This window comes from Lepidochelys kempii, chromosome 1 (genome assembly GCF_965140265.1).
Source record: "Lepidochelys kempii isolate rLepKem1 chromosome 1, rLepKem1.hap2, whole genome shotgun sequence".
NCBI lineage: Eukaryota > Metazoa > Chordata > Testudines > Cheloniidae > Lepidochelys > Lepidochelys kempii.
In genome coordinates, this window is record NC_133256.1 from 10,807,811 (window position 1) to 10,941,417 (window position 133,607).

Below are 133,607 nucleotides of genomic sequence, written 5' to 3' on the forward strand. Positions count from 1 at the left end.
AATTAATAGGCAGCAGGAAACAAAAGGAAGTATTTTTTCACACAACGCACAGTCAACTTGTGGAACTCCTTGCCAGAGGATGTTGTGAAGGCCAAGAGTATAACAGGGTTAAAAAAAAAAACTGGATAAATTCGAAGGTTAGTTCCATCAGTGGCTATTAGCCAGGATGGGCAGGGATGGTGTCCCTAGCCTCTGTTTGCCAGAAGCTGGGAATGGGCAACAGGGGATGGATCACTTGATGATTACCTGTTCTGTTCATTCCCTCTGGGGCACCTGGCATTGGCCACTCTCAGAAGATTGGATACTAGGCTAGATGGACCCTTGGTCTGATCCAATCTGGCTGTTCTTATGTGATGCAGCACCAGGATTAAGTTGCTGTGACATGAAGTTAGACGGACTGCTTCATTTCTTCCAACCCAGTGTTGGTCCAAGGCAGGTCAAAGGCAGCCCTGACACAGAGATGCAGCCTGCGGAGACGACAAATCCCTTCATTCAAAGCTCCCTCTGGATTCAGTGGAGGCTGCTGGTCTGGAGCTGGACTAACTGGGCAGCACCGACCTGTTGTCCCTCTGCACCATCAGGACCAAGCCAGACCACTGCCGTTTGCAAGGGGTTGTCTCGGGGTGCGGGGAGGGGTCCTGTTCACATGGAAACGGAGCACCCACATGCTAGGACAAAAATAATAACAATAATACAGCTGGCGGCAGCAGCTGTCTCCACAGGCGGCTTGGCTCCAGACCTCTGTGACCCAGGAGGTCAGGCTAGAAGCTCACAGGGGTGCCTTCGCGCCTAACAAGCCACGAATCTAAGACAGAGGGAGGGCCTGGCCCCTGCTCCCTTTTAGGCCAGGGCAGCCCTGGGCACAGGGGCTGGAACTAGGGGTGGCTGCAGGGGTTTCCATCACATACAGGGTTCACAGCGCCCTTCAGTGGCTCTCAGCACCCCTGGCCCAAGCAGCCCCTGGGCGCCCTGGGGTGGCCCTGGCATCAGTGACTCCGCGGCCGCGGGGCTGGCTGCTGCCTGCGGGGGGGGACGCTCTGCAGCCGGAGGCCTCGCCCCCCTCCCCCAGGGGAGTTCAACCCCCGCGTGCTGACGGTGGCGCCGCCGGGAGCAAAGATCAGGCCGGGCCAGAACTAGACGGGAAACGTGGCAGCCGCTGCACAGCGCAACCACACTCCCCAGGCAGCAGAGGCACCCTAACCTGGCAGCTTTCCACGGCCCCCCTCGCCCCGCTCTCGCCCTGATTGGCCCAAGCACCGTCCTCTGTCATTGGACGGTTGCAGCGTCAGTCAAGCCCAGCCGGGCCGGAGGAGGCCGCCCCAGCCGCCGGCTCCGGGCTGGGCTGGCCCGCCCGGGCGGCCATGTTGAGTGTGGCCAAGGCCCCCGCGGGGGCGGGGGAGGCTGGGATGACACGGTGCGCGTGGCCGATCCCAGCCGCCTGCTGACTCAGGGCTGGGCTGGAGCGGCCCATGGGAGCGGCAGCCGGGCAGCTCCTGGTGCCCCTAAGGGAGGAATTGGGGTCACCACCCAGCCCCCGTTCTCCATTGTGGGGATGCCCCTCAGTAACCAGAGGCCAGGGACCCCCACCACCACTCTGCCCCTCCTCTGGGACTAGGGTGACCAGATGTCCCGATTTTATAGGGATGGCCCCGATATTTGGGGCTTTTTTTTTTAATATGGGCTCCTATTACCCCCCCACCCCCTATCCCGATTTTTCACACTTGCTGTCTGGTCACCCTAACTGGGACCCTATTATTTGTAGTACCATAATGCCAAGGGGCCTCCGCATCCTGGGCCGGGACCCCGCACCCTGGGCCAGGACCCCGCACCCTGGGCCGGGACCCCGCACCCTGGGCCGGGACCCCGCACCCTGGGCCGGGACCCCGCACCCTGGGCCGGGACCCCGCAGGGCTAGGTGCTGTACAAACCAGACCCACAGAGGCAGTCCCTTCCCCAGAGAGCTGCCACGTCCAGCGATCTGTCGACCCCACCTCCCCAACCGCTGGGTGTGACCCGGCGGCACACAGTCCTGGCATGGCAGGATGGGCGTGTCCAAGGCGAGGTGATTTACGTCAGCACGTTGCCTCAGGATGTGATAAGTGACGCATGAGGGGTATACACTGGCCAGGAGTAAATCCAAGCTGGAAGTTAGAAGAGAAGTGAGGCTCTGGAGCTGCCTTCCTGTAGGAGCAATTGCGGGTAAACAATCAAACTGCAGTAATTACAAGATGGCGCTTGGTAGGTTAATGAACAGGATTTTAGGAAGGGGGTTGCTGGCAGTAGCAAGGACTAGTAGGGTTACCAGGTGTCCGGGTTTCGAATGGAACGCCTGGCAGAAAAGGAACCCTGGCGGCTCCAGTCAGCACTGCCGACCAGGCCATTAAAAGTCTGGTCAGCGGCGCAGCGGGGGGCTCCCTGTCTGCCCTAGCTCTGCCCGGCTCCTAGAAGCGCTGCTGGGACCCCGCACCCCAAACCCCCTCCTGAAACCCCAACGCCCGCCACAGCCCAGAGTTCCCTTCCACAGCCAAACTCTCCTGGAACCTGCACTCTGCCCCCCCAACCCCCTGCCCCAGCCCTGAGCCCCCTCCTGCACCCCAAACCCCTCATTTCCGGCTCCACCCCAGAGCCCGCACCCCCAGCCAGAGCCTTACTCCCCCCTGCACCCCAACGTCCTGTCCCAGCCCTGAGCCCCCTCCTGCACCCCAAACCCCTCATCCCCAGTCCCACCCCAGAGTCTGCACCCCCGCAGCCAGAGTCCTCACTCACCCCTCCAAACCCCAATCCTCTACCCCCGGCCCAGAGCCCTCTCCTGCATCCTGAATCCCTCATTTCTGGCCCCACCTGGAGCTTACACCCCCAGCCCAGAGCCCATACCCGCCCCCTACCCCCCACTCCAGCCTGTAGCCCTCTCCCACACCCCAAACCCCTCAGCCCCAGCCCAGAGCTCGTACTGCCAGTCAGAGCCCTCATCTCCCCTCTCACACCCCAACCCCCTGCCCCAGTCCAATGAAAGTGAGCGAGGGTGGGAGAGAGTGAACAACCAAGGGATGGGGGACAGAGCAAGAAGGGCTGGGCCTCAGAAAAGGGGCAGGGAAGGGATGTTTCGTTTTGTGCAATTAGAAAGTTGGCAACCCTAGGGACTGGACTTGGTGACCCAAGAGGTCCCTGCCAATCCTATGATGTGCTGAGAGGCAGTGACTGACCCACATGTGTGTCCCATCAGATACAGTCAGATGGCTGGCAGCCATCAGAAGCTACATATTGTGATGCCAGCTGGTTACACTGTGACTGGTGTTGCCATCTTTTAACATATGGCTCTATCACAGTGTCATAACAGTGTAGAGTTATCACCTGTTGATCATGAGCGAAATCAAGGGGATTTTTGAGTGCTCTGCAGAACCACGTCCATAGGGGCAAATCTTCTGCCCAGTGCATCGCCCAATTTATACCCAGGCCTTATCTACATTAGAGAGATAGATGATGATGCTAAGTACCATTAGTTTCCCTTGACTGATCCCAGTGAACCATGTGTCCCCATTCACAAGTGTGCCAGCCATTGATCAGTTGTGCCAAGTAATGCAAGACTCACCCCAATTCTGACAGGTTCCCCTCCTCCTAGACGGCAGGCTTTTGAGAAGTCAGGACCATTGTCTTCCTCATGCCTTTTAATAGTCTTCCTTAGATGTTGAGAAGCTGTTGCTGTTCCCGGAGTGTCCAAATCAGGGGGTGCTGCAAGAGTGAGTGAGTTCAGGACAAAATGAAACACAACAGTCATGAAAGCTGTTCTCTTTCCAGTGTTGGTGGATGGGGTGGAAGCTCTGCTGGAGGTGACCTCCCTCTGGGCTGCACCTTGTCCTCACATTCCCTGCCCTCTTCTGGATGCTGCTGCACAAGGTGTCCTCCCCCTGCAGCATTCAGCTTCTCACTGTGTAGTGGTGGGCACTCTGCAGCCTTGTCTGCCTTATGGTGCATCAGAGCCACAGCAGTTTGCCTGCGAAGGGAGCCTCCAGTGGTACAGAGGCAGAGGCAGGATTTGCCCCTGAATAAATAACCATGGAACTCCTAGCCATTACCAGATCAGTCATTCTCACCCGGACATGTGGCCTAATGTGTGTGGCCTCTTTATTAAATGGAGGGTGGGGGGAGGGGATAAGCCTCTTAGCATGATGCTACTTGCTACTTCCAGCCCCTGCAAAGGGATACGTTGCCATTATTTCTCGAGATTTTACCCACTAAGTTAGCTGAACTAAACTCTTCTTTCAATTATAATCCATCTGACAGTATTATAATATAGCTCTAACAACTAGATTTGTACTTGTGAGCTCTTTGGATACAATCCTGCTCCTGTGAAGGTCAATTTCTGACAATGGCTTAAGTAAAAAGCAACCAAAGAGGGCACTTTTATGACCCAACAACATGAACATTTAGTGTTTTGGTGGGAGATGCTGCAGCCTCTATTTCAGGTTCCCAGTCAACCCTTAAAGTGAAGTTCTAGTCTGAAAAAGGACAGGGAATATGTCACCTTCTTTCTCAGCGGACTGGATCCCTGGGTGTACTAAGTGCATTTGCTAACTTTAGTTACTAATAAGAGTTCTGCAGATTAAATTAAACTCTGAATGGATCTGCACCCTCCCACTCCCCTTGATGTTGGTGGGTTTGCAACTGTAAACCACATTAGTGCATGGGGAAATCTTTGTCTCTCTCTAATGGATGGACCCTGTAAGAGGTTATAGCTGATTGGAGCACAGGCTAAAATGTTCAAGAGTGGCCATTCATTGTTGAGGTCTCACTTTTTGAATGCCCAGCTTGAAACACATCACCCTCCTGAACACACCATCCTGGGCAGTCACCCACTGTGCCCACCCTGCCTGAACTGATCCATAAGGCTGCTACCCTGCCAGTCCTTTTGAGAGCCACCTCTACTAGGGTGCCATAAAAAAACAGCCAGCATATGATGTTTGGGCTGAGATGCAGTTGGGGAAGTCTATAATTTCCTTATTGATTTGTCTCATTACAAACCAAAATAAAAGCCAGCGAACACACAAATACATGTGCATAAAACAGTATAGCTTTGCCAGCATTGTTCTCTCCCACCCTTCAAATGTCATTGGATTAGGGGTTATTGAAAGTCAATTGAAGTCAATGGAAAGACTCCAATTGACTTAAAGGGGTTTGGGTCAGGCTCCTATGTGTTGAAAGCTCTTTGGGGCAGGCAATGGATCTTCCTATTTATTTGTAGAGTACCCAGCACAATGGGATGCTGATCCTTATCAAGACCCTTGGGCACAACAATCAATCAATCAATCATTATTAATAAAAAAAACACACTGGTCCCAGTTCTCCCAATACAAGACACAAAACTTGCTCTGAAGTGAATGGAAGCTACAGGGATCCAATGAGTGAAGAATCAGGGTCAATATCAGCAAATAAGCAAATTAAAAATAAAGAAAATCTGTTCACTTAAAATGACGTTAAATCCATTGAAAACAGTCTTTTAGCTGCCCAGATTCTCCAGCCCCCATCAGAGCAGTAAAGTACACAAGACAAATGTCATTAAGATATTGCACAAGCAGGGAGAGATGGAGGCACTCCACCAATGCCAAGTACAAAGGAAAATGAGAACACTGGCTCCTGTCCTATTAAAACTTATTTAAGATTAATCTCTTTAATAAAGTTCCATTTCCCCCTCAGTTCACTAGCAGCTCAAGGCCTGAAAGAGCCCCACAGAGAGGTAGTTAGTCACGTCAGGGGCATACGATTCAAATAATCAGAAATAGGATGAGGATCTACAGTCTTCAGAATATCTTCTAATACTGCTCGTAAATGATGGGCTTTGGTAGTGGTGAGATCTGACTGAGAAAACGCTCAGAGCGGAAAGGTTCATTGTACCCTTCTCGCTCATCAAGCATGTGACAGGAAAGAGAGGAAACAGAATGATGAAGCTCAAACAAGATTCACAATTGCTGCTGACCCACTTGAAGGGGGGAAAAACAGTGTCTGCCCAGGAGTCAGACACCTGACCACGCAGACAACCCGAGTGATTTACAAACTCAGTGGGTCTAGTCGTGGGCACAGGAAGAGACAGGATTTTTTTCTATGTTGCTAGTCAAAGAGCAAGTGAAGTGTTTTTGGATGATGTCCCTTTAAGAGGAGAAAGGATGGGATGCTGGGCTCATACGGTTCTGGGGCACCTGAAAGCAGTGGCAGGGAGGAGGCAGCTGAAGAGGGGATGACCTTTGGGGATGGGTAGTTGAGAAGCGGCTGGTGGATAAGAGAATTGGGAGGGGCTGGCTGGGAGTGTGAGTTGGCTCCTGGATTGGGAGTGGTGGCTCAGAATGACCGTTGGGAATGATGGTGGCAGTTGGGAGTTAGGAATGCCAGTCTGTTTGGTGTATGTATTATTTAAGTGCTCCCATCAAACAGTCTTCTCTGGGGGCATGAATAGAGTTCTTTAAAAAGAGTACTAAAAAAAAAGACACACCACACACTGATTGCAATATTTGTTGAGCCATGTCAACTAGATTAAGGCCAGGTCTACACTACAAACGTACATCAGTAAAGTTACATCTCTCAGGGGCGTGAGCGACGTCGTTATACTGACCTACCCCCTGGCGTAGATGTAACCCACTCACCTCCTGGGTGTGGTGTTCTGTCCCCTCTAGTGGCACCGAGACTACTTTGAGATCAATGAGTCTGCTACAGCCTTAGCTAACGGCCACGTGGCTTGAAGCTCATGTATTTAGCTCCAGCGGTCCCAGGTTCGATTCCGCCCTCCAACGACCGGGGTCTGTCAGTGTTACATAGATAGCGCAACGGGAAAGCCTCTCCCATCGATATCGCTGCTGCCTGTCGGGGAGATGTATTAAGATGCTCTCCCATTGGCATAGTAGTGTCTTCACTACAATGCTGCAGGTACAGCTATGCAGTACTGTACGTGTGGACAAGCCCTTAGAGAGATTTGCTCAAAAATGGGTACACCTCAGACATAAAAGCTGTGGTGCCTAAAAGTGCTCTCAGATTTTGGGTGCCACATGTGCCCGATGGCCAGCTCGAGACTCCTCATTAGCAGAGATGCTGAGGGCTCACTTTTCTAGCTGACACCAGTAGGAGGTACAGTTGCTTGGCACCCTTGAAAAATCAAGCTCAAGCTGTCTCATGTTGGGCCCCCAAAGCTGGAGGTGCCTCAAACTGGTGGACAATTTCAACAGTTTTCAGAGTAGCAGCCATGTTAGTCTGTATTTGCAAAAAGAAAAGGAGTACTTGTGGCACCTTAGAGACTAACCAATTTATTTGAGCATAAGCTTTCCTGAGCTACAGCTCACTTCCTCCCAGCCTAAACCCCAACCAACCAAAACAGGACATTCATAACAGCTACAAAAATAAACCAAACACCCCACCCCACGCAGAATTTTGTCCCCCACAAGGGAGAAGTGCCAGGGATTCCATGAAGTCTACCAGGGACTCTGCTATTACTATTGATTTTCCAGGGGAGGGGCTAAGAGACGATGCTGGTGGGCAGCAGTCCAAGAACAAACAAACTCTGCTCAGAAAGGTAAATGATGTCCTGGGCCCATCTCGCCGCACTGAAAGGCATGAAGGGCTTGCATACCTTCTTCGGTCTTTGTTTCTATGGAAAAAGAGTTTCTTTCCACTGCTGTCGAATCACATTGTATTTTGTCAATGGCAATTGAGGTAAGTAGGTTCAGGGGAAGCACTGAGCCATTGCAGCCAGATGCTGTGGGCCTCTGTAGAGAAGCAGGGATTTGGCATCATCCATCTTGAGTGATACTGAGATCAGGCACCCTGCGAGCTCTCCAGGAAGTGTTGTGCCGTCCCCACCGCTGCAGGAAGAGGTTGGAGGCTGCAGTGGTGCAAAGAGGCTCTAGCCTCTCCTCCACTGGGAGGCCTGCAGCTGGTGATGCTGGCTTGCAAGGAGGCATGACCAAACAGAGGCAGGGGACGTGCTGATTCAGGGCAGTCCCGCAGCAGCTTCTGCTACCGAGAATCCTATGGAGCCCCCAGTGGAACTTAAAGTTGCCCCCACAGTTGCAGTGAAAAGCTAACTTTTGGCACAATCTGTATCCTCCAGCACTCGGAAAAGCAAATCCAGCCCTCAGGTTCTAATACAGCCATTATATAAACAGGCATGTCAGTTGGTCAGGAAATGTGACTTCAAGGTCATGTAACTTGTGCCGTAGTGGGGCCGGCTGCCTCCAGAGTACCCCCGTGTGGCAGAAGTCACATCAATCTGTGGTGCCCTGCTACCAATGTCCCCCCTCATCAGGGCCTCTTAATAACTCACAGTTCACAGTCCATTACAACATTCCTTCGGTGCCATTTAATGAGTCCTTACACACTGGCCCTCCAAACGCCAGTTCGGTCACTCTCTCCTCTTCTTCTCAGAGAAGTGAGTCCCCATAAGTGTCTCTCCAGCTTTACCTGGCTGAAGCTCAGCTATCTGGTTCCAGCTGCCAGGCCCAAACCCTTATCTCAATCAATCTCAAACTATACATGTAAAATGATGGGGTCTAAATTAGCTGTTACCACTCAAGAGAGATCTTGGAGTCATTGTGGATAGTTCTCTGAAAACATCCACTCACACTGCAGCGGCAGTCAAAAAAGCAAACAGAATGTTGGGAATTATTAAGGAAGGGATAGATAATAAGACAGAAAATATCATGTTGCCTCTATATAAATCCATGGCACATCCACATCTTGAATATTGAGTGTAGATGTGGTTGCCCCATCTCAAAAAAGATATATTGGACTTGGAAAAGGTTCAGAAAAGGACAACAAAAATGATCCGGGGCATGGAACAGCTTCCATATGAGGAGGGATTAATAAAATTGGGACTTATGAGCTTGGAAAAGAGACGACTAAGTGGGGATATGATAGAGGTCCATAAAATCATGACTGGTGTGGAGAAAGTAAATCAGAAAGTGTCATTTACTCCTTCTCATAACACTCGAACTAGGGGGTCACCAAATGAAATGAATAGACAGGAGGTTTAAAACAAACAAAAGGAAGTATTTCTTCACACAACACACAGTAAACCTGTGGAACTCTTTGCCAGAGGATGTTGTGAAGATCAAGACTATGACAGGGTTCAAAAAAGAACTCGATAAATTAATGGTGGATAGGTCCATCAATGGCTATTAGCCAGGATGGGCAGGGATGGTGTCCCTAGCCTCTGTTTGCCAGAAGCTGCGAATGGGCGACGGGATGGATCACTTGATGATTACTTGTTTTATTCATTCCCTCTGGGGCACCTGGCACTGGCCACTGTCAGAAGCCCTTAGAGTCTGACACACTGGCTTTCCCGTTGCACTATCTATGTAACACTGACAGACCCCGGTCGTTGGAGGGCGGGATCGAACCTGGGACCTCTGGAGATAAATACAGGATACGGCTCTAGATGCACCTTTGGTCTGACCCAGTATGGTCGTTCTTTTGTTCTTATGTCTCTAGCAGGAGCCTGCAGCTCACTGCAGCTCTTCTTCCTCACCGATCTCTTCATCTCAGGGCCTTCCCAGCAGGAGCCTTCCACGCTCTCCACTGACTACCATTTCTTGAGCTTCCTTACAGCATCCTGCTGCTCTGTCTTGGGCACTCCCCCGCTCTCTCCCAGGCAAGCCTCATTCTCTAATCAGGGCTGACTAGCCACCTCTTATGTGCACCAGTCTGGCATTCACTAGGTGTGCAACACAAGCATAAATCATACCCCTCTTACTGGCATTCTGTGAAAACCAAATGCAGCCCTAACATAAGGGGATGCAGTTAATGGAAATTGCGTCTGCCTATGCCAGGCCTTTGTTTGCTGCCTGGGGATTTGCAGGAGGTGCAGAAGTAAGTTAAAATAGGGGGACTGCTTTATATTACACCCTCCTGCCAATTGTTTCCTGCCAACATCCCATTATCCTCCCTCTCAGCATGTAAATCACACTCATTTTGCACACTCCCTGAATTTCCAGGAAGTCACACTTACGCCCACCTACACCTGTTGGCAATTTACTCCTGACGTGTAACTTACATCAGTTTGTTACTGCTCAATTTCTGGAGGAGATTTGGGGGATTTGCATTTACTGACTACAGGCTGAGTGTGACTGAATTTGCTCCTGTATCTAATCTAGATGACAAGGGCCCAATTCTGCCCTTACATTTGTGGATATAATAATAATAATTAACAAGCAATCGGAATAATACCTAGCTTTTATTGAGTGTTTTTCATTAGTAGTGTCATTATCCCATTTTTCAGATGAGGCACAAAGAGGGGCAATGGTTTGCCCAAGGTCACCCAGCTGGCCAGTGACAGAGCCAGGAATAGAAGGAAGGTATTTTGAGTCCCAGTCTAGTGCTCTATCCAGGCCATACTGTGAATGCCATTGATTTTGCTGGGACTTTTGCCTGGGTTTCTGAGGGCAAGTTTGTTATTTCCAGCCTTCGCTGACCATTTTCTGCCACGTTTGTGCACTGCTGGTGCTCAGTAAATAAGGGATAGTAATGAAAGTGGTACATTTTCTCAGGCTAAATAAATCCACCATGGTAGATCACAGCTTCAAAGAAAGCCACTTGTTTGATAGACTCTGGCTGACCAAGGGTTGCAAGCATTAATGGATAAGAAAGATATAAACCTTTGCAGGGGGTGCAAAAAAATGGATCCTGATTTTTGGCCCTGCTTTGCATCACCCACCAGCATGAAACAGCCATACAGCTGTTTTACATGGCCCCTGGAGAATTCCCCATGGATGGGGACATCCTTGGATGGCTTGTTGGCCTTCACCGCATCTAGCATAGGGATGTGGCCAGGGAAAAGAGAGCATGGCCCAGTGGTCTCTATTCTCTGGCTGTTGGAATGGCCCCTTGCTCTAATTTAGGCAGGGACCAACTCTGTGGCTGGATCAAGGGAACACAAAGGTTGCTGAAAGCCACATTTGTGCATACCCTTGCTGATCTGCACCAAGTACAGCTTGTCCTTCTGGACTATACACCCTGCATCCTTCAAAGGATCGGTTTGGCTGGCAGTCTGGAAAATTCTAATTCCCTCCAGGGTTAAAAGAAAGACGGAAGGACAAGATTTTAAATGTCTTGTTAAAACAGATTGCACTGAAGCCAAAATGGGTGAGATTTTGCAGGTCTGGAGCTGGAGCTTGGGGAGGGGAGGATGGCAGAGGAAAAAGCTGTATGAGAAGACAGCGCTGCAAATGCCTTATCTTTACCAGGAGCAGCAGCAGCTATCTAAAAGCCTGTAGAAGCCAAAGCAGCAGTGACAGATTGTTTTGTAAGAATCTGGGGCTAGTCAAAGTAATTATAGTTCCAAAGTCCAGATCCACCTCGATGGCTGTTTCTGAGAGTACAATACAAATGAACACCTTTCAGGAGAAAAAAGTATACCCACTGCTCGGTTTGAGTGCCATCGGGAATTTGTTTTTAACAGCAGGAGTTTTGATAGGCTGTACCTTTTTCTTTAGGTTTCCTGTGGGGGGGGGGAGGCGGAAGGGGGGCTGCCAAGCTGTGACAATGTGAGAGATTTAAATCATTCATGACTCAGTTTGTTAAATGGCTCATGGAGACACGTTGCCAGTGCTTTCATCATCAGCGGGATGAGAGACAACGAATGCCAGCGAGCCTCCAATAGGCAGATAGGAGTGTGAAATTGCTGCTGCAGCTTTTTGGGTGCAAGAGAAAGAGGAGGCTTGAAGAGCTGGGGTTCCCTTGTAGCATAAAGGGGGAGGGGGATCATTTGGCTTAGTCATTGTCAGAGAAAAAAAGTGTGTTCGAAGCACAGGAGTGGGAGCCAGGAACTCCTGGATCCTAATCCACCAAGCTCTCACACTGAGTCACTGAGGCCACGACGGCACTACAAACTTTGATTGATGCAAATTACATTGCCATACAGCTGCCAAAGCTTGTGTATCGACCAGGCACACACATACTTGACTGCTTGCATCGGGGCTGCACGTGGTCACCAGGAGTGCTTGTGCTGATGCAAATTGCGGTGCGCCATAGGTAGGTATCCCAGTGTGCCATATGCTACCATCTGGTGCAAGGCCTTTTGGGAAATTTTTGCAATGTGTTGTGGAATAGAAATGGCTCTCCCAGGGATCTGTGAGATCTAAGGGTCAAGTTCCCAGCATGCACCTTTCTCCATCCCATAATGCCATCCGTATCCCATCATTTTTAAAAATCCCACAAACCTGTGTGGCACTTTTCAGTGTCCGCCATTCCTGACAGAAGCACGGAGCCTGCAGAGCTCCGTGCTATTGTGACTAATGTTGCAAATACAGGACTCACAATTCTTCTGTATTTGCAGATCCACAGGAAGTATTGCAGTAATGGGGGTCATGATGATTTCTTGGAGGACAGTTTGCTGAGGGATACAGCGAAAAGCTATTCCAGGTTGTTGGTGACATTCCCTGAGCAGCTGCAGATGGTGGAGGAGTGCCACATCTGGGCCTGACAAACAAGCACTGACAGGTGGGATCGCATCGTAATGCAGGTGTGGGACAACAAGCAGTGGCTACAGAACTTTTGGATGCAAAAGGCCACATTCCTGGGTATGTGTGCCACGCTTGCTCACCCCAATACTTCACGACAGGGACACCAGAATGAGAGCTGCATTGACAGAAACAAATGGCAATCGCACTCTGGAACCTTGCAACACCAGATTGCTACTGGTTAGTGAGAAATCATTTTGGAGTTGGGAAATCCACAGTGTTGGCTGTTGTCATCCACTTGTGCCAGGACATTAATTGTCACCTGCTGATTCTCTGCAATGTGTAGGACATAGTGGATGGATTTGCAGCAATGGGGCCCTGTTGCATATCCCTATTTTGGCAGCATGTATATACCTGTTCTGATACTAGGGCACCTTGCCACAAAGTACATCAACAGAAAAAGCTACTTTTCTATGGTGGATCAACAGGGATACTTCATTGACATCAGTGTGGGCTGGTCCGGGAAGGCGCATGATACTCACATCTTTAAGAACCCAGGACTGCTCAGAAAGATGCAAGTAGGAACATTCTTTCCCGACCAGTGGATTACCATTGGCAATGTAGAAATGCCAAGTGATTCTGGGGGACCCAGAGTATCCTTTGCTCCCCAGTTCATGAAGCCGTACATTGGCTACCTTGACAGTACCAATGAAAGCTTCAGCAGGTGCAGAATGACTGTTGAATGTGCTTTTGGTAGGTTGAAGGGACACTGGTGGTATTTACTCACTAGATTGGATCTCAGTGAGTAAAATATCCCAATGGTTAGAGCCGCCAGTTGTGTCAGGGAAGAAAGGTTGAGCTGGGAAATAAAGGAGATAAAAGTGACCCAAAGAAAGCTTCTGACGCCAGTTTAAGGCTTTTTGCATTCATGAAAAAGAAATCCCAACCAGTGCTGGCTGGTGATGCTGGGAGATTGCTTTAGGTGAGAAACTGCTTGTTTAGACTATAAGAAGGGTGTTCTACTTTTGTTTTATTTGTAACCATTTCTGTTCCCACTTCTTATCCTTGCTCACTATTTCTTAGATCTTAGCCTTTTGTACTAAACTTGATTTTCACTATAGATGTATCTCAGTGCTGCGATGTTATAAAGGACCTGATCCTGGGCTGTACCAGCCAACCTGGGTTTAAACTGTTCCTTTAGATACCACAAACCTGGAGAATTCTGTGAGTGTCCAGTGGCTAGACACAGCGGACCACTTCAAGCGGGCTGGTGTATATCTATCACTAGCCTGCACAGAGAGAGTGAGGTCTGAAGAGACCTGGAAGGCAGCGCTTGTGTGGCCAGAGGCTGATGGTTTCAGGGAGCTGAACTACAGCAGGCAGAAACAAGGCTGTTTCACACTAAGGGGAGGTAGCAGTAAGGTGCCTCACAAACCTGGGTATTGTCACAGCTGGAGGAGGGATTTGAACTTGGCTTTTCCACATTGCAGGAGTGTGCCCTAATGCCTAGACTAGTGGTCTCACATTCTCTCCTGTTAAAGCTGTTCCATGCCATTTTTATATAAACTACTTGACTCGTCATTGGGCCAGAGAGAGAGAGTGAGAATTACCCTATAGATTGGTGGCAAGGGCATTCATCTGGGAGGTGGGAGACTCAAATTCATATCCTGCTCTAATGACTATCAAATTATTTATACAGAGCGAAACAGCTTCAACAGGAGAGACTAAGGACTGGTCTACACTGAAAACTTACATTGGGATAGTGACGTCTCTCAGGGTGTGAAAAATCCACATGCCTGAGAGATGCTGCACAGAGAGAGTGAGGTCTGACCTAATCCATGCTGACCTAACCCTGGTGTAGACAGTGCTAGGTTGACAGAAGAATTTTTCCATTGACCTAGCTATTGCCTCTTAGGGAGGTGGATTAACTGCAGGAATGGGAGAACCCTCATGATGAAGTGAGCTGTAGCTCACGAAAGCTCATGCTCAAATAAACGGGTTCGTCTCTGAGGTGCCACAAGTCCTCCTGTTCTTTTTGCGGAGACAGACTCACACGGCTGCTGCTCTGAAACCTGCCATGTTGTTGTATGTCCATGAATGTCTATGTTGGCATGGGCCAGCACTGCAATGTTTTCCGTGTACACACACCCTAAGGAAAACCCACCCCAGAATAGTCTATATCCCAGTGCCTAGGACACTTTCCTGCAAATATGAGCGACTCAAATTCAAATCTCTTCTTCATATCAGGCAGCGAGGGGAATGAAGCTTGTGTCTCCCATGTCCCATGGGCTAAAAGTTACAAGGTTGGTAACAGCTGCATGTCTTTGGCTGGCTGTGTTGTAAATGGTGTAGAAAAATTACAAGTTGATATGACCAGGCAAATTCATGTCAAATTTACTGTGGGAGCTTCAGGCTCGGGTGCATCTCCATCCTTCCTAGTCTCTCCCTGTAGCACATGACACTCTAGTCTCCTGTGGGCTGTAATACTTTGGTTTCATTTCAGTTGATGGGTTTAGTGTGCAGGTGCTGGCTGGTAGCCTGTGATGTATAGGAGGTCAGACCTGACGCTCTGCTGTGCCTTTCTGGCCTTAAACTCTATGGCTCTAAATTCACTATTAACAAATAACCTATTTGTCAGAAAAATGTGCCTCTCTCTACTGCTCTCTCTACCCCTTATTAGTGATGGGGAAGATACAGCTCCTCCTTCTCAAGGCGTAGCACCAGAGGACTCAAAAGATTTTTGGGAGCAGAGCTCCCCAACCCAGGAAGCTTTGACAGCAGCCAGCTGCCCAGCTCCCACATCCCTGCCCAGGAACAACCGCTGCAGCCGGCAGCAGCAGCTGAGTTGGTCAGCAGTGAATTCCTTAACAGCCTTAACTGGGGTCTGCCCTCGTTAGGTTTCAGGGTTAACGCCCCGCCGAAGGGCAGGAGGGAGCTGGCTGCCCCCAGACCGTCCAGCGCTCCGCCCCGCCTGCGGCCCCAGGCCTCTCCGCCCCGCCCCTCTTCCCTCCGGCCCCGCCCTCTGCCCGCGCGGCCACACTCCGCATGGCCCCCGACGCGCGCCGCGCCCGGCCCCCTGATTGGGCGGCGCGTTCGGGCGGGCGCGCGCCCGCCCCTGTGTGGGCGGGGCGGGCGCGGCGCGCGCCGAGTCCCGACGCGAGAGCCGCGGGGTCGGTTGCGCTGCGCGTTGCGAGCGGTTGCGCCGCGCTCTCTGCCTTGGTAACCGGAGTTGCGGGAGGCGGGGACTGTCCGCCGCTGCCAGCAGCCCCGGGGCCCCTGCCCGGCTCCAGCCTCCCTCCCTCCCTCCCTCCCTCGCTGCCGGCCGCCGAGAGCGCGAGTCCCGCCGCGGGGAGCGGAGCCAGCGCGGGGCGGCGGCGGCGGCTCCATCATGTCGGCGGGCGGCGACTTCGGCAACCCGCTGCGGAAATTCAAGCTGGTTTTCCTGGGCGAGCAGAGCGGTGAGTGACCCGGCCCCGGCCGCGACCGAGACCCCTGTGACGACCCCCCCCCCCCCCCCCCCTTCACGCCCAACGGCTGAGCGGGGCTCGGCCCCCTCCCCCACCCCGGAGCAGGAAACCCGGCCCCATCGGGACCCCGCTGAGCCTCCCACGGGCCCCGGCCTCTCGCTCCGCCCGGCCTTGGAGCCCCCGCCCGGCCCCCCGGGCTCTGTCCTCGCCCCCGGCGGGGCGGGGCGGAGCTGAGCTGCCCCTGCCCGGGAGCCGCAGCCCCTCGCCCCACCGGCTGATGCAGCCCGCCCGCTGTGGGGTTTGGTGGGGGCCGCAGCCGGGCCCCGCCCGATGGGGAAGGGTCCCCGCCCCCGGGGCGAGTGTCGTCTTGTGCGGAGAGCGACGGGCTGGGAACCTGCTTCGGGAAGCCGCCCTCTGCCGCCACCTTCCGGGCATCGGTTCCCCCCTCCCCGCGGAAATGGTGTTGCTCTCTCCGGTTGCGGCTGGGGGATGCTTGACTGTGATCTTTACCTGTATAATGTCGTAAATTCAGCCCCCCCCCCCCCAGAAGAACCAACTGGTGTTTGCTCCAGTGGGGGCAAGAGGGGGAAATGAAAGTGGCCAGTATTTCTCTGAATGAATTTTAATCACTGTCTATTTGGTAATGGGGGGGAAGAGATTTCAAATAGTGCAGTTGTGGTAGAAGCAGCTGCTGATTTCATATGATCTGGGTTTGGTTGGTTTCCTGGGGAGGGTGGAAACCGAGACTGGTAATTCTACTAAATAGTGGATTTTTTTTTTTAGGAAACTGTGAATTACATTCTATCAAAGTGTTTTGAACACCTTACATATTTAATGTAGCAAATGAGAATACCCTCTCCCTCTTTGATGGAAGAAATCTGAATGCCCGCTTCCTCCTCAGCAAAAGGCCCTTGCTATCTCACCAGTGCAGTACAAAACCCTGATTTCATTCCTCGGGAGTGGATTGCTTTATTGAAATAATGTTGTCTGCATTTATAAGATGTACTATAATGAGACACTTTGATGAGGGTTGAGCAAAAATATTTAGTCTCTTCTGTCCCTGGGTGGGGTGGAATTGGTATCTGCTGCCACAGCCAGCACTAATGTGTTTTGAAATCTGCCTGGAAAGGGATGCTAATCCATAAAGGATCCCTTCTACCTTCTCTGGAATGACTTACATTTTGGTGTTGCTTCAGTCTACTTTAAACTGTCTTGGAGGTGGGAGACTGCTGTTGGCAAATCAAGTCATATACACGGGCAGTTCTGTGCCTCTTTCCTTTGTTGGGAGAGAGCTCCTTTCCATGTTACTGTATGCCCAACTTGTATATCTTTTTGGGTAAGTAGCGTCATACAGAAAGTGAGGTGCTGCCTGGACAGCCATTTTATGAGAATTTCAGGAGAGGGTCGTGTGTAAAGACACTGTTCATACCAAGTAAATATTGATAAAATGAGTTTAAAGTGCTTGCTACACACCCCTGGGATGCTGCTGCCGCCTGTTTTATTGTGTTGCTGATATTTAGTTAGGAGGAAGCCTTTTAATATGGGTCTCAAAGGAAGAATTTTAGCTTCTAGTACTGCTTAATACATCTTGGTAGGTAGTTTCCTTAGTTGACAAATAAATTTCTCACATATTTCAGTTCTATCCAACATATTGCAGACCATCTAGTGTCTAAATCTTCCAATCCTGTTCATTTTTGTGCTTGAGCTAATCATATTTGTACCAGAAAGGTTTACATGATTCCCATTGATAATACCAGATGTATATTTTGGGGGTAGGGAGGAGAGGAGATGATCATGGGTACAATGTAGCGGAATGCTACCAACGAACCCACACTTCTGACGTACATGATTAAACAAGGTCCTCATGTACATTGGAAAAATCACTACTTTTTCCATGCTGTCAAAGTGAGGTTTAGACAGCTCCACGCCATCTTGAGGTAATTTGTGTATGAATTATTTTTTTTAGTAGCCTTAGTGCTGTGAATTTTAATATTGGATTTTGCCACCTTTTAGCTCATTCCCCTTGTCCTTTCAGGGTTGGTGAACGAGGAGGATGCAGAGAAATCTAGAAACAAACGAACCCTTGTAGAATAGCAGCATTTGCAAATCCAGCATCTGTTTAAAAAACACTGCAGCTGGAATATCTTTTTCACTTCCTGTTTCGCTAAATCGTTGTCTGCCTTGTTGGAAGGCCATAATTAAAGGTATCCTACTGCTGCTGAGAGGAGAACAGAATGCTGCTTTTGCATTGTTTTCTTTCAGTCACTTCAGAATGGCAAGTGAAATGTTATAGTGGGCTCTGCTGCTGATTAGCTGGAGGGAGATGCATGCCAGGGCTAAGATCAGGCCTCTTGTGTTGGCTGCATTCAGTCTTTTCAATAAATGTATGTGTTGCTGTTCCATTATTCTTAATTGGAGTTGGTTAAAGTTTTTAATACCTTGCACAGGCGATGTAGTAATGTGATCAAGGATAATATCTTGCCATGTGAAACTGGATATGTTTGTGGAGATGTCAGTTTTAAATAAGACACAGAAAACCAAGTTAACAGTAAAAGATGCAGATCACATCTATTGTATTAAGCCATATTACAGCAGCCTTCTTGCTAGGCATATTTACTTGGACTGCAGTGATTCTTCCTGATTATGCTGTTCCTTATTATCTGCTGCAGGTTCTCTTGCTGTACTAACATGCTGATTGGTTTATTATTATTTATTTATTTATTTATTATTTTTAGATTATAAACTTCCACCTTCTCCCCACTTCGGCTGTCTCCTCAGCTGGTGTCTCCTCAGTTACTTATATTGCCTGCCATTCATGCTTTAGTTGAATCAATACCTTGAGAGCTCTCCATGCTGGAGAAGGAAAACTGACAGACTGCTGCAGTCTTCTGCCAGTGCTGATCAGTCCGTGGGGGTGTGTTGGCTGGATGACCTAAAATCACTTGCAGCTTCTTTCAGGATTTACTGCGAGTTGGTGGTTCTCAGCTGAAGTACATTTTTATTTCCAAACTAGATTAGCGATACTTGCTGTGGATTCCTTACCAGCCTGCGGCTTGTTCCTTCTCTGGCCCGAAAGAGCTCTGTTTGAACCTTGCATTTTTTGACTGTGGTATAAAGACACTTCTTAGGCTAGCAATGGGTAAAATTTAACTGGTGCTAGCCTTGATTGAATTACTATTTCTATGATTGCAGATTACATAGAGTTTAGTAGTGTTAAATATGTTAATCTTCCCTGAAAAGACAGAGCTTTGTGCTGAGGATTTAGATGCAGCTAGAGTAAAATCTGTGTAATTATATATATATATATAAATCGTCCCCTTAGTACCTTTTGATCTTGTTTTTCTTTCAGGTGATTTCTGGTAGCCTAAATGTCCCAAGTTAATATTTAATTGCTATTTCAGGGTCCGATTATCAGCTAGAGTGGCACAAACCACCCTTATTAAAGTAGTTTTCAAATACAATTGCTGTGTGCTTGAAAACTGTAGAAAATGTTCAGCAGTCTTGTCCTCTTCATTGTTGTCTGGCATGTGTGCTCCCCCTTTCATTCTGGGTACACGCGGCCAGTTCCCTGCCTGAGCAGGCAGGAAGAAGTGTATGCCAGTGGCAGGTAATAGAAGTATTACTCTTCCTGATTTCATTGGATATGTTTATACCATGAGTTTTATTAGAAAGGAAACCTGGACGGCATCTATACAGGGACAAATGCAAATACAAATGCGAAGCAAGAAATCACTTGCTTTGGTATGTCAGGTTGGGGTGGGGAGAGAATGTCAGTCTGTCTGCCTTTTCCCCAGGTTGTGGATGCTTCCCTGCAATGAATGACCAGAAAAATCAACTATGTTAATCTGTATCTATCTTCTAAAACACTTTATCACCATGGTAGCTAAGTGTTGTGCAACAGCTAAGGCTCTGTCTTCCCTAGGGAATATATTTATCTGTGTTTTGAAATGACTTAACAATTGGGTTAGTTCATACAATGCTGACCTGCGTAGGGCAGACCGAGTCATGGTTTCCATATCAGCTAGCCATGGGACCACATGGGTCATAGGTCAACAAATGAGCTACAGTGGTGATCACAGCTTGGTCACCAGCAGCTGGGGACAGCATCACCATGTAACTTGATTCTTTAAGTATGATTAAACTTCCAGTGAAGACCAGTCTGAAGAAGCATTGAGCTTGACCGCCAAAGATTAATATCTTGTATCCTTCTCTCTCTCATGTTTATTCCTTGTTCCATTGTATTTGGGCTATTGTTATGGAGGAAGGGTGGTCCAATAGTGAGGGCTGCAGCCTGGGATTCAGGAGACCTGGGTTCAATTCCTTGTTCTTTCACAGACTTCCTGTGTGACTTTAGGCAAGTCACTTAAACCTCTTGGGTCTCAGTTCCCCATCTGTCAAATGGGATAATAGTACTTCTCTACCCTATAGATGTGTGGTGACGATTATACATCAAGGCCTGGTCTACACTTAACACTTAGGTCAACCTAGCTACATCACTCAAGAGAGTGAAAAAGATTTAGTTAAGCTGCCCTAAACCCTAGTGTAGACACAGGCTGAAGGAATAATTCTCCCATCGACCTAGCTACCGCCTCCTGAGGGGGTGGATTGACTATACAGTGATGGGGAAACTTTTCTGTTGCTGTAGCAAGTATCTACGCTACAGTGGTGTAGCTGCAGGTGTGCCACTATAGCGCTTGTAGTGTAGACATATCCTAAGGATTGTAATGCAGTCTGAAACTATAGTAATGGGGGCCAGATAAGTGTTGACTATATATCATCTGTTGGAGGATGGCTTCATTGCGGGGGAGATCTTCTTTGGATCCAAAGACAGTAGCAGTTCTGTCTGCATTTATGCAAATGCTATCTAACAAAATGGATAGAGATTAAATGATCTTTCCTACCCCTAAAGGTGAACTGAATTGTCCTAAAAATTACAACTGTTTGAGTCTACCAGTTAGCCTTCTGTTCAAAGCACGGTGTAGATCATGGTCTCCTTTGAGAACAGGACCCCGGCCTTTCACGGAGCTGGAAAAGAACGCTCCCCTGGCCGACACCCTGAGAGCAAAGGGCTATGAGGTGCAGATGGGTGCCCTGATTGTCAGAGCCCTGGGCACCTGGGATCCCCGCAATGAGCGTGTGCTGTGGACCTGTGGGATTGGTCGATGCTATGCCCCGCTCATGCGGTGCCTCATGGTCTCAGACACCATCCAATGGTCCAGGAACATCTACACTGAGCACATCACCGACAGTACCAGGAGGCGTGAGCCGGAGCGACATTGTGCATCGACTACGAGAAAGGGACTGGAGAGACTTTGTCCGTTGGACCATATGAATTGGAACCATAAACTCACTGAACGTAAAATCTCACCAGATGAGGGTCAATCCATCCTCCTCATTGTATCCACTCATTATATTCCACACCTGAACATACCCTCATATCTCAATGTCTGTACTTTGACCCGTTAACCTTTTACCCCCAATCGAGGATATTGCACGTTATGTATTCCTTATGCCATCCAATCTTAAACTGAACTTCGCACCCCTTGATAATCTGTACGTTATTCCCTGATCACCAGAAACTTCTACGCTTAAACTGTGTGTGGTTCACTTTTTAAAAAAAAAATCACCTTAATATTAAGTAGCTAAACTTTGCCTCACTGCTGTGAGGCAGTAGGTAGGTGTTTTCCCCATTTTACAGTTAAAGAAGCTAAAACAAAGGTGAAGTATCTTGTCTGGGCCTACTTGGATAATTGCAGAGCCAGGATTATAATTTAGGGCCCTTGGGCTGCTAATTCCATGCTCTTTCTTCCAGATCTCTGTGACTTCTTAAACTCCTTAAAGAAGACAGGTAAGATTACAGCTGGAAACAAGAATAAACAGTTAGTTCCCTTCTCACTTGCCTCCTAAGACCTGGGTTTGCGGTTCTTTGTTAATTCTAAAAACTGATTTTACAGACACCTCAGTTGGCATAAGGAATTTTATCCTCCTATGTGGTGTAGGTGCTGTGATGTATGCTACTGCAGGAAAGAGCAGTGTCTTGAGGACCTGAAATACGGCCCAAATGGGGTAAATGGCTTTTCTGCTTACCTTCTACTTGTGACCATTTTCTATAATCCTGTAACATCTGAAATTCTCTTGTGGTCTCTGGATCCCTAACTTACAGGAAAAGTTAGCTAGTGACAGCTGCTTCTGTGCTGGGAATATCGTCTCCCAAAGGGAAGATTTAAGTCTCTGAAAACATCTTGCCTACTATGAATGAGCCTAGTGAAATTCCAAGTAAATACGTGCACTCATTTTATTATTTGAGTCCCACTGACTTTCTTGAGCCCCATGCAGACCTGTTTATGTGCACAAGCAGACTTGGAGCTCACTCTTCCTAAGTGACTCTTACCGGCTCAGTGAAATGCTTCTAAACTAGGATGAAAAACTATTTTGACTGTAGCTCTAATCCAGCTCTTCACCATGGTAGTGGCCCATGTTTAATTTATGTGAACAAGTGGTGAATTCTTTGAATACTCTGATTGTCTCAGCTGACTCCTTGAGGGGAATGTAAAGGGTATGATCTCTGTTTTGTTCTGCGTACCATTCTGAATTCTTCTTCACTGCTGGCCCACTCTGCACCCTGACAAATCACTGCTGTAGCCAGAAGTCCAGGCTGGGCTGCACTGAGCTGCCAAACAGTTAAATCTTTTCAAAGCTTATTTCTTATCCCTCTAGAACGCCCAGTCTTAGATTACATTCATATAAATTGGCCATGGGAAAGTACACCCCTCCCCATCCCCTCCCAAAGAAAAAAAATAGTGGTTGCACAAAGGAGGTTGAAGATCAAACTGTTGTTCAATGCTTGTTTTGGAATTTTATTTTCTTTCTAGCTTTTCACAAAGACAGAGATACAGTCCTTAACCGACCAACTGCCAGTAGACACCAGCCCCAACTAAAACCAGTACTTTCCCCAAAGTCCGTCCCCTTCCCCCATACCTAACCACTCTACTGCCATGGCAACAAATTACAATTTAACACCCCCCAAGTTACATATGCAGCCCTCCCCAAATCATGTCACTAAACTGCTACTTCCAGAACTACTGCTCACTCACCATCCTGCTTGAATAGGTCAGATTTTAAAAATAGTCAGTCAACAAAACATAAAGTCGGTACCATCCAAACTTCCCAAGTTCAGGGTCTGTTGTACCATGAAGGGGAGGGAATCCAGAGAGTTAACCCAGCAACCCACACAGCAAGAGGATCTCAGTCGTTCTCTACTGCCATATCGGGCATAGGTTGAGGTGTATCTCCCTGACCATTGAGGGCAACAGAGATGAGCAGTAACTTGAAATTCACCTGTAACTGACTAGAAGGCAATTGCAAAGCTCTGAGCACTAATGTTCCATGCTCATGGCAGTTACCTGTTACTGCACAAAGTCTCAGGATAGCCTTCAAGAAATAGCTCTTAGTAGAGTGCTTGACAGCCTCTCCTGGAAGTGTCAGAAATGGATGCCTATTACAAGGTTTGTACCAGAGAGGAGCATTTGGAGCTTCCTGGCCAGGTCTGAATTAAAGAGTGCTAAGGGCTACTGATACCCAAGTATTTAGGAACTTTGATAGATTCAATAAGCTATTCCCAAGGCTGAAACATAACATGAAGGTTGGCATGCTGTAGGGCTTGCATAAACAATGCAAAAAGAAGCAACGCAACCGAGGTTAGCAATGGACAAAGCATAAAGTCGCAAGTGGCCTTGTAAATAACATACAGTTAGATTAAAAAAAAAAAGTAAAGAGTTGAGTGACAAGCTTGCAGCTGCAGCTTTGCTCACTAGCATACTTTGTAGCTCGTGGACAGTTCAATCTGTACAGGGATTGGTTACAAAAATTAGTAGACTAATCATAGAATCATAGAATCATAGAATATCAGGGTTGGAAGGGACCCCAGAAGGTCATCTAGTCCAACCCCCTGCTCAAAGCAGGACCAATTCCCAGTTAAATCATCCCAGCCAGGGCTTTGTCAAGCCTGACCTTAAAAACCTCTAAGGAAGGAGATTCTACCACCTCCCTAGGTAACGCATTCCAGTGTTTCACCACCCTCTTAGTGAAAAAGTTTTTCCCAATATCCAATCTAAACCTCCCCCACTGCAACTTGAGACCATTACTCCTCGTTCTGTCCTCTGCTACCATTGAGAACAGTCTAGAGCCATCCTCTTTGGAACCCCCTTTCTAATCATAAATTAGATCAATCATAAAGTACATGATACACTTAATATTATTGATTCGTGATTATATACATTGGATGTGTGGTATGCCCTGTAAACCCCCTGCCCTCCTCCCCCAACTTGAGTCTGATGAAGTGTAGCTTGATTGTATGCCAATAAAGAAACCTCAGTGATGAGTCTGGGGCTGAACTGATTTGTTGGATTCCAGAGAACTGGATAAAGTGTTTTCCCAAAACTGGCCGAGGTGTTCTGGATAGCCTGCATGGAAAAGAGCTCTGAGAGAATCCCAACGCATGCCAGATTAGCTGAGCAGTCTGATATCTTGTCTTCCTCAGTGGGCAGAATCAGCTGCTTCAGAGACATGTGCAAGAAACTCTGCAGTTGGAAGTGATGGAATAACCCACCTCACAAAGAGAGCTTCTTCTAACCTCCATTCGTTTAGAGGTTGGCTTACACTCTGAAATATGTGGGTTCAGATCCTTTCCAGCCTTTCTTGCTGTTTTAACTTCAGACGTTACTGTTCTTCTTTAGCAATGTATTTTGTGGGACTGAATTCCACAGTTAACTGACTGAACCATTGTATCAAAAGATAGGGCAACTTACTCAGTAGTTAGGATAGAGGCCACCTAGGCTCATTCCTCTAAATGTTTGTTCTTGTCAGCAAGCACAATTTGCATCCGATTAGGTTTGAGTTGCAGCCAATTTACTTTCTTACAGTTCTTGATCTCTCTCAAATGCTAGGAAAGTAGTGGAAACTATAGTCTAGGTTAGATGAAAGGGAGATGAGGCCTCCTCAGGGAAGAGCCTCATTGGCAAAGCTGTGAGCAGTGGGAAAGCTGTCAGTAGCAGAATGAAATTGATGTTGGCAGCCCTGAAACTGATAAGGATCACAAGTTTCTGGATAGCTGCTGTGGAAACTGACAACTCTGGTCAGTTTTCATATCTGTAGGTTGGGAAAGCTCTGAGCCAGGTAGGCAGTGGAGAGCAGTCTGCAGTCATGGAAAGACAGTGCTGCCTCAGTCCACTCTTGGACAACTTTCTTTGCGGAAGTACTTAATTTCTTTTAATGAAGTGTTAAATTCTGGAAAAGTTGGTGGTATTGGTTCCTTACCCACCCCCACTGCCCGCAGCCCAAAAAAAAAAAGTGGCTGGGAGAAAATCCAGTGGATGTCTGGGTTGGAGGGGGAATGAGAGAATATAATTTATTGTAAATGTGAAGAGCAAAAGCGCACCGTGCACGAGGATTGAATCTCAGCGAGAGCAGCTGGAGCTTCGAATTCGGTAGAGGGCATTAGAAACACAGGTACTGGAGAACGCCACCTATTACAGTAACTTAGTCCCTGGTGCACAGTCACTTCTGAGGAAATGAACAGGGTTGTTCAATTTTTGTTTGTTTTTAGCTGCATGATTTGGCTGTCTGTAGCACCTAGTCCACAGCAGACTCTAATTCCTCCTTGTTGTAATAGACATCAGCTGGCAAGTCCCAATGCTGGAGGTTTGGTGCCTTCTTTTGGTCCCTCCCGAGAGCTGCTGTCACCAGCTTGTTCTTCTGGCTTCACCTTTGAGTTTGCAGCAGCAGAAGCTTTTAAATACAGTGTGTCCACAGCTCACTCAAAATGGCTGAAACTCAAACTAAAGTAAATGCTTCATTCTGCAGAATTACTCTGGAGACTTCCAGAATAGCTTTACTTAAACAGTGCCCTGCTACAGCAGACCATCCCTGCACATCTGTGGCCACCTCAGGCAGGCTGTGCAGCAAAAGGAGGCCCCAATTAAAAAGGCGGAACAGACTGATAGACTGAAGTGAGTTTGGCACAGAGCCTCAGGCAGACCCAGAGCTTTCATCTCTGACCTCTTGAATGCCTTGCATAGAGCTTTCTCAGGGCAGGCTCTTTCCAGCTGCTCTCATTTCTGGACCAACCCGTCAACTCATATTCCCACAGCTCTACATCCAACAGTCTCAGCTTTCAGAACCAGCTCCTGCAATCAGTACTTCATGTGCATGCCTTAACTGTCTGTACTCCTCCAGCTCCCTCGGTTTCCATTACTCTTAAAACTGTCTCAGCTTCCTTTAATCCCAATTTTGCCTCTTCTGCCAGACAACCATCTCTAGTGCCTTTCACTTCAGATCATGTCTTCCCTGGCAATTATTGCTCCATCCTGGCTTCTCCCTATTTTAGTTGCCATATAAACCCCACATGATCTAGAGGAGGATGGGCTTTTTTTTTTAGTGAGCACCAGGTGGAATGCAAGGCTTGTTTACTTCCAGTTTCTGCCTACTTTCTCGATTGGTGGACGATCTAATCTATCTCTACACTTGAGAGAGGGCTGCTGAGCCCATAAGAGCACTCAGAAAATGTGAAGTAGCAGACCAGTCCACTCTACTAAATGAAAAGTCCCAAGACATTTCCCTCTTTATCCAGAAAAGACCTCATCCTGTTATGAATATGTTGTAGGGAAATGATGCAATATTTGTGTTGTGGTTGTCTAGATGCCCCAGTCACAGACTGGGACCCTGTTGTACTAATCACAGCACAAACTTATAATGAAAAGACCCCTGCCCCAGGAACTTGCAGTTTAAATAAAAATCCAGAGAAAGATATTCTTGGTCTACTTTGCTGTGAATTCCCTAATTTAATCCCTTTGGGAGAACCTTGAGCTCTGAAAAGGAATTATTTGGGGATCCTTTCCTGTGGTACTTGGTCAGAGTTAGTCCTTCACCCTAGAAAGAAATGGGTTCCTGAATGACTGTGTGGATAAAGTGAGTGGGGTAACTTTAAACAAACAAAAAAAATCCCCTAACCTTTGACTGTAAGTAATGTTGTCAGAAGGTACCTGTGTGGTGCTCTGCTCATGTTCGGTGATAAGTCGGCTGCATATCTTTATGCAATATCAGCCTTTTCCTTGCCAGCTTCTGTGAGCAGGGCCTGCCTCTGGCTCACAGCTTAACTTTGCTTTTATGTTAGCAAAGTCTTGACTATTACTTTAGCTCAGGTCTTAGATCTCATACCGGGGCCTCTGATACCAAGGGTTTATGTTTCAGGGCCTCATCTTACTACATCATCATTGAATCTTTCTGCACACAGCTTGGCCGTGTGAGAACAGGTCAGACATTCCAGATCAGCTACTAGCCATGTCTGTCTCATTCCTGGTTTCAGTGTTAGAGTCTATCTTGTCTTTCCAGCTTCTTTCATGAGACAGCACAGCAGCCCTGTAGGGCGTTAACTGGCTGCCTTGGCCCTACATTTCAGGTGTCCGTCTGATCTTTCAGCAAAACGTAAGCTACTTGCATTACCTTTCCAGAGGAAGGAGTGGGGAGGAGAGGAAAGAATTAGTTGAGTGCCTACCTGAGACATGTTTCAGGGGAGTAGCCGTGTTAGTCTGTATTCGCAAAAAGAACAGGAGTACTTGTGGCACCTTAGAGACTAACACATTTATTTGAGCATAAGCTTTCCTGAGCTGTAGGGAGTGTCAGAATTGCTTTCTTTGGTATGTGTCGAATATTTCAGAAATTAACTCCTGGCAAGTACTTGCTGAAATGCCTGATTCAGATAGGCCAGACTGCTTTTGGTTGGTCTCTCCGGGCTCTTTGCTTTCAAGGAAGAATTTTTTTCATTTGAGAACAGGGAGGGCAAGGAGATATGGCTCTTGAGGGTATGTCAACACTGCCCCCCGCCCCCAAATATAACTTGGGTTAGCTAACCCGGGTTGCTGTCTTGGGTTAAAATAGCAGTGAAGACATGGCACCGCATGTTAACTGCTCAAGTTAAAGCCTATAAAGGAGCCCGGGGTTGAACTCAAGCACCTAACCTGAGTGAAAAGCCAGGTTGCTGTTTCTTCACTGCTTTTTAACTCAGGTTAGCTAACATGAGTTAAGGACACTCTTTGGTTTTTTTCTTTTCAATGTAGACATACCTTCAGCCATCTGCTAAACTGACCACTAGTTCCTCATCAATCTGAATGGAAGTGGGAGAGGAGCTCCTGTTTTTCTTCAGAGCTTTTCAACCATAGATCTTAAAACACTTGTAAAGAGGGACATGTTTCACAGCTGGCAGAGGACTGGGGCTCCACAGCTGTGACTCAGGGGGAGGGATCTCTCAGTGGTTTGAGCATTGGCCTGCTAAACCCAGGGTTCTGAGTTCAATCCTTGAGGGGGCCATTTAGGGATCCAGGGCAAAAATTGGGGATTGGTCCTACTCTGAGCAGGGGGGTTGGACTAGATGACCTCCTGAGGTCCCTTCCAACCCTGATATTCTATGATTCTATGGTTGTGCAGTGAATTGGCAGCTGTTGAGCTGGAATAGAATTTGTCTCTCCACTCCCAGTGTAGTGTCCAATCCACAGGATCACAGTGCCACTTAAAAGCAGTTCCTCCTGCCACGTGGAATGAATGCATTAAAGATGCTCTTAATTGTGTTTTGGGGGGTTTTAGAAAGAAGTGAAGAATCGTTCTAATTAATTGCAAGAACCAACAGATCTATGTCCCTGCAGTGCTAGATCAGAAGGGGAAGGGTTTATTCCTTCTCTGAAGTGTATTGCTTAAGGGGAAGCGCATTTGCTCCAAGATGTGCATATGCATGGTGCCTCATCTGAGTTCCGATAGAGTTGTCCTCCTTTAAACAACCTGCTGATCAAGAAGAACTGCAGAATGATCCAGTGGACTGGGAGTCAAGAGATTGTGTTTCATTCCCAGCCCTGGCACTTACCTGCTGTGTGACTTTGGGTCAGTTACTTAATCTCTCTGTGCCTCTGATTCCACTCCAAGCCTTTGGCTCTTCAGTACGGGGACTGACTCTTGCTGTGTGTGCTGTGCACATTGGCCCCCAATTTTAGGGTGCCTAGGATGTCTATCTTATCAATGAGATTCCATCTCAAGATGCTCACTATTACCATGAGTATCCATTGAACCTGATACCTTCCAGCCCTTAGAAATGTGAGAGCCTCCTGGAATCCTGCAGGCCTTGCTTACACCAAGAATCTCCAGATAGTTCGTAGGACCCAGTGGTGAGAAATTGACAGAGGTACATGCTATGTAAACTGGGACAGCCTTTCCTAGCTTCATGGTTATGAAGTCACAGTCTAATACTCTGAAGGTAGCAACATCTGGGCACAGTGACATTGGATTTATAGGGAGAAACTTTGGGGCATCCATTAAATAGACTAATAAAGTCTATTTAGTGGCTTTGTCTTTAATGTCTTAATGTCTGCAGAACATGGGTATTTGGGTTTTTCTTTAAAACAAAACACACACACCACCCCCATAATTAACCTTTACTTTTCCTTAGCTTCTCTTTCTAAAAGGCTGCATTTTGGGGGAATTTAACAAGTGTTTTGGTCTGTGCTTAGTTATGCTAGTGTATCATTAACTGGTTTAATTGATTTTTCTGTGTTGCTGTGAATTGCATCATCTAGGTTAAACATCTCTGTGCCTTGTAACCCAGACAGGATTGTGTGCAGCTGTGGTTATCTCAGAGCAGTCCCAGGGTGCTCTTCACAGGTATCTGGTGCCAGTTTGGCTCAGCAAATGCTGCCCAAGTTCTTACAGCATTGTATGGTAAAGTGCACTGAATTTAAGTGATCACTGAATGTTCATTCTGCACAATCTCTTCTTGCCTGTCCCCTTCTGAAACTTCAGTCTAAATATATCTTAAAACTGAGATAATGTGAAGATTATTCTGAATACTTCTCACGTCCTCCCCCGGCCCCCCCGCCCATATTCTCAAATATCTGTGATTGTAGCAAGGGTTGGAGAGAGAAAAGCTACTAGATGGCTGAATTGGGAAGTTCTTTCCCTTCTGCAGAGGAAGAGTTAAGACCAAATGCTAGTCTTTCCACAATCGGCTAGCGAGTGTTAGGTTGTAGGAATTGGAGGCTGGGATTCAAAAAGGGATTGGATACTTAAATGGATATCAAAAACATCCAGGGGGATCAAAGTGAATGGTGACAACCATTTTACCCAGTGGGAACTGGAGCTTGTCTGAGCCGCATCTTTCAAGCAGGAGGGAAACTGCTGCTGGGCAAGAGGAAGGCTGCTGGTTTCTTGTGGGCATGGCTGGCAATGACTGGGCATGTTGGGAGTGAATTTTACTTGCAGGAGACAAGAATACATTAGGAGGAATTTAACTTGTGCGGGGAATGGAAAGAAAAAATCGCACACGGATTATACAGCAAGTATGAGCCCTTATGCCAAGTGAATAGTCTACAACACCACCTTCCAGAATACCTTGTAGCACCTTTCTGAGGTATCCTAATATTTCCACAGTTCTCATATGGGGTGGGAGATATTTCAAGAAGTCAAGTGACTTGCACAATGTTGCCCAAGAAGTCAATGGCAAAGCCAGGTCCCCTGATTCTCCTCTTGGCTGCAAGGCCACAGAACGTGCTTTCAAGGTTTGTACAGAAAGTACTAAACAATAGGCTGAACAGATAGACAGCGCTGACTTTCAGATTCCACTTGGAAACTGGCAGGGTGGTGATAAAGGAGAATAATAACCAGATCCCTTGTTTGCATTAAGGTAGAATGGCAAAGCCATAGGTACAGTTGCCTCAGAGAATAATGTTAACAAGCTAAAAGTCTGGAAATAGCTGCTAAATGTTTTGCTTCAGAAATATATACCAGTGCCACCCACTCTTACATCTGCAAACGCATCCTGATTGTTCTCTGCCTCTGGACATTCCTATCTTCTAACATCACTTTCAGGGCCTGTGAAAAGTCCTTGCATGTCAACTACTATGATGCCATGAGGGAGGAATTTTTCCAAGGGGACAGATTTAATTTGCTGTATCTAAATTGTTGTATTTGGACAAATGCTTGATAATGACCAGCCTTGAGGAGCAAGGGGTTCTGCCAAGCTATTTTTCTTTTATAGTTTCTGGGATGCAATTGTGAATATTCTTTTGAGGTCTTATTGCTGCTCCGTCAATCAGATAAAACAAGCTCTAGTTCATTAAATTATGTAAATGAAGTCATTGTCTTCCATCCCCATTCAAAAAGAGAAAATGGAACACAAAGAAGGGTTTGGATACTTGTACCAGCCCATCCACTTGGAGGTGAGAAGGAAGGTGAAAGGGCAGTGAATACAAGACTTCCAAATTGTTCTTTTCATAATCAACTCATCTACAATCCACATGCTTCACGATGGTGACAATGATCTCTGCCTTGAGACTGGTGTTTGCAAATCTTCCTTTTGGGCTGAAATCTCTCTGTCCAGAGATGGCTTTTATGATTCTTCCGAAGCAGTTGCAAGTAATGCTTCAGGGGAAGTCTTAACATCCTGTTAATCTCAGTAGTGCCTGATGACCAACCAAGAATGGGCCCTACTGGACCACGTGCTGTACAGACACACAGTAGTAGACAGTCCCTGCCCCAAGGAGCTCACAGTCGAAATAGACAAGACATGCCATGTGAGGGAAGGGATATCACACACACTGAGAAAGCAGTGCGATGGCAGCGGATGTCATGTTAGTTCTGTGACTTTTTGTGGGGGGTGGGTGGTGAGGTTTAGTTAGGAGGGATAAACTGAAGGGGAGAAGGAGAATGAGGGTGTGGGGCGGGGCAGGGGATGAGTGACGCTGAAGCAAAGAGACTGAGGAGGCAGGGAGAAAGTTGGAGCAAACACCCAATTAGCACAGGGCAGAGGTGGTTCAGTCAGAACTGTAGAAAGTTATCTGATTGTCCAAAGGTCCCTGTTTTGGCTGCCTCTGCAGCTGCTCTGACCAGCTGGAGTCTCTGGCTGGTTCCTCTCTGCAGGTTTTTCACCAAGGCCAGAGGGAGGGGAGACACCCCTGGATCGAGTGGGTGGGATAGAGTCTTAAATACAAACTACCTCAATTTCAGTGGTTGCTCCTTCTGCTATTTTAGAGATGCAGACAAGGGGGAAAAGATGTATTTTCACCTGAGATTTAAAATGAGCCTTTTCCAGGTGGCAGGAAGGACAGAGAAGACCTTGATGCCAACAGTGGCCAGATGATGATGAGGAATGGAGAGGAATGTGCTAAATGAGCAGGAAAGGCAAAGTCCGCGAGTGAAGCTGGAGTAAATCCATGAAAGGCTTGAAAACCAAAGGCTGCCCCTGAATCCTGGCACAGATTAATGAACCAGTGGGGTTGGGAATGGGGTGCTGTGGCCATGATGTTTTCTATATGTGAGCAGCATTCTGCACGTATTGGAGTCTGCTTTCCTCACCAGGAGCCTTGGCTTTAAAAGTGAACTATGGGGCTAAAAATGAACCAGAGATATGCTGACTTTTCCCTCTAGCCAAGAAGAAATAAACGTTAGCATTACCCCTGCCTCAGTGAAAATAAGACTACATGTAGCATGAGTAATTCAGAGTATGGCTCATAAAGATGGCCATTTGCAGCCCTCAGTGTCATTTTTTTGACCCTCTGTGTGCTCCTCAGTCACCCAGCCAAATGTACTGATTTGTATTTCAGTAGTCCCTTGAGGCTTGCAGTCAGGATCAGGGACTCATTGTGCTGTAGAAACAAAGTGTGACAGTCCCTGCCTTAGAGATTTCAGAGCCTAGTTTTGTACCAAGATTTCCATGCTTCAGACTGTTCCCAGAGTGTTCTACTTCAGCTGGTCACAAGCTTAAACGATGAACATTAATCCATATTTGCAGTTTTGTAATAACTTCATTTTTATTTATAAAAAGAAAAGGAGTACTTGTGGCACCTTAGAGATTAACCAATTTATTTGAGCATAAGCTTTCGTGAGCTACAGCTCACTTCATCGGATGCATACTGTGGAAAGTGTAGAAGATCTCTTCTACACACAAAGCATGAAAAAATACCTCCCCCCAGCCCACTCTCCTGCTGGCAATAGCTTATCTAAAGTGATCACTCTCCTTACAATGTGTATGATAATCAAGTTGGGCTGTCTCCAGCACAAATCTAGGTCGTTCCCCCGCCCCCCCCCCCCCCCACACAAACCCACTCTCCTGCTGGTTTCAGAGTAACAGCTGTGTTAGTCTGTATTCGCAAAAAGAAAAGGAGTACTTGTGGCACCTTAGAGACTAACCAATTTATTTGAGCATGAGCTTTCGTGAGCTACAGCTCACTTCATGCATCCAATGAAGTGAGCTGTAGCTCACGAAAGCTCATGCTCAAATAAATTGGTTAGTCTCTAAGGTGCCACAAGTACTCCTTTTCTTTTTACTCTCCTGCTGGTAATAGCTTATCTAAAGTGACCACTCTCCTTACAATGTGTATGATAATCAAGGTGGGCCATTTCCAGCACAAATCCAGGGTTTAACAAGAATGTCTGGGGGGCGGGGGGGTTAGGAAAAAACAAGGGGAAATAGGTTACCTTGCATAATGACTTAGCCACTCCCAGTCTCTATTCAAGCCTAAGTTAATTGTATCCAATTTGCAAATGAATTCCAATTCAAGTTTCTCGCTGGAGTCTGGATTTGAAGTTTTTTTGTTGTAATATCGCAACTTTCATGTCTGTAATCGCGTGACCAGAGAGATTGAAGTGTTCTCCAACTGGTTTATGAATGTTGTAATTCTTGACATCTGATTTGTGTCCATTTATTCTTTTACATAGAGACTGTCCAGTTTGACCAATGTACATGGCAGAGGGGCATTGCTGGCACATGATGGCATATACGCATTGTTGGATGTGCAGGTGAATGAGCCTCTGATAGTGTGGCTGATGTTATTAGGCCCTGTGATGGTGTCCCCTGAATAGATATGTGGGCACAGTTGGCAATGGGCTTTGTTGCAAGGATAGGTTCCTGGGTTAGTGGTTCTATTGCGTGGTATGTGGTTGGTGGTGAGTATTTGCTTCAGGTTGGGGGGCTGTCTGTAGGCAAGGACTGGCCTGTCTCCCAGGATTTGTGAGTGTGTTGGGTCATCCTTCAGGATAGGTTGTAGATCCTTAATAATGCGTTGGAGGGGTTTTAGTTGGGGGCTGAAGGTGACGGCTAGTGGTGTTCTGTTATTTTCTTTTAGGCCTGTCCTGTAGTAGGTGACTTCTGGGAACTCTTCTGGCTCTTTCAATCTGTTTCTTCACTTCCGCAGGTGAGTATTGTAGTTGTAAGAATGCTTGATAGAGATCTTGTAGGTGTTTGTCTCTGTCTGAGGGGTTGGAGCAAATGCGGTTGTATTGTAGAACTTTGCTGTAGACAATGGATCGTGTGGTGTGGTCAGGGTGAAAGCTAGAGGCATGTAGGTAGGAATAGTGGTCAGTAGGTTTCCGGTGTAGGGTGGTGTTTATGTGACCATCGTTTATTAGCACTGTAGTGTCCAGGAAGTAGATCTCTTGTGTGGACTGGACCAGGCTAAGGTTGATGGTGGGATGGAAATTGTCAAAATCGTGGTGGAATTCCGATACAACCGCATTTGCTCCAACCCCTCGGACAGAGACAAACACCTACAAGATCTCTATCAAGCATTCTTACAACTACAATACCCACCTGCGGAAGTGAAGATTTCTGTCCTGTGCTCTGTTACATTATCAGAATTGTTCTGAATGGAAGCTGGTCCTTCTAGATTCCTCTCTTGCCTTCATCATAGCAAAGCAAGGAATTCCTATTAAAATGTTAAGTCTTGTGGCATTGCTAGGTTCACTGCTGTGTTTGGTAGCATTAAAGTATTCTAGAAGTTGGTCCTCTGAGTTGCCTTCTGAGCACCAGTGCTGGAGCTTTTTCTATGCTGAGGTTTATATTTTTTCTAACCCTTGCACTAGTGCAGCTCCAGTGCCTCATATTTCTACCACTTTCTGGACCTCTGCTGAGCATGTTCGTGTGATACAGTGGTTAAAATCACTGTTGGCTGGTCAAGTGAATTAACCAGTGCTGCGATAAATAGCTGATATCAGCTGCATTTGAGAGTGGTCTGGTTTGCATTGATATCTGGTGACTACAATGTGTATTGTGGAATGGCATGAAATACCCAGTGGAAAGCTCTGAACTCTTGTGATTCACTAGATATGATATAGCTAGAGCAGCTTCTGTATCTGGATAATTCCTGAGATCAGAACTCCACTCTGCTGTGGTAAACGGGGGCTAAACAGCTTTGTCTGAAACGTGAGCATTTAGAGCCTTTGATAAAAGTTTAACACAACCTCTTGTGTCAAATGTCCTTTCCAACCCAAAATGACGATGGTCTTGGAATCTCCTTGCAATGTACTGGTTTGGATATACACCAGTGTTGAGTGCTCTTCTGGATTACTAGAGTCTAGCAGGGCAACTGATAGGTCACCATACTTCTGGCATTAACTCAGTCACTATTGAAATGGGCTGGATTAGAGTATTCAACACTTGACACGCTGGTGATTTGAGGGAAATCTCAGTATTCCATCACCAATTCTGTGAGCCACGCCTGGGATGGTACTTAGGTTAATGAGTGTACCATACCAGCAGAGCCACCAGGTCCTGTGATAGAGTGCATTTTCCAGATAGTTGGCATCTCTCTGCACCTGCTCAGTGGGATCCATTAGGTACGTGAGCCATAGCGTGCCTAATTGGAGAAACAAACTCTTTCAAATAATGTTTTAATTTGATTTTCTACAAAGGGCTGGTGGGTGCCATGTACTCCGCTGGGGTAACCATCGAGCATTTGAGATATTGGTTCAGTGATGGGAATCCTGGTTTGCTCATTATCTCTGAGCAAAAGAAAAACATTACCAGAATGTGTCAACTTTAAGAAAAGCTGTTTTTTTTCTGGGCGCTTGGTCCTTTTGGGTGTTTTTGGGAACGCCTTGGTCTAATGTCCCCAAATTTAGATCACTGACCATACCCTGTGCCCTAAATTTAGGTGCACTAAATTTCAAGGCAATCTGGTTGACTCGATATATTTTAGAGCAGTTAGAACAGTCAAGCTTTAGACAGAAATCTGGTCTGAATGGTAAATTTGAGTGTTTGTAAAAAGGTAACTAAAAAGCGGGGATAGCACTGTTTCTTTCCCTTTTTTTGTTGCTTAATAATGTGAACAACCAGAACACTGATTCTAATTTTCGTCTTTGTCTGAAAGATATAACATGGCTACAAGGAATACAGAATTAGAAGCTTTTGTTCCCCCAATGTGGGAATCCAGGCAATTAACATTGAATCAAGCTGGGGGGTGGTGGTGGTGGGGTTTTGACATTTTTCAAGCATTGAGGAAGCAACGGGCCTTTTAAAAAAAGAAAAATTGTCAGCTGATCCAGAATTGCTGTACTGCATTCATGGACTTATGTGAAAAAAACAACAGAGGAGTTTGTTTTTTACTGTCATATCTGAAATGACTTAACATTTTCTGGGGTGTGTGGGGTGTGCGCACATGTAGGTTAGTTATATATAATTACTAGTATCCACCTAATGTGGCCATGCCAGTTTACCTTCCCACCCAAGATCATGTCCTGATTAAGAGAAGTTGCCATTTTACTTTAGCAGGTCTGCAAGGGTAGAGTACATTATACTAAGTAATGATCCTGCATTGCATCTGGATTTCTTTCATTTTTGGCTTATTTGTAAAGGGCTTGAAGAACTTTATGTGAAAAGCATGATATAAACTCAAAGTATTAACTTTGTTAAAAGATTAGCTTAAAACTTCACCCCAGGTTAAGCAACACAATTACTTGGTACCAGCTGAATGCATCCTCATTAGCACAGTATTTGCAGAAATTCTACTTAGTTAAATCATTGACCATCACTGTCATTTAATAAATGTAGATTAAAGCAGTTCCTTTGAAGACACCCTGATAGAGCCTTCATGATAAGAATACTTGAAATCACTAACTTAAATTTAATGTTCTTACTCATTTCTACAAGATCAACAGTATATCACATGTGGATTAGTTCTTTGTGTATCCTTTGGTGCACTCTGTAGGCCTGCACTGCATATTTGTTTGCTTCTTAAACCTCTGTGCATTTTCTTCCATTCTTTCTTTTGTACGTGGAATACCCTCCCTGAGCAAGTCCCTGTCGTCCCACTTGTCAAGAACCATTTGTTGCAGTGCTTACAAGAAATTGAACTAAGAAATGGGTCTCAAGCTCCTGTGTGATAAACCCTTTTTTGTATAAAAATAGCCAACTGTTTAAGCACTCTGAACCTTCATATGTTCTTAGGTTGTGTGCTCTCTGGAGCAGAGAATGATAGTGGGTAACAGAATGGTATTGTAGCATAAATTAGATACTAGTCCTATAACCTCTAGAAAACATTTACTCTGAATTTTAGTGCTTCAGAATGCTGGATTGACTACCCTCATCCACAGAGTAGGCATCGACAGAGAGAAACTTCCTTACACAACCCATCAGTGCACATAAATTGTGAAGTGTCTTCTGGGAGTTCACTTCTTTGCTATTCTGTGAGGCTGATAATTAGGAAGGTAATTTTTGGACACCTGTCAGCTAGAAGCTGGACTGACCCCCCCCCCGCCTCCCTGTAATTTATTTCACTGGAACGGAAGAACCATTCATTGGTAAATATTTTAGTAACTATTTGTACCTGATTTGAGTCTGAACCAATGATCTTGAGGTGAAAACTTCCACTATCCCACTGCAAGTCCTGGGAGCCATATAATCCCCTCCCTATTCCTATTCTGATGTAAATTTTGCAGTGAGCATTGCTCCTCGTTGCTGGTACATTGATGATACATTTGTAGTGTACATGCCAAAATTGATCCTCCCACTATTTATAAAGCTCCACTAATTGTAAACTCACATCTCTCATCAAATGGTGGCATCCTATTGTCTGACACTTAGTAATTGTCCTTGATTTTTCTGTTGTTCTGCAGCATTTAACTAGGATGGGAGGAAAAAGTATTACTATGATACCTTTTCAGTTTAGGGAGCAGTAAATCTCAGACCACATGTTATGGTATATTGATTATTATGTTTGAAAGGGATCGATTACACTGTAAGCCTCCGATTACTGTTCTATTAAACTTCAGTGATGTAACTGATCACACCTAGCTTGGTACAAAGAATACAGGACATATGGAGCTCAAATGCTCTTACATGTTACAGTGAAAATCTCATCACAGTCCTGTAACCCTCTAACAAGAGAAAGGGATGATAATCTGAAATAATCTAGAAGGGATCCCAGTTAGCAGTCAAATTTGGTGACTGCAGGTGATGACTCAACAGGCAGTAGCAGTAAAGCACGTCACTGGTGCTGTCCCTTCTAGTGTGCATGTGTTCTAATTGCCTTTGTTCGTGCTTATAATCCCAGGGGAAACTAAAGTATGCAAAGGAGAAATGTTTAAGGTTTTTGAAAATGTTTTAAGCATTTTTGCTCTGGAATAGAATGAATTTTCTGTGTTACCTTATGCCATGGCTTGGGTGTAGACTTTAGTATGGAAGGGGGCAAAGATAAAGACAATAAATGTCTGTATTTTAAAGCACCAGGGACAGGAAAGAAGAGGAATTTTCCAAGACTGTGTCACTGTGACTGACTCATCTTGCTCGTTTAGCCTTTTCTGTGTTTTATTTGTATAACCCTGAAATAAACAAAAGAAAAGAGCAAACTGAAAGCTTATACTTTGCTCCCTCACTTTTAAATCCATGACTGTCTGTTCAGTAAGTGTTTGGAGAATGAACCTCAGTTTGCTGATGCTGGGGTGCAACTTCTGTAACAACTATGCCATGTGATGTTTTGGGGATCACCCAAACCAATAAGGGGTTCGGTCACCGCCTACCCTGTAACCTTGGGAAGCCTTTGTACTGTGCTGCTATGGTTCAGATCCCTGACCCCAGTAGCCAGCCCACAAACATAAGGTCTCACCCTGGCTCTCACCAGCCCAGCTACTCTTCACAGGGTGAATCAAACAATCCTCCTAGTTGTGAGTCTTCCCAAATACACCCTCCCTAAGTTCTTAACTACCAGACACTTGGACTGTTCACCCCTGGTTTGTCACCCCCACACCGGCTCACATTGGTACGTGCACTCCACACAGTTTACACACCAGAGACCTGCTTGGGATAAAAATAAACATAATTTATTTAATAGGAAATACCACTGAGTTAAAGATGATATAGTAAGGGAACACGAATGTTTACAAGTTACACAGAAAATAAACAAAGACGCAACCTCAGGCTTTATTTCCATATTACAGTAGAAACTCAGAGTTATGAACACCTCGGAAATGGAGGTTGTTCATAACCCTGAAATGTTCACCCATAACGTTTTGTTCAGAGTTATGTTCTTTCAAAAGTTTACAGCTGAACATTGACTTAATACAGCTTTGAAACTGTATTAAGTGGACGAAAAATGCTACTTTTAACCATCTTAATTTAAATGAAACAAGCACAGAAACAGTTTCCTTTCCTTGTCAAATCTTTTTTAAACTTTCCCTTTTTTTTTTAGGAGTTTACATTTTAGACAGTACTATACTGTATTTGCTTTTATTTTTGAGTCTCTGCTGCTGCCTGATTGAGTACTTCCATTTCCAAATGCTGTGTGTGGTTGACCGGTCAGTTCGTAACTTTGGTGTTTGAAACTGAGGTTCTACTGTAGATAAATCTCTTTTCGAATGGTAGTTACCTGTTGCCTTAAAACAGTTTCTCACCATACCCCCTAGCTATAGGTGGGATCCAGCATTCCTGGACAGCCTCCTGCCTTGAGACTGTCCCCCAAGTTCTGGATAAAACAACCTCCGTTACAGTCCTGCTTTCAAAAGGCTTTTTCCTTTTTTCCTCCCCGCTTTCAGTCTGTGGAGACTCATGGTTAATTGGAGTGGGGAAACTTTCTCCTTTCTTCATGTTAGATTTCAATCTATCTCCTCCATTTCTCTTCATTAATGCTAATGGTCTACCATTGTCTTTTCCTGGGCTGGACAATGTATAGTCAGAAAAGCTGGTTTCATGTAAACAACTGGTTTGGGAGGTGTCTTTCCCGGCTTGACTGCTCACTACCCTGTTGTGAGGTGGAGCTGAAGTTGCAACACAGATTATGAGCATAGATTTCTGTTGTCACAAATATGTAATTCATAACCACAGACGGAATACATATCTCATAGTGACCATCAAATCCAGAACATTACAAGCTTTCATAAAAGACCTTACTTGATATATTTTTATAGTGCAATAGCAGTATGCGATCAGTTGGATTAACTGCTTATTTTGGCGATTTAAACCTTCTTTTCTTCCCTTGGGGTGTCTGGACCATGATTGTCATAGTCACCAGAGCAGATTACAGCTCTGGATCTGGAAGAAGGCTCTTGCTTTATGTATTAGATGTTACTGTCCTGAACCCTTAAACTTGAAGAGGCAGAGGAAATGCAGACAGGTTTAAAAGAATCAATCACATCTTAGTGCATCCCAGCTTAACACAGTTTTCCATCTGGCACTTGGGTGAAACAGCTTAATATCGGAGCTTTGGCTAAAAAGAACACGAGCAAGCATTATTGTTGACCTCATTACAGATTGTCCAAATGAGTAGCTAGCCATGGGGTCACCTGGCCGTGACACACAGTACTGTGCAAGATTGCAGACTCCTGTACCTGCACAGCTGTGTGAAACTGATCATGATCAGCTGGAAAACAAATAACTTAAGGGTCCCTAGAGGAAACCAGAAAGTCATAACTATCAATAGAAATGACTTGTCTTCTATAATATTTTGGTATGCTTGATATCCCAATGAGTCGCTCATTTTATATTATAAAACTGTTGGATCTCTTTGTGACATTAGGCAGTGAGCATTTAAAGGAATGATTCATGCAGCCACATTCAAGATCACCATAAAATCTGTGGTTTTGCAGGGCAATGCAGAGTCTAACTTTGCTCACATTCTATTGACGTTAATTCATTGTAGGCATGGGATTCAAGACCTGAATTCTTCTTCTTCTCTCTCCACTTTCTCACACCCAATCAGCTTTTTGTCCTCACAAGAGGAAGAAAACCATCCACAATGAGAAGGCATATTTTCATAGGTGTTCATGACTTGGAAATTCAGCATGCTCTGTAACTCTGCACAAAACTTCTGGGCTGGATGTTTGTTTTGTGATTGAAGGAGTTCTTGGTTCATTCCACTACGGGAAGTGGCATTCGCTGTACAGAGGAGAATATAACTGTTGTGCTAGAGCCACTTCCATAGAAAGCAGATCAGCATTTCCAACAGACTTTCTATCGTAAGATTTAATTACTCTTGATCGTTTATGTATTCAATATAGTTATATACTGCTTTACGACTTCAAAGTACTCTTCAAACAACCAATTAGCTGTTCAGAAATAATACAAGACATTGAGATTGTAAAAATTGGATGCTATGAATGATTAACTACTCTTCAAGGACTCCTTGTGGATTTTTATGTTCTGTGTAGCACATGTTCTAAAGTCATATCTGACGAGTGTAACTCCCTATATAATGTGCACTTCAAAAAAAAAATCTGATTCACCTCCCTTGGTTTTTAACTGCCACCTCTCTATACTGTAACTGCCACCTCCCCATATAAAGGGCCTAACTTAAAGTTTTTACAATATTGTCATTTAAAGGTAAACAGCCATATCTTTTGACTTCAGTTGGGCTCAGACTTCTAGATAATGGTCTTCCTTTCCACTACCAACAGATGTTTTAGCTTTTTATTAGGAAGCTGTCTTGGGGAAACGATGATTTGATTAGAGGAGAACTAGAGTGCAGTAACAAGAACTCATTCAGTTTTTCAGCGATGTAGCAGTCATTTCAGTGAATTTGCTTAGTAATCTTAACTTTATGAGAACACTATCAGAACAGACTTGACCTCAAAATAAAGATTTTTGTGAAAACTCTTACAACGTCTGCGATGTCAGCAAATACTTACATTTATTTTTTCAAATTTAATTTTGAGAGCTTTCAAGCAAACCTTTCCCTACAGTGTTTCCAATTGCTACAACATTTCAGTGTGTTAATGCATGAAAACAGAATAAAATAACTAGAAACTGTAAACCAAAATAAAAATAAGAGCTGGTTCTGTTTTTGTTTGTACAGTACCAAGCACATTAGGACTTCTGAGTGCTAAAGCAATAAGTATAAATAACTTGTCTTCAGTGTCTCAGTAAAAATGTAAAGTGTAAAGAGTGGGATCTTTTAAAAAGTACTCACTGTTTGGCCAAATTCTGCTCTCACAGAAGTGATTGACATTTTTACTACTGACTAAAATAGGAGCAGAGCTAGGCCAATGTTGCATGCGCTGGACAATCCTACCCAAACAGCATACACTGTCAAAATTGCCTTATTTGAAGTCTTAACATAGCTAAGGAAACTTTAAAAAAAGACTTTTGGTAAAACATTCTAAACAAATGGAGACAGTTTCTGACTAGGAGCACAAAATAACTACTAAACATAATCTGTTTTGACCCTTTGGTCTCCTAGTTGCTACCCAGTTGTGCAATTTAAATGTAGTCCTACTTGACATCCCTTAGGACACTTGAATGACAATCCAAAGGTGATGGGTTTGCAATTTCACCAGTCTTGGGAACTTTGGCCAAACATGCATTATCTACATGAACTTGAATTAACTCTCATTCATAGTTCCATTGGGAATGTGAAATCCACTTTTAAACTTCCCCTAACAGAATTGCTTAGAAGCCTCTTCCACTTGAATCTTTCAATGCCAGGGTGTCTGTAGTAATGGAATTAAAGATAGGATTTATTCAGTAAGGGAAGACTTGCTTTTTAAGTTGTTCACTTAAACCAACATATGCTGCTGTTCAGGGAAGGGCAGATTTTCTTCATCCGCACTTTTTTCAGAGCACCTGACTGAAGCAGACAGGAATATTTCTGGGCAAGATTTCATATCCTTTTCCCCCCAGAAAAGTTCCAGAGACAGAGTCTGTGGCTTGTTGTCTAGTATGAGTTCTATTTGCCATATAAATTAGGAATTTAATATTCGAGGTTATAAAAATCAATCTGGAAATGAGACACTTTGCTATGTATGGTGTAAAAAAAAAAAAAAAAGCTTCATCTCAAAAGCAGGGTGAAGGCTGTGTCAGCAAAGTTAATAAGACCTCATGCGAACTGGTTGCTGTAATTTTTCTATATCCGATTACCATGGTGTGGATATCTAGATTTTCCTGGCTGACATGGACCCTGATCATAGAATCAGTTTGTACCTGGAGTTAACGGAACGCCATGAAGAACCTCCAGATGGTATAACATGCAACTGCCAATCTTCTTCCTTGCGTAGAAAGGGAAATGTGATCTTCTAATGCTGAACACACCATTCTGGCTCTTGATCTAGTACTGAATCCATTTTAACATCCTGTTGATTTTAAAGCTCTTTAGTGGGCAGGGCCCCGAATATTTTACACATCCTCTTTCCATGGTGTTGACCTATTATGGCAGGGGTGGCCAACCTGAGCCTGAGAAGGAGCCAGAATTTACCAATGTATATTGCCAAAGAGCCGCAGTAATACGTCATCAGCCCGCCATCAGTTCCCCCTCCCGGCACCTCCCACCCACCAGCAGCCCTGCCAGTCAGTGTCTCCCCACCCTCCCCACATCTTCTGATCAGCTGTTTTGTGGCAAGCAGGAGGCTCGGAGCGGGAGGGGAAGGAGTGAGGGCATGGCAGGCTTGGGAGGGGGCCAGAAGGGGTGGAGTGGGGCAGGGCCTGTGGCAGAGCCAAGGGTTGAGCAGTGAGCACTGCCCAGCACATTGGAAAGTTGGCACCTGTAGTTCCAGCCCCGGAGTCGATGCCTATACAAGGAGCCGCATATTAACTTCTGAAGAGCCACTGGTTGGCCACGCCTGTATTATGGCAACTGCACTTTTCAGGAATTTTGGCCTACAGCTTTGGAACTCTCTTCTATGAATGGTTAGACTACAGATCCTTTCACCTTAGCAACACAAAACACCCATCTCTTTAAATTAGCTTTCACACAAGAATCTTCCTGAAAATACCATGCATAGTTTATTGAAATACCTTGAGGCAAGGGTAGTATAGTGAATCTTTCATGATTTGCTCTCTCTTGTTTTGATCATGCTTACAAACCGCCGTGGTAGGTATGTTACAAATATTTAGAACTTATCAGCAGACTCTATGCATTTAAAATGCCTTTATACTTTCTCCATACGGTTTCACTAAGAGATTAACTGTACTCAGCAACAGATTTTTGAAGTGGCTGGAAGTAATGAGGAAGCGATGAGTATAGTATTTCTTGCCTTATTAAAGAATGCTCTTCCTGCAGCTTGGAACCCATTATGACCAAAACCATGTGTTTATAAAGGACATGAAATGTGTAAAATGAATGAGATTCTGAGAAAGAAATGAGATAAAATTACACCACTAGAAGATGTTACTTTGTTACATATTTTCATACTGCAGTGCTTTGACTCTGGTCCTCTTAACCAGCAACATGTGGCAGATTTTCAACTTCTCTTTTCCTCTACTGGAAAAATACAATGGAGAAATGACTCCATTGTGTTGGCATTTGGAAATGCACAGCTGATTTCTGTGGTTATGCTTCTCAATTTGACTGACTGTGATGAATGGCAATATAATCTACAATCTAGACAATGGAACAATGCCACTGGCCCATGTAGGTTCTTTTTCTTGTCTAGACAGGACTACTTAAATCAATCTGGTGGTGGTTTGTTGATTTAATCCAAAATATTTAAAGATAGGAATTTTTGTTCAGATTCCACTCTGAACTGTGTGTTTAAAAGAACCCAAATAGAAGTTGAATTACCCTTTTTGTGTCTAACTGATTACTTAGCACAATACTAACTAACCTCTTAAACACTCTTTCGGATGTTCCTTATTTTGAATAAAAATGTAGCTCATTTCTGATAGCTTAGTCCAATCTTGTTGTTTGTTTAGCACAAGGGAGACTTAGCCTTGCATTAGTAATTAGAGCTTCAGTGTTTAGTTTACATTAACTATGGCAGCATTTGTTGTGATTTAAATCATGGTGAAGAATGGTGAATCTTGAGCAGGCTACCTTAATTCATGTAGACTCTAAAGCATTTGCATTTGAGCAGAGTGTACTTAAATGCTGAAATTACAGATTAAAAAATTGATGTCCAGCTTTACATGTAGCTTGCTGGTGGCTTCTAACTTGGGCTATGCTAAGCCACTAATAGTATCCAGCCTCAGTGTGTAGCATTTGATTTTTATATCCCACATGAATTTTTCAGCATGGATGTCGGTAACTTTCATTTACACTAGTTTTTTTTACACCCCTTATACATGAGTTTTTAAAGTTTTTGAAACTGTCTTGTATGTTAGTGAAATAACAGAACTGGTGCTGGTGATTGCTCTGCTGATACCTAAAGGATGGAATACAGTGGCTGAAGTCCAGAGACTGAGGCTGAAAAAGGAGGAACAGTTACAAAACTTGTAAACACTGTCTTTTCCTCTGGTTTTCTAGTGATTGGTGTTGTCGTGATCCTGTTTCCCAACACTGACAATCACTAAATAGTCAGTGAATGAATCTCTGAATTGGACAGAATTGAATTTTCAGTTGTGAAAACCTTTGAGGTTCAGGAATATTTCCTTCTGAGGCAGGTGGACTGAAACCCAGGGCAAAAGGATAGACTTCTTGTCGCTCTTCTCTTGTGCCTTGTCTTGATTGTTCTGCTGCCCACTAGATGTTCTGATCACTCTGGCACTGCCCATTGCATTCTTCTGAATATTTGAAGCTTTGTTTTGAATTCAGCACCAGTACACTAGGGAGTCCCCAGACAAGACCAAATGTTACTGGATTGAGTGGGCCATGGCGGGGGGGGGGAGAGGGAGAGGATTGTCTAGTTTGCCTGTGGTGGATGAGTTAATCTATTGCTGTCAAGGCTGGTTCCTAGAGTGCAAACATGCTTCTGGGTGCGTGGTCTCATTTTCAATAGTAGCATTTACAGTAGGATGTGCAAGGCTTTGAGAAATGCTAATAGTAATATTTAAACTTCCTATTCATTTCCCTTTTAACTTCTTTGAGATCAGCGTTTCAGCCCCCTTACATACCTGATGAAAAACAAGACTTCTGAAAAATATTGTGATTTTATATTAGTGTTTCTGGTCCTTCCTGTTTGAAGGGTGACTTGGTCACACTTATTTTTGGATGTCCTGTCTGCTTCTGCTGTTCACCACCTGAGATAGTCAGTCCTAGCCCATGCTGAAGTGTGCGCTACGGCAGTGTCACAGCTCTGGTACCCAAGCTCTCTCCAGGCTTAAGCTGGCGTAGGTATGTCTATTACAGCTACAGTCGTATTCTTTGATTGCAATGTAGACAGCTGCATAAGGATGATACTGCATCAGTTAAACTATATTTTGCTTTGGAAAGCTCTCTTCACAGCTCCAGTACTTCTGCTGTTTGAATCTTGGCTGACTACAACAGAATGGAATATTGCTCTTTTAAAATGTTCAGCTGTTGATATCCATCAAAATTGAGCTCCCTACCTCTCCACTTTAGTGCCTTTGCTACTAGGGAACTCCTTGAAATCCTGCAGTAGAAAAAAATTGCAGCTGATTAAGGAGGGTTCTCCATTACGACCACAAGAGCTAGCATAGATCTATTCCTAGTGTGGACACAGAATATTGAACTGGCATTGTCTCCAGAGAAACTACCATCCTAGTGATCATGGAATAACTTCTGTGCTGTAGCCTAGCATTTCAGAAAGGATGTGGTTTCATTGTAAATCTCAGCCCCCAGCTGGGATTTTTGACTGCTTGCATTATCAGAGCTGTGGTTTTCTGTATTAAACATGTAGTACGAGTGAACTGATCAGTACCATTGCTGACTTCAAGTATCGTATGATGTGCAAAATAAACTTGCTTTGAATATCTCTGTATAAAATGTACAATTTACTGAATCAAATACAAAACAAAGTCAAGCTCTTAAAAGCAGCGCAAGTTAAATAGTCTTGTGTCTGGAAGAGATCCTAATAAAAAATACCTTTCACCACCTTTTGGCTATTGATAATTTTAAGTACAAACACCAATTTTTTCACTCTCCCTGCCAATCCTGACGTGCCGAGAAACAGTATTAAAAATGTACTTAAATGGCACTGAGCTCTTAGATCTGTGGCGTAGTAGACCTTTATCCAGTCATTCTTCAATATGTAGCTGTCAGCTATAGAAATCAATTTTCTTTATATTGTGGCATTTGAATCTTAGTGGATTGATTAGATAAAGGGAGATCCTTAAGAGGAATTAAATTACTGTGCTTGGTAAGGCAATTTCATGTCCATTTGATGCCATTTAAAAGATTGTGTTTGAAGTTTAACGCTACGGGTCACTGAGCTTTCCTAAACGTCATGTGAGCGAGTAACTATAAAGTGGTCCTGCAGCTGCAGTGTTTTGAAAGCAGAGGCTTGCTGTTGCGAAACTCCTCATTGTGCTCTTGTTCAAAGTTATTAGTGAAGTGCATATTGAGGATGCTCTAGCTAGCAGGTTGTCAAGGTTCCTCCCCCACTCTGAGCTCTAGGGTACAGATGTGGGGACCTGCATGAAAAACCTCCTAAGCTTATCTTTACCAGCTTAGGTCAAAACTTCCCCAAGGTACAAAATATTCCACCAGTTGTCCTTGGACTGGCCACTACCACCACCAAACTAATACTGGTTACTGGGGAAGAACTGTTTGGACGCGTCCTTCCCCCCAAAATACTTCCCAAAACCTTGCACCCCACTTCCTGGACAAGGTTTGGTAAAAAGCCTCACCAATTTGCCTAGGTGACTACAGACCCAGACCCTTGGATCTTAAGAACAATGAACAATCCTCCCAACACTTGCACCCCCCCTTTCCTGGGAAATGTTGGATAAAAAGCCTCACCAATTTGCATAGGTGACCACAGACCCAAACCCTTGGATCTGAGAACAAAGAAAAAGCATTCAGTTTTTTACAAGAAGACTTTTAATAAAAAAATAGAAGTAAATAGAAATAAAGAAATCCCCCCTGTAAAATCAGGATGGTAGATATCTTACAGGGTAATTAGATTCAAAAACATAGAGAACCCCTCTAGGCAAAACCTTAAGTTACAAAAAAGATAGACAGAAATAGTTATTCTATTCAGCACAATTCTTTTCTCAGCCATTTAAAGAAATCATAATCTAACACATACCTAGCTAGATTACTTACTAAAAGTTCTAAGACTCCATTCCTGGTCTATCCCCGGTAAAGACCAGCATATAGACAGACACAGACCCTTTGTTTCTCTCCCTCCTCCCAGCTTTTGAAAGTATCTTGTCTCCTCATTGGTCATTTTGGTCAGGTGCCAGGGAGGTTACCTTTAGCTTCTTAACCCTTTACAGGTGAGAGGAGCTTTCCCCTGGCCAGGAGGGATTTCAAAGGGGTTTACCCTTCCCTTTATATTTATGACACAGGTGTTGCGCAGAGGTGCACTGGTGCCGGTAAGTCTGGCGCTTGCTGTTTGGAAGAGCTGATCAGGTTCCCCTTGAGCTCTAGGGAAAACGTTGTTTTTTAGTTTTTATACTCTAAATAAATCACGTTCTGAACTTTCCGATGACATCAGACCTTTTCTATCTCTGGTGTCCTGGGTTTTCTGAGATAGTTTTGTCAGCCCTTCCTATTAGTTTCTGATGTGTGCTCCTGTGAATGAATATTTCTGGGATCCGAATATCACCAGTGTGGACTGAAGCTGAATCCCTCTTCTGACAGCCAATGAAAGAGCAGCATTTTTATATCTATAGCCATCTTCTAGGATCTCTCCCAATGCACTTACTGTCTCAGATGGAGTGGTCATGTTCATAAGCAGCTCTTTACAGACCAGCTTCTACCTTTGTTCCTTCCACTAGGTGCACAATATGTAAGTCTTGCCTTCTAACATCCATAACTGGATCTTCCAGTAGTGTTGTGCAGAAATGGAGTGCAGTGGAAAGTCTGGTGTCTCTGCTGTGCTGGTCCTCCCAGGCAGGGAAGTGAGAGACCTCTCCTCCTCCCCCGCCCCCCCCCCCACTGTTCTAGGCAAAAGGCTTTTGTTGTCATTAAAGTGGTCTCTTCAATAGAATATCTTGAAGATCAGCAGAAGCTTGTTCAGGTCACTAAGCAGGCTGTGAAAATTAAATACATTGCTCTTTCCCTCCAAGGATGGTATGGAAAGCATGTGGAGAGGCTTCCCTTTTCTTGTCATGTACCAAAATAAGCAGCTACCAAAGGCAGTTCATTAGATGGACTAGGGCAAGGACTCCTTACTGAAGGAATCTTTTACTGAAACTCTACCCCAAACTAGGTGGGAGTTCTTCCCATTTTTCTGTTGTAGATCAGCCTAGATCTTCCCGTGGCATGACAAAACCCCCACACAAATAACTGGTTCTCTGCCCAACTTCCTTGCTGTCCCATTTGTGAGCAGAATTGCTTTTTTTTGGGAAACCTGGGTTCAAATTACCATTCTAGAATTGAGAACAGTGTCCTGAGGGTCTTACCAGCTTAAAATATCTGTAAATACAGAGATGGACCCTTAAATTGGCATGATAAAAGTATACCAAACAGTAGGTAGAGAAGGTAGATTGGGGACTTCTGTTCACTTTATTTCACAATCCAAGAACATGGGAATATTTGGCAAAAATTGAAAGGTGGGAAATTCAAAACAGGGTGTTTTGGGTTTTTTTGTCACACGTTGCATGATTGGTTTGGGGAACATGTCTGAGGCCAAGAGCTTAATGTGATTCAGATAGGATTAAACATTTAAATGTGCATGCAGAATATCCAGAGGTCTCATGGTAATACCCTGTATTGAAATAACTAGGCATATAAGCCCTCAAGTTTTGGGACATAAGCCCCACTGGAACATTGGATGTTAAGAGGAAACTTTCTCCCTTGGAGCAACTTATCCTGTTGCTGCCTGCTGCATGGTTTCTTGTATCTTCCTCTGCATCAGCTTGTATGGCTACTACTGGAGATGTGATGTTAGGCTAGATGGACCATGGAGACGGTCTGATCAATATGACAATCTATCAACATAGCTGTAATGGCAAGAACTTTTTAAAGTTGACACTTTTAACAAACATTCTTCCCAACTACTCTCAGCAAAGAATCATACATGCTGATCTTCATACCTCAGACTGCTCGTCTAGTCCATGAGGCCCTGCCCCTGCCCCAACTCCGCCCCCTCCCTGCCCCTATTCCACCCCCTTCCCCAAATCCACACCCCAGTCCTGCCTCTTCTCCACCTCCTCCCCTGAGTGTACCATGTCCCTGCTCCTCCCCCCTCCCTCCTGGAAAGTCCTAAGCACTGCCAAACAGCTGTTTGGTGGTGGGAAGCGCTGGGAGGTAGGCGGAGGAGCGGGGACGCGGCGTGCTGAAGGGGGAGGAGCTGGGGCGGAGGGTGAGGGGAGCTTGGCTGCCAGTGGAGTTGGCACCTCTGGCGGGCCACAGGATAGGTCATGTTTATACTACAAAATTAAATCAACCTAATTTGCGTTGGCATGTAGCCCCCACAGTAATTACATTGCTTGTGTGTGTCTACACTTTTGCTTCTTGTGTTGGTGTGCATCTTCACCAGTAGCACTTGTATCGATTGAACTGGCAGTGTGGGGCATTGTGGGATGGCTCCTGAAAGCTAGTAACAGTCAACATAAGCAATGCAGTGTCTACAGTGACACTGTGTCAACCTAACTACATCAGCCTTGACTCTACATCACTCATGGAAGTGAAGTTATTAAGTTGGCGTAGCAGGGCAGTTATGTCGTGGGACTGAAATTTAAGGTGTAGACACTTCCATAGTTAGCTCAACATAAGCTGCCTTGCTTTGACTGAACTCTCTAGTGTAGACCCAACCTCCCTGAGAGGCAGTAGCTATGTCAATGGGAGAAGCTCTCCCATCGACATAGCACTGTCTACACTTGGGGCTAGGTCAGTATAAGTACGTCGCTCAGGGGTGTGGAAAATCCAGCTAAAGGCCTGGTCTACACTATAGAGTTAGTCGATGCAAGGCAGCTTACGTTGGTCTAACTTTGTAAGCGTCTGCACTGAAATGTAGCTCCCACCGATGTAACTCATCTACTACACACTGATTTAATAACTCCACCTCTGCGAGAGGTGAAGCACTCAAGTCAACGTAGTTAGGTCAACACAGTGTCAGCGTAGACACTGCATTGCTTACATAGACTGTTGTTGCCTTGTTCAATTGATGCAAGCTCAACTGGTGAGGATGCGCGCCGCTGACATAACTGAGGATGACTTAATTTTGTAGTTGTCATAAATATAAAGGGAAGGGTAACCAACTTTCTGTATACAGAACTATAAAATCCCTCCTGGCCAGAGGCAAAACCTCTAAAGGGTTAAGAAGCTAGGATAACCTTGCTGGCACCTGACCAATGAGGAGACAAGTTACTTTCAAAGCTGCAGGGGGAAAACTGAACAAAGGGTTGGTCTGTCTGTCTGTGTGATGCTTTTGCCGGGAACAGATCAGAACTCCTGTAAAATGTTAGTAAGCAATCTAGCTAGAAATGCGTTAGATTTCCTTTTGTTTAAATGGCTGGTAAAATAGCTGTGCTGAATGGAATGTATATTCCTGGTTTTGTGTCTTTTTGTAACTTAAGGTTTTGCCTAGAGGGATTCTCTGTTTTGAATCTGATTACCCTGTAAGATATTTACCATCCTGATTTTACAGAGGTGATTCTTTTACTTTTTTTTAATTAAAATTCTTCTTTTAAGAACCTGACTGCTTTTTCATTGTTCTTAAGATCCAAGGGTTTGGATCTGTGTTCACCTATGCAAATTGGTGAGGATTTTTATCAAGCCTTCCCCAGGAAAGGGGGTGTAGGGCTTGGGGGGATATTTTGTGGGGAAGACATCTCCAAGTGGGCTCTTTCTCTGTTCTTTGTTTAACACGCTTGGTGGTGGCAGCATGGGATTCAAGGACAAGGCAAAGTTTGTACCTTGAGGAAGTTTTTAACCTAAGCTGGTAAGAATAAGCTTAGGGGGTCTTTCATGCAGGTCCACACATCGGTACCCAAGAGTTCAGAGTGGGGAAGGAACCTTGACAGTAGTGCAAACTTGCGCATAGTTTCATGACTGCATCTTCAAGCTTAATTCAGCTGGGGCAATGGCATTCTCTTAGACTGACGGGCAAGAAGCATATGTGGCAGAACTGGGAGCTCACTGCATATTCACGCTTGACTTGACTCTCACACATCAGATGTGGCCTTCAGCCAGCTTGGAGACTTATGCTTCCTTAGTCAGCAAATCTTCTTAAACATCCATTCTTCCTCGTCTTGACTTATGATTCTTGGCCCAACCAGGATCTGATTCTTCCCAGCCAGAAAACTGCAATGCAAATGTTCATTTTCTGTGGTCTGCCTCTACTAGGGCAGGCACCCACTTGGAAACAAGTATTCATTTCCCCCCTCCTCAGTTGTCTGTTTCCTAAAGGAGCTACTGGAATGTTAATCACTTGAATACTGGTTAATGGAGATAGGGGAGTAACTGGTCCCTTTCTGTAAATTATGAACATGCTTAACTGGGGAAAGCAGTCAGCCAACAAGTAGGCCAGAAAATGCTTGTTTACATTGGTTATTGCCAGATTGATTGGAACTGAATCCTTCAGTCTGCACAGGTGACAGCCAGATTGTGACAGGAAAACAAAGTGTTTATTTCCTGCTGGCTTATCGGTGGCTATAGCATTCTTGCTTGCTAGCTCTAAAATGCATGTTATTTCTTGCATGTTTATTAACCCAGAGCATCTATATCAATTTACAGTACAAATGATTAAAAATCAGCCTTTGTGAGCAGTTAGATACTTTTCAGTTTGGGAGGAAAACTTTGGTAATCTCAATGTGGCGATTGACAAATGGCTTTGAAATGGTGCCCACCTTTCTTTTTTTAACGCAGTTTACCTGCACGCAATATATTTGAGTCGTCCTATAGAAATGAATGTCCTACATTTTTCCAGGGTACCAAATGTGTAACTGATTAAGGTCCTCTGGGGAGAATTGTGATTCTCATGTGCATCTGTATCTCCTGGAGAGAGAAACACGAAACTTGTCAGAAATGTAAATGTTAAACACAGGACCTTTAATTTCTCTAGTTTATACAGTTTACATCTTCACACTCAAAATGGAACCTGTCACGGAGTCACTGGGCCAAGGCTTTGGAACTGCTCCGAATGAAGCCAGTCAGGAGTCTGATGTAGCATGCCTCCAGAGCAGTGAGTGTGTCAGGGGCCAGGCAGTGGGGTCTAGCTCAGTCTGCTGTTGCTCCTTCTCCTGGTATTTGTCCTGCTTCCTGGGCAAAATGTCACCTGGTTCTCAGGTTACGAAGGATATCCCTCCATAGCTTATGTGCAGGCAGCTGGGAAGCCTCACCTGCCCCGAGGGCCTCAGAAAAAGTCACACACCCAATTCCCACCACCTAGACATTGGTGCGGTACGCAGGGAAACTGTGGTACATGCAGTATTAATACAGGACAGTAAGATTCACATGCAACATAACAAGGGGGAAAACCCCACTTTGTCACATCGCCATTACTTACATTCTTGGTCTTCCTTTATGTACTGTCCCTGTTAGCGTAGCACTTTTCGGATAAGCTGCAGTTGATCATATCAGCCATTGACATAAAGTAAATGGCTTTTTTTTTTTTTTTGAGTGCGTTCATCTGCTAGGTAGATGTCATCCCTCATTATTTCATGCCATTTCACTCCGCTCTGTTACTTACCTTCATGCTTGTTCTGCACCAGACAGTCATAAATATTCATGCAGACTTCCTGCCATCCATTTAGTCTTGTATACTTAGCTGATAGTCTGCTTCTTTAAAAAAAAAAACAAAAAACCACTCAGGCTTTATCTTAGCATATGAGAGAGCTGAAGGCTGCCTAGTGCTAGTGAGCTAATAGGTAAAATGCTTAAACCTCTGGTTTTGTGGAGTTGCTGGGAGACATGAAGGTCTCTTGAGATCTAGGATATTACTTTTTGTTGAATGATCTTTTCAAGGTTTCTTAACAATTCTGCCAAATTGAAGGCACTTGATTTTTCCCTGTTAAAATCCAAGTTGATTAATTCAGAGAATTTCAAATATTCTAGCTTCTTTTACTGTTTTTATTTCTAGCCAGATGCAATAATGAATGTCTAGTCTCCTGTTACTTTTTTTTAATAAATTGACTGCATCAGATGCTCATTTTTTCTCAGCTTAATGTAGCTGTTCTGACTTGCGAAGTATAGTCCATTTTGGATTAAATCTTCTTTAAGGGCTGAGATGCAACTAATTACAGTATCCAGAGAATAACTGTTAAGATTAGAAGGAAAATGGCTACTAGGTGTCATCAGTCAAGACTGTATGATAAATTTTCCAACTGTGGGGTGGAGATAAGCGCACACTCTTGAAGTAGCTTACAGCGCTGGCTGTTTCCTTCATTCTTTCGTCAGGTGGTGCACTGTGACTGAATTCACTGTCGTCTTGTAGAACTCCCAGATCTTGTGATGCTGGAAGAGGCAGTTATGTTATGTTTCCCCAGGTGAGAAATTTTAATGGGCATACAAGGTAACAAGTTGTGAGCGCTGAAAGATAATGGCAGGGATAGTAACCCAGGTTGAGACTGGAAATGTCTGAGGTGAGCAATACTTATCCTTCCAGTAGACCTGTGCTTGAGGTTTGGGTGCCAATTCAGCTTTAGATGATGGATTCAGAGAGATTTGGGTTTCTACGGGGTTATATTTTGTAGCTGCTTTTCTTAAGTCAGATAATTCTTGTTGTCACTGGCTTCTGTAGAACTTCTCATGGCCACTGGTAAGTAATGAAAATTCAAGCACAAAACACTAAAATGGATCTTGCCTGTAGATCATTAGTCTGGCTGGGTCTGGCACTACCAAGTGGATTGAATTCCAGTGATAAGAGCTCTCAGCTGAGGAATCCTTGGCACCAGATAGCATTAAGACTTTACTTCCGTAAGCAAGCACTACCCAGCCAGTTTCAGCTACCAGAATGACGTGTTAGATGAAAGGTCTCTCATGTAGCTGGGCACCTGGCCATTTATGGGTTTGAAGATAATTGCCAGTGCTTTGAATTGCATCCAGTTATTGGGTTCATTCTGGCCCACTCCACGGGGGGTGGGGGGCAGATCTCCTATGCTACGTGGGATTTCCATGTGGATTTTGTGGATTGCCCCTAGGAGTCTGCGATGATGGCAACAGACACACAAATGACTGAGGTCTGCATAACAAGCACTTCAGACATCCACAGTTAAAGGGAACTCTTCAGATGCTTGGAGCTGTGGACAGCTACAGGATGAGGGCAGGGAACAGAGCGTATGAATGGAATGGGACGGAACAGAACACAGAGGAAAGGTACAGCTCTGGCCTGTGAAAGGAGAAAGCATCTCTTGGAAGAAACAAAGGTGAGGGAAGAGAATCTACAGGGAAACAGGCAAAAATGGTAAAAGGAGAAAAATGACACTGATTTTAGGCTGGTGAAAATAGATCTATTACCTAGACTGTTTAATAGATCTATTACCTAGACTGTTCTGTCACCCCTGTTTTTAACTTCAGGGCATGAGAAGGTGGGGAGAAAGCAGGTGGTGTAGCAGACTGCTGCTGTGAAGGACTTGAGCCAACCTACTTCTTTGCATGCATAATTGTAAGAGGCGATTCAGCTGGTGCAGGTATCTTCCTTTTGAAGTGACGCTCCAAAGGACAATTATCCTCCACTCTCCCACTCCCCTGAATTTGAATTCATGTGGACCCATCACTGTATCCTTGCTAATTTGTAGAATTTATGATGGCAGTTTTACGCCTTTCTGCTGTGCCACTAACTGTGTCTGAAATAGCTGCTGAGTCTGGTGAGATGTGCAATGGATTTAAGCTCCCTGAAATACTGTCACCATACAACACAGATTTCACTGTGTGCACGCACGTATTACACCAGTATGTGAATTAGTATGACTGTGCCATTAATGTGTACAGGATATACAATTCAGACTATAGGGCAGGCAGATAAACTTCAAATTTATCCTCTGGTTCTTTGTTCGTAGCCTTAATTCATCTTGGATACTACAGTGATTAAGTGCTCTAGAAATACCTGGGCACTGGTTTGTCTAATTCCAAGGGCTTGTCTACAAAGAGAAGTAGCCTGGAATAGCTACTTTGCATTAGCTTAAGCTAAAATGCACAAAGGCACTCTTACTGTAGAATGGGTGCCAGCCACAGGAGCTAGTTGTGGCACTTTAAATTCACGCCCTAACTTATTTTACATTCGTTTCTCTGTGTAGACAAACTCTAACTCCATTGCTGGACAGGGTGTAGCTTTCAGAATCTAGACCATTATCTCATGTTTGGGCTACACCGATCTTTCTCTCTAGCCTGAATGAAGGCAGGTTAAAACTCAGAGTCCATTCAAAATACTGCAGTCAGAATCTATCTTCCTTGGTGGTTGTTTGTTGTTGTTTTATGTCCCCTCCCAACCCCACCCCTTTCAGTCCCTCTTGAGGCTTCCCTTTTTCATCTGCGTTACAGGCAAACTTCTAGCCTTTACTTTTCAAGACTTTTACCAATTTAGCACCCTTGTCCTTACCTATTCTCTTATCACACCAGATTGTGACTCCTCCCCTTTGCTCTGCTAACAATGCTGGTCTCATCTACTCCCATGAGCATCTCCATTACTTCTTCCCCGACTCTTATCCTCTTATCCATTTAATGCTCTCCCCAAATTGGTTCACGCATATCCTTCATATCCCTTATGGACCACTCTTTAAGCAGGAGGTCTTGCAGATATCTTAGAGAAAGGTAATGGTGTTTTTAGTAGTATTGGTAGTTTGGTTGGTGAAATGCCAAGAAACCTCATATAAGATGAAAAATGTATTGCATCGGCAAGCTTCAGCTCTGCAAATTCTCATTGGCCCACAGTTCCTGTCAAATACGGGAATGTACCTGTTAATTACATCTGTCAGCGAATCACAGCATCAGCAGCACCAGAAAACGGCAGTGCTGTCAAAAGGACAATATCAAATTGATGTATGCCCAGCACAAGGGCTTATCTTCACTAGACTTTTTTTTAACCTTGAGTTAGTTGATTTCCAGTTAACATTAACATGCCCGTAAAGGCTGGTGGGGACATTCCCCACATTTGATGCAGGCTATAAAATTGTTCTTCAGCCTAGGTCAGTGGTTCTCAAACTTTTTTTCCCCTGGACCACTTGCAAATTGCTGAGGGTCTCAGCAGATCGCTTAATGATCTTTCCAAGTGTTGTTTGTACCATTAGCTAGCTATTGTAAAGTGCTTTGGATAAAAGTGCTATACAAAAAAACCCCGTAATAATTAATGTTTTTTGTTCTACAAAAAAAAGCACACAACTCATATTTTAATATCAGTAGTCTTACCTTTCTGATGTGATGGATGTACCCTCTTTCCTGTGCTGTGACGGCCCCCAAGCTGGGGCTGGGAAGGGGGCGGAGGGTGTCTCTCCCTCTCTCCCCCGCCACAGCAACCCCCCTGCTGGGGCTGGAAAGGAAGGCCGTCTCTCCCCAGCACAAATTGACAAGGGTTAGGAATAAACGTCTATGGGCAGATTTATTACATAATTCTCCACTGCAGGGCTTTTCCTTTCTCTCCATCTTTTACTACTGGCCACTGTTGGAGATAAGATACTGGATTAGATAGTCCACTGTTCTGATCTGGTATTGCAGTTCATTTACACAAGGAGAGCATCTTCTGAACAGTGAGAGCAATTTGACAATGGAACAGCTATTCAGTATCATCAATGAAAAATATTTAATGGTGAAAACTTCTGTAGGCAAAGCCTGTAGTAAGAAGAAAGGGCTGGACTGCGTGAGCTGAAAGGTCCCTTTCACCCCTACCATCTGATGGACTTGCTCTATCCTCTTCATTCCTGACATTCCAAAATACAACTTTCATCTTAAGTAAACTTAGAAGCAATAATAAACTTCCTGTAATTAAGTAAGTAAATGAATATTGGTTGCTGCTGGCTCTGTCAGCATCCACAAAAGAATAAGCAAGTTCTGCATACTGCTTTGGGGAATGGGGCAGAATTTCCACTGCATGATAGTGGAGACTACAGAGGAGGATTTTTTTAAATAAGCTGCTTTAATCACTCTCATATTCCCATTCTGCAGTGGGAGAGTGGGCTGACAAATCTAAAAATAAACTTCCTTGATGACTGGCTCACATGGATCGTTTAAGTCAAGTATGAACATGCCCACCGTTGGGGTTTCTTTCTAAATGAGTCTAAAAAAGGCTTTAATGCATCATTCTCCAATGTGCTGTGTCTTTCCGCTCAGCTACACTTCTTCCCTTTCTGTGGCTTTTATTTCTAGCTCTGCCATAGCTTCTCTCTCATGTTTTCACGCTCTCATCTTTCTGATCTTTGAGATCCCATGGATGTCCTGTATACTGAGGACTCAAGATTAGTTTGAGACCAACAATTAGAAAACTTCTAGGACTTGTAATTCACCATATTGCAGCTTTGTCAGTGGTAGCTATAATGCAGTGTCAGGTCATCTGATCCTGCCATGAGTGGGGTTAAACACAGAACAGGGTTAAATGACCATAAAAATGTCTGAGCCTTGCACTACAGCTGTCATTACTGAAGTATGCCTTGGTGAATTATTAGTCCTAGGATAGACAAAAGCCAGTAGGAATAGCTTTAGAAATCCATACTGCAGAATATACACTCAACTCTCTTAGGTCGGATGGGTAACATGCACCTTCCTAAGTGTCCACACCCTCAACTATCTCCCCTTAAAGGAGACCAGCGAAGTGTGGTCGGAGGGACTTAGGTTTATGCTTTTTGTTTGCTTCCTTACAAAGCACACCTGAAAGGGTTTTAAAGTTTCCCTCTGCTTAATTTTTACCTTTAGAAATAACAAGAATGTCAAGTCTTAGTTTTGCTAGAGGAATTCTTGGAGGACCCAGAGAAGTGGATTGGAAATTTTCTCATCTTTTTGCTGGAGAGGGCAGGGGCTATTGAGTCTTTCAGCATATCCTTTTTTTGTCTCCTAGTTTTTCTCCGGGGTGTGTGTGGGAGAGAGAGAAATAGGGGGTTATCAACATTTTGAGGAGCTGAATAAAAATCTTTCACTCTAAATCAGGTTTCACTGCTCTATCTCTGTGAGACCTTAACGTTTGTCATCCCTGTTTTTCCTGGAAGACTTTGTGTAGGAAACCTGAATTTCTAATGTAAAACAGGCAAATCCCTAGAAAAGGGACAGGAAGGACTGTCTGTCTTCATACATCATAAAGGAGCAAAAGTGGCACAATCCCAATTTTTTTCCTTTGTGGGTCACTTTTAATTACTTTGCCTGAACTTCTTACCAAACTCCTGCCTGGCAACAAATGACCTTCTAATCCTGTCTTGGCAGGAAAATGATTTTGCATGATCTAATGGGTCTTTTCCATCTCTAACTTCTGTGAGTCTCCCTAGTGGCTCATTATAGCATGAAACAAAGAGCACTTTTTGTTGCACTGCCAATAGTGGGCAATAGCATATACTGTTAATGCAGGCAAAAAGGAATAGTAGAGACCTGCTATTATTAATTGGTTTTATTAGTGGATGGTTCTTGTGGGGTGTCTGCTTCCGTTGCATTGCATATTAGATGTAGAGCAACATAACATCTTTCAGGAAGCAGAGAAACTCTAAATGTGCATGGTAATTTGTCTGATCAGAACTGTTAGAACCAGAAGCTTATCACCATGACTTCAGTTGTATCTGACTGCTCTGTGAAATGCACGTGTCATTTGGTTCTGGTCTTCCTAACACTCAGCATTTGTCAAATGGACTCGATCAGCCTTTGGGCTTTGATTTCTGAACACTGATTTTGTAAGAAAGTAATCCATAGAAGAGCGCCAGTTTACAAAGTACTGTGTAGAGCAATTTGTTTCTTTTTAAACTTAGGAAAAAGCTTGATATTTTAAAAAGCAGTATAGCATGTGGGGCTGGATGGCCTAAGTTAATGGAATGGGAGTAATAGAGCCTGTCTCAGCTCTAGCCTGGGTTAGACCCAAGGCCTGATTTACAAAGTTATTTATGTGTCTGTAAGTGCAGGTAGGCACCCAGTAGGGCTTGTAAAAGCACCAAACTTCCTTTGAAGTCACTGTGAGTTAGGCCCTCTCTAACATGCCACAAGGTGCCTGTATACATCTTTAGATACCTTAATACCATTGTAAACCTGGCCCCGAGTTACTCTCACCTTGCCTCTGGCCTGTGTGAAATGAATTGGAGGTCTCACTGGACAAGCATTCATGCCACAAACTGCTGCTCCTTTTGATACCCTTGTGGTCAGACTTAGCAGAGCTCACCCACTGAGTGGGACATGGAGACTTCTATCCTACACGTCTGGTCTCTTGAGGTCAGGGCTGGGACACACTGGTGGTGCAATGAGAAGGGAGCCTGCATTGCTGCAGGGGCTTTCACAAATACACTGTCTCCAGCACATTTCATTAACCCTGTTGCCTTAATCCCTTCCTGTAAACAACAAAGCATGCTTCCCACCTTTCTGTATTGTAACATGCTATGTTCTGGTTGCCCAGAGCCCTGCAAGATTGGGGCACTGAACTCTCACTCTAATGGAGTTGAGGGCATCCAGCAGCTCAAGTGATCCTGCCCTTCGATTGTTATGACGTGCAGAATGGTCACACCCTAGCACTCGGCTTTTTAAGAAGAAATGTACACCAGTTCTCCCGTACAAGGAGCCTAATTTAATCTGTCGAGGAGAGCTGAGCTGTATGAGCAAGGAGGAGGAATCCTCGGAGTCCTGCCTGCTTGAGAGGGGAGGTATGACAGCACTATAGCAGGCAGAGAAGAGTAGATTTGCCTTAGGGTGATCAGCATCTGCTTTTAAAAGCCCTCTGGGAGCTGCATTTTTCTCACTGGCAAAGGCTGGATGAGCCTGCTTCTCGTTCCCACCAGCAGTATGCTTTCCTTGGGGGGAGCTACTGAGTTGCTGCTAATGGAATTGGCTCCTGGAGCTGGGAAAACATCATCCTACCTTGTTTAAATAACTACTGGGGGGAGCAGCGGGGGGATGTCTGTATCTTTTCAGTTCCGGCTTCTGCTTTTAATGCATTTGGCTTAGGTAATTTTTTGGATGTTTTAAAAAGAGGCAATTTTAGTGTTTTTCAGAGGTGCCAGACTGAATATGAAGTCTTCTAGCCCCCTGACATAAGAACATACGAATAGCCATACTAGGTCAGACCAAAGGTCCATCTAGCCCAGTATCCTGTATTCCAATAGTAGCCAATGCCAGCTTCCCCAGAGGGAATGAACAGAACAGGTAATCATCAAGTGATCCGTACCCTGTTGCCCATTTTCAGCTTCTGGCAAACAGAGGCTAGGGATACCGTCCTTGCCCATCCTGGCTAATAGGCATTGATTTATCCATTAATTTGTCTAGTTCTTTTTTGAACCCTCTTATAGTCTTGGTCTTTACAACATCCTCTGGCAAGGAGTTCCACAAGTTGACTGTGCATTATGTGAAAAAATACTTCCTTTTGTTCATTTTAAATGTGACAGTCCTAGCATGACCAATGGTTCTGAAAACCGCCCATCATCCCTCAATCTTGACCTTCTATAGTCTCCCTTCCCATGCGATCCTTGGCTTCTGCAGAAACTGTCTGCAGGGTTTCATAGTGGTGGTGTCGGACACAGATAACTCCACGACTACTTCTTGCGTACACGCACCGTGTCTCAGGCGACATGTGACCAGGATTCATCACTGAATTTGGTCCGCTGGTTGGCTAAATTAGGTTCCCTGGCTCGGGCCGGGTATTGACATGGAGTGCAAAGTGGACGCTGATCCAGGCCTCCCAACATCATCACTAGCAACTGAACTCCGGCCATCAGCTCATGTTGTATACCACCAGACTGGCATCAGTATCTCTTATCCCCAGTGACAGAGGAGATGGGGGGGGATTCTGCCAGTATTTATATGTCCTGCACAACCCCCTTTATCAACAGTTGTGCATTGCCCCTGTCCAGTAAGATTTTATAAAAGCCTCAAGTGCAGAGGGGTGATTACTTGTCAAAGACAATCAGATAGCTCCCACTTGTGAATTTTGATAGCTCTTTAGAATAGCTTGCCACCCCGTCCCCCCGCCCCAAACCAGGGCACCTATTGAATCCCTGCACTGCCTTAGTTTAATAGAAAGGAGCATGGATTGCAGTAACTGCCTTTGATTAGCCACAAACAGCTATGGGTTCAAATTCACCCTTTAAACTAAGGGTTGGGGAAAGCAGACAGGTGCGAAGGAGCACGTGGTTTGGACATCCCTTAAGGGAGGATCTATAAATGGAGATTCTCTGTGTCCTAATGAGGAGAGATGGAAGATTAAAAAAAAACAGGTAAGATTTGATGAGAAACAAAGAAGAAAAAATCCCATTCAGTTACCTCATGTAATGGAAGACAGCTAAAAGGTGACAAGTTTTTAAAGTGCTTATATACTAGTGCTAGAAGTCTAAATAATAAGATGGGTGAACTAGAGTGCCTCATATTAAATGAGGATATTGGTATAATAGGCATCACACAAACTTGGTGGAATGAGGATAATCAATGGGACACAGTAATACCATGGTATAAAATATATCAGAAGGACAGAACAGTCTTGCTGTTGGCGGAATGGCACTATTTGTGAAAGAAAGCATAGAATCAAATGAAGTAAAAATCTTAAATGAACCAAACTGTACCACAGAATCTCTATGGAGAGTAATTCCATGCCCGAGTAATAAGAATCTAGCAGTAGGGATATATTACTGACCACCTGACCAGGATGGTGTAGTGACTGAAATGTTCAGGGAGATTAGAGAGGCTATTAAAAAAAAAACCTCAATAATAATGGGGGATTTCAACTATCCCCATATTTACTGGGTACATGTCACATCAGGAAGGGATGCAGAGATAAAGTTTCTTGACACCTTAAATGACTGCTTCTTGGAGCAGCTAGTCCTGGAACCCAGAAGAGGAGAGGCAATTCTTGATTTAGTCCTAAGTGGAGTACAGGATCAGGTCCAAGTGGTGAATATAGCTGGTCCCCTTGGTAATAGTGACCATAGTATAATTAAATGTAACATCCCTGTGATGGGTAAAACGCCACAGCAGCCCAACACTGTAGCATTTAATTTAAAAAAGGGGAACTACACAAAAATGAGGAGGTTAGTGAAACACAAATTAAAAGGTACAACACCAAAAGTAAAATCCGTGCCAGCTGCATGGAAACTTTTTAAAGACACCATAATAGAGGCTCAACTTGAATGTATACCCCAAATTAAAAAACATAGTAAGAGAACCAAAAAGGAGCCATCGTGGCTAAACAAAGTAAAAGAAGCAGTGAGTGACAAAAAGGTATCTTTTAAAAAGTGGAAGTTAAATCCTAATGAGGAAAATAGAAAGCAGTCTAAACTCTGGCAAATGAAGTGTAAAAATATAATTAGGAAGGCCAAAAAAGAATTTGAAGAACAGCTAGCCAAAGACTCAAAAAGTAATAGCAAATTACATCAGAAGCAGGAAGCTTACTGAACAACCAGCGGGGCCACTTGATGATCAAGATACTAAAGGAGCACTCAAGGACAATAAGGCCATTGTGGAGAAACTTAAATGAATTCTTTGCATCAAACTTCATGGTTGAGGATGTGAGGGAGATTCCCAAACTTGAGCCATCTAGGTGACAAATTTGAGGAACTGTCCCAGATTGAGGTGTCACTAGAGGAGGTTTTGGAACAAATGATAACCTAAACAGTAATAAGTCACCAGGACCAGATGGTATTCACCCAAGAGTTCTGAAGGAACTCAAATGTGAAATTGCAGGACTACTAACTGTCATCTGTAATCTATCATTTAAATCAGCTTCGGTACCAAACAACTGGAGGATAGCTAATGTGACACCTATTTTTAAAAAGGGCTCCTGAGGTGATCTTGGCAATTACAGGCCAGTAAGCCTGACTTCAGTATCAGGCAAACTGGTTAGCATTTACCTTTTGTTGCATTCTCCGGACCAGGGCTAACCTTATGACCAATATGCAGAGGCAGAAAAAACTCCTGACACTGATCTTTAGCTTCCTTAATATTTTTCTGTCTTGTGCAGATCAAACATTCCCCAAAATCTGGGTCTGATGCTTTGTATGAGAACAAATCTTAATTTTCTTTTTCTTTTTTATCCATTTTTATTTGCTAGCCTTTCATCTTTTCCAAAAACTCCCTGCTGTGACGTCCCTTACCTCATTATACGGTTCAGCATGTGATTGCTGAATCTCACCTTTGATTTTCCTTATTTTGGAGAGTCATCGGAAAGTAAATCTAAGGTAGCTATTTTGGCTTTCAAATATGCTGTTGCTAACTAAAGACTTTTTCCCTAACTGCCAGCTCACTGTACCATAGTTGTGTAGGCACTGCAGTGTTGGCAGGAGTAAAAAAGTAGCAAAATAGTCAGCTGATTGGACTCTGCAACATGCAGTGAATATGTTAACAAGGTGCCATTTTATTTAGTCACTCTTCTGATCAGACCCTCTCTATATAATTGGATATTAGTTTTATAGGTATGTTTTGACGAGCAAAAAAGGTGTGTCCGCTCTCCAGTTCATAGAATTTAAGGCCAAAAGGAACCAATGTATCATGTAGTCTGACAGGCCATAGAACATTATCCATTAACCCCTGTATTGAGCCCAATAACTTATGTCTGACTAAAGCAGATCTTCCAAAAAGGCATCCAGTCTTGAGCTGAAGACAGAAAGGGATAGAGAATCTGTCACTTCCCGTGGTAGCTTGTTCCAGTGGTTAACCACCTGCATTGTTAAAAATCTGGGCCTTATTTCTAATTAGAATTTGTCTGGCTTCAACTTCCAGGCATTGGTTCTTGTTCTGCCTTTTTCTGCTGGATTAAAGAGCCCTTTAGTACCCGCTACTTTCTCCCCATGAAGGTACTTCTACACTAAGGGTGACAAAACCGCAGCTCACAAGCCCCATGCAGCTCTTTTACAGTTAGTGCGGCTTGTGGAGGCCCCCCTACTCCATTCTCCATTCACCAGATGGTAGGGGGTGGGGGATCGGGGCTTCTGCCCTGCGGCCGGGAGGGGGCAAGGGGGGAGAGGGGCTTCTGCTCAGCGGGGAGAGGGGTTCTCGGTGCCTTAGACCCGTGAGGCATGCCTGCTGAACTCCCTAGCCCCAGCAGGCGCCTCCAATGGAGCGGAGCCCCAGCAGGCACACCCAGCTCTCGAACTTCTGAAGATTATTGTATGCGGCTCGGAGGGTCAGTAAGTTTGGCTGCCCCTGTTATAGATTCATAGATATTAAGGTCAGAAGGGACCATTTTGATCCATCTAGTCTGACCTCCTGCACAACGCGGGACACAATCTCACCCACCCACTCCTGCGATAAACCTCTCACCTATGTCTGAGCTATTGAAGTCCTCAAACCGTGGTTTAAAGACTTCAAGGAGCAGAGAATCCTCCAGCAAGTGATCTGTGCCCCATGCTACAGAGGAAGGTGAAAAACCTCCAGGGCCTCTTCCAATCTGCCCTGGAGGAAAATTCCTTCCCGACCCCAAATATGGCAATCAGCTGAACCATGAGCATATGGGCAAGATTCACCAGCCAGATACCCAGGAAAGAATTCTCTGTAGTAACTCAGATCCCATCTAACATCCCATCACAGGCCATTGGGCCTATTTACCATGAATGTTTAAAGATCAATTAATTGCCAAAATCATGTTATCCCATCATACCATCTCCTCCATAAACATATTGAGTTTAATCTTGAAGCCAGATAGGTCTTTTGCCCCCACTGCTTTCCTTGGAAGGCTATTCCAAAACTTCATTCCTCTGATGGTTAGAAACCTTTGTCTAATTTCAAGTCTAAACTTCCTGATGACCAGTTTATATCCATTTGTTCTTGTGTCCACATTGGTACTGAGCTTAAATAATTCCTCTCCCTCTCCGGTATTTATCCCTCTGATATATTTATAGAGAGCAGTCATATCTCCCCTCAGCCTTCTTTTAGTTAGGCCAAACAAGCCAAGCTCTTTGAGTCTCCTTTCATAAGACAGGTTTTCCATTCCTCGGATCATCCTAGTAGCCCTTCTCTGTACTTGTTCCAGTTTGAATTCATCCTTCTTAAACATGGGAGACCAGAACTGCACACAGTATTCCAGATGAGGTCTGACCAGTGCCTTGTATAACGGTACTAAAACCTCCTTATCTCTACTGGAAATACCTCGCCTGATGTATCCCAAGACCGCATTAGCTTTTTTCACGGCCATATCGCATTATCGGGTCATAGTCATCCTGTGATCAACCAATACTCCAAGGTCCTTCTCCTCCTCCGTTACTTCTAATTGATGCGTCCCCAGCTTATAACTAAAATTCTTGTTCTTAATCCCTAAATGCATGACCTTACACTTCTCACTATTAAATTTCATCCTATTACTATTACTCCAGTTTACAAGGTCATAGACTGTAATCAAGTCACAGCTCACTCCTTTTGACAAGCTTAACTGATCTGAGCTCTTTAAGTCTCTCAGTATAATGCATTTTTTCCAGCCCGTAATCACTTCTGTGGCTCTTTCCTGCATTCTCTCCTATTTTTCAATATCCCTTTTAAAAAGTGGACACCAGAACTCGTGTGTATGTGTGTATGTATGTATTACTATATGTAGTTATTCCACTATCTGTCTCACCGGTGCCATACACCTCCCTTCTCTTACTCACTACTCCCCTGTCTATATACATCCAAGGATGGCATTAGCCCTTTTTGCCACAGCATTGCACTGGAAGCTTGTGTTGTCCCCGAAGTCCTTTTTTATCTTAACGTGAATGCAGTGCCTTGTTAAGAGGCAGGCTAAGGTGTCTGAAAAGTTGTTGGTTGGCTGTCTTGTAGCCTAGAGGAGAACGTGGACTATAATAGAGCCTGCCAATGCTGCTTTAAATGTGTGAACTTGCCACTTAATGAGGCTTTTGAGTCTGATTGCGCTAACATAAGGTATTTTTCCTCCATTTGCCAATGGAGACATGGCCAAAGACTCACCGCCTGACTCGTTTTCTGCTTTCTTCTGGATGCATTTCTCTCTGGGTTCCTTCATATTTCCAACCAAATTTCTGGATGTTGACCTTGTGTGTTGGTCTCTAGGCAGCGAGCCTCCCAGCCCGGATCACCAGACTCAGGCTAGTGGGGCTTGTGATAACGCTCTAACACGAGCTGTGTGGACAGCTCTTTGAAGTTGTGGGGTGGGCTGGAGCTCAGGGGCTGAAGTCTGAGGGTAGTGGGGGAGGGAGCTTTTGAGCCTGAAATGCAACTCCAAAGCACCATCTACACAGCTATTTTTAAAGTGCCAGTACAAGCCCGGCAAACCTGAGGCCTTGTCCACACTACCGAGTTTTGTTGACAAAAGTTATGCCGATGATCAAAAGGAGTTATAATTACATCACTAGTGCATATTCACCCTACGCTCCCTCTGTTGGCAGAGCACATCCACATTTGGTGCTTTATCATTGATAGTGAGAGCAGTGCATTATGGGTAGCTATCCCACTGTGCTACTCGCCACCTTCTGCAGCTAGGCATTGTGGGAAGGTATGTGGACTCAGTGTCCCATGATGTTTTTTTCTGTCTCAGTATTCCAGGGGCTTCCAACTCGTTTCGTGTCATTTTTCAACAGCCCCTGTTTACTGTGCGCCCACCATCTCTTTCTGAAAGGATGAATCCAGCACTGTTATGAACACATCATGGCCGGTCATGCAGTATATCATTAATTCCCAATCTGAACAGGAATCAGAGTTCCCTGGCCTGTTGTATGCCATGGAAAGAAACAACACCAGATTACTTTTGGCATTCACAAAGCAGCTGCACGTGGTGGACTGTCGCTTTTGGACTCAGGAAACAAGTACTCAGTGCTAGGATTGCATAGTTATGCAGGTCTGGGATGCCGAGCAGTGGCTGCAGAACTTTCGGATGCAGAAAGCCACCTTCCTGGAATTGTTTGGGGAGCTCGCCACAGAAAGCCACCTTCCTGGAATTGTTTGGGGAGCTCGCCACAGCACAATGGCACAAGGACACCAGAATGAGAGTTGCCCTCTCAGTGGAGAAGCGCATGGCGATCCCCGTGTGGAAACTGACCAATCCAGACTGCTACCACTTGGTTGTGAATCAGTTTGGAGCTGGAAAGTCGACCCGGGGGCTTCGTTAATGCAAGTGTGCAGGGCCATTAATCACATCCTGCTATGAAAGACTGTGACTCTTTGACATGTCCATGAAATAGTGGATGGCTTTGCGGCAATGGGATTCCCTAACTGTAGAAGGGCGATAGAATATTCCAATTTTGTCCTCGGACCATCTTGTAATGGAGTACACCAGTAGAAAGTGGTACTTCTCTATGGCATTGCAGGCGCTTGTGGATCATCGTGGGCTTTTCACTGACATCAGCGCAGGGTGGTCTGAGAAGGTGCATTATGCACACATCTTCAGAAACACTGGCTTATACAGAAAACCACAAGCAGGGATTTTCTTTCCAAACTAGAAGATTCCAATGGGGGATGTTGAAATGCCCATAGTGATCCTGGGAGATCCGAGCAGCATCAACTAAAAAAAAAAAAATCACTTACCAGGGTTCTTCTCTTGTGTCATGCACACCAGAGACGAACTGCTGGGTCTGGCTAGACTTCTCCGGAGTGGAAACGAGATCCTGACTCACTGCACCAATGACTACCCTGCCCTGTTCTCTACATTGTCCTCCAACTCAACATCCTTAGCCACAACTTTGCCCTTGGGGTTGCGTCCACTGTCTTCCGCCTCCGGTCCCACCTAAGTATCCATGGGGCTCTTGGCAGTGGAGGTGGCGTCACTGCCTAAGATAGCATCCAGCTCCTTATAGAAGCAGCAGGTCTTCAGCACAGCACCAGAGCAACGGTTTGCCTCCCTTGCCTTCTGGTATGTCTGCTTCAGTTCCTTTATCTTTGTTTGGCACTGCGCTGTGTTCTGTTTGTAGGAATTGAAGTTCTTGCAGCTGGAGCACAGCTGGGACTGGACAGCCTGTTCCCCGTATACTCAGCAGATCCAACAACTCAGCTGTGGTCCAAATGGGAGAGCGTTTGCTGCTTGGAACCGCCATGATCACCTGGGAAAATGCAATATGAGTTCTTCATGCCGAGCAAAACATGAAGTGGAATTTCAAAAATTCCCAGGCCTTTAAAGTGGGAGACATAGATGCCTGTGTACCTGGATGCAGGGCAGTGGAGTTTGAACTGCTGACTAGAGTGGTCAGGATGGGCATTATGGGACACCTCCTGGAGGCTATTTACAGCGACAAAACCAAGCGTGGTGTCTACACCGATGCTTTGTTGATCTAACTGTGTCGCAAAAGGCTCTGCGCCTCTCGTCGAGATGGTTTTATTTTGTCAACAAAAGTCTGTAGTGTAAACTAGACCTGTGTCTATCCAACTGGGAAGCTCGCCGCCACAGGCAGTTAAGACTTATATCCTGAGTCTGTCTGGCACAGCTATTACACTGCTCCATCTAGTGGGGCAAGGATTTTTGTCTGTCCGTCCGTCCCTCCCCCCCCCCCCATTTTGACAGAGATGATCATTTTAGAAGTCTTTTCCCTTTGTTGATGGCTTTGCTGTCTATATTCAGCTTTGATTCTCCTCCCCCAAAAACATATTGTCATGAAACAGAACGTTGTTTAAAATCAGTCCTGTTTCAGGTGCTGTAAGTCAAGTGTATGTTCAGTAGAGACTGACATGGTTCTGATCCTGAACTGTAAAGTGAGATAGAAGTGAAAATGGAACTTGAATTACTGTGACGTAAGGGCAAAAGCAAACTGAACTCTGGCTCCATGGCCCTCCCTCTGTGTAAGGTGAATGAACAATAATCAACTTGCTAAAAAGGCCATATCTACACTACAGACGCCACAGCAGCATAGTTACGGTGCCATGGCTATGCTGCTGTAACCCTATAGTGTAGATGTGGACTACAGCAACGGAAGAGGTTTCCTGTGCTGTAGGAACTCCACCTTTCTGAATGACAGGAGCTAGGTCAGTGGAAGCATTCTTCATTGACCTTGCTATGTCTGCACTGGGGGTTATGTTGGCACAGCTATGGTGCTCAGGAGTGTGGATTTTTCCACATCCCTGAACACAGCACCTATGTCAACCTAAGTTTTAAGTGTAGACTAGACCAGACCACTAGCTGTGGGATCTGGCCTGTCTTCACATCCTTCTCAAGCCACTATATTTAAGTTCAACCAACCCCAACCCCCCTCCCCCCGCCCCGTTTTCATGCCTAGTTAAATGTCAGTATAAAGCTTGGGCCTGCCTGAGACCACGTCTCTCCCTGTGTGACAGCACCGTAGCGGTGATCAGGGTGGAGTTTTTAGGTTTTGTTTAACTCCTTTCCCCTATCTTAGTATACTGGGGAAATGAATTAACCAACATGTAACGTTGTTAATCACTATTTAGTACTTGGTGTGGAGTCGTGTGTAAAAGCATATGAGGTGGTCTAAATGGTGTGAAACATGTTGACTGAAACCTATCTCCTTTTCCTGGTGTAGGCTGAGGCCTGGTCTACACCAAAATATTAGCTTGACCTAGCTACATCATTCAAGGCTGTGAGGAATTTCACACCCTGTGTTACATAGTTAGGTTGGTCTAACGCCCACTGTACTTGCAGCTAGGTCGACGGAAGAATTAAGAAGTGGATTGACCATATCAAAAGGAAAAGAACCCTTCCATCGATGTAGGAAGTGTCTGTGCTGCAGTAGCTCTGCTGCAGTGCCGTAGCTTGGCAGCTGTAGGGTAGATACACCCAAAGCCTTTGATAGCAAGGGACTGCTGGCAAGACAGCTTCCATGAGTGGCCTTTGGCTCTTGGTGTGGAATAGCCAGTTTGAATTCCAGGGCATTCCTCAAGGCCCACCTATAATCTTTTGTGAGCTTGGGTTATCCAGGGCCATTCTGAGGTGAGAAAAATATTTTTGTTTTTGTTTTTTTTGCTGTTTCTTTGCCTTTTGGCTTGTGATGGAGGGCATGGGGAAGTTGCCTTATACAGGCTCTGTTCCAAATATTGTAGGAATGGTTCTTTGAAATGTGTGTTAAGCCTATACAGCTTCAGGGTGGGTGCCTGTTTATATAAATCCAAACCCATGAATTTCAAAATCTGAGGCTCACCGATCCCACTGGCTCTATAATTTAAGAGAAAGTGCGGATACTGTTGGTTCCAATCACTTAGCTCTCACTTCTACCTAGACTCTTAAAGCAAGTTTGCACTTAGAAATGTGATATTTTCATAGTCGTGGAATTAAAACTGTAAACAGTCGGTATCAAGCCTAACCTGATTCGGTAACTATTGATTCATTTTGTAAGGAGAACCTTTTTTCCCTTAAAGAAAAAGAAGAGTCTTTGAACTGAAGTGCATCCAAATTACCAGTACGTAGGTTGAAATAGTTTCAATTCAAATTAAACCCAACAGCAATCACCTTTTCTCTCCCCTGCACCTGCTGTTTGATGCTGGAAAGGTAGTTTAAATGAGGGTGTAGGGAGATATGGCAAGTGATAAGAAGGAGAACCTTCCTGTCTGGTGGATCTGTATTTTCAGCAGAGATTGCTTCCAAGAGATCCAGAAGTACAGGAGAGGAGTTCTAGAAGCTCGTGCTGGCAGCCTGCTGGCATGTTTTGAAGTACCTGCAGTGTATGCTTCACTGGGCATGATGATTGGTAGTCCTGTTGTCGATCCTTTCAGTGCTCTGTCATAGTAAGATGGATTTGCTCTTGGTGGTGCAGGGAGATACAGATTGACCTCACTGTACCTCAGGACTCCCGAGAGAACCAGCTCAGTGGTAGTTACCTGCCCACTCTCAGAATTTCCATTGGGGACTCTGTAAATTACTCATAGAGGTGCAGTGAGGATTTGTTAAGTCAGCTCTTCTCCTGAGTTTCTTGGCCAGATCCACTGCTCCCATTCTTTGAGCTATGCAAGCACCCTTATGGAGGGAAGGTGCTGTTCTGTTTTGTTGCATCCTTCTGATACACCTTCAACTAGTGGCACTGCACCAGGGTCTACATCAGCATAGATGCTGGAGTGAATCATGCGACAAAGTTAATCTGAGACTTGCAGTGTCTAGATCTGTGACTGACCACTGCTTTGTGTTCACTCTGCACCACATCTCCCTGTTCGACATACTTGTATTCTGTTGCGTAGGGTTCCCAGGACAAATCTGAATAAATGTGGGACTACCTCTGCTCTATCTCAGATGCTTGCTGCCTAAAGCTATACATTGAAGGGAATATTTGTTACATCTTTACAAAGGCAGCCTTCGAACTTCTTGTGAAATTTGATTATGCTTACAGGGTGGAAGCATTTATGTATTCATGGAGAAAGTCGCATCTGGACTCAAGGGCTCTGTCTCAAAGGCTCCTTGTTGGAAGCTGCAGATTTCATTTCTTATAGCAGAGCTGGATTCAAAAGGAAGCAATGGTGAAATTCATGGACGCTGGAAATAGAATCAAATGCTCTGTTGGGGTGGCCTTAGAGAGCCCTTGTTTGTAGAAGTTTGGGCCAATGTTGTCAAAAAGACAAGTGATTCATGGTCCTTTTTCATGGTCTCCCCAGTCCCCACCCCCACTTTCTGGAAGGCTACATGCTACTGCTTGTGGGGGGCATCTGGTGGTTCTCAGTGCCGCCGGAACAGAGAAGCTCTGGCTATTGCTGAAGTCTACAGCCCTGTGCAAGTTGAGCTGCCACATCTTCAGCTGCGTTGTGTGGGTGGGTAGCGTGGAGGTAATGCAGCTCTCCCTTTTTGTCTGTTCTGCACCACCTGAACTAGCCTATATGGAAATCACTGCACTGGTTCTTATGGAAGGCCCTATGGCAGTGTGGAGTACAACAGAGAAGCATAGTGCATGGCAGTTGCTTAGCACTAGAAGTACAGTGCAAGGATTTTAAAATGCCAGACTGTGATGAGGCACAAGAAGGGATTTGGTTTCACCAGCCTCACACTCCTCCTCTTCTATTTTCTTACTGACTCCTTTAGTCTAAACTGGCTCAGAAATAAGAGCAAGTGGTGGACTAGGTAGAAAAGGAGTTTGAGTCAGGTCACTTGTGTCCTCATCCCAGCTTAGCCACTGACATGTCACTCAGAAGCTAGCTGCCTTAGTGTGCCTGATTTACAATGGGTATGTTACTTCTTACCTGCCTCAGGGAGACATAAACTTTTGACAGAGTGCTTTGAAATCTCTGATAAATGCTAACGAAGCACACAGTACTAATAAACATAGTGATGGAGATCCATTAACAATGGCATGATACAGGATCTAAGATATTAGGTGATCTACCTCTCCTACCAATTCTGAAATGCAGCCACCATCAGATGGAATGTGGGAGCTATTTAACACTGCACATACCTGCATATGCTGCAAGGGGTAATACATGTGTTGTCTGCAAGGGTGGATCGAAGCTGATGTGGTGGTGAGGAGTATAAAGTAGATTCTGTCCAGGCGTTCTGTGGGCAGGGGGCCTGCCAACTTTAGTGCATTTCCATCCTGTCTTGTGGTAGTGACTACTAGTTATGTCAGGTGCATGTGTAGTGTGAGTTAATGGAGATCAGAGGTAAAATTTTCAAAAGTAAGGCCCAGATACACAAAGATGTTTAGGCTCCTAACTCCCATTGAAATCTAGCTAGGAACCGAAATACCTTTGTGGATCTGGGCCTAAGACACTTTTGAGAATGCGCACAATTGGCTAAATTTTAAAATCAAACACAATAATTTGAAATTAATGTTGTAGTTGGATCTGTTATGTTTGCTTTTTTTGTGTGCATTTAACTTTAATTTCTTAAATATCTGAATGGCTTTCAGAAAAATGGTAGTGACTCTTGCAACAATTACATCAACTGAGTTCCTTTTTACCCTTGGCCAGTTTAATTACATAGTATTGATTGATGGAACACCAGTTAAAACTGGAATGCAGTGTTTGGTCACTTGTTCTAATTTCACACTAAAAACTGTTCCTTGAACCTGTTTTTCTGTTTTCTAGTGGGGAAGACCTCCTTGATCACCAGGTTCATGTATGACAGCTTTGACAACACCTATCAGGTAATAGAATCAATCTCAGCATTTTATGGCCCCAATCTTGTCAAACTGTTTTTCACGTGAGGCCTCTACTTGACTCTAGTGAGTGAGGGTTTGCTGATCAGCCAGTATCCTAAATATATTTATTTGGTTTTAAAGCTTTAAACTTATAAAAATACACCCCACCCCACCATTGACTTCTTCATATAACATTGGAATTTGCATTGTAGCTGACCAATGGGCAGGTGATCCCTCCGCTTTGAAGCGGAAAGCCAGTCTCCTTGAGAAGTGGCTGTTCTCAACTATTGGGATAGCTCTGCCATTCCCTTCCTTGCTTGTTGCCAAAACTTCATGGACCTTATTCACCCCTAACGTAACTCCTAGTGATGGTCATGGAAATACAGCAGGAGTGACTCTGGAACGTACTGATGTGAGTGGAGTTACCACCAGAAACTTGGAACCATGTTTGCTGGCGCAAGACTGGGAAGAAAGCTGTTCCACAATGGACTCCTGGCTTGGGCACACCGTGGGACTCGAGGGTCTGTGGAGCATAGAGGGGAGAAATGAGTAGTTCGTTGTTTAAAAAATGTGTGTCTCGCTCCTGCTATCTAAGCAGAGCTCTGTGTAGCTCAAAAGCTTGTTTCTCTCTCTCTCTCCAACAGAAGTTTTATTACCTCCCCAAACTTGTCTCTAATATTCTGGGACCAACATGGCTACTGCACCACTGTATAAAACTATTAAGGGCAGGTCCAGGCATAGTTCTCTCATGTCCCACCTCGGGTTTGAACTGGCAGCATGGTTTCTGACTGCTGGCAACAGGAGGCTGTAATAGTGGTTGCTGCTATTTACTCTGTTCAGCTCTGTAGAGCCAACACAGCTGTGTGTTAGCTGGATTCTATTCTGACTACATAAGCAAACCATGTTCTGGTTGACTCATGAGCCAGGAAGAACCCAGTTCTCACATTCTAGCTTGATCTTGCAAGGCAGCTACAAAAACCGTTGTTTTTTTCATAAGTGGAGCATGTTTGCTCTGGCAGCCATCAATCATGAAACCAAATGCCACTGTTACAGAGCCCCTTCTTGAAACAAATCTGCATTATGTTACTTATTTACAGTCCCATCTCACCCATCACATGCTAAGCACTTTCCAAACAGACAGTCCCTGTCCTGAAGACCAGTCCTCTATATTTATATTTTTTAAAAACCCAGTACAGCACTTAAACTTGTAAAAGCATTTTTGGGAGATTCTGTCATACCCTTTCCTCCTTATTAATGGTTTCTTTCCTGTCTCTCCATAGTTCCCCATCACTGCTGCTAGGCAAGTCGGACAGAACTAAATGCAAGTTCCCATTAAATCAGCAGTGTTAGCAAAGCTGCTGTGGTCTAGGGTGACTACAGTACACATTAGCCTCTCCTGGGAGTAAACATCCTTGCAGATTCTGCCCACAGTAATTACATGGACATGTTAAAGCAGTGCTTTTATTTAATCATCTCTCTTTCCAACAGTACTTTTTTCTTTCAGTTCTATTTTTTTCTCTGTGGACTCTGTGTCCTAGTTTTACTTGGAGAGCTTTGACCCTCAAACTTTATGTTAATGCAGCTGTCTCCATGGGAAGATGTCTGATGTAATAAACTGATTGCAAAATGAATGAGTGGGACTTAGTTAGAGAAATCTTGGGGGCTTATCAAATAATCAGCTTCAATTTACCTGTCACTGATGTGTGCCTAGCTTTGTACTTGTATGGCACCATTCACCTGAGGATGTTTAGTTTTACAAACATGATCATGTCTCAGAGGCTGGGAAATATTATTCCAGAGTTTACATAACAGGAAGGGGGGATAAAGTTCCACCAGGTTAAGTGACTTGACCAGGATCGCACAGCAAGTCAATGGCAGAGCCAGAACCCAGATTCCCTGCAGCCCAGTACCAAGTTCTGAATAGCTGAGCCCTGTCAAAAGTCCAGTACCGTACCTTGAACTGTGTTTGGCTAATTTTAGCTATAGGTAGGTTGACAGATGATCTTATCTTCTGGTGCCTTTTGACAAATTTGGGTGTACTCTTTATTTCTGAAAGCTTCCACAACCAATCACTAGAGCCATATTTGTCGGGTTCAGTTATAAATAGGAAGCTTGTGTTTGATAAAATATTCCTTGCTTTGTGTGGGTTTTTTATTCCCAAGTTGCCAAGTAAGAGGCGGGCTGCTGTTGCTCATCGGTTATTAATAAGCTGCTTTCAGGAAAGCAGCAGTTGTGCAGACATACAAATCAGCAGAGGGTTCCCTGCTGTGTGTTTTGGGGGGCGGGGGTGTAGGACACATGAGAAATAAAATGTGACGTTTGGCAAAGTATGTTCATAACAGGAATGGAACCCTTTGCCTGCAGGTGGGGTTGGGAGAGGCTGCATTGTAGATATTATGCAGTGCTGGAGAGCAAGGAAAGGCCAGCAAGGACAGAGGCCCCAAATTACCTGCCACACTTTTAAACAGCTGAGTAGCAACTTACTGACCACTTGCTCTTCTGTTTTCATGCTCTCTCTGTATATGGCCTTTCTAAAAACACATGCGGTAGCTCAACCACAAGATATGGGCTTGATACAACAATTACTGAGTGAAAGTTCTCTGACTATTATGCACAAGCTCATACAGAAAAATGATAAAAGGCAAACATGCCATACCCCCATGGGCAACACTTGTCACAAAATGATCACTCCATAGCTGACTTCTCAGTCCTCATCCTCAAAGGAAACCTGCACAACATCTCCAAAGGACAAGCTGGGAGTTTAAATTCAGAAATTTGCTAGTCACTAAAAATCATGGTCTCAATAAAGACACTGGATTTATGGCTGATTACAACAATCTATAACCCACTAACCCCCCTTTTTTATCCTATGACTGTAGAGGTGTTAACGGGCTACTGTACTTCGAATGGTCTCTTAGAGTGTGTTAACTACTTTCGCTAAGTAATCTGTACCAATTTGTATTTAGCTGTGACACTCTGAATACATTTCCCAGACATGAAGAAGTCCTCTGTGTAGCTTGAAAGCTTGTCTCTCTCACTAGTAGAAGTTGGCCTAATAAAAGACATTAGTTCACCCCCTTGTCTCCGTTATGCAAGAGAGCAGACTAGAGGATTGTAATGACCCCTTCTGGCTTTAAAATCTATGATTCTGTAAGCTGTAAAAATGGAGGGAGGATGGTCTTGTGGTAAAGGTACTTGCTTGGGACTCAGGAGATCCAGGCTCAATTCCTGCTCTGCCACAAACTCCCTCTCTTACCTTGGGCAAGTCACTTGTCTTCTGTCCATTCCCAATCTATACAATAGGGCAATGTTGTTATCCCCATCTCACAGGGGTGTTGAGGATAAATACTTGGATACTATGGTGAGGGGGCCATATAAAGATCTAGACAGATACTTGCAGTGGATGGAGCACTTTGTTCCATTTAGGTCCACCTGCCTCCTTTAAATTTGCATTTGTGCCTCACAATGTATCTCTTGCCTACAGAACCTGTAACTACTTGCTTCTGTTGGTTCCACATATTAACAACTGTATGTGTGAAGAAATGGTACCCAAACTTCCCTAATTCTTACTCTACTTTAGCTTAATTTCATGCCCACTTATTCTTGTATCTGACAGTAAACTTTAATAGGCTTATAGCATCCTTCTTACTTCAAGTCCGCTAATCCGCACTTCAGGTTTTCCCATCTCTGTGCAGCTGGGGACAGAACCAGAGCCAGCTTGCAATTCCTGTCTTCCTCCTGTCAGGAACTTGAACAGATGCCCAGCTCCTGTGTCCTTTCTTTGATTTAAGTTTTATTGTATTTAAAAGTTTAGACTCCTAGGCCTTGTCTGCACTTGCGGCGGCGAGTAGGGTACATGTAACTACATGCCACAGAGAAAGACAGATTGCATCCAGACTCGCTGTGGCTACTCGCATGTAGCTACCCATGGCAGTGAAAAACTCTGTCAAGGGGAGGCAGAAGGAAAAGGCTCCGGCAGCTGCCCCGCCAGACCCTTTCCCTGCTGCCAGAATCTTTCCCTGCGATGGGCAGAGGAGGAAGCGGAATACTACACTGCTAAAAACAGCAGTGTAGACGTGGGAGGCACTGTTTTGGCAGATAGGGTACGTACCCGCAGGGTTCAGGCGTGTCTTTACTCACCTATGCAGTGCCTCACCATCTCCCCTGCTGTTTATACCCATGCTAGCTGGGTGTCGGTATGCTACACGCTGCCACAAATGTAGACCTATCCCTAGACTGCCTGTTTTCTTGCCTTGCCCTCTGCTCTCACTTCACTTATTTTTTTTATTATTATTATTATAATATGGCTAGAACTGTGCGGCTGTCCAAATTTGGCTCCTCTGACTCTGCTCAGTGTGTCAATATCAAATTTTCATACTTATGAAGATCTACACAGCGTAATGTTATTTCTTATCCGTTGAGTAGGAGATACTGCAGATACAGTGCCAGGCTAATGGGAGATCACTCAATCTGGGATGCAGAGAGAGTTGTGTTGCTTCTGACCTGCTTTAATGAAGATGGAAACTATCATGCGTAATTGCAAATCAGACTCACTTGAGCTGCTGTTGTACAGGAAGCTCTTGCACAAAGCAGCTGGGACAGTCTTCTGTTTGAGCTCAGCCTCCTTTTTACTAAACCCGTTGTAAAAACTCTGCTAGTCACCAGGATGGTGTCTTTACTGTGGTTCCAACTGGACAGTTGGAATTTTTGGTGTGACCCAGGGTTGTGTGTGGTGCAAGATCTTAAGGCTTTTATCTATTAAATATTGTTTAATTGAACAAGGAAATCCATAAGATATCAGGGAGAATGGAAACTTTCTTGAGGCAAACTTTAATGTAGCTTTATCAAAACCTTGTAGCTTGTTTAGCAGTGGAAGGGAAATGTTTCAATGTACCAGTCGACTGAGTCCCCCAATATGTATATGTCAGGGATTCTCAAACTTCATTGCACTGCGACCCTCTTCTGACAACAAAAATAACACATGACCCCCAGGAGAGGGGACTGAAGCATGAGCCCACCCAAGCCCCACCACCCCGGACTGCAGGGCCAAAGCTGAAGCCCAAGGGTTTCATCCTTGGGCGTGGGGCCTGTAACCTGAGCCCCACTGCCCCTGGCTACAGCTGAAATCTGGGCCCCAGGCGGTGGGGCTCGGGCTTTGGCCCTGGGCCCCAGGCGGTCTAACACCAACCCTGGCAACCCCATTAAAATGGCGTCATGATCCACTTTGGGGTCCCAACCCACAGTTTGAGAACCGCTGGTATATTTCATCTGTTCACCTCTAAACTTTGGGATCCTTCCCAGTTCTTGATGATGGAAATGCTTTTGGGTCATCAGCATTTGGGAAATCAACCTAGTCACTTTCATATACCTTCCTCTGGCTTCCTCCCAAGACACTGGCTTTCTCTAGTCAGGAAAAGTCTTGTGAATCAAACACTGCAGCTAGCAGCAGAGGGAAACTGAGTTGGATCATGCAATGCTAGTCAGTTTCCTTTTGCAGCTGGCTGGTTGCATGAATACCACCCACTAGATTGTCCCCCAACCTATTGGGAAGCATGGCAAAGAGATGGTAGAATGCCTACAATAAAAAGGATCTTGTGGTGCAGAAGCATTTTTGGGATAAGGGTTCCCTTGACTTTTAGGATCAAACATTCTTACCGTAACTTGAGGAAGACTAGACCCTTAATGGTTTTGTTTCAGTTGATACCAGGTTGCTGGGACTCAGCTTGTCTTCCTGGCTTCATTGATACCATTTAATGGCACTGCAATATCAAGGGTCACTCTGTTAAAGCCATGGTAGTGTTAGTAGCCCCAGTCCCAGGTCAGTCATACACCTGCAATACACAAAGCTGCAGTACTGAGTTTCCCAATTCTGCAGTAAATATTCAATACAGCATCACCAAGAGAATAAGACTTGGGATCAGTGCTACAAGGGCTGTTTTTAACACTGTTCCTCCCTTTCCCCCACATTTTGGTTAAGATGGTGTCAGGATTTCTGTTGCTATGCTCCAGTAATGTCTAAAGGCACAAAGAAAACCCTGCTGCCGTATACGTGTCTGTGGAATAAATGACCAAAGTTGTGTACAAACTGGTTAACTTAATTAAAAACGTGCCCTTTTTATGCTGTAATCTTATGCTACTAATAGGCACTAATTTTGCCAATATCTTTCACCTTATTTAGGTATGTACTTAAGAGTCTTGAGGCTTAAAGTGGAAAAAGCCTAACCTGTATCTTGCTTTCAAATCCCACTGAAGGAAAGCGCTATCCCATAAGTATGGCCCTCCGATCAGCTTGTACCAGTTCTAGTCTGGCATGACAATTATTGAATACCCTTGAGAGAAACAGATAACACCTGTTTCTTTTTTTAATTGAAATCTGACATTTTTTTACAGGCAACAATTGGCATTGACTTTTTATCGAAAACCATGTACCTGGAGGATCGAACAGTGAGTAAGATTTTGCATGATTTTCTGTAGTCGCTTGGAAAGAATCTGCTATTCTTGGTATTATTATTTTTGTAATCTGTCATAATGTGAGCATGCTTCAGAGTTCTGAAGTGGCCTGCAGGTCTAGAAGTAAACCATCCTGCTACCAGGCAGAAGATCAGTGTTTGACTCAGGCTTGGTCCCTTGATTCTAGGCTGTGCTGTGGAGGCAATGTAGGGAAATGAGTGTTTGCCTCTTGAGGTTTTCACAAGTTTTGAAAGAGGCCATGTTCAGTCATTCTTGATTTGAATGGTCAATGTGATGCAGAATGTGGGGAGTAAAGGAGGAAAAGTGCATGGCTGGGGGAAGGTTTTAAAGAGTCTGCTGTTAGATGGGGTTTTGGAAAAGGGGCACCCCCAAAAGTTCTTAATATGTGGCTGGGGGCTGATCTTAATATGTGGCTGGGGGCTGAATATAAATTGGATCATGACTAGAACTGCCAGCCTGTAACTCAGCAGGGTTTAACATGTCATTTTAAATAGAATATGTATAACTCATAAATATATGCATGTTTACTCTGTTCAGAACAGTACTGTCTCTGAAATTAAGCCAGTGTTCCACAGAAATGAACGCCATGGTCCAAAATTAGCTCACATCCTTAATAAATGGGGTATATATTTGTAGAACATAAATTGCATAACTCTGCACAAGCTGATGGTATTGAATAAACGCACAATAGATGTGATTGCATTTTAAGTGATCTGACAAATTAGCATGCTTTTTCTAAAGCAGTTCAGGCCCTTAGATGTTTTTATATAGATGTATGCTGGTTTATAGAGCATCTTGTATTTTCTTTCAGAATTGAAGTGGTAAGAGAATTTCATCCTTGTCATCAGTGTTTATCTCAGTTACTTTGCATTATGGCTAAACCTTACATGCAGCTGAATGACTAGCATTCATCCTCTTTGAAAAAGCATGATGTTAGCCACTCCAGTGGCTTGGCAGCAGCTGGAAGACTTGCATTTAGAAGTGGTCTTAAATGTGATTCTTCCAACCCCCTTATCATACAGGTCTCTGTGGTAGTGACGCATTTGGGCCCCAGGAAGAATGACAGCAGAGCATGAATGCCTTCTGTGGGTGGATGTGCAGATTGGCACTTGCCTCAGGTTTCCTGCTTGCCCTCTCTGGCTGGAAAACTCAGCCATCCTATTGCCCGCCCTCTAGAAGTGGGAAGGGGCTTTTGAAATACGAAGAGGTGGGAAGTGAGTGTGAAATATAGATTCCTCTGGACTCCTTTCTAGATCAGTTTAGGTAAAGAATACACTACCTTTAGGCTATGTGTACGCTACCGCCTATGTCGGCAAAATTTATGTTGCTCGGGAGTGAATATTCTACCCCGGAGCAACATAAATTACACCGACACAAGCACTAGTGTGCACAGCGCTGTGTCAGCAGAAGAGCTTTTCCCGCCGATATAGCTTATGCCGATCATGGGGGTGGTATTTTTATGCTGATGGGAGAGTTCTCTCCCGTTGGCATAGAGCATCTTCACCACACACACTGCAAAGGCGCAGCTGTGCCGCTGCAGAGCTGTAAGTGTAGAGATGGCCTTAGATACCACTGGGGGTGGGAGGTTGCCACAAGGAGAGGCAGTTCGCTACTGCTCCCAGTCCCAAACAATCTCCTGCATGAGTTATATTTTTATTTAGCTTTTTAAAAAGCCAATAAAATAAAATTTACTCTTTATTTTTAGTGGCAGTTTGGCTTTTTTTTTTTTTTTTTTTTAATTTTCTCCCATCCCACAGATCAGGTTGCAGCTGTGGGATACTGCGGGTCAGGAACGTTTCCGTAGCCTCATTCCCAGTTACATCCGTGACTCTGCTGCTGCTGTAGTAGTTTACGATATCACAAGTAGGTATATTGCACTGGGTTTGACCTTTTCTTATTTTTCTTGCTTGTTTGACTGATTTTGTTAGGTACGGTTGCAATTATGGGACACAGCAGGTCAAGAGCGGTTCAGGAGCTTGATTCCTAGCTACATTCGTGACTCCACTGTTGCAGTTGTTGTTTATGATATCACAAGTGAGTGGGGGGAATTCTGCATTTCTGATACTCTGCTCTGTCGTTCTCTAGCCTAGCTCTGCATGTCCTATCACACTCATGTGGTTGTTCTTCATACTGGCATGAACAGTGTTTCCTTTTACTGTCGTCAAGTTTTTGAAACCAGACACTTCTGATCACAGCTGTTTGTAGTAATGTATAAATGGACTTATGAATCTCCCTTGCTGAAAGAATACATTTATGACCCTTTCCTATCACATGGTTTGTCCCAAAGCCCTGAGCACTGGCTGGCCTAATCTCATCTGCTCTTCTTTTGGGTACCATCTCCATCTTTGACTTGGTCTCAAACACCTGAATCACTTGCTTGCATATCTTTGAATTTCCAAATTAGAGCTTTCCCATTGAGGCCGTTTGAGAACTGCAGCTTGCTTCATTCCATTGTCCCCAAAATCTGGGTGTGGGCTGGGGAAGGACATGCCACCTTTTTACCTTAATCGGTCACTTTCATTTTCTGGTATTTAAAGCTCCATGACTAAGGATTTAGCCTTTTAATAATGTAGTCTTTCATTTCATAATAAGGTATATACACTTTTGAGGACTAAAATGTTAGTGCTTTTTCACCTCCACCCTGAAGACTGGTTTAAAAGGCCAGAACAACCCTCATTTATTGGCTTTTAATTTTTAAAGAGCAATAATTTTGTTAAAGGAGAATTAAACCTTCAGAAGATTTTTTCCATTTTAAATCAGTAGTGACTGGATTAAATAGTCTGATTCTACCCAAATCCAAACAGGGCTTCTCCTTTTATTCATAAATACTCTAGTAGATTATAGCAAGAATAAGGGCTTCCCTTGTAAACTTATTTAATTGTTATAAACATTTTAAATTGAGCTAAAATTGCACGATAGTTGTGAATTTTGGACTTCTCTTCTGACCTCGTGATTATTGCTAAGTACTAAAGCAAAGCTTTATGCCATTAAGTTGCTGGCAAGTCTTAACCATCGAAGACTTACAGTATTTCACTGTACCATTACAAAGCCAACAGTTACCACAGAGATCTCCTTATTTAAGTGTAGGCAGATACTTTGGCATCTCGGTGATCGTAGGTTTGGTACGTTAACTGTTAAATTGAATGGTACTGCAGTTGATATTGTTAGGAACACAGCTTTGCAAACAAGGTTATTGTATATTCATTAGTTAATGCCTATTTCCTAGAATCTTGTTTTGCAGCTTAGATGTTCATTATCTATTCTTCTAAAGCTGCTGGAATCTGGAAGGGGCTTTTAGTTAGAAAAGAGCCAAAGGATCCTTTTATGTATGTTTGTATGTAAACAGTTCTGAACTTCTTTTGAGGTCAGTGATCAACCCAACAAGGGTGGCTAGTAATTATATAAGCCAAATATTCCTAGGAGAACAAGCCTAAAACTAGTGATCACAAAATGAGTAAGCAACACAGTGTATAATTGCTGTTAAACGCTTTTTAAAAGCCTTGAAACAGTAGGGCCCTCTTACCAATGCGCATATTCAGTATTTTTCAAATCATGAGTAGTACAGATTAAATAGCAAAGTTGTTATGCCCCCATTCCGTATATAAAATAGGCTCAACTACAGCCTGGTGTAAGTGTCTACACTACAGTGGAGCCCCCGCTGATGTAAGTTGCCAACTAAATTGACTTAACTCCACCTCTGTGAGAGCCATAGCACTTATGTTGATGTAGTAGGGCGACGCAGTGTCTGTGTAGACACTGCGTTACTTACATCACCTGTTGGCTCCCAGCCCCGTGTGGGGCTAACAGCCAGAGCCCTCACCACCCTAGCATTGACAACCTGAGCTGTCAGCACCAGGGCTGTGGGGCTCCAGCGGTCAGTGCCTCACAATGCCCTACTTCAGTCTGTGGAAACTCCTGGTGAGGGATGAGCACCACTGACAGAAGGAGCGTGGTGTGAATGTGAACCTCCACTTTAATTACTGCGGTGGCTGTACGTTGACTCAGTTTTGTAGTGTAGGCAAGCCCTTAGTTCAATAAAGTAAAATAATAACAGTTCTTTAAAAGTAATAATAAAAAACTCTTCATAATGTGCACCCTGGTACTAAAAGTCCACTTATAATTGGATAGATGAAGTTCAATTACAGGTGCATTTAAAGCCAAAGGGTAAAATCCAAGACCCACTGAAATAAATAACAAAACTCCCATTGACTTCATTGGGGTCAGGATTGCATCCATTGATTCTACATAGCCCTAATGTACCAATTACCAGAGAATGTGAGGCTTTTAGTCAAGATTTATGGCTGTATTGGCAGTGATCTGGGAAGAACATTTTACAGTGACACTCATCTTTGTCCACTCTTCCTTACTAGATGTAAACTCATTCCAGCAAACCACAAAATGGATTGATGATGTCAGAACGGAAAGGGGCAGTGATGTCATCATTATGCTAGTGGGAAATAAAACAGATCTAGCAGATAAGAGGTACGGAGAAATAATTCTTCTTAATTATATGGTCAATTTGCTGTTCATTTCGCGGAGAAAGCTCTGTTTAAAGTGATTCTGTTATTTTTGGCCCAAAATCTAGTTTGTTTAAATTATGCTGAAGCCAGATGTGACTAGAAATTTCTTGATTTAAAAAAAAAAAAATCAGTTGACACTTTATTTAAACATTTCCTGGCTTGAGTGTGAGCCCACAGGACAGCATTGTGTGTGAGAACCAGAACCAGCATTATCTGCAAGAACCAGGAAGTGAAATTAACCAATCTAGCGTCAGTGTCCAAGCTGAGTGAAATGTAGAGTCAATAGCATCAGTGAAGGAGTAAACTAGATTTAAAACGTTTAATAATCTAGGTTTAGTGTATGTGACTAATTTAAATGATTATCTTGAATATTCCTTTAAACATTAGTTTGTTTTTAATGTTAAGATTAAAATCAAAACCATATTTAGAATTTTGTTTAAAAGAGCAGCTTCTGTTGAACGGAGTGATTTTTCTCTCTCCTGCCCCCCTTGTCATAACTACTGTAATTTTTTTAAGGGTAAGTTTTTTCAGACACACTGATACAAAGTTGCACTGGCATTTGGACATTCTGCTGCCTTGCTACAGTGGATTTATGCTAATCTCTCCATACAAAGTGGTACAAAAGAGTGTCTTTTTAAAACATAAACACATAATAGCAGTATGTCCTTCTGAACATGACAATATTCTAGTAACAGACTTGGTTAAAGTGTAAATTTCATGACATTAGCTTCCTGTGTGTCATAAATGGTGTATCATAAACTTGAGTTCAGGGAGAAGCTGGGTATATGTTGAGCACTTTAGGATATTTGTTTGGAAGATCTTTAGCTCCTTTCAACAAAATAGTTTTTAGTTGATTTAACTTAAATATTTTAAAAGTAGTTTTTTGATACTTTCAGGTTACATACAATTATTTTGAAAAAAGTTAAATAACCATATTAAGGTTTAGCTAAACAGGGCAATAATCGCTAGTTAGTGCAGCGTAAGAGCACTAATTCTTATCAAGCCATACAAGTGTTGTTTCCTGGCAAGAAATTTAGGAAATGGCCAGTGGCCACCTTGGCTTTATTACTGAAAAGCCAGAGAATCATAGAAACGTAGGGGCTGGAAGGGATCTTGAGAGGTCATCTCGTCCATCCGCCACATGCTGAGGCAGGATTGAGTATACGTAGGCCATTGCTGGCAGGTGCACTGTAGAAGCCCAGCTTGTATTCTGAAATATTGTGCCCTTCCTCTGGTGGTGACAGGAGACGGTACCTGGCAGGTATAATTACATGTGTGCTGGGACTGGGGAGACATCTCTTGGGGTGGAGGCAAAACCCTAATTGTCAGGATATTCCTATCTTTTGCTCTAATGTTTTTCTTTTCCCCAGGCAAGTGTCCATTGAGGAGGGAGAGAGGAAAGCCAAAGAGCTGAATGTAATGTTCATTGAAACTAGTGCGAAAGCAGGATACAATGTAAAACAGGTAAGTGACATGGGGCAGTGTGTACTGTGCACTCAGTCTGCTGGAATATTTTTACATCCTGTGATGAACCAGGGTACAGCATGTTCCATGGTAGTGGAGATAAGCAAATTGGCCAAGGACTCTAGAGGAACATCCACTCTTCAGTCCGCAGACAGCACTTCTGGGGGATTTTTAGCTGTCATTTGAAAGACCCACCTATAGTAAAATGCTTGAAACCTCATTTATTCACTTTGAAAGGGTGGATGATTTGTCTGGGGTTGGAACCATAGGACTCTGGGTATTCAAAAGCTGATTGGACTAGCTGGAATGGTTGAAAGTGTGGGAAGTCTGGGGTCTCTGACGCTGATTTGCTCTGGGACCGTGGACAAGTCAGTCTGACTACATTTCACCATGGGCAAAACAGGAAGAATAATTAAGCTTCACCAATGATAGTTATTTGGAAGACACTATAAGTGTGAATGATCATTCTCTGACCTCCAGCTCATCCCCTCCAACTATGGAGTGATAGACTTTCAAGTTGGGAAAGGTAATCTAACAGCTTTCTGCAGTGCGGCAGCATTCAGTTTTATGTTGCAAGATGAGTTTCTGCCTTTTTAAATGCTGAACTGCCAAATGAAGTTCTTTCTGCCTGGTCTATTGAAGATAAATTTTCCATTTGCCAAATAGCTAATCAGCCTAAGCAATAAACAGCACTAACCTTGTGTTTACATGCAATAACATCCTTTTTTGTTTTTTCCTGCCCATGTAGGCAAATATGCGTAATTGCAGAATGTGAACAAAGGGCTAGAGCCACTCATGTTCACTCAGAGGCAAGAGCAAAGATGGAGTATGGTGACACAATTGCTTTATTGACTTGGCATTTCTCTAATATTGCCTATTGCCTCTAAGATACTTGACAAACAGTCCCATGGTGAAGGGCAGTGAGTTGTTAAAAGATGTAGAACTTTCCTATTGAGACATCTAGGAATAAAACTGCAAAGCAGCTAATGTATGAAGCGCAGAATAATCAATGTACATTAATAATCGTATAACCCTATTGTAGCAACTTACTGCACAATTATATACTCTAGTCTTGTATACACTGTGTATCCAAATTAATGTGTCAAATACTAAATGCCCCCTGCACACCAAACGGTAACTTACTACATAATCTTATACTGGTAGTTAGCTTGCTACATGATTTCAGTGTTAAAAACATGGTAAGAAATCAAGCTGTGCTGCTATATTTCAAATCTCTGGTTTCACGTGGTCTTGTCAAACACAAAATACTTAAGTAAAATAGAATATAAGTGACCATGCAGGAGTCGAACAAACATCATTCAGCAAACAGAGTTTGGCTTCCAACCAAAGGCTCAAAGGAGATTGTACAGGAAGTGTTGAATATTCTGAAGTGGTTATTTAGGAAGGGGCTGCCTATTGGAGGATGCAGGTTTCACTGCTAATGAGGAATGGTGGTGACCACTGACTTTTTCTTGTGTGTGGTGTGGTGGTGGGGGGATGGGGATCCTCTGGACATACCCAATTTGTACTCACCTCAAGGTTACTGTGACTCCCTGTCCAGGCTAGGAAGACAGCACATGTCTCCAAGAGCTAGCTAACTAACTGTGTTGGAGCGGGACATCTGGGTCCTCAGTGCAGTTATGATAACTCAGAGAAGCCATTGGATAAATAAGTCTTTTACAGCATGTGTCTGGGCTTCATCTGGGCATAGATCTCGCATGAACAAATGACACGAGGTGCAACTAAAATATGCACTTAATGAGGTGACCACAGTGTATGTCATTAAGGTGGTGGTAGATCCATTTAATGCATTATGTGAGGGCAAGCTTTAGCTTTTTGTACTGTTCAGGAACTTTACTGATGGGATTGTCAGCACAAAGGCTAATTCTCCAGTTGTAGCCCCTTCCCTGAAAGAGAATTTTAAGAAACATATCAAAGATTCTGTGCAATCAAATGCTTTTAATTTCTTAATTGCTAGACAATTTGTAAAACTAACAATTTTTGTTTTATTTTCTGAAAAAGATTCAAAGGCTCATCATCAATAGGATGTTTCTTTAAACTATTGAATAAACTAAAGATTTTGGGATGCAGCGGAGTTTTTGTTTAGTATTGTATTCAGCAAATCACAATGGGTGGTTTTAAATCACTGGAGGCTGTTGCATGGCATTGGGTGCCATCATAATACAGATTAATAATTCATACACCTGTCAAATTTTCATGTGGAAATGGACAGAGGAAAGCTTAAGTGAGCTCTAGCTATAAGTGAAGTTAGTATAAGCAAGTACACTCAGATGGGCACTTGACAAGAACTTACACCTGGTCTACACTACGAGTTTAGGTCAAATTTAGCAGCATTATCTCGATTTAACCCTGCACCCGTCCATACAACGAAGCCCTTTTTTCAACTTAAAGGGCTCTTAAAATCAATTTCTTTACTCCACCGCCGACGATGGGATTAGCGCTGAAATCAGCCTTGCCTGGTCGAATTTGAGGTACTGTGGACGCAATTCGACGGTATTGGCCTCCCGGGAGCTATCCCACAGTGCTCAGTTGTGACCGCTCTGGACAGCACTCTCAACTCAGATGCACTGGTCTGGTATACAGGAAAAGGCCCTCAAATTTTTGAATCTCATTTCCTGTTTGGCCAACATGGCGAGCTCACCTGCACAGGTCACCATGCAGAGCTCATCATCACAGGAGACCATGCAGTCCCAGAACTGCCAAAGAGCTCCAGCATGGACCGAACAGGAGGTACAGGATCTGATCGCTGTACAGGGAGACGAATCCGTGCTGGCAGAACTCCGTTCGAAAAGACAAAATGCCAAAATATTTGAAAAAATCTCCAATGGCATGAAGGACAGAGGCTATAACAAGGACCTGCAGCAGTGCCGCGTGAAAATTAAGGAGCTTGGGCAAGCCTACCAAAAAACCAGAGAGGCAAACGGCCGCTCTGGTTCAGAGCCCCAGACATGCCGCTTCTATGCATGCCATTCTAGGGGGTGCAGCCACCACTACCCCAACCCTGTGCTTTGACGCTGTCCAAGGAGTGGGAGACAACGGAAGTGGGTTCTGGGGGCAAGGAAGATGAGGAGGAGGTTGTAGATAGCTCACAGCAAGGAAGCGGAGAAACCTGTTTCCCCAACAGCCAGGATCTGTTTCTCACCTTGGACCTGGACCCCAGTACCCCCTGAACACACCCAACGTGGGCTCCCGGACACTGAATGCGGAGAAGGGACCTCTGGTGAGTGTACCTTTGTAAATTTTATATATGGTTTAAAAGCAAGCGTGTTTAATGATTAATTTGCCATGGCATTCGCAGCCAGTACAGCTACTGGAAAAGTCTGTTAACGTGTCTGGGGATGGAGTGGAAATCCTCCAGGGACATCTCCATAAAGCTCTCCTGGATGTACTAACAAAGTCTTTGCAAAAGATTTCTGGGGAGGGCAGCCTTATTCCGTCCTCAATGGTAGAACACTTTTTACCGCGCCAGGCCAGTAGCATGTAGTAGGGAATCATTGCAGAACAAAGCATTGCAGCGTATGGTCCTGGTGTTTGCTGGCATTCAAACAACATCCGTTCTTTATCTCTGTGTTACCCTCAGGAGAGTGATATCGTTCATGGTCACGTGGTTGAAAGAGGGTGGTTTTAGTAAGCGGACATTCAGAGGTGCCTGTTCCTGCTGGGCTGTTTGCCTGTGGCTGAACAGAAATCATCCCTGCTGTTAGCCGCGCGGTGGGGGAAGGGGTGAAGCCATCATCCCAGAGAATTTGGGGGGGAGGGGCTAGTTGGATTTGTGCTGCACGTGAACCCGGAAACCTCAGCCCCTCCTTTTAAATGGCCAACCCTTCTTCATATGGGAAATGAGGGCGCTGCTGTTTGAAACCAGTCCCACTTGTTATGAAGGTTAAAGAACCCAAAAGACTGTGGCTTATCATGGCTTCCTGCAAGCTGAATTCTGCTGCTCAGCCCTGCGTGTGTGATCTCTCTCACCAAACCAGCATACCCTCAATAAGAGGCAAAATGCAACCTTGTAATGAAAGCACATGTGCTATGTAATGTTAACAGCAAGGTTCACTGTGGAGGAGTGTACCCATTGTTCTATAAAATGTCTTTGACTACCACTCTCCCTTTTTTTTCCTCCACCAGCTGCATATGTTTCTCCTTCCCAGAGGCTAGCGAAGATTAGAAGGCGAAAAAAACGCACTCGTGATGAAACGTTCATGTTCTCTGACCTCATGCTGTCCTCCCACACTGACAGAGCACAGCAAAATACGTGGAGGCAGACAATCTGAGTGCAGGAAAACACAATATGACCGCGAGGAGGGGTGGCAGGCTGAAGATGGTAGGTGGCGTCAGCTTGCTGAAAGAAGGCAGGAGTCAATGCTCAGGCTGCTGGAGGATCAAACTCATATGCTGCAGCATATGGTTGAGCTTCAGGAAAGGCAGCAGGAGCACAGACCACCGCTACAGCCCCTGTGTAACCAACCGCCTTCCTCCCCAAGTTCCATGGCCTCCTCACCCAGACGCCCAAGAACACAGTAGGGGTTCCTCTGGCCACCCAGCCACTCCACCCCAGAGGATTGCCCAAGCAACAGAAGGCTGGTATTCAGTATGTTTTAAAGTGCTGCGTGGCCTTGTCTTTCCCTCCTCCACCACCCCTCCTGGGCTACCTGGGCAGTTATCCCCCTCTTTGTGTGATGAGTAAATAAAGAATGCATGAATGTGAAGCAATAATTACTTTATTGCCTCTGCAAGTGGTGATCGAAGCCGGGAGGGGAAGGTGCTTAGCTTACAGGAAAATAGAGCGAACCCAGGGGGTGGGGAGGTTTCCATCAAGGAGAAGCAAACAGAACTTTCACACCGTAGCCTGGCCATTCCTGAAACCGGTTTTCAAAGCTTCTCTTATGCGCATCGCGCCTTCCTGTACTCTTCTAACAGCCCTGGTGTCTGGCTGCACATAATCAGTGGCCAGGCAATTTGCCTCAACCTCCCACTGTGCCATAAACATCTCCCCCTTACTCTCTCAGATATTGTGGAGCGCACAGCAAGCAGTAATAACAATGGGAATATTCGCAAAAAGAAAAGGAGTACTTGTGGCACCTTAGAGACTAACCAATTTATTTGAGCATGAAGTGAGCTGTAGCTCACGAAAGCTCATGCTCAAATAAATTGGTTAGTCTCTAAGGTGCCACAAGTACTCCTTTTCTTTTTGCGAATACAGACTAACACGGCTGTTCCAATGGGAATATTGGTTTCGCTGAGGTCTAACTGAGTCAGTAAACTGCGTCAGCGAGCTTTTAAACGCCCAAATGAACATTCTACCACCATTCGGCACTTGTTCAGCCTATAGTTGAACAGCTCCTGACTACTGTCCAGGGTGCCTGAGTATGGCTTCATGAGCCATGGCATTAAGGGGTAGGCTGGGTCCCCAAGGATAACTATAGGCATTTCAACATCCCCAACTGTTGTTTTCTGGTCTGGAAAGTAAGTCCCTTGCTGCAGCTGTTGAAACAGACCAGAGATCCTGAAGATGCGAGCGTCATGTACCTTTCCCAGCCATCCCATGTGGATGTTGGTGAAACGTCCCTTGTGATCCACCAGTGCTTGCAGCACCATTGAAAAGTACCCCTTTCAGTTTATGTACTCGCTGCCTTGGTGCCAAGATAGGGATATGGGTTCCGTCTAAGGCCCCACCACAGTTAGGGAATCCCATTGCAGCAAAGCCATCCACTATGACCTGCACATTTCCCAGAGTCACTACCCTTGATAGCAGCAGCTCAGTGATAGCGTTGGCTACTTGCATCTCAGCAGCTCCCACAGTAGATTTGCCAACTCCAAATTGATTCCCGACTGACCGGTAACTATCTGGCGTTGCAAGCTTCCACAGGGCTATTGCCACTCACTTCTCAACTGTGAGGGCTGCTCTCATCTTGGTATTCTTGCGCTTCAGGGCAGGGGAAAGCAAGTTACAAAGTTCCATGAAAGTGCCCTTACGCATGCGAAAGTTTTGCAGCCACTGGGAATCGTCCCAGACCCGCAACACTATGCGGTCCCACCACTCTGTGCTTGTTTCCTGGGCCCAGAATCGGCGTTCCACGCCATGAACCTGCCCAACTGACACCATGATGTGGACATTGCAGGGGCCTGTGCTTTGTGAGAAGTCTATGTCCATGTCCTCATCACTCTTGTCACCACGCTGCAGTCGCCGCCTCCTCGCCTGGTTTTGCTTTTCTTGCAGGTTATGGTTCTGCATATCCTGCTGGATAATGCGCACAGTGTTTATAGTGCTCATAATTGCAGGCTCCATGTTCCCAGTACTACGGCATCTGCGCTGGAAAAAGACGCGAAATGATTGTCTGCCATTGCTCTGATGGAGGGAGGAGTGACTGACAGCATGGCTTACAGGGTTGGCTTACAGGGAATTAAAATCAACAAAGGAGGTGGCTTTGTATCAAGGAGAAACAGAATGGCCCCCTCAAGGATAGAACTCAAAACCCTGGGTTTAGCAGACTGTTAATTTCACAGAGGGACAGAGGAGAAAATGAACACAAAACAAATCTGGTCTATTTCTTGTTTTGGTCCACTTCATCTATCTTTATACATCTTGCTGGCAGCAGATGGTGCAGTACGACTTCTGGCCATCGTCATCTCCTGGGTGCTCATTAGAAGACAGTGCAGTAGGACTGCCGGCAGGACTGAATTGCCATGAGACGAAACTTAAAAGGGAGATGACCTGGCTGAGTCACTCCCATGTTTGCCCAGGCGCCCCTGACCGACCTCACAGAGGTTGGCTAAAAGAGCACCATGGAGTACGGCGACGATGGCTACCAGTCATACTGCACTGTCTGCTGCCAAAAGGCAATGAGCTGCTGCTGTGTAGCAATGCAGTACCGTGTCTGCCAGCACCCAGGAGACATACAGTGAGCTGAGCGGGCTCCATGCTTACTGTGGTATGGTGTCTGCACGGGTAACCCAGGAAAAACGTGGAACAATTGTCTGCCGTTGCTTTCACGGAGGGAGGGAGGGAAGGGAGTGCCTGACGATATGTACCCAGAAGCACCTGCGACAATGTTTTTGTCCCATCAGGCATTGGGATTTCTACCCAGAATTCAAATGCGTGGCAGAGACTGTGGGATAGCTACCCACAGTGCAATGCTCCAGAAGTCAATGGTTTCCTCGGTACTGTGGACGCACTCCGCCGACTAAATGCCAACTAAATGCACTTAGAGCATTTATGTGGGGACACACACAATTGACTGTATAAAAACGCTTTCTACAAAACCGACTTCTATAAATTTGACCTAATTTCGTAGTGTAGACATAGCCTTAGGAGGAATTGTTCTTTCTGTGGGAAGGAATTGTTTTTCTGTGTTCTTTCTTTGTAAAGCAGATAGGATTTAGATTTTTAGAGTCTTCAAGACAATTGAAGTTGCTGGGGTATGTCGTCAAAGCAAGCCCAGAAATGCTGCCTCAAAATCCAGTAAGTAGTTGTTGCTGAAGCAGGTCCCAAAAGGGAAGAGACAAGAAATAGCATTAGTCATTCAGTTTTCCATTTTCTTTACTGCTGCTTTCACTGAATGATCTCAGATTATTTTACTGAAATGTGAAAGAAATTCTTCCCCAGGCAAAATGGGAAAAGTTATGAACAGCACCTATGAATGGGTGCAATCCCTATGACCTTCTGCATGAATCACTATTCTTACTAAGATGGTATGAATGGGGGCAATCAAGGTTGACCTTCCCATGGCTGATAACTTCTGTTCATAATAATGTGATATGAGCTAGCTCTGCAGAATAATTACTGCCTTAATCTTCATACAGGAAGTTGATTCGAGTGGTAAATTACTTTAGTCCTGAAATGCGTATTTTGGATATGTATAACGAATTGCATTTATGTAAAATCCTAGATCAATCAGTACTTCATATCATGCGTTGAAGTAAAAATGAAGCCTAGAATAATGCAAATCGCTAATTTTCCCATTTTAGGATGGAAATTCACAGAAGATTTTAGCAGTACTCTTAATATGCCGGTTTGGTACAAAACATGGTGCCCGGTTGCATTGATTAGGGAATGTGAACTAATCTTTGTCTACTCAAACTGTTGTAACATAAGACAGTTTTTAACTCTGTTACAATTTTGAATGTAAATTGTCAATACCTCCTTCAGAAGCCTATGTGTCAGGCACCACAGTCATTCCTGAAGGGCTGGCAAGTTAGTCCTGCTTCCAGCCTGTCTTTTCAGGGCAAAGTCCTGTTCCAATATCTAAACCCTTCATTAAGCCTGAAGCCAGACTGCTAAGTTTAAGGCTGGCACAGTGGATGACCTTGGAACACAACTTTGCAAACAAGGTTATTTGGACACAGACAAACTTCCGTTCTTGTACTAGTAGATCTTTCAGTGGCTTTCCATACCTTTGACTATAAGGTGTTGACTTAAATACAATATGTAGTAGGAGTTAATGGAACGGCGGTTAGCTGGATCCTTTCAGATCCCTGAAATTCATGGTGGGCCCCTACTTCTATTCCTTAAGGCGTCACATGTAGCACTCTATATGTTGAGTACTTTCATCCATCCTCTCCAGCATATACCTCACATTGAGACACCATGAATTCGTGTCACTAATATATTTGGATGATACTGCACTGTGAGTCCTTCTCAAAGCACCCAGTCTCATAAGTCTTATTGGTTGAGCAAGTGTCTGGAAGTGACAGTTGGTTCAAACTTACCCTCACTTATTCTAGGATAGGTTAAGAAGGAAATATTTTGGAATCTATCCCATACAATAAACTCATGGATCAAGAGCATCAGCTTCTGGTTGTTAAGAGCAGGGTGTCACAGCGGTCATGCTGAATTTTAATGCTATCCAAATTGTTTGTTCTCCGTACTTGGGCACTGTGATAGATGCCTTACAAACCTTTACAATGGTTCAGAAGTGGTATTTGCCCTGTATGTTTTGAAACAATTGTTGAAATATAGCGGGTAAGAAGCTTAATCTCTCATTCCACCAGGGCAGACTAATGGGTAATGACAGGAGACTGCAGCCCCGAGACTTTGCTCTTAACTTCAGTCACTCCTAGTGTACCTACTTTTGTGCTTTGACCTCTTGTTTGTTCTATGTTCCTGGAAAGCAGTGAAGAGTTGGAAGAGTGAAGAGTTGATGCAGAGAATGGGCTCATTGCAACCATCATGCAGCTACAGAGGTCCCTTGCTCCATAGTGTGCCACTAGAATGCTGTGGGGTTGCCACATCTCATGGCTGCTCTCTGGCAGTGAGCTCCCTGCCTCTTCCACCAGAGAAATGCAGGGAGTGGGTTCTCGGGACCTGAGTATGGCAGTCTGGCTCAGCTGTACTTATGTAATGTTCAAGACAAGGACAGAATTGACCTCCTAGCTTCCCCTTCCAAAGAGACTTTGTGGTGCTCCCCTTCCAAAGTAGTGGCTTTCCCCCTTCAGGACCTAAAACCCCATTTGGTCTCCAGGAAAAGAAAGGAAACATGAGCCCACAGGAAAATAGTGCATTTAACAGAGGCTTCCTGTCTTGAGAAGAGGAGTGCAATGCATGTTGGTTAAGCCGAAAGCTTTGTTCTCCAGTGGTTCATAAGCAATCAAGTACCTGACTTGATTCAGAGGAATCTGGGGCAGTCGGAGGTACAACTGTTTGCAGTCAACTCGAACAGGTGGAAAAGGTTTGCACCAGCCGATAAACTAGCTTGGAAGACTGGGCACATGAGGCTTTTTCAGTTGCCTTGGTTCCACCTGGTGTTTGCATTTCCCCATCCTCATCCTGGGAACAGCTCTAATAAAGAAGCTGATGGGCCAAGTCTCGTCCATTCTCCTAGCTGCAGTTTCCACCAAGACTGTTTCTCTCTCAGGCATCTATTCTACTCCCAGATCTGTTAGTTCAGGGCCCTCTCCAGACATGCAGGTGCAGATTTCAAAAGGTATTTAGGCACCTAACTCCTGTTAAAATCAGTGGGAGCTAGGCTCCTAAATACCTTTAAAAATCTGAGCTCCAGTCTCTATGCATGTGACACTCCTCCTGGCTTGGGAAAGGAGGATATCTGAAGGAAAACGGGATGGTGAGCAGCGTTTCAGACACCCTTCTGGCTTGAGGGATGCTCTATTTCAATAGCATGTTAGAATGTTGGTAAGGGTGCTTCCTGCTGTTAAAGTAGTTACTTCAGAGCAAAACTGTCCCTTCTGCTGATCTAGAATTCCTCTAAGTGAGTTTCAGCAAAGCCCCCCAAATTTCTTGTAAATTCAGGGGGGGGCACTTCAGGATTAAGGGGAGGCTGGATTGCTTGCTTAGATTTAACAATTCTGCCCTACTGCAAAATTCTCTTTTATTTGTTCTATTTGCTGGCACAAGCAGCTCTATAAAAGGCTTTGAGATTCGTGCTCTCCAGGGTGTATGTGACAGACTCTTACAAATCAGCAAGCCAACTGAGCCCAGAGTACATTAGGGTTCACTCCACTGGATCTGGTGAAGTCTCAGCAGAGACAGGGGAGGTCTCTGAAGAACTCTTACGGCAGCTATCTGGTACGTTTTACATATGTTCTCAAAGAACAACAGGCTGAGTGTGGCATCAGGTGATGTGGCATTTGACAGGATGGGTTTCTCATAGTAGTAGTTCAAGAACCACAGCCCCATGGGGTAGCCCCATGAGGTAACCCTATTCTGTAGAATAGGCCAAGTCTAACAGTTCGGCACTTTCTCCCGTCCCTGTGATTCTTGTTCTTATATAATGGGGAAGAATAGCTCTGTCTCCTATCACTGTCCCTGTAGAATGAGACCTCTTCATAGTCGCTGTTCCCCTGGGACAGACCCCTTTCTCTCAGGTCTAGTACCTGAGTTCTCACCTGGGACAGAGATGACCCTTCCCTTGTCATGTTGCTGAATGGACAGTGAGGGAGAGGAGGGTTGAGTATGCAAAGAGTTGAGAGCCTGTGATTTAGAGAGAGGTCCATTTAATATTCCAGGCCTGATTTCCTTACGATATTCGATGCTGTTAGAATCCCAGCTCAGTTGGATCAATTAACTGACACAGGAAGTGAGTTGAAACTATCACACCAAAGGGGTGGAGTATCTTGACTCTATGGAACAGGCTTCTCTCCTGCCTGAAGTCACTGGAGGAGGAGCGACCCTTCAGTCAGGTGTGGCAGAATGAGATGTGAAAACTGCATGGGAAGAGATTCTCCTTGTGCCTGTTGCTCTTTCATGCCCCTGTGTTTCACCCCCCTGCCTTTGAAAGGTGCCAAGTGTATGCGGCTGTCTGTGAAGTGCCGAAGTCTGTGAGATAAAATACAGTGACTGCTGATGTGGGTATGGAAGCTATAGTGAAGGAATAAGTCTGTGTACAAGGCTGCTTTCTAGCCATCTACTTTCCCTAATTGGATTTATTCGCACATGCTCTGGCTGATAAGCACATGGTTCATAAAAGAGAGAGTAGATTTTCTTAGCTGCCAAATTCCCTTTTTTTAGTCCAATAATGTTTTGTTAAAAATGTAGCATAAGGCATAATTTTTGTGCCTTGCCAGACTGTAGAGAAGGGATTGCTGCATTAAACTTATCCTGGCTGTCAACAGCTGGCTTTAAATGCCATAATCTAATCAGTTCCCATTAGATTCATTTTTTTAAAATGTTAATTTTTGACTGAATTTCTGACTTTGACTTTAAGCTGGTGAGTATTGCTAGCCTGGCGGGGGGGAGGACTCCTATTCCGCACATCAGTAACACCTTCCTTCCAGGGGTCTCAAAGCACTTTAAACAAATCAGCAGAGTACGCTGTGAAAGGGGGATTCTCCTAAAAATTGAGGCACAGAAAGGTTACGTGATTTGCCCAGTATCATGCAAGAAGTCTGACAGAGCTGAGAATAGCAGCTGTTTTGTGGTGTTGTCTATAGAGCCTATTGTGGTAGGGCCAGATTTTCTAAAGAGCGCCACACCCACAGTCGGGGTCAGACTTTCAGACCGGTTCAGCTCCTATTTAAGGACTGGAATAAGTGGATAGATTTTCAAGATTACAGCATGTTGGGTGCTGAGCTCTTGAAAATCAGGCCCGTAGGTGTCTCGCCTGCAGCCCCTTAGCTCCTTGTTCTGTGCTCTTCTTACAAATACCCTTCATCCTCCCATCCTTTTTGTCTCACATCTGTTTAATTCTCCTGAAAATAGCAGGTGACCTTGTACCTGGTTCTGTCGCGCAGTCCCTAGCAAAACTAAATGGAGTTCTAGGATACCTTAGCTTATAAATGTTCGCGTGTCCCTCTAGGCCGGGGTTTACCTGGACTGTGGGCTCCTCCTCGGAGTTCCAGTGTCTCCCTTCATCTTTCTCATCACTTGCCTTTACAATTTCATCTTAAAACCACTGCTGCCTGCTGAAGTACAATGTTGCTGCTCCTCGTCCCTTTCTTTACCCCTAGTTTGCATGGGGGGAGCTCCCAGTGGCTTGTTTTGTCTCCTTCTTGGCTCTTTCCCAGCACTTGGATATTTAAAGGTTCGGGGGGGGGGGCAGAGAGAGGATGGTTGCCCAGTGGCTAGGGTGCTAACCTGCGACTTGGGGAAACCCAGGTTCAATTCCCAGTTTTGCCACAGACGTCTCCTGTGCCTGGGGAAGTCACTTTGGTGTTGTGCTTCAGATCCCCATTGCACAGATAGAGAAAATAGCAGTCCCCCACCTCCCAGGGTACTTAGAGAGTGAAGTACTTGTGCTACAGTAACGAGGTCTATAGTACAAGTACTCAAAATACATAGCTGGGAGATGGGATTGATGATGACTTTGAGTTTCCCTTTTTGGTAGTATGTACTTTGGCCGAGATGGTGAAATAGCCATAGGAGGGTACTTGAGTTTTTTTCACTTTGAGCGTCTCGTCCATTCTGTGAGCATCCTAACATTTTTCGACTGCTGCTGTGCATCTAGCAGAATTATTGAGCTGTCCAGAACCAGCAAATCTGCTTGAGTAGTTCAAATTATTTTTCTAATGTGCATTAACTTGCATTTGTCCACAGTGAATTTCATCTGCCATTGTGCAACCCATTTGGCTAGCTTGAAGGCCCTCTGGAGTTACTCAGGTTAGATGAACCTAAATCACCAGTCACTCACTTGTCTGTGAACCTTGTCAACTTGGTAGTTCCCCCTTCCTCTCCTCCCCTTTTCTCCAGATCATTTAAGAATGCACTAACCTTACTATGGATCCTTGAAGCATCCAGCTTTTTGCCTTGTTGAAAATAAACATTGTATTCCTTGTTTTCCCTCTTAGCCAGTTTCTCTTGCTTGGCAGAATTTTATCCCTCTCCTCTTGGCCCCTTAAGTTGTTTTAACAACTTCTTGCAGGATTGAAAGTCTGAATTATATCAGTCAGTTCTCTCTCTGCTTTTATTGACATCCTCGAATAATTCAAATAGATTTTCTGCCCCAGAAGCCATGCTGGGCTGCCCCATGCCCACGCTTGTCTTGGAGATTTGGAATTCTATTTTTAAGGTTCAGTGGTGTAAATCCCAGAGTCCACCCCTACTGACTTTCCTAAAGAGAAGAACAATGCTCATGTGGCAGAGTAGCCACCTGTGACCCAGAGGAACCGAGAGGAGCTAGGTCTGTTTGTATATGGGATTTGGTTGCATATACTTGATGTGGAGTAATAAGGCTTAGTTCACTTGTGAGTTACTTGGGCTTTGCGTACAATATAAAAGCCTTATTTTGAGAGCTCAGGGGAGAGGCATTTCCACAGCATAGATCATGAAGCCAGATGAGGCTTTTCTTTGGGACTGTCAGGAAGATGTGAGAGCGGAACTAGGCCAGGTGGAAAAAACCTAGAGAGCCGACTCTGAGAATCTGGATTAAATCTGCCGGAAGTGAAGGGTAAAGTAAAGCATCCTTGAAGTTTTAAAGGAATAGTTCTATTTTTTGTGTAATTTAGTGCATGTCTTTCACAAATGAAATGCTTCCGCATGGGATGGGTAACTGCCCAACTTACCTCCAGATCAGTTTGCCACCCTCCAGTATGGTCTCAAGTATCAGGGGTAGCCATGTTAGTCTGTATCCACAAAAACAACAAGGAGTCCGGTGGCACCTTCAAGACGAACAGATTTATTTTTACCCACGAAAGCTTATGCCCAAATAAATCTGTTCGTCTTGAAGGTGCCACCAGACTCCTCGTTGCCAGTTTAATGGTTGCTAGTATATATTTTTGGTTGGCCGCTCAGGCCCTTCATTCTTAAATTCCTTCTGCACTCTTGGCTTGATATTGTTGGTCCTGGTGACTTTCTGTTCTTTAATTATTTTGTGCCAGCACCTTCTCTCTTGACACCTCCATCTGACTCTCACCTTCTCTGTGTCGTTCCAGGGCTGAGAATGATGAGAACATCCTGTTGAACAGAAGTTATCACTAGGCTACATTGCCCTGCAGCTCAGTTTATTATTATTTATACAGCCATCATAAATGTTCATGGTGCTTTTAAAGGCAATTTCCCTGCCCTGAAGATCTTGCCATCTGTGTTCAGTTTTTCTTGTGCAAAATTTTTAGAGGCGACTACGCTTTCAGCTCCTAAAAAACACATTAACTGTGTCTGAGACAGACCTGCAGGACTTCTTTCAGCAGAGATCTGGCCCTGCAGAGGCCCCAAGACCTGAGAGAGAGCCAGCTACTAAGGATTATTTTACAGGGGTGGGAAGGCTACCACCTCCCCTGACAATGGGATGATCCCGATGAGAAACTTGTGGGCCTTTTGAGCTGAGTTTGCTGTCAGTTTGTATTGCAGTGTGGTGATGAAACAATCCTGCCCCAGAAAAGGTTAGATTATTTTATGGGACTGCTCTACATCCAGAGGCCAGTTATAAAGGTGGCAGCCGTGAAGTGAGACTTGTATTCCTTGCTGGAGGGAGACATTCATTATAGGACTCAACTGAAAAAGCACATTGGTGCCTTAAATGTAAAATCTGACCAGCTTGGTAGTGAATGCTTGGAGAACAAATGAAATGCTAGGCAGGAAAGGATGAGTTGGTAAAGAGGGAATTCAGACACTGCCAATAATGTGTGACCATGTTTGGCTTATCCCAAAGTCACTACCGAAAGAGAATTTCAGTTCTGGAAGAGCAATAAGCACCAATATAATACTACTAGACTCTTAGGACTGGCAGAGGAAGACGAGATGGGATCTTAAGTAGCTTCTTGGATCACTGGCTGTAAAGATTTTGCCTCTTAAGGAGGATGATCAATTTTACACTGAGAGAGCTGACCAAATCCTTCTTAAATATGAATAAAAGTAATGGGGTTGGCAGGACTGTCTGCAAATTATTTGATCATAATGGCCATGAAAATCCTGCTGATCATAGGGGAAAGGAGACTTTCTCTCTCCCCAGCTTCCTCCTGTGACCCAGGCAAAATGCCAGTGTCTTTCTAGTTTAAAAAACGGCCTCCTGAAAAATGCGTTGGAGGCTGTGCTGCTTTTCCTGGCAGCTATGTATGAAGTGTGCTGGCAGGACTCTCTTTTGGGAAGCGGAGGTAGGGGAATGGATGTGAGACGAGAGTGAGAAATTGACCATCTGATAGGACGTCTTGATGCCAGAACTCAAGCTGGCCAGATACTTAAAGTCTAGTTCCACTCTCTATTATCATGACAAATTGGTTTAATTATTTCCTGATCAGCAAATCCTTCCATCCTTTCACACTTAAGAACAACAGGCATTTATCCTATAGGCTTCCTTGCCGTCCTGCCTCCCATCCGCCGCTGATGGACAGTATTGTTAAGCATCTGAAAAGCCGGTGTGCTTTGTCGGTATTTCTTGTCAGTGGCTGCTCTTGAGTGCTTTACTGTAGCTGGTGTACGAGAATTCAGGTAACCCTTTCAGAGCTGTGACTGTCTGGATGGTTCAGGGGAATTGTGGGAGGACATGGAGACCAGCACCAGGATACAAAAGTTTTGTACTTCTAGGTCATTGGTTCAAATCCATCCCAGACTGGTGCTTCAGCCATCAGAGTCTGACTGGATCTGCATGAAATAAGTTTGTTCTGTTCAGTTTATGTCCTAGTGAACATTGTGCATCTGGTTTTGTTGGCTAAGGACTGAATGGACATAAAGAATGGAGATGTTTGAGATGGTCCCTTCTTAGCAGAAGCGCAATGTGCTTTAGGTGGCACATGATCAGGATTCATTACTGAATCTGATCATTAACTTCCCCGGCTTAGGCTGCGTACTTAAGGGGAGTGCAACATGAATGCTGATCCCTCAAGAACAGAGTTGAGATGTTAAGTGCTGTGGGGGAAACTTGCTTTACTAATGCCTCTCTCATACCTCTTGTTAGTTTGGCATCACACCTTATAGCAGCCTGCCACCGAATCAGTAATGAATAGTAATGACAAACAGACATAGGGCAGACTCCAAACGCAGTGTGTAGCCCTGCCCTGGGAAGATCATGCCTACATGTGACGGAGCTGAGGGGCTAGTCTTTTTTATTCCAGTAACACTTGCATAGCTGGTCATGCCAACAAAGTCTTACTGGATTTCATTTCAGCATTGTTTACAGGCGGTAAATTCGTAGTATGAACAGATTCACCCTGGATGTCTCTCGAAGTAGTTCTCTAAGTTCTTCAGTTTCCTGTGGAAGCTAGGTTATTGGAGTAGATGGAGGAAAGTTTGGTGTTATCCAAGGAGATCGGTGAAAGAATAATGGGATGCCTTCAGAGGGACACTGCTATAAGGCTGACGCAATGACTGTGGGGTTCAGACACTTGGTGTCGGTTTCTGTAGCAAGCATTGTGTCTGCAGGTTATAGTCATGTATGCGCTCAGCCAACTGACTGCAAAACTCCAAAGCACCTGGAATCTTCCAGTCCAGTGCCCATGGTGCTTCTCAACACACAGGCATGTAGTACTTGGTAAGCTCGCTGTTAACCTTGTGGAAGTTTAACTGACTTGGTGTGTCAGTTTCACTCTTGTGTCTACTGCTGGGCATGTGCTGTGTACACTAGCATAGATCCAATCCTCTGCTCTTGCTGGGGATATTCTGCAGGGGCTACAGAAAGAAAAGACAGGTAATCTCGTGCATCTCCTCATCTCACACCCCAGAGGATCATACCTGAGTCTGTACGTAATTCCCAGAGGCACTGGGAAACACAGAATGGCACTGTGGAGGGCTGTGCCATTCTCATCTGCTTGATGTGGCTGGTTCTCACAGTGACTCTGGAGAACACAGTTCAGCAAAGGCGCAATCCTTCACTACATGATTCTCCTGCAGGAAAATTCCAGAATTCCACAGCGTGAGGAAAACATTTCCTGTGTCACACATGAACTCTGATGTATAAGGTTCGGAAATACGTTATTGACAGAGAAATAGTGAATGGGATTGGTGGCATAGGCCCCTAGTGGCAAACAGTTGCAGGTGGTTGTCTGTCCAGAGGGCTGGGGAAACACCATCTGGCAGACGCCACACAAAGCTGAGCTCCACATTACAGGAAAGATATTGGCTAATTGTAGAAGGCACAGAAGAGGGGAAAAGGTAGGTTTCAGTGTCGTCCCTCACTTTAAAACACCGCGTAGCTGGACATACCTGTCTAACCACATTTTCATTGGTATGAATTAGAGGCAAAAAGTACACGTAAGTGGAAAGGACAAACGAGCATCTGACAAAGAAAGTATGGCAAGAACCAGAATCACCGTACACTTGAGGCATACGTTCTCATGTAGAACTTGGCATTTGTCTAGTGCATGGTATGTTTCTCTGAATGTGTAACCATTAACTAACACGTAGCTTTCCATGGAGTTGGGAGGCTCTGAATTCTCACGTTACACATGGACAAACTGTCCGAAGTGAAGTGATTTGCCTACGGTCATTCTGCAAATCGGTGCCATAACCAAGATTGGAACTCTGGGGTTCCTGTCTCTCACACTGAGTTCTTTGTTTCCAAAGCCATTCATGGGTAGTTTAACTGTTACTACATAGCCAGTGAGTCCAACTAATTTAACTTCCAGTGTTAACGAGGATGTGCACTTCTCGGAGTCCCAGATCCAAAGGTTACTGTGGGTGTTGGTCTCCTAGGGTAGCCAGTGCAGATTTTGAGATGGTAGACAAGCAGGTATGAAGTCATTCTGTTTTGTCTGGCAAAATTGGAATACATTGTCACAAATGTTACTACGCATTTAATCAGTTTTATCTTTCTCTTTTTCAGCTTTTCCGACGTGTGGCAGCTGCCTTGCCTGGAATGGAGAGCACACAGGACAAAAGCAGAGAAGACAGTATCCTTTGTCTTCGAGCCATGATTCTGTGGATGTACAGCTAGGGGCTTTCATGCATGGGGACATGCAGTCCCTGAGTAACAGACACAGGATGTGGGAAGGGAGAGGTATAAATATAAAACCTGCCCTGGTGGCCATCTGCCTAGCTGTTAGTTGGCTAATTGCTTAGGCATCATAGAAGCATGTGTTGAGGAAAGGGTATGATCCTTACAGACTAGTTCAGCGAGGGTGTTCTGGGCTGTAGAAGCAGCGTGGAGATGTGGAATAAGCTGTAAAGAAGCTGAGGGAGGTGTTGAGTCTGGGATCACTGGTGGAGTAGAGCGGTGAGGGTTATGCAGTGACGTGAATGGATAGGTGTAGGGATGGTCAGCTGGGAAGTGCCTTGGAAGTGGGACAAGAGGCCTGAATTTAATGTGGTGGAAAAGGGAATTAAAAGGAGGGTGACATGGTCAGATCACCAGGCAAGGGAATTCTTAGCCCAGCATTTTGAACAGGTTGGATGTCAAGGAGGCTACAGAGGAGGAGTTTGCAGTAGTCAAGAGAGAGCCCCGAAGAGTTTGTGGTCTGGACAGAGAAGGCTGGATCTGAGATGTTTTATAGAGCAGAGGTTCTTAACCAAGGATCCAGGGGCCCCTGGGAGGCTGTGATCAGGTTTCAGGGATGCCGCCAAGCAGGGACAGTGTTAGACTTGATGGGGCTCAGGGCAGAAAGCCGAAGCCCCACCACGTGGGACTGAAGCCTGGGGCCCTGAGTCCTGCCACCCGGGGCTGAAGCCGAAGCCTCCTCAATGTAGCTTCATGAGGCCCCATGTGGCATGGGGCCACAGGCAAATGCCCTGCTTGCTACCCCCTAATGCCACCCTTGGCTTTTATATGCAGAAAATCAGTTGTTGTGGCACAGGTGGGCCGGGGAGTTTTTATAGCATGCGGGGGGGGGGGGGCCTCAGAAAAGAAAGGTTGAGAACCCCTGGTCTAGAGGATAAAGCTGCAAGTCTTGGGTGCCAAACTGACAGGCCCAAATAACAGGAGATCAATGCATTGTCAGTGGTTAACGAATGAGGAGGGCTGAGGGGGAAAGACAGCTGAATGGAGGCAGGTCAGGAGTGTAAAGGTAGGTTTCCGAGTAGCCTACAACAAAGATCACTCATTGTCAAGAGAAATGGCTAGGGGTGCCCTGACAGGAGCTGCTTGGAGAGAAGGGGATTTCCCCAAGAGGTGCTTTGCTCAGAGGTGGTAGATCTAGGTGATAGTCACAAAAGCTAAGGCAGGACAAGACCTTGAGAAGTTGGGTGCAATCAGTAATCTCCATACCACCTACAACCCTTCAGTTGCAATCAGTCTGACCTCTTCCTCCCCCATCATCTCTGCTTCTCTTGACACTGCAACGAAGAAGGGAAATGGCGCAGTCATTGGAGACGGGTCTTTTTTTTTTTTTGAGTATGGGGGACATGCGCATGCTTATCTCAAGGGGATGATGCCAAAGGAGAGAGCAGGTGTTGAGAAAGAGAGGGCATTAGAAAGAGAGTGGAAGTGGATGGATTTTTTTGTGGGTGGTGCTGAAGGAGTTGGAGGGTGAGAGGTGAGAATCAGCATGGATGATAAGGAGGTAAGAGTGGAGAAGGAGGAGAGGAAATCACAGCAGATCTTGATCTTATTTGAAAAAGCAGGTAGAGGATAGAGGGGAGGTTTTAGGGGATAATCTGTTTCAAATAAGTAGCTGGCATTATGAGCCTATGAGTTAGTGAAGGTGGAGCTCTATAGTACTGTTTGGCAAGGAATGAGGCAGGAACTGTAAGAGAGCACACTTGGAGTAGAGGAAGTGATTGTGTCAGATGTAAACTAAAGACCTTTTAAGCATCACATTTGTTGCAGAGTTAAAAACCATGATTTTAGCAGCTGTAGGTTGCAGCTGCTAAATCCTGGGCTTTCTGTGTGATATGTACTTGATTAATCAAGGACCCTTTCTCAGCAGCATACAGCTGACAGGCTAATCAGTGCCAATTTTATTAATGAGAAGGACAGTGTTAGATTCATAGATATTTAGGTCAGAATTGACCATTATGATCATCTAATCTGACATGCTGCACAACGCAGGCCACAGAATTTCACCCACCACTCCTGCAAAAAACCTCACACCTATATCTGTGCTATTGAAGTCCTCAAATTGTAGTTTAAAGACTTCAAGGAGCAGAGAATCCTCCAGCAAGTGACCTGTGCCCCATGCTACAGAGGAAAGCGAAAAACCTCCAGGGCCTCTTCCAATCTGCCCTGGAGGAAAATTCCTTCCCGACCCCAAATATGGCAATCAGCTAAACCCTGAGCCTATGGGCAAGATTCATCAACCAGATACTACAGAAAATGCTTTCCTGGGTAACTCGGATCCCACCCCATCTAATATCCCATCACAGGCCATTGGGCCTATTTACCATGAATATTTAATTACCAAAACCATGTTATCCCATCATACCATCTCCTCCATAAACTTTTTAAGATTAAACTCGATGCCAGATGGATCTTTTGCCCCCACCTCTTCCCTTGGAAGGCTATTCCAAAACGTCACTCCTCTAAAGGTTAGAAACCTTTGTCTAATTTCTAGTCTAAATTTCCTGGTGGCCAGTTTATATCCATTTGTTCTTGTGTCCACATTGGTACTGAGCTTAAATAATTCCTCTCCCTCTCCGGTATTTATCCCTCTGATATATTTATAGAGAGCAATCATATCTCCCCTCAACCTTCTTTTAGTTAGGCTAAACAAGCCAAGCTCTTTGAGTCTCCTTTCATAAGACAAGTTTTCCATTCCTCGAATCATCCTAGTAGCCCTTCTCTGTACCTGTTCCAGTTTGAATTCATCCTTCTTAAACATGGGAGACCAGAACTGCACACAGTATTCCGGGTGAGGTCTCACCAGTGCCTTGTATAACGGTACTAAAACCTCCTTATCCCTACTGGAAATACCTCTCCTGATGCATCCCAAGACCGCATTAGCTTTTTTCACGGCCATATCATATTGGCGGCTCCTAGTCATCCTATGATCAACCAATACTCCAAGGTCCTTTTCCTCCTCCGTTACTTCTAATTGATGCGTCCCCAGCTTATAACTAAAATTCTTGTTCTTAATCCCTAAATGCATAACCTTACACTTCTCACTATTAAATTTCATCCTATTACTATTAGTCCAGTTTACAAGGTCATCCAGATCCTCCTGTAGGAGGATATCCCTGTCCTTCTCTAAATTGGCAATACCTCCCAGCTTTGTATCATCCGCAGACTTTATTAGCACACTCCCACTTTTTGTGCCAAGGTCAGTAATAAAAAGATTAAATAAGATTGGTCCCAAAACCGATCCTTGAGGAACTCCACTGGTAACCTCCCTCCAGCCTGACAGTTCACCTTTCAGTAGGACCCATTGTAGTCTCCCCTTTAACCAATTCCTTATCCACCTTTCAATTTTCCTATTGATCCCCATCTTATCCAATTTAACTAATAATTCCCCATGTGGCACGGTATCAAATGCCTTACTAAAATCTAGGTAAATTAGATCCACTGCGTTTCCTTTGTCTAAAAAATCTGTTACTTTCTCAAAGGAGATGATCAGGTTGGTTTGGCACGATCTACCTTTTGTAAAACCATGTTGTATTTTGTCCCATTTACCATTGACTTCAATGTCCTTAACTACCTTCTCCTTAAATTTTTTCCAAGACCTTGCATACTACAGATGTCAAACTAACAGGCCTATAATTACCCGGATCACTTTTTTTCCCTTTCTTAAAAATAGGAACTATGTTAGCAATTCTCCAATCATACGGTACAACCCCTGAGTTTACAGATTCGTTAAAAATTCTTGCTAATGGGCTTGCAATTTCATGTGCCAATTCCTTTAATATTCTTGGATGAAGATTATCTGGGCCCCCCGATTTAGTCCCAATAAGCTGTTTGAGTTTCGCTTCTACCTCAAATATGGTAATGTCTACCTCCATAGCCTCATTCCCATTTGTCATGCTACCATTATCCCTAAGATCCTCTTTAGTCTTATTAAAGACTGAGGCAAAGTATTTGTTTAGATATTGGGCCATGCCTAGATTATCCTTGACCTCCACTCCATCCTCAGTTTTTAGCGGTCCCACTTCTTCTTTCTTTGTTTTCTTCTTATTTATATGACTGTAGAACCTTTTACTATTGGTTTTAATTCCCTTTACAAGGTCCAACTCTACTTGACTTTTAGCCTGTCTCACTTTATCCCTACATGTTCTGACCTCAATAAGGTAGCTTTCCTTGCTGATCCCTCCCTTCTTCCATTCCCTGTAGGCATTCTGCTTTTTCTTAATCACCTCTCTGAGATGCTTGCTCATCCAGCTTGGTCTACAACTCCTGCCTAGGAATTTTTTCCCCTTTCTTGGGATGCAGGATCCTCAGTCCCTGCATGTGGTGACTCCTCCTGCCTCCATCAGGGAGTTATATCCAGTCTCCAAATGGGAGAGCAATAAGGCCACTTCCAGTTGGGCTCTCTGCAGAGTGCAGATAGCAAAACAACTTGTCACTGTGTGTGTCCTGTGCTGTAGAAGCAGGTCAAGACCAGTGGCGAGTTTTGTTTTGTTTTTTTTCCCCTCACTGCCTGTTTACAGAACCATGGGGGTACAAGGAAATTGGGCTAATCATCAGGCTTTCATGCTCCATAACTCATCTGCATGGTGTTGGCAGAGCTGTAGTTTTAAGCATCTTTCTCAAACAGCTTCCTCTTAACTGTGAGAGGATTTAGAGACTCAAAGCTACAAGACAGAACTGTAACAAAGGACTCTTCTGTTCTTTTCTTGCTGACCATCTCCTTCCATCCCTTGGAAAGAAAAGCTTCCTCCCCAAGAATAGATAATTGGTGTTACCAGCCGCAAGAACTGCGTGCCATCCTGAGCGAGCTGGGCAGAGACGGATTTTAGACTTGTGCTAAGCTGACATGAATCAGCGTGACTGGGGTTAGTGTTCAGCGCTCCACCTGTGATCTCTGGGTGCACTGTAATGATGGAGTATCAGGTTTGGGGATCAGAGTACCACAAAGGGAGTCATTTATTAGAGGCTGCGTCAGAGGGGAGCGTTTGAGTGACCATGTGCCATTTTTCACTTTTGGCTGTCCTTGCAAGGGGTAGGTTTTTGGAAAGCAGCACAAGTTGCTCAGTGACACCAGTGAGAGAGCTGGGGGAAAGGATTCATGATTATTTCCCACAAAGGCATTCTCAACGCCTGGGAATGCCGTCCAGAAATGGTGTGGTAGTGTGGGAGGGTCAGTGCTCCTAAATCCCATGATGGGTATGATATGAAAAGGGATTGTCTTTTTCTGATCCAGTCCAGGGCCAATGCCAAAAGTTAACTGAGTCTGTAACATTGCCATGGCACCCTTCTAAACCTGGTACATTGAGAGGCTAAACCTTAAATCTCATCTTATTACCCTCCTCTTCCCCCCACTGCAGTTCTGACACACAATCGCCAATTTCTGGACAGTCACTTGTGAGTGATTGGAATGCCTTCTGTTAGGGGTGTCAGATTCGTTCTGTGGCAAGAGCCAAACCACCATCTCTCACTCCGTGAACCTGGCGTTAAACTTTCACTAGTCCTTTGGGCACTTAAGCCTCCTCACTTTCACTCTTCTTCTCTCCTGCCCCCTCCCTCTCCTGGTACTGGTGCTGTGGGGTGGAGTGACAGTGGTGGGATGGGCACTCTTTTCTGTGAGGCTGGGGATGCTTAGAACAGCAGGAAGCTGGAGGTGGGGGAGCAGAGAAGCATCTGCTCTCCTCACCCCATTGCTATGGGGCTCTGCAGTGGCAGCGAGAGGCTGGGAAGAAGTCTCTTTAAGCTGGGACACAGCAGCCCTTGTAGGCACTCAGGGAGAAGGGGAGTGAGGAGAAGGAGCGCAGATGCTTGTGACCAATCAGGTATGAGTTCTCTTAAGCTCCTCCCACTTTATGGGTCCAGCCCTGTTGAAGTTGAAGTGCAGGAGCTGCAGGTTGAATGCCTTTGAACTGTGGAGGTGGTTGCAAGCTGGAAGAAAGGGTCCTGAAAGTAGGTTCTGCCCCGCAAGCCATGTGTTTGACACCTGGGCTTTATGCCATTAGAAATGTGGGTTCCTGCTTTCAGAGGAGATACGGCTGCAGTGTTAGCTTCAAAATGATGGCTCCTAAAACAGCAGGATAATCAGGACAACTCTTTCTATTTATAATCCAGTCTTCACAATTTGTCAGGCCTAGGAGACAAATACTCTGTACCAGTCGCTGTGTCTTCCCTAGACCCTGACCCACAGAGTGTTGAAAAATTGTCCCAGGGTCCACCATAGCCCTCAGTCCTCTGTAAATGGAAACAATTGTGAGCTTTGGGCCATGGAGGGGGTTGCTGAAGGGTGGGGGGGGGGGGCACGGCTGAGATGAACTGGGCCTTCCTCGCTGCCCTGGAGCTGTGACCAGGGAAGGGGACGTGCAGGAGCTGCTCTCTGTGAGTTGGTGAGAGCAGGGCTGAGGGAGGGAAAAGAGAGCAAGCTTCTCTCTGCTCTTGCTGGGCTCTACTGGCCTGTGCATGTTGCTGCTCCCTCAGTAACCCACTTTTGGATGTCTCCCCCAGCTGAAAGCTGCTGTTCTCTACCACTGGAAAACAAAGACTGGTTATAGTGTTTGTTTCTAGCCCTAGTGGTTTGAGACACTGGACATACAAGCCATTTTCAATTTAGCCGTGGGTTAGAGACTGCCCTAGATCTTCAACCTGTGTACCTTTCATTTCCTGCTGTCGGAATATCTTGGAAACAGGAAGAGGTGATTAGGAGACAGCAGGAAGGGAAAGATCTTACAGGGGTGGGCACTGCATTTCTAAGAGCTTGGCAGGGACACCCCAAGCCTGGCTTGGGCACGCCCTTAGGTAATTAGCACGAATCTCAAATCAGTAAAGGGGGCTAGGAAATCTACCTTGACTTATGAGGCTGGGATTTTCAAGGGTAGTGCCCCATTGAATACCAGTAGGAGTTGGCGCCTAGCTGTGTTAGGCTTCTCTGAAAATGCCAGCCTAAAGCCCCACCTAGAGGCAGTGCAGAGAAATATGGCAGAACGAGGATTGCTGGGTCCTGTATTCAGAGCAAGGTTGGCTTTGGACCCAGCAGGGCCAAGGTGGGGAGTGCTCCAACTTGTTTGCCTTAACTTACTTCTTCCAGTGATTGACATAAAACTGGAAAAGCCTCAAGAGCAGCCGGTCAGTGAAGGAGGTTGTTCCTGCTAATACCATGTTGCTTCTCTTACATTTCTCCAGAACATCACTGCTTCCCCTCCCTTTACTCTTCATTGACTGCGGTGTGAATATTGGCTTGAACCGTCCCCTTTCAGTAATAACGTATTGCAATTCATCGTTGCTGGCTGTCTCGTGGAGATGATCTTAGCTTCACAAGCACACACACAAGAGAATGTCAGTGTCTTCATTATTTATAAGAAAAAAAATAAAGCCAAAATATTCCAGCATATTCCAGTTATAACTTTAAAAAGATAGGTACAATTTCTTAATATTGGTTCCTTTTTTAATGTTATGATATTGCACTTTGAAATGATGGAAATTGAGTAAATTTTGAGTTGGACTTGAAGAGGTATGTGCAGAATAACACTTATATCTTACCCACTTGATTTCGCTATCAAACTGGAAATGACTAGACAGCAGTCAAAAGAAAGGTAGAGTTGGCGTATCCTTTAGGGTTAGATGCTGCCCTTTCAATATAAAATAAACAAAAAAGCTATAATCATCCTCTACGCTGAGATGCTCTGAATCTTTTTTTCAAGTCCCAAACATTTTGGAAACCTGAAACTTTAGCAGGGTTTTGATGCTGAAAAAGGCTACTGAGTCTTAGTCTTCGCAGAGTCAATATGAACAAATTTCCAAGAAAGCAGACCCAGAAATATTACATGTCTTTCTGATATCGATAGATGGCTTTTTTGGGCAGGGACACATGCCAACGAAACACTTTTGCTAGAGACAAGTAAACAGATGTCTTGGATACACAATTAGTTTTAAAAGCATTTTTTTTCTTTTATGTAGAACTCCAATAAAGTAAATTATTACTCGAGAGAGTGGAACGTGACATTTTGGCTATTGGGGAGAAAACCAATTTTTTAAAAAGAGGGAAGTTTTAAACAAAGTTCAGCATCAGCACTAAAAACAATTTGGTCAGTGGATTGGCACGTCCAAATTTAGTAGAAAGACAAAAGAGCATTTGATGGAACAAGTAGAAATGTTACAATAATTTACAGTTAATATGGGTTGGATGGATTGAGGATCAGCTCGTGGGTTTCCTTATCATGGTCCTAAATAAATTGAGGAGGGGGGATATTTACTTGTGAGTCTATAGAAGTAGATTTGAAAGACCCTAGGTGAAAAAGAAGGGAATTTTAATAGGATGGAAAGAAACTTATGATTATGCAGACGTATGCCTTTAATTTTTAGCATTTTTTATGTTGGGTCTTCCAAGTTGGTTTAGTTTTTTCATTAGATCTGTATAGTTTGGTTAAATAGCTAGTAATTTAGTTTTATATTTAACTAAGCCACAGTTAACCATTTTTCTTTTATATTTATTTCTCAGCTTAATTTTTTTTTACTATTTTCAGTATTTTTTGTTTTGCTGAGGAATCTGTGTAGAGCTTTGCCGGTGTTGCAAGATGTAGCTATCCAAGAAACACACAGAAACCAATACACTAGATGCGCACCCTCGTAATCTTTACTAGTCCTTGTGAAATTGCTGTGTCAGTTAATAAACACAATTGTAAATACATTGTTTGCAGGAAGAGTATTGCTGAGTTACAGTGCAGGAAAAAAATGCCTTACAAGCACTACTTAATTGACAAAGTCTAAGGATGGAATTGAAAACACTCAAACTCCTCCCTCCTTCCCTTCTGCCCTTCCCCCACTGAAAATAACCAACCTGGGGGGAATAGTCCCCCTCCCCCACTGCTGTCACCTGGCAATATGCAGAGAAAGTGTGGAATTCTGCATTCTGGAGTTGAATGTCAAATCAATACCTGCCCTGGTTTTCTAATAACTCTGCATACCAATAACTTAACATTAAAGGCAAAAATGAGATGTAAAGTGCTTTTATAATGCAATATTAAAGGCGATTTTTTTTGACGTGGCATGTCTTGAAATAAACAGTGAAATATGACGAAGGATCATATTTTTTATTTCAAAGAAGCTGATGTGGGGAGGAAAACCTGGCTATTTTTCCTGTATTGTAGTCGCCTTTATTGTGCAAAAAACAAAGACCCCATCTTGCTGCTTTTAATATTCAGTTTTCTTTGGCTTGGATTCTTGAAGTAATTTGGGTGGTTCATAGTTTGGATTTCTGTAAACAAATGCAGCATTTTTGCCTCCAGTAAAGTATAAAGAAAACACTAAAACAAGGTGCTTGAACAGCAGCTCTTTGCCCTGCAGTTCTAAGTTTGAAACGTTTGACAAGCCAGGCCCTAGGTAAGTCAGATGGTCACTCAAGCAAGTAATCCTTACTCAGCTGAGTCATCCTGCTTATTTTAATGGGGCTACTTGTGCAAGCTGTGGGCTGCTCATCTGAGTAAGGGTTTGCGAAATCAGCCCATTAGGACTTGTTTTTGCCAGAAAATGAGGGTTAGAACCTGACCTTGAGGAGTTGTCTTGAACATGTTAAACACCCTGTGGTTGCATAAACCAGGACAGCTCGTGCTTTTAACATTTTCAGTTGGTCGTGGTAGATTCCTACTGAAACCAGGGCGTACCTCTGACTAGCAACAACTTGTCCCTGCATCCACTGACTGCAGTCATATATAACATTGTGCTAGGGTCCATGACTCTCAACGCATGTTCCAATACTGCCCCATTTTCTAGTGAAAGGAAGTCCCCTGATAACGTACATGGAAGCAGAATGTTTATTGTATGTACAGTGCTTCCTCATTCCAAGTTGTCTAGCTTTTCTTTGCTCCATTCATGCTGCCAGTTGACCCATAACAACAGGCTTGGTTTTAAATACGGTTTTAAAATGGTAAAAATTTCCACTTTGTTTCTTTTCCCCTCCCCACCCTGGCTTGATGATGTACAGTACATTCTGCAACTGTCCATTACTCACTTTTTGTCTGATGCAAAGTAGCTGAAGAAATTGTAAAAGGGGGGAAAAGGTTCCTTCTCTTCTTCATGTTGGAATGTCACTGGTACCTCAGCTCTGTTTGATAATATAAAACAACAAAAACTCCTTAGCGCTTGAACTAAATAAATACCTGTCTCATTGGAACTCTTTGATGGCTCTTTTCTCTAAGAACGTGGTGGGGGAAGGAAGGAACTCTGATTTATTTACTTAGCAGGAGGCTTGGATCTCTTTTCTCTTGGAACAAGAAAATAGCTCTATCTACCTTCTCCCCCAAAGTAAGCTTAATGTGTCCATGAAATACTCTCCAGTCTAAGATACTGTGCCCTGTTCTGAAAATTTAATTCCACAGAGAGCATCACTTTAATGTCTTGTGGCACAAACTAGAGCAGCCTTTGCAATGTTAGCTCTTGGCTGTAGCAGTCGTTCTTTTTCTCTCCTTCCCGTGCAGCTGGTGACCACCTTGACCTTGGAAGTCAGTAATCTCCTCTTTTCGGTTTTAAAATCCTTGTAAAGAAAAACAGCAGTCCCACAAGCAGGTACATTGGTGGCCAGCCTCTGTGTTGAACCCCGTCCGTTGGCACTGCCTGTCCTCCTGTTCAATTTGTCCTCTAAGATCCCAGAGCTAGAGGGTGGAACTAGTTCGTATGGTGAGGGCATGTGCACAATGGAGAGGAAGCCACGACCGCTGGTGAAGATTCTGCTGGTAGGCTTTGCTTCATCAAGAAGAGAGATGGTGGTTGTTGGAATTGCTAATGAGGTAAAAACAGTCCAATGCTGAAGTGCTGGTATATGTAGCAATGACTGGGAAACGCTAGCCAGGATCATGGAGGGAGAAATACGGGAGAATTCCATAAGCACTTAGGGGCACCAATGTGTGAACCATGCATGGCCTAACATCAACTCATTGACTCAGTGTCCCAAAACACACAATGAAATGTCGTGTCTTATCAACTGGTTCTCCAACAAATGAGCTTTTGGATTTCCTGGTAGTGTTACGAATTATACCTGGTAGGACACGCACACAAATGCTGCGAATTATACCTGATAGGTCACGCACACAAATGCATCAGTAACTTCTATTATCAGGATGGGAGGCCTCACATCAAAGGCCAGGAGATAGGGAGTTAGGGACAGACAAAGAACAGAAACTGGGAGTCAAGGCAGGCTGGAGACAAGGGGGAGGGTTTTCACAGGAATGCAGTATCTAAGGAACGCTCTTCCTGGTGCATGATGTGCTTGCTTTTAGACCGTGGTGGGCCCCACAATGGAGTCACATGTGCTAACTTTTCCTTAACAGTAGCTTTCACGTCCCAGTACACGAGGCAGTGGAACTAGTATCAGTGGATGCCCTCAGGCAATGAGCCATAAGCGCATCTGTTGCCAGGGGATGAGGAAACGCTGAGTGGCACTGTAGACGGGCTCAGACCCGAGAGCTCTAAAAACAGGTGTAATTGGAGGGAGTGGGAGAGCTCTGAAAGCCGCACTCTTGCTGTGCTCGTGCTAGTTAGGGTGCGGTCGCTGTGGGAGGTCCCTTCCAGCCTGAGTTACGTTGACCTGTTCTCTAGGGCTCGGTGATCCCAGCTGTGCAGAGAACGTACGTGAACATATTTCCTGAGGCAGGGTCTGCAGAGGATGTTCATTGCCCTGTTATGTGCCTTCACTGCCCCCAGAAAGAGTGACTTGCTAGTCCTCCTCTTTCTCCTAGGCAGGATGGCCAAAGTCCTATGGCCACCCCATTTCTAATCCAGAAATGTAGCCCCTGGGCTAATGTCCCAGCGAGCAATGAGCTGAGTGGCCAACTCATTGTAACTTTTGCCTTCTGGGACCTGCTGCATCTCCTGTTCGGCTTTCCCTGTGGCTGCAGAGGGAGAAGACCTTGGCTGGGGCCTCTAAACCCCTCTGACTTTCCCCTGCTCTTGCATCGTAGTTCCTGAGCTCAGGCTGGGCTCTGGCTCGGCCTGCTGGCCTCTAGGACAGCTGCATGTGTCTCACAGTGAGGAATTCCTGCCTCCAGCGGGTCCGTGGTCTGGCGTGTGGCAGCTTGGCGGGATGGCCGGCAGTAAAGGCCAGTCACAAGCCCTGAATCTTAGTTTCCGATGGACTGCGACCGTCTAGATGCTCAGGTAGGTCTGTGGTATCCTTGCATAATGGCCTAGGAGCTGGGAAGACGCTCTTGCTTAAAAGATGCTGTGGTAGGTTTGGGGGGACATGGGAGACAGAGGTGTTGCAGCTGAAAGAAGTAGCCAAGATAAAGCTTTCCCCTATTGAGCCCAAGCATGATTGGGAGGGGCTGTGCTTTGTGTGTACAGGGCTTAGCACTCCAGGGCCCTAATCCCTGGTTGTGGCTTGTAGGCACTACTGCAATACAAATATTCAAAGCAGGCTTCCTGCTGTCGTGCTTGAGCCATTACTGTGGGGCAGGGGTGCATTATTTCTGTTTTAAAATGGATAGTTTGGGTCAGAGGGGAGATACCTAGCATAAGCAGTCGTCTTTCTTGGCCACTCACAATGATGCCTAAACAGCTAGTAGATACTACTGGCTTGGGATCTATTTACTGGTAGTTAGGAGCTGAAACTGTTCATATGGTAAAAGGAAAAGGAGTACTAGAGGCACCTTAGAGACTAACCAATTTATTTGAGCATAAGCTTTCATGAGCTACAGCTCACTTCATCGGATGCATGGACGAAAGCTCATGCTCAAATAAATTGGCTAGTCTCTAAGGTGCCACAAGTTCTCCTGTTCTTTTTGCGAATACAGACTAACACGGCTGCTACTCTGAAACCTGTTCATATGGTAGTACATTTTCCACAACAATCATGCCCAGAGGCAGGTATGGCTATTTACCTTCCTCTTGTATGTAACTGAAATGTATTAATAATTGGGAGAAAGTCCAGAGGAGAGCAACAAAAAAGATTACAGGTCTAGGAAAAATGACCTATGAGGAAAGGTTGAAAAAACTGGGTTTGTTTAGTCTGGAGAAGAGAAGCCTGAGGGGGAACAAGTTGTCGAGTACATATAAGATTGTTATAAAGAGGAGGGTGATAAATTGTTCTCTTATCCACTGAGGACAGGACAAGAAGCAATGGGCTTAAAGTGCAGCAAGGGAGGTTTAGGTTGGACATTAGGAAAAACTTCCTAACTGTCAGGGTGGTTAAGCACTGGAATAAATTGCACAGGGAGCTTGTGGAATCTCCATCATTGGAGGTTTTGAAGAACAGGTTAGACAAACCCCTGTCAGGGATGGTCTAGATAATACTTAGTCCTGCCTCAGCACAGGGGCCTGGACTAGATGACCTGTCGAGGTACCTTCCAGTCCTACGTTTCTATGATTCTATTAAATAAAAAGTTGACATCTTATTAATATAACATTAAAGTTACAATGGTAACCACTCAGATGGCAGGAAATGCAAAAGTTCAGGATCCCCCCCAGTAACCTCAAATCTCCCATGTTGCTCGGAGACACTGGAGTTACTAGCAATAGTAAATGTAACCAGGTATGTTACTCTGGACGAGTGACTTTGGGCATGTCTACACTTAAAACACCGCAGCGCTTCAGTGAAGGCCAGAGGTGAAAGTAAGCCAGTCTGGTATGGCTTCCCCAGGTTGGCAATTTAAAGGGCCCAGGGCTACCTGCAGCGGCCAGAGCCCTGGGCCCTTTAAATCGCCTTCCGAGCCCTGCTGCCGGAGCCCTGGTGTAGTGGTGGCAGGGCTCCGACCACTGCGGGGAGCCCTGGGCCCTTTAAATCATGGCTGGAGCCCTGCTGCTGCTACCCTGGGGCTCAGGCAGCCAGGCTCGGGCAGCAATTTAAATAGCCCAGAGCTCCGCTGTGGTAGTGGTGGCTGGAGCCCTGGGCCCTTTAAATCGCCCCTGAGCCCCGGGGCTCCCAGCTGTCTCTGCAGCTGGGAGCTCTGGGTGTGATTTAAAGGCCCTGGGGCTCCCAGCTGGAGCCCCAGGGCCTTTAAATCTTTGAAGTCCCTGCCTCTTCCAGTTGAGGCCACGCCCCCACTCAGGACTCTGGTGTACCGGTAAGTCCTTTAAGTTACTTTCACCCCTGGTGAAGACAGCACTATGCCAATGGGAGAGGTTCTCCTGTCGATGCCTTTAATCCCCCCCACAATGGGGAGAAGCCTCCTGTCAACATAGTGCTGTCTACACTGGGCATTAGGCCAGTATAACTGCATTGCTCAGGGGTGTGGATTTTCTCACCCCTGCGGAGTTACAGCAATGTAAATCGATCATGTAGACCTGGCCTTAATCTCTCTCTAGTACTTATCTGGCCCCTGTCCCTGTAGTATCGAAGGGCCTCACAACCTTTGAGGTAGGAAAGCACTATTATCCCCACTGAACAGATGAGGAACTGCTTCTGTTTCCCATCTGTAAAAGGGGGCACATAATCCTTCTGTCCTTTGTTTTCTTTTTAGGCTATAAGGCTTTCAGGGCAGGGACACTGTGTCTTCTGTTGTGTTTACAGGGATTAGTGCAATGGAACACTGGTCACCACTAGAGCCTCTAGGTGTTATAACATAAATCTAATAACCTACGTCCCCACTGGGCCCACTTTACTCCAAGATGCAGGCACAGCTGTAAGTGGCTGTTGTGACAGTACGGTGACCAGATGTCCCGATTTTATAGGAACAGTCCTGATTTTTGGGTCTTTCTTATATAGGCTCCTGTTACCCCCCCCTCCACCCCCGTCCCGATTTTTCACACTTGCTGTCTGGTCACCCTAGGTAACAGATTCACCAATAGACGGTCAGGCCTCAGTAAATGAAATGTGGGCAAGTTGAAAGCAGTGCGCTCGCATTCAGCTTGTGCTGTACGATAAAACCTGTCCCCAGAGTTAGGGCTTTATTTGATTTAAAATGTTTAAAATAGACAAAACAAGGGGAGAAGGGGGAGTAGCATTCTTGGGGCACTGATTTCCGGGCCAAGGCTTAAGCCTATGCTGATCAGCAGCTGTTAGTAACTGGTGCCTGCTCCATGGTCTGTCTGAAAGGAGCCATTCTTTCTGTGGGTCCTAGTGGACCTGTATCCACACCACAAAACGTTTGGTGTTATCTGCTGGGTGCTCCCCCCATTGACCGCTAACTGCCCTTATCGGTGAGTGGAGCTTCCATCCCTGCACCACTTTGGCAGGCAAATACAATCCCGCGTGGCCCATTTCACCCACACTAAACTCCACAGGGAAACAACTCGGCAGGAGGATGCTGGGTTGAGGCTTGTGTATTTGATCTTAGACGCGTGCCACCTAGTTTAATCCACAGAGCCAGGTGTGTGTACAGTGCTAATGGTCTAACCCCATGGACAACCTGAAGGGATTTTAAAAAGAGAACAGGAGTACTCGTGGCACCTTACTCCTGTTCTTTTTGCGGATATAGACTAACACGGCTGCTGCTCTGAAAGGAATTTTAAGACACATGCAACCTCCCTGCTGCCAACAGTCTCTCCCTTTGGGGACTGGACTCTGGGTTACAGGCCACCCTGCTGCAGCTTGAGCCTGTATCAGGGACGTCGGCTGGGGGAAGGGTTTTGATACGCCATCTTCACAGTGCCACCTGCGGGCTGATGGCTGCCATTGCAGCACTAGAAGTGGCAAATACAAGTACATACTGCCTGGCTAAGACCACAGGAGCCTGGCAGATCAAAGCATCGATTTGAAGTTCAGTGTTAGGCTGGATGGGACACACCTGTCCAGGATGTGAATCATTCAACTCCCTCCTGTGCCATTTTGTTTTAAACCATAGCTTCTGGCCTGTTATTCCACATTAAAAAGAAATCTTCCATGAGAGAGAGTGAGGAACAATTTTTCTTCTCCTTCCCCACATGTTACATGTAGTCTATATGGGGCATTCACTACCCTGGGAGCTCATGCAAGTCAGATCCTGGAGCTGGATTTTAAAAGGGGGCTGGATAATTTTATGATCAAGAGAAACGCTTAAGAGTTGTGCAGGTTAATATATTGGAGAACTCAAATCCCCTACCTTGGCCTGTTGGTCAGAGTCCAGAAGGCTCAGTAAATAAAATTGCAGCAAACTACAAACAAAATATTGCTGTGAATAATTTCACTTTACTCTGAAGCATCAGACAGGAGAGTGGATGTCATGGGCCAGTGGTTGGATCCAATACAGCGAATCCTATGCTGCCTATGTAACAATATTGTGTTGATTCTGACTTTACTCAAGGCAGGAGCCTCTTCCCTCTCATCATTATAAGGGCAAAGTATTTTTGGAATTGCTGGATGCCATTTCAGGTTCCAAACTAGACTCTTCCAGCATTGCCACCTGTTTTCCAGGCTTTGCATATAAATGAAACTAGTTGAAAGCTCTCATTGTCAGCTACCCAGAGAGATGGGCTGGAACAGCAACAGCTGCTGGCATGTGTCAGTCGCTTGATTAAAGTTACCGCTAATTAAAGCACCTAAAGCACTCCATCTATTTTCCTTCTGCATAATCTGTAACGTCAATCAATGCCACAGTGGTGGCAGGGTTTCTCTGGCTCCAGAATATTCAGGTGATAATATGGTATCATTGGAAATAATAAACATTTCTAACGCTAACTGTGGACAGAACTTACAATCGCTTATCTGAGCTAGTGAAGGACGATTGATAGAAATGTAGATTTGATCTTAGGGAGACGAGCTGGGAAAGGTAATATCTTTTATTGGCCCAGCCTCTGTTGTCGAAAGAGATAAGCTTTCGAGCTACAGAATTTTTCCGTGTAAATTCAAAAGCTTGTCTTCCTCACCCATCTTGTCTCTCTAATATCCAAAGTCCAACACAGCTACAACACTGCATTGATTTGATCTTGGCATTTTATAATGGGATGCTGCTGCTTTACGTTCAGATAAATAGTTTTTGATCAGACAGGGTGTGTAAAGTTAGCTCCAGCTGATCTGAATCTTTAGTCATAGAATGTCATAGCCATTTAATTTACAAGGCTGTCTGTACAGAGATGCTCAGTTATCAGTCTGTTGGGCCTTGTTCCTCTCTTGCATGAGATCCTGTTGTATTAATCCTCAGCTCAACTTTGTCTTTTCCCTTTTTGCCCAAGCAATTCGCCAATATTTGGTGCCTTGCTGGGTGGTTTCTGGCAGGAGCAAAAATTGATGATACAAGTCAGGTCTTTTGTTGGGCTGATCCCGTTTGTAAACAAAGAATGGCCAAAGTCCTGTTTCCCTGAACACAGTAGGATCAAACACCGTCGGGCACTTTCATCACTCTCAATTTTCAAGCCTGCTTGTTCCATGAATCATGTGCTTCAAGAAGCTCGCTCTCTGCATCTTCTCTGGGCCACGCTCCCCACTGCTGTGCTGGCTTGCTGCCCTGACACACAACTGCAAGCAATCAACATCCCAGCTCCTGCCTTTGCACTCAGTCCACATGTTTTAGCTTCCATTCACCGCTGGAACTGCCTTAGACAGTGGCTTCTATTATTTCAGCTATCACTAGACAAAGGGGTATTTAATTGCCCCCTCATTTAGCCTAAATGAAGAGAGCTTAATATACCCATTGATTTTTACCAGATCTGTGACTGGTGACCACTATTAACGCTGTGCAGCATAACAGTAGTAAGTGCCAAGGGGCCCCCACTGAGATCTGGGCCATGTTGTGCTAGGATCTGCACAAACCCAGTGTGAGGTGCAGTCCATCTCCCTCTGCCGTCCAAGAATTCAGTCTAAATAGACAAGATAAAGGAAACAGCCATGGAGAGGGGGCTGTCTGGGAGGCTTTATGGTGAAGGTTGTGGACTGGACTTCTAGAGAGCTGAGTTCAGTTCCTGATCTGCCACAGCCCCCTGGGTCTGAGCCTGGGCAAGTTACTTAGCCTTTCTGGGCCTCCATTCTCATCTGTACAATGGGGATAATAGCATGCCACCATGGGAGGGGTGCAGGGAGGAGGTCTGTGTGTTAGTAATTGGGGAAGTGTTCAGCCAGTGCAGTGACTGGGCCCTAAGTACCGGGTGAGGTGGCTTCCTGAGGTCTCAGCAGGTCGGGGGAATGCTGGGAATAGAACCCAGGTCTCCTGAGTCCAGGTGAGGTTCCCGAGCCTTGTGCAATCTTTATACTGAATGAAATGCAACAAGCTGAGGATGCAGCAGCAGGATGCATAATTTACAAGCCTGCAAAAGAGGTAAGTTCTACTCGCACTGCTGACCTGCCCGTGTCACAGCCCTCAGACACAGAAAGATACTATGCTACAGCAACCCTCCACAGACAAGGGAAAGACCATTATCCCCATTTTACAGATAGTCTCTTTGGCCCTCAGCTCCACAAGCGACTTCCTCAAGCTCACACAGGGAGTCTGTGGCAGAGTGGAGCACTGAACCCACGACTCCTGAGTCCCAGGCCAGTGCCTTAATGGCACAGCCATCCTTCCTGCCTGTGTCATGCTCCAGTTCCCAGTCACTGGATCTTCACCTCACCCAAACCCCAACTGACACTGATGGGAGGCTGTGGGGGAAGTCCCAGCAGAGGGGCTGAGCCACAAAGTCTTAATTAGCCTCTTCCTCACTGAGGAGGTTCCAGGTAAGACCTGCTGGTGAGATGGGGTGGGAGCTTGGCGTACCCCAGTCTGAGCTGCACCCCCATGCAGAGGACAGAAAACCTCCTCTCCAGGGCTGGCGACGGTGCATTTTTCACAAACGTTAATGCCTGGCTCCACCTCTCCCAATGCATAGATGGGGCTGTGAATGGGTGCCATGCTCGGGGGAGGGGGGAGGGAGAGAATTGCGCAGGCACCAATGCCAGGCTCCTAACTCCCTTGGCTGCCACTGGGCACCTCTGGCATCGGTGCCTTTGGAAACCTCTCTTGGTGGTGGGGTTGTCGAGCAACGTTCTAGAAACATTCCCCAAATAATTTCCTACCCCCCAATCGTTCAGTGATTCGCCTCCCTGTAGCAGGATTGAGTCAGCATGTACTGCAGCAGTGGCCACTCGACCAATCCAGTGCTTTTCTGAGCTGAGCAGTTAGCCAAAAGTCAGGGCCTTGCAGGTTGTTTCTCCTAGGAGTCCTCAATGTGACTATCAGTGTGTTATCCATGATATGAGTCAGATATGTCTTGAGCATGATCTTGAAGGATTAGATTTTATCAGTAAATGTCGATAAATGTCGATTTCATCCTCCCCACACCCACAAACCCACCAAAAGTATTTCCGTTGATTTTATAATAGAAATTTACAGCTCGGCCAAGTAAGGAAAATGCTGATTGAGACATTATTAGTTTGATTTAAGGCTAGTTACTTTGAATATTTTGACAGGTGATGTTGACAGTGTGCGCATGTTACCACTTACAAAGCTTTAACTTTTTGATTCTCAGCATGTGCTGTCGTTAAATAATTCTGATCTGCCCACCCCTACTTCTGGTAACTGAACAGAAGAACAGCCCTACTGCGTCAGACCGAAGGTCCATCTAGCCCAGTTCCCTGTCTTCCCACAGTGGCCAGGGCCGGGTGCCCCAGAGGGAGCGAACAGAACAGGTCATCATCAATTGTGAAAATTTAAATGATAAAAATCTTTAAAGATGCTTAAAAATAAACATCCATATCTGCTGAAATGATCAAAAAATAACAAGTGGCTTGGCAGCGTTCCACTCAGCTTACAAAGCATGTAGCTAAAGTCCTGTTTCCCTGAACACAGTAGAAACAACAAAGGGCACCTTCTAGTGAGCTCTGTTCCCAACAAGCCCTGGCCTTCTCCTTTCCCTCAGGACTCAAAGCTCCTCTTGGCTTCCAGCTTCCAACCTATAACTCAATAGCCCGACCCCTGCATTTGCAACTAGGGAAATCCCTCAGAACAGCACAGGGGGTGAGAGCCCCACAGCTATTTATTTTTACTACATAAGGAGTTTTGATTGCACATGTTGTGTCTACACTGCACTCTAAGCCCAGACTCTGACTCAGGTTTGAGCCCAAGCCCCGCTTCCGTACACACACCCCACCCACCCACCCACCCCAGTCTGGCTTGGGTCAGCAAGCACTCTGGACCTGGCGCCTAGGACCCTGCTATGGGGGTGGGTCAGAGCGGGAGTCCCCTGTGACTTGTGTCCATGCCCTGTCATTTTGTAACCTGGACGCAGGTCAAGCTGCAGCCCTGAGTCAGTAGGTCTGGGTAGTGCAGCATGAACCCGTTAGCTTGACTGTCAGACCTGGTCCCGCAACTGTAAACCCAGGTTTACAATTCAACGTGGACGCTCAGGCATGGCTTGGAAATACCAAGTCCACAAGCCTGGGTCCTGTTGACCCAGGTTTAGTGTAGACACTCCTATTGGCTGTAGGGAAGTCTGTGATTTGTACCCTGAGCACCCGCCAGTATAACACTATCGTAGGAAACACAGAGCCAGCATCAGAGCAGTGTAACATCTGGAAAAACACCAGCGCCTTCAATGGGGTTGGCTTGGATTTGTACAAGTGTCACCGAGAGCTGAAGCTGCTCGACTGAAATGCGCTCGGTTCCCCGAACCCAGGGGGAAAGGAGAACGTAATGTGTTTACGCACAGAGCAGCCCTTTGCTTTCACTCAAGCTGGCACTTATTTTAGATGACCACAGGGAAGAACAAAAGGCCTTTCTCTAGGGGAGAGCACGGTGGGGGGGGGGGGGGCTGGGCTACACTTAACATTTAGGTGGACGTAGCTACAGCACTCAGGGGTATGAAAAATCCAAACACCTGAATGCCACAGCAGTGCCGCCCTGACCCGCGGTGTCGACACAATGAGGTCGATGGAAGAATGCTTGCGTTGGCCTAGCTAGTGTCACTCGGGGAGGTGGTGTTCCTATATCCAGCTTAAAACCCCTTCAGCTGGCATAGGCTGCAGCTACTCCCAGCATCACTCCAGCACCATAGCTAGGCTGGGCTAGTCCCTGTAGCGTAGACATGGCCTGTGTCTCATCTGTCGCAGGCTGCAGCAACTCAGAACAACCGAGGCTGTGTCTGCACCTAGGGAGGGCTCTTAGACATTTAAAGGTGCAGGAACGCAGAAAACAAAAGCACCCTTGCATAACCAGCGTCAGCTGTTCTGGGCACTGTTCGTTCTTGTGATCCTGTGTGTAGGGCTCAGAATAACGTCTGCAGGCTCCCACCATAGGGTTTTGTGCATGAGAAGTGCCAGAGTGCATGGGGGGAGGGGGGGGAGAGATTTTACAGGAAGGAAGCCAGAGGTGACACAATCAGATTGGACCTTATGCCATGATCTTATTAATTGCTGGGTGGAGAACCAGTGAGAAGGGGAGCGTAGATCTAGCACAGGGCCAAACCCAAAGCTTTTTCGGCTTTAATGTCAGGATGGCCCCCTCACTGCTGCTCGGTTCTGTCGCATGTGGATATCCAGAGGAGGCTACCTGTGGCAGTAGCTGGGAAGGATCAGTCCCCTGTGCTGAGGGGTTTTCAGCCCATGGAATCCCACAGGGAGGACAGGAAATGTGTCTGGCCATGGCTCCTGTCCGCTGCAGAACTCTACGCTTCTCTGAGCGGTCTGTGTCGCTGTGGCTGCGGGGGGCAGGGGGAACAATCAGAGATGAAATTTACAAACCGAATGAAAAATGGTCTGGTGGCAGGTGGTGAATTGGGACGAACGCCAAAAGCCACAGAGCTGGTGAGCCCACTATGTTCAACGGGGAAAAGCCAGATCAAAGTGTGGAAGTAGATAAAGAGAATTTGGATGCAGGTCTCTGTATTGAGCAGGAGTCAGGCTAACTCTAGCTTTAATAACGCGAGATTTGTAGAAGTAGGGATAGTGCAAAGCGAGTGGAAAACAACTGTGAAAGAGGCTGTTGTGACCTTGTATTAGATAAGAATAGAATGCGGACTATAAGAGAAATGGTAAGAAAAATAAGATATCATGAAGGAATATGTATAAAGAATATGGAGTTGTTGCTTATTATTGTCTGTAATAAAGGTATAAATACTTGCTGTAATTGTTTCTTTGAGAGACCTGCCGGGGGGGGGGGGGGGGACCCTGTGTCCTCGTGCATTCTCTCCCTCTGTGCAATTGCTTGAGGTAATAACGTGGATCTGATTTACTGCACCCAACCAGAGAGTGAGAACTGTGTTTTTCTCCAACAAAGTATTGACCTGAAAGAAAGGCATTGAAGGTGGAGAGACATGGCTAGTCAGCCAGCCTGGTCTCACTCCACAGCTTTAAAAGAGCTCAGCTGCCGGACCCCTGCCTCTAATTTTGTTTTCTTTGGCTGATGTACAGTGTCATAGTCCTTTTTTTTTTTTTTAAATTCCAGTACTCTTCCACTCCAGCAAGGCAGAAATAATTGCAGGTGTTCAAGGAGAAGCAGCATGAAGACGAGAGAGAGAGAGAGTATGAGAGAGATCATACGTGCAGCTGAGCAGAGAAGCACAGAAAAGAATATAAATGAGTGAATCAGATTCTGGACTTAAGACAGGAAACAACAGAGATCTGAGAAATAATAAATGAGAATTGAGAGAGGAATCTGTCAGGGCTGGAAGCACCCCTTCCTTCACCCCTTGCCCCGCCCGGAGGAAAACTGTGTTTTGTTTGGTACTGGGGAGGGCGTAGCCAAGAGAAGCTGTGGTGTTTGTGGAGATGTGGAAAGAATTGTAAGAGCCTAGTGGAGCTTCCCTCTGAGGAATGGCGAAGTGAGTCGTGAGGTATTAACGAGGCCTGCTCAGTAAATTCATCCTAATGGCAACGTTGCCAATTCTCATGACTTTAACTGCAAGTTGCAGAAGTTTGGGTGATTCTTCTCAAAGCCCCAGATCCTGGAATCAAGTGATTAAATAAGAACCTCTGATTTTTTTAATTGAACACTAATTTCTAGTCCTCGTGGTTGCAAAGGAAAACATGAAAATGTGAAGTGTGTGCAATCTAAAGGCTCAGAAGCCAGAAGGTTTAAAAAAAAAAAAGAGAGAGAGAGAACCTCACACTTACTTATTTTCTTTAAACCAACCATGATTTTGGGGGGTCCAGACTCATGAATTTTGAGTGCTCAGGGTTGGCAATACCATGACTGATACAAGTGTAGCGTATCTACAGACTCTCGTCAGTTTCTTTGCTGGGACATTTTCTGGAGGGAGACAGTTAATATTTCATCACAGGAAAATTCTGGGTCAAATCTGCAAAGCAAGAGTGTCTTGTGCTATGTAGCCAATCATCTGAGCAGCTGCTGTTATTTAAGCCCCCATAAGGGTGCTTGGTGATGGGAACACAGAGAAAGAAAGTGTCTCCGCCCTAGAGCGCTTACAGGCTAAACAGACACACTGTACGCTCAGATAGACTGCCCTGTGTGTAAAGGGCAGCTCTGGGAGTCCCGGGGTCTCTCTTAACTGGATGTGCCAGAGTATTTCTAGCCGTGTTTGGCACTGGGGAAGAGGTGGGGAGGCAAATACCACCATGCATGTTCCACACGCATCTGCCTTGGTGTGTTAGCACCCACACGCTGCCCAGCCACTGCTGCTCCTAGGCTTCCTTTGTTACCGAGCCACCCAAAATCATGAGTCAGGCCCCCAAAATTAATGAGCTCAGCTTAAAGAATCATGCCAGTTTAAAAATAATAATGGATTCCTTTTGTTTGTCTGCTGGCATTGGGGCATTTAGAGTTCACATTTTCAAGCTCTGCTATGCCACTGTTGGAGCTAGAAATGCCCTTTTTATGCTAGTGAAAGTCGTGATGCTCACGTATTCACATGACTCCAGGAGCTGGGGCTTTAAGAAAAACACCAACTAGCGCAAGACTTGCAATCAAATTGCTAGACTTGGCAACGTCCCTCTTGTCCATCTTTCCCCCAGTCTTCTTCACATGCCTTACTCAGTGCTGCCCATTACAGTTGGTCGTAACATCTCTGGTGAGAAAAAGGACCAGGCTGCTCAGCTCCTTTTAATCCCTCTCTAAGACACATTATTCTGTTCTCGATAGGTGCTTTTGCTGTCCTCATCATCGTAGTATCTAAGCACCTTCCAGTAGGGCATAAAGCGACATGAGTAACATCAGTCATGTTGTTTGTACTCTCTCCCCACGGACAGAGAAGTATATGGTGGAGTGCCGTGTTTTGGTAGGGGTTGGGGTTTTTTTAGCGTACATGCTGCTCTGTGTGTGTTAGAGAAGGCAGGTGGAAGAAATGTGTTGAGCCCTTGGAGTGGCAGATTGCAGGCTTGTGATGATCCTTCGTTCCTGGGGATGTGTCCTGGGAGCAGAAGTGTCATTATTTCCCCTAATTGTTTTCTCTAGGGTGAATTTGCCTGAAATTGAGGTCTTCCCTTTCGAGCAGCCAACCGGGGCTTTTTTTCTTTCCACAGCACAAGAGGAACCGGTGGCTAAAATCAGTGACTGTTTTTAAAGGCTGCACCAAGCTGTTACAGTAAGGAAGGAGAATATACGTAGCCAAGAGAACATCTCCATTTTAAAGGGCTTATACAGAAGGATACAGGCCAGCTGAAAAGGGTCTTTTTATTTCTTTGCCAGATGCCACATAGCATATTATCAGAGACACATACCAAGCTCCATAGTAAACAGTATTGCAACAATCCACTGAAGCCCTCTAGTGGATGGGATTGGAACTGCTCAACGGTGTGTGTCAAAAGCCCTGGACTGCTAGGGGCTCATGGTGATTCTCTGTTAGCTCAGATGCAGGAGTGCCTGTGTTGTACAGCATAGCTACAAAGGTGAACTCCTAGGTGGTTATGGATGCTGAGAGCCTGGAGGCCCTGCCCATGCCACTATGGGCCTACATTTATAGGCTACTTACCAGAGTTGGAGACTTTTTTCTTCATCTCAGGATGTGGTGAGAGATGCATGTTGGGGGGGGGTCTCCCCTTTCTGCAAACTTACACCCTTTGGGGGGGCAGGTATCTCTCCCCTGCCCAGATCTAGCCCAGTGCCTTGATCAGCATGGACAGAACCCCAGGGCCATGGCAGAAAACACTCCACGGGGTGTGGAATAATCCCAGTGGCCTCCATCAGTCACAAACCACCTCGATGGCTCCTCAGCCCGGCTCCTTAGTCCCAGATTCCCTTTGGGCAGTGGCCGATGTGCAGCGCAGGCTCACAGGGACCATGCACCCAGGCTGCTCCCTAGCCCTGTCATCTATTCCTGAACTCCAGCTGCAGCCCTCGAGTAGCAGCACGTGGCCTCTGCAGCAGCCTGCACAGTCCCATCTCCAAAGGCGTCCCGTTCTTCCATTCAGGACAGTGGGCAGGAAGGGAAGGATTTACCGCCCAGGCTCTTGGGGGCGTGGAGAGACTAGGTGCTCCTCTCTGCTCATCCCCAGCTGGACTGGGATCTGGGGCAGGGCCAGCCTTCACAGCGCAGACATCTGGTGCAGGGGCTCCACAGTGACTCCCCAGGGAACCCTAGAACTCTCTGTGCAAAATGCTGGTCCCTGTGAAATGTAATCGGCAGGAGTGCTGTTGAGCGGTTAGCTCAGGGGACGGGAATCAGCGTTCCTGGTGCCGCTGCCTGACCGTTATCTTAGCCTCTGTGCTTCCATTTCCGCTCTGTGAAATGGCATTCATGATGCACCTCCCTCGTGGGGCAAGGCTGAATGCGGGCAAAGTGCTGTGAGATCAGCTAATAAAGGTGCTACGGACGCACCCTGAATTATTAAAATTAACTCCAAGTGACGGCCTATTCATCTCAGCCTGGCAGCTGCCAGGCTACAGGCCAGAGCTCAGCAGCCCCAGAATCCAGCTCCTTATAGTCTAGGAAGTGAGGGACTGGAGTGGCCCAATGACCTAGGCTCTGGCTGTTTGCTTTATTTCACTGTGCCCTGGTAAATAGGGTTACTGGGGCAGTTCCTGACACAGGCCTCATGCAATGGCAGCAAGAACGTGAGCAAGTCCCCTTGTGTGCTCAAGCTGATGGGGCGTAAGGGCCCCTGCAGTAATTATCCTACCAGCATTGATTGGCAAAATGGCACAGAAAGGCGTTATTGAGCGCAGGGCCAGGAAGGAACGCCAGCCCCCTGCCACGGTAGCTCAGGCGATCTCTGGGCCTGTGACACACAGTTGAGCGGTTCTGATTCCACCCAGCAGAGGGCAGTGCTACCCAGACACGCCAGGCCACGTCACAAGGGAAATGCCCACACCAGCCTGAGCTCTGCGGCTCTGAGCACATAGCAATGGCTGTTGTGTTGTTAGATGCTGCTGGGGCCCGGTCTGAGCCAGAGCCCCAGCTGCAAACATCCACCTGCTAGAGCGAGACGTGGAGCTGAATCGTACCCCTGCAATGGGCCAAGCCCTGCTCTGAACAGCCCCAGGCTTGGGGGCAGGTTTGCAGGGGGGGCCTGTCTGATCGGGGCTACAAGGAAATCTGACCCACCGGATTGATGCAAACCTCAGCCTTAGACCTAGCTGTGTCCCCCTCCCACATGTGACCATAACTGAAAGGTGGGGAGTCATGGGAAAAAAAGCCGAGGCCCCATTTTACGTCTACAATAGACCCGTGTTTCTCAAACACTGGGCTGTGTGCCTGGGGGTGGGGTCATGGAAAGCAACCCAAGGGGCGTGAGGCGTTCAGTTTTATTACAGTCTAAAGCAAAGAAAATCTCGCTCCGCCACTTCCCGCACACCCTGACAAAGATCACGGATTCTTTGTCATCCTCTCCAGCCATGCGCACAAATCAATTCCATCGGCTTATCATCGTTAGCACTAATGCACTTTTTACTCTTTTATATTAAATTTCAGGGGGCGGGTGGCAAAAATGTTTGACTCCAAATAAGGGGGTTGCCAAGCTGAACAGGTTGCAGGCCAAGACCTTGGAGTCTTACCAAGCTGTTCAGGGACATCTGCCGACTTTGTACGATCAGGCGAAAGGGCACTAACCACTCTTAAGCCAAAGCGTCTAAAAAACCCGGGGGAATCATAAAATGGTGGGTCTATTGCAGGTGAAGAGGGGGGAGAGGCATCTTATGCCAATTTAGCAAGCAGATGAGTGCCCATGGCTATATAACTGTGTAGCCCTGTGTGCCGCTATGGTAAACTCGCCCCCCTGAAAGGGACTGTCTGAAGTGTTCCTCTCTGCACTGACAGTCCCACCTTTTAACTGGAGGGAGCCACGTTTTCCCATGCCGCTTGATTCCGCTGGCTCAGCCTCTGAGCAAAGCTAATTTCCTGGCCTTGAACGGCGGCGAGTTCATTTTGTGTTTGAGACGGTCGTGGTGCGTCAATGGACGAGTGTAGCGTAGGCATCCTGCTGCTGCCTTCCCTGCACTGCCTGACACTCAGTCAAGACGCCTGGGTGGATTTTCAGAAGACTTTCTTGGCCGGTTTCCTGGTGACGGAGGAGGGGAGGGGCACAAAGTGGGAGAGCAGGTGCTTATGTACTGGCAGGCGTGCTTCTGATACAGTCTGGTAGTGATGAGTTTGGTGGGGAATTCTCTGGGGCAGGACACAGGCTACCAAGTGCACCAGGACTACAAGGGGGCGGGTGGGGGGGGGAGGTCCTTTAGCAGCATGTGGGATACTCAGAGCATCATGTAGCCACTGGCTTTTAGCTGCACCCAGTTACTCCCACAGGACCATTTCCAGGGAAGAGCTGAGCGGGATTTGGATCAAAGCCAGCACAGAAACAAAGGAGGCGGCTGACCGGAAGCTGACTCAGAAACATCTGAGAAGATGCTGTCTGTAGCAAGGCCAAGAAGTTTGCACAGTTGGCTATTTCTGCAAGACGGTCACATATTGCTGGGGCTAGAGGGCAGGGAAGTGAGTACCTGTCAGCCTACAGAAATCTGCCAGTCTGAATAATATGCAGATTAGGGTATTAAAGGAAGGTCCTGTGCTACCAATAGTTATTTCTGAACAATCCTGCAGGGTGTGGGGCAGTCCGTACTTACCAGTGTGGTACAGCCTAGTAGCTCAAGCAGTAGCGTGGGACTTGGAAGACCTTGGTTCTATTCCTGGCTCCACCACAGGCCTGCAGGGTGACCTTGGGCAAGTCACTTCCCTGCTCTGTGCCTCAGTTTCCCCATTTGCAAAATGGGGTTAATGATACTGTCCTCTTTTGTAAAGTGCTTTGAGAGCTATGGATGGAAAGTGCTGTGTAAGTATTATTAGTACCAGGAGACCAGAGAAATGAAAATGTGGCACAGATTTAAAAAGAGAGAGAGAGAGAGAGAGAGAGAGAGAGGTGATCCTGCAATTACCATTCCTAATTCTAACTTTGCTTCATTGCTTCGCTAGATGAGTTAAGAGAGGAAAATAACGTATGATGTGATGAGAGAGAGACAAGATTAGCTGCTGGAGGGAATGCCATAGATAGTCTTGATGTTGATACAGCATCTCATAAAAATCTTACTCTCAAAATGACCCAGATACAAATACTGCCCCCTGGCTTAAAAACGGTGTAGAGGCCAAGCGTGGGCAATGGCCCTCTCAGATTGGGAGAGGTGGCGGGGAGGGGGTACAGGCCCCGTTTCATGAATGAATGTCATTAACATGCAGCTTGTTCCCTTGACAGAGCAGAGCTGATACTAGTCAGTGGAGTTGTGAGGCCAGAGAAATAATAACACAGAAGGGCTGTGGAGGGCTGGAAAGTGTAGGAGGTAGACAAGGAAAATGCAGGTGAATACACCTGCACCAAGCCAACCCTACAAGTGCGCCCATGTGAGTCCGGGAACAGTGGTGCACTGTTGCTATGGGCCTGCCCACTGGGTGCCTCTGCCACAACTCCTGGCACAGCCCCCTTGACGTGGGGGATTTTTGAGAGGGAATTGTGGGAGAAGCGGTCAGACCCCCACAAGTCCACGCATGGGCAACGCCTCCAAGTCCCAGACGTGTCTTTGCTCTCAGCTGTCTGAGGCTTTGAGATGTCAGAAAAAACAGACACTTCCCAGAACTGACAGGCCTCTGTGACAGCTGCTGAGGAGTAACAGAGAGATGATACCCCCGGA

General features: G+C 45.2%; 1 protein-coding gene across 3 annotated transcripts; it reads left to right on the forward strand.

Moving 5' to 3' along the window:
• Nucleotides 1-15,558: 15,558 nt before the first annotated feature.
• Nucleotides 15,559-114,898, forward strand: RAB6A (RAB6A, member RAS oncogene family). Of its 3 annotated transcripts, none has more exons than XR_012157631.1 (8): nt 15,559-15,892; nt 73,903-73,961; nt 80,346-80,399; nt 82,355-82,460; nt 84,797-84,908; nt 86,317-86,410; nt 87,159-89,651; nt 90,557-91,457. XR_012157631.1 is itself a non-coding variant. In XM_073334607.1 (8 exons), exons 1-8 carry the CDS (start codon nt 15,823-15,825, stop codon nt 111,880-111,882), a joined length of 627 nt encoding a protein of 208 aa, XP_073190708.1. In that variant the 5' UTR covers nt 15,564-15,822; the 3' UTR covers nt 111,883-114,898. The 3 variants fall into 3 exon arrangements, 2 of the variants coding, with proteins under 2 accessions (XP_073190708.1, XP_073190698.1); XM_073334607.1 differs by lacking the exons at nt 82,355-82,460; nt 87,159-89,651; nt 90,557-91,457 and adding exons at nt 82,184-82,289; nt 104,572-104,638; nt 111,818-114,898 and having other exon boundaries at nt 15,564-15,892; XM_073334597.1 differs by lacking the exons at nt 87,159-89,651; nt 90,557-91,457 and adding exons at nt 104,572-104,638; nt 111,818-114,898 and having other exon boundaries at nt 15,565-15,892.
• The last annotated feature ends 18,709 nt before the right edge of the window (nt 114,899-133,607 follow it).

Excerpts from the sequence above, each read along its gene's own strand:
- RAB6A (XM_073334607.1), top strand. The coding sequence starts at position 15,823 with ATGTCGGCGGGCGGCGACTTCGGCAACCCGCTGCGGAAATTCAAGCTG. Across the intron at positions 80,400-82,183 it reads TGTACCTGGAGGATCGAACA|ATCAGGTTGCAGCTGTGGGA; the intron begins GTGAGTAAGATT and ends CCCATCCCACAG. Across the intron at positions 104,639-111,817 it reads GGACAAAAGCAGAGAAGACA|TGATTGACATAAAACTGGAA; the intron begins GTATCCTTTGTC and ends TACTTCTTCCAG.